The sequence below is a fragment of the Budorcas taxicolor genome, chromosome 3, assembly GCF_023091745.1.
Source record: "Budorcas taxicolor isolate Tak-1 chromosome 3, Takin1.1, whole genome shotgun sequence".
In the NCBI taxonomy this organism is placed as follows: domain Eukaryota; kingdom Metazoa; phylum Chordata; class Mammalia; order Artiodactyla; family Bovidae; genus Budorcas; species Budorcas taxicolor.
In genome coordinates, this window is record NC_068912.1 from 2,255,386 (window position 1) to 2,377,281 (window position 121,896).

The 121,896-nt window shown below is 39.7% G+C and overlaps 2 protein-coding genes across 2 annotated transcripts; one reads left to right on the forward strand and one right to left on the reverse strand.

Annotated features, from left to right (window-relative positions):
• Positions 1–35,624: 35,624 nt before the first annotated feature.
• Positions 35,625–36,844, forward strand: LOC128045165 (succinate--CoA ligase [ADP/GDP-forming] subunit alpha, mitochondrial-like). Its single transcript, XM_052637645.1, has one exon. The coding sequence runs from the start codon at positions 35,652–35,654 to the stop codon at positions 36,612–36,614; it is 963 nt and encodes a 320-aa protein (XP_052493605.1). The 5' UTR covers positions 35,625–35,651; the 3' UTR covers positions 36,615–36,844.
• A 30,031-nt stretch (positions 36,845–66,875) lies between these two features.
• On the reverse strand, positions 66,876–120,624 carry MAEL (maelstrom spermatogenic transposon silencer). Its single transcript, XM_052637856.1, has 12 exons — positions 120,493–120,624; positions 120,153–120,245; positions 118,799–118,898; positions 117,715–117,870; positions 115,644–115,685; positions 96,108–96,232; positions 95,310–95,364; positions 95,044–95,185; positions 71,449–71,511; positions 70,813–70,945; positions 67,593–67,668; positions 66,876–67,063 (listed from the first exon to the last, which is right to left on the reverse strand). Exons 1-12 carry the CDS (start codon positions 120,622–120,624, stop codon positions 66,876–66,878), a joined length of 1,305 nt encoding a protein of 434 aa, XP_052493816.1.
• Positions 120,625–121,896: the final 1,272 nt, after the last annotated feature.

The following is a 121,896-nucleotide window of genomic DNA, read 5'->3' on the forward strand; positions in this document are numbered from 1 at the left end:
TTCTTGGAGACACAAGTCCACCATCTTCTTGGTCTGCTGGCTTTCTGAATAAAGTCACTATTCCTTGCCACAACAACTCGTCTTGATTTATTGGCCCATCATATGGTGAGCAGTACAGCTTGGCCTTGGTAACAAATCCAGATCTTTGGATGATTCTGGCCTCAAGGTATAGGGAAATGAAAAATGATGGACTTGCAAAGTGACTCATAAAGCTTCTTCTTGAGGCACCATTCTTTCTGTTCCCATTTCATTATCCAGAGCCAGACACATGTCACATATCTTAGGGCAGGGGTTCATCCTCCTCCTTGGGGAGAGGCATTAAGACACTGAGCAATCCAGTCCACCTTCACTTGCCCTTCCTCTGTACACAGGTTCCTCATACAGCTAAAACATGAAGGAAAGTGAGTCAATTCTTAAAATCACTTAACTTGAAGTTACTTCTTAAAGGAAAGGAAGCCACTTGTGCAGACTATTTAGCTTCTTTATTAAGTCCATCATATATAGCTTTGGGCCTCCCTGGTAGCTCAGAGGTTAAAGCATCTGCCTCCAATGCGGGAGACCTGGGTTTGATCTCTGGGTTGGGAAGATCCTCTGGAGAAGGAAACGGCAACCCACTCCAGTATTCTTGCCTGGAGAATCCCATGGACAGAGGAGCCTGGTGGGCTACATTCCATGGGGTTGCAAAGAGTCGGACACAACTGAGCGGCTTCACTTCACTTCACTTCTTCACTATATAGCTTAGGAGTTGTCTTTCATTGTTGGAAATGAGTTCTTTATTGCTGGGAAAGCCTAAAAGGACCAGGGCAGAGAAGAGGGTGAAACCTTCCAGAACCCAGGAAAAGCTAGAAGCACAGAGGGGGATTTTCAGCAGTTGGAATCATGGAGAAATGCCACTGCTAGCACAGCAGCGCCAGTGCAGGGAGTGTGCAAAGGAGGAAACACCACAACCAATTTCTCCTCCCCCTCTCCCATCCTGCCCACCACTCATTGGCAGAACCCAACTAGAAGTTAGATGGCAAGGGATCAGGCTGTGCCCTCTAGGAGTACAAATTAAGGAAGCAAAGGAAAGAGAATGGAGTTGGGGGAAAAACAGGAAGGTGCAAGTGAAGAATAAGCAACACAGCTGCCTTCAGCTATAACCAACTGGGAGTATCCTGTTTTTCCCAAGAACTAGGTCTCTTCATCCTCCTCAGCCTCACTCCTGCACTTTCTTAAAGGGTCAAAAGAGACTTATCTTACCTTCAAAAGAGTTAAAGCTCACTTAGACCTAGTCTAAGTGAAAGTGAAAGTGCAAGTCACTCAGTTGTGTCCAACTCTTTGTGACCTCATGGACTTTACAGTCCATGGAATTCCCCAGGACAGAATACTGGAGTGGGTAGCATTTCCCTTCTCCGGGGGATTTTCCCAACCCAGGGATTGAACCCAGGTCTCCCACATTGCAGGCAGATTCTTTACCAGCTGAGCCACAAGGGAAGCCCAAGAATACTGGAGTGGGTAGCCTATCCCTTCTCCAGCGCGTCTTCCTGACCCAGGAATCAAATCAGGGTCTCCTGCATTACAGGTGGATTCTTTACCAACTGAGCTATTTAAGTTCCCCCCCAAAAAAGAAATCTTAGGAATATTCATACCTTATTCTGAAGGCCTAAAAAGAACAAGCACCTTTTAATATCTTTATAGTTCCAGAAGATGGGGAATTGATTCCGCATATGGCTGGTCCTGCAATCAGATCGGCACATATGTAGATGCCAAACATACACAGGAGGGAGGTACGATTCTGCACACCCCTCCACTAGAGTTTTCCCTGCTACAATATTTTCCTTGACATAATCTCAGAATTACAAAAAAATATACAAGTGAATATAAAAGACTTTTCCTGAATCATTTGAGGATAAGTTACCCACACAATATGCCATCACCCTATATATGTATGTTTAATGTGCATTTTCTTCCTGTAAGGATATTCTCCTGCCTAACTACAATATAGCAATCAAAATCAGGAAATCAGTATCAGTATCCTCAGACCACATTCAAGTTTCACCAGTTTCTCCAGGAATTTACATTTTAGCAGAAGACTCTAGTTCAGAATTACTCATTGCATTTAGTTATGTATATTTAGTCTCCCTCAATCTGGAACAATTCCTCAATCTTTCCTTGATTTTCATGACTTTGACACTTCTGATGAATACACACCAGTTATTCTGTAGAATGTCTCACAATTTGGGTTTGTCTGATGTTTCTTTATGATTACACTCATGCATCTTTAGCAACAATACTGCAGAAATGAAGCTGTGTTATTCTCATTGCATCCTATTAGGTGGCACAGGAATTCAATTTTCCTGTTACTGATGATGTTAACTTTGATCACTGCAGTTTCTCGACTCTAAAGTTACTTGTTTTCCCATTGCAATTAAAAGATGCTTTATTGAAAGGTTTTAAGACACAATGGAAATGTTCCATTTCTCATTAAACTTTTAGCTTATTCATCAACTTATTAAGTTTCTATGGGCTCTTGCAGTTTTATTTTACCCATGGGGCTAGGACCTATTCCTATCATTATTTACTTTGACATTTGAATTGTCCCAGATTTGGCAGTGGGAGCCCCTCTCAGAAGTGAAAAGATCTAGTGAATGAAATATATTTCTTCCACACACATTATCCTCTACTTTACCTCTATATTTATTTATACATCCGTCTCTCTGTACTGACGACCATTAGTTCACACCAGTGCCTTCAACACACTGCATGGTTCAAGTGAGTTTTCTTGCTTTCCGTATTGGTATATTCCTCTTCCAGAAATGAAGATTCAGACTCAATTTTCTTTCAATCATTTGCTTATTTGATAAGTTTCCCTGGATGACCAGTCTCCTTCTACTGCTTTACTTTGCCACTGCTCTTTCGTCCACGTGGACAACCTTCTAACCACATATCCTCACGTGTCCTTGTTTAGGGAGACTAACTTGTTTATGAATGTTTTCCATACAGTTCTTTCAGAAGCATTTTAGTTTCAGCTTACACATTTAGATAGTTGATTCATCACATATTGATATTTGAGTGTATTATGAGTTTAAGTTTGTTGAAATGTTTATCCAATCTCTGTGACACCATCTATTGAAAAGACTTTTTTTTCCTCCATTGCCTTGGTACTTTTGCAAAAAGTCAATTGACCAGATATATTTGAGTCTGTTTCTGAATTCTGCTCTTTCCCATTGATCTATTTGTCCATCTTTATGCCAGTACTATTCTGTCTTGATTACTATGGATTTATAGTAAGCCTTGAAATCAGAGTCCTCTAACTTAGTTCTTCTTCAAGATTGTTCTGGCTATTCTGGATCCTTTGCCTTTCTATATAAACTTGAGAATCAGCTTTTACATTTGTAAGATGATGGTGGTGGTTTAGTCACTAAGTTGTGTCCAACTCTTCTGACCCCATAGGCTGTTGCCCACCAGGCTCCTCTGCTCATGGGATTTCCCAGGCATGAATACTAGAGTGGATTCCCATTTCCTTGGTTATAATTCTGATTAGGATTGCCCTGAATCAATAAATTAAACTGGGGAGAACTGACATATTAACAATACTGAGGCTTCCAATTTATGAGCATAGTATGTATCTCTCTCAATATTTAGGAGGCAGCAGGTTGCTCTCCCTCAAGGAGGTCCTGAATCTCATGGAGTCTCTTTCCACCTCAGCCTCAGGCACTGCTCATCTTCAGGCGCCTTTTCTCCTGACTGCAGTCACTCAGCCTCAAGGGTGTGAAGAGAGAAATGTTCAGTTAGGGTCCCTCTTTGGTCATTTGCTCTGGCTAGGCATCTTGACGCAGCTGATTCCTCTGGTGTTGGGTCTCTTCTCTTCTCCTTATCAGTGGTGATTTGCCCAGGGAAATTTGGTGAGAAGAAAAAAAAAAAAGCACAAAAAATGAAAGTCTTTCCCTAATATAAGGGTCCTTCTAGACTCTACTTTTTCTTTTACCATCCTGTGCCCAGTCCTGAAGATTCTACTCTTAGCATTTCTCCAATGTGTCTTCACTGTTTCAGTTCTCCTTATTATTTTGTCATTGTTCTATGGTATAGAGACCTCAGGCCTTGCCTGCTGACATATCCCTGGTTCAAAGGGAACCTGGGGTTGTTTTCTGTACATTGCTAGCCCCTCAGGTCATATCCATGCAGAAACAAGTGGAGTGGCTTCCTTAAAAGTAGGAAGTCAAGAAACTCCTGGAGTAACAGGCAAATTTGGCCTTGGAATGCGGAATGAAGCAGGGCAAAGACTAATAGAGTTTTGCCAAGAAAATGCACTGGTCATAGCAAACACCCTCTTCCAACAACACAAGAGAAGACTCTACACATGGACATCACCAGACGGTCAACACCAAAATCAGACTGATTATATTCTTTGCAGCCAAAGATGGAGAAGCTCTATACAGTTAACAAAAACAAGACCAGGAGCTGACTGTGGCTCAGATCATGAATTCCTTATTGCCAAATTCAGACTGAAATTGAAGAAAGTAGGGAAAACCGCTAGACCATTCAGGTATGACCTAAATCAAATCCCTTATGATTATACAGTGGAAGTGAGAAATAGATTTAAGGGACTAGATCTGATAGATAGAGTGCCTGATGAACTATGGAATGAGATTCATGACACTGTACAGCAGACAGGGATCAAGACCATCTCCATGGAAAAGAAATCCAAAAAAGCAAAATGGCTGTCTGAGGAGGCCTTGCAAATAGCTGTGAAAAGAAGAGAGGTGAAAAGCAAAGGAGAAAAGGAAAGATATAAGCATCTGAATGCAGAGTTCCAAAGAATAGCAAGAAGAGATAAGAAAGCCTTCTTCAGTGATCAATGCAAAGAAATAAAAGAAAACAACAGAATGGGAAAGACTAGAGATCTCTTTAAGAAAATTAGAGATACCAAGGGAATATTTCATGCAAAAATGGGCTCAATAAAGGACAGAAATGGTATGGACCTAACAGAAGCAGAAGATATTAAGAAGAGGTGGCAAGAATACACGGAAGAACTGTACAAAAAAGATCTTCACAACCCAGATAATCATGATGGTGTGATCACTCATCTAGAGTCAGACATCCTGGAATGTGAAGTCAAGTGGGCCTTAGAAAGCATCACTACAAACAAAGCTAGTGGAGGTGATGGAATTTCAGTTGAGCTGTTTCAAATCCTGAAAGATGATGCTGTGAAAGTGCTGCACTCAATATGCCAGCAAATTTGGAAAACTCAGCAATGGCCACAGGACTGGAAAAGGTCAGTGTTCATTCCAATCCCAAAGAAAGGCAATGCCAAAGAATGCTCAAACTACCACACAATTGCATTCATCTCACATACTAGTAAAGTAATGCTCAAAATTCTCCAAGCCAGGCTTCAGCAATACGTGAACCGTGAACTTCCTGATGTTCAAGCTGGTTTTAGAAAAGGCAGAGGAACCAGAGATCAAATTGCCAACATCTGCTGGATCATGGAAAAAGCAAGAGAGTTAAAAAAAAAACACATCTATTTCTGCTTTCTGGACTATGCCAAAGCCTTTGACTGTGTGGATCACAATAAACTGTGGAAAATTCTGAGAGAGATGGGAATACCAGACCACCTGACCTGCCTCTTGAGAAATCTGTATGCAGGTCAGGATGCAACAGTTAGAACTGGACATGGAACAACAGACTGGTTCCAAATAGGAAAAGGAGTACGTCAAGGCTGTATATTGTCACCCTGCTTATTTAACTTCTATGCAGAGTACATCATGAGAAACACTGGACTAGAAGAAACACAAGCTGGAGTCAAGATTGCCAGGAGAAATATCAATAACCTCAGATGTGCAGATGACACCACCCTTATGGCAGAAAGTGAAGAGGAGCTAAAAAGCCTCTTGATGAAAGTGAAAGAGGAGAGCGAAAAAGTTGGCTTAAATGTCAACATTCAGAAAACGAAGATCATGGCATCTGGTCCCATCACTTCATGAGAAATAGATGGGGAAACAGTGGAAACAGTGTCAGACTTCATATTTTTGGGCTCCAAAATCACTGCAGATGGTGACTGCAGCCATGAAATTAAAAGACACTTACTCCTTGGAAGAAAAGTTATGACCAACCTGGATAGTATATTCAAAAGCAGAGACATTACTTTGCCGACTAAGGTCTGTCTAGCCAAGGCTATGGTTTTTCCTGTGATCATGTATGGATGTGAGAGTTGTACTGTGAAGAAGGCTGAGCGCTGAAGAATTGATGCTTTTGAACTGTGATGGTGGAGAAGACTCTTGAGAGTCCCTTGGACTGCAAGGAGATTCAACCAGTCCATTCTGAAGGAGATCAACCCTGGGATTTCTTTGGAAGGAATGATGCTAAAGCTGAAGCTCCAGTACTTCGGACACCTCATGCGAAGAGTTGACTCACTGGAAAAGACTCTGATGCTGGGAGGGATTGGGGGCAGGAGGAGAAGGGGACAACCGAGGATGAGATGGCTGGATGGCATCACGGACTCAATGGACGTGAGTCTGAGTGAACTCCGGGAGATGGTGATGGACAGGGCGGCCTGGTGTGCTGCGATTCATGGGGTTGCAAAGAGTCAGAAACGACTGAGCCACTGAACTGAACTGACCTACATTTCAACATTCAAAAAAGTTGTCAGTTTTACTCTCACCCTCATTGTTTAGCTTTTAAAGCAAATGTGTCCGCACTCAACTACCAAGAAAGAAATATTTTACACTTTAGAAAAATCACTGCCAACCAATAAATTTCAAATTTTCCTTTGAATAAAATAAAATTTGCAGAAAATTTTTGCATAGTATATAATATTCCTCATTCTTGACTCAAGTCAAATTATCAGATCTGCATTCTTGGTTTGTACCATCTTGATTTCTTCTGGAATTATTTTATATAACTATGTTATTCCACTGACTATTGTAGAAAATTGTTAGAAACAGTATTAGGTCTCTAATTTTTGTAATTACCTTTAGAATGTTATTGAGGATACTAATCATTACACTGCGAGTTTTTTATTGATTAAAATCCACTAGAGAATTTGCTCTCAGTTCTCCTTATTAGGAAGATTTTTGCTACTCGTTAACAACAAATTTGCTATAGACATATTGTTTTAATTTGACATGAACTAAAGAGCCTCTTGATGAAAGTGAAAGAGGAGAGTGAAAAAGTTGGCTTAAAACTCAACATTCAGAAAACTAAGATCATGGCATCTGGTCCCATCACTTCATGGAAAATAGATGGGGAAACAGTGGAAACAATGACAGACTTTATTTTGGGGGGCTCCGAAGTCACTGCAGATGGTGACTGCAGCCATGAAATTAAAAGATGCTTCCTCCTTGGAAGAAAAGTTATGACCAACCTAGAGAGCATATTGAAAAGCAGAGACATTACTTTGCCAACAAAGGTCCATATAGTCAAAGCTATGGTTTTTCCAGTAGTTATGTATGGATGTGAGAATTGGACTGTAAATAAAGCTCAGCACTGAAGAACTGATGCTTTTGAACTGTGGTGTTGGAGAAGACTCTTGAGAGTTCCTTGGACTCCAAGGAGATCCAACCAGTTCATCCTAAAGGAAATCAGTCCTGAATATTCATTGGAAGAAGTGATGCTGAAGCTGAAACTCCAATACTTTGGCCGCCTGACTCGAAGAACTGATTCATTTGAAAAGACCCTGATGCTGGGCATGATTGAAGGCAGGAGAAGGGGATGGCAGAGGATGAGATGGTTGGATGGCATCACTGACTCAGTGTACATGAGTTTAAGTATACTCCAGGAGTTGGTGATGAACAGCAAGGCCTGGCGTGCTGGGGCCCATGGGGTTGCAAAGAGTCAGACACAGCTGACCCACTGAACTGAACTGAACTGAACTGATGAAGTTGTGTTTCCCTTTTTGCAATGGCTAGTAGCAAGTTCAAAGACAAACTTATGATACAGATCAAGCAACTATGTACAACTTTTCTAAACAGACCTTGTGAAATAACTCTTCCATTATTTTTTAATCACCTTCATTTTTATCTTCACATGGATTTTGCCTTTATGTAGCTTTTTAAATGTATTTTTATAATCCACTTTGATATCATAAGTTCTTTTGAAAACAAAGTGGGTTTGATTAGCAATAAACAAGAATAATGAAAAGGGCTGTGGGGTGTGAGGTCTAAGTACCTGGAGCTCTGGAAACAGTTCTGGCTGATTATGCACTTCAAGGGTCACAGACATCCAGGAAGGAGTAAGGCCATGGACACCAGGGAGATGCCCTGGATGGCGTGTGGTGAGAAAGGAGCCAAGGACAAGTCCTGTAGGCATCTTTAATGGCACATGGTAAAAGGAAGCACACGAAGGAGATCAAAGTGAAAAGCCTGCAGCAAAGATGGAGGAAAGCCCTAGAGAGGATGGTCCATAGGTGGCGCTAGAGGTAAAGAACCCACCTGTCATACAGGAGACGTGAGAGACCTGGGTTCAGTCCCTGGGTTGGGAAGATCCCCTGGAGAAGGGCATGACAACCCTGTCCAGTATTCTTGCCTGGAGAATCCTGTGGACAGAGGAGCCTGGCAGGCTATGGTCCATAGGGCCGCAAAGAGTCAGACACGACTGAAGCAACTTCGCATGCACACACACAGCAAGAGACTATGGATTACATTTTTCTCTTCTTTTTTTCTATAGGAGAAGAGCATGGGCACCCACTCCAGTATTCTTGCCTGGGAAATCCCATGGACAGAGGAGCCTGGCAGGCTGCACTACATAGGATCACAAGAGTTGGACACAGCTGAGTGACTGAGCAGGCAGGCGTGTACTGCAAATTGCCTGCTTACATGACAGCGCAGTCATTTCGTTTCCAGTACATTTGCAGCAAGTATGTCCCCCAGAATGCACATCACCATGCAAGGCATGATGAATGCCGTGTATCACCAACTCCTCCTTAGCCCTAGACATCTCATTTTTAAAATTAATTAGTTTTGGCTGTGCTGGGTCTTTGTTGCTGTGCGCAAGCTTTCTCTAGTGGTGGCGAGTGGGGGCTACTCTTCATTGAGGTGTGCAGGCTTCTGGTTGCGATGGCTTCTTCAACTGCAGAGCACAAGCATTAGGTGCATGAGCTTCAGTAGTTGTCACACGTTGGCTTAGTTGCTCCTTGGCACATGGAATTTTCCCAGACCAGGGATCAAACCCATGTCCCCTGCATTGGTAGGTGGACTCCTAACCACTGGACCACTAGGGAATTCCAGATTCATTACTTATTTTAATTTTTTCCACTAAAGGTTGAAATGACCATTATCACTATATTTGTGTTTCCTTATACATTCAAGTTTTCTGTATGTCATTTGTGTGTTTAATTGCCATGGAATTAATGTTTGGTTGTCAGTTTCATTGTTCGATTATCAATTCAACTCAACCAATGTGTATTGTGTGTGTGTGCCAAGTTGCTTCAGTTGTGTCCAACTCTTTGCAACTCTACGGACTGAAGCCTACCAGGCTCCTCTGTCCGTAGGATTCTCCAGGCAAGAATACTAGGATGGGTTGCCATGTCCTCCTCCAGATGATCTTCCCAATCCAGGGATCAAACTTGTGTCTCCTGCTTTGGAAAACGGATTCTTTACCATTGTGCCACCTGGGAATATCCTATGTGATTGAGAACCTGTCAAATGCTAGGGACTGGGGTTAAAAATATAACCGATGCCTAGGAACTTGAGTGGGAAGACAGACAAATAATTCAAATACAGCCAAATGTACCTATTTTAATGGATTTTACGTGTTAGTAAGGAAATATTAATGCCATATCTTGATTTTGAATAGGTAGAGCCTATTTGTAGCAAATGATATGAAAATAATGTTCAGTTTACCTCAGCCCTCTGGGTTGTAAGATTTGCTTCTTGTGTCTTGATATTTCAGGGCTGATTATTTGCATAGGCCTCTTCCTGTTAATTAGTCCAAGATGTTTCTCTTCCTCTCCTTTCCCTCAATTCTTTTTCAGGTGTCTTCCTTATCAACAGCCTAATCTAGTAGTCAATTTAATCTCTCTTTTAATGTTTCATCAGCATAGTTTCTCAGTGTTCTTCCACATGGGTTAGGCAAGTTTTTGCCTCCTAGAGTTTAAATCATAAATTGTAGACTAAATAAACAAATTCTGAAATAAATACAAACATTTAAATATATAAATGGTCAGAACTACATAGAAATTCTGTAGGCAACTCCCAGCTACCTGTTACCTGTCAGCGTGAACATTTACACAACTGCCAGCTTGGATTTCACATGGTCATTGGATACTTTCAGATGCATGCCCTGGCATGGCCTCTTGAACCCATGCCCAGCTCTACCTTGGGGAAATACACCAGATATTTCTCCTTCACTAGCTGCGGTGAGCGCTAGGCTAGATGGAGCAGGGGCTCAGGCTTGAGGTCTCTGAGATGTGAAGCTTCTCTGACATGTGATACTTTAGCAGTGTTGGTAACAGGCAGGAGGAGATGACAGATGATTAAGAATTCCAAGAGAGAAGAAAAATTCATAGCACAAACCTAAAACCCTGAAAAATGCATTTTATGTGATTTTTTTTGGTCTACAAATTGGAAAAAGACAACTATATCTGACTCTTAACAGTGGTAAAACTCTACCTATCTCTAATTTTCAAATTAGTTTGAGGAAGGTTGTATGTAGATCTGCATGATCTCAAGATTTTGACTGTGATATTTCAATTCACAAGTCCCTGGATGCACTTCCATACAGTAGGAGAAGGAAACTAGTTCTTCAAAGCTTTAAGGAGCCTTAAAACCAGTGTACTCAATTTTCTTCACCTCGTGTAAATGCGTGACCAGCTACCCCTGAATAGACAATTTTGCTGTACATGGAAAGTCTATTGAGGCATTATTTCCCACAGTGTGGCTTTTAGTTTCTTTACTTTCCATTATACTTGTTCATCCTCTCTTATAACCTTTTCAGTACGCTCACTGCTTTTGCATTTCTGGACATGCTAGAATTAATCATAATCCCCAAACAACCCCAATGTGGCAGAACTCAAACACATAATCACCCACGACCACGAACACCCAACTTTTTGAAGTCAGGTAGTGTTAATTGGCTGTTGTTCTCTTCTGTGGAAGACTATCATTGGAAAGACTTCTGTTCCAGCTTTGGAGGCCATTGCAGTGGATCTGGGGAGCCCTTATATGCAGAAGGCTGGGAAAACTCAGTGAGTGCTTTAGGAAGACAACTCTGGCAGCAAGTGGAGGAAGGGAAAGAGGAGAAGGTGAAAGGAGACTAGCTAGGAAGTTATGGAACAGACAGAAAGAAGAGATGGTGACTAGAGCTAAGACAAGGGCCCTGGGGATTGACTTGAAAACACATTTAACAGCATGACACCTGAGGTGAAGGGAAGAGGTGTACGGTTAGATGTTGTTTACAGAAATAGATAACACCATGAGACTTGGCTTTTCCAGTGTTTTATAATGCTTCTCTCTTTTTTAAAAACATAATTCTTATATCTACTTTTTCGATTGCACTTTCTCTTCCACTGATTTATGGCTTTAGTGTGCCTGTATGCATGTGCACACCAGTACCACACTGTTTTACTAACTGTTGATCTGTAGCATGTTTTGAATTTGGTACACATCGTTTCTGTGAGCTCTTCTTTTCCACTTATTCTTTTCTGTTCCTGTCTAAAAATGAATTTTGACATCACTTTTTAGTTCTTAGAAAAATTCATTTAGGATTTTGATTGATATGGAGCTCACTCACTTATCCAAACAATATTTATTGGGTGTCTGCTATGGGCTAGGTCCCGAGGAGATAGTAATAAGTAAAACCCAGGAATTATGGTCTAAGAAATCTGTGAACTAGACCTGGGGAGAATTGATATCTTTACAGAATGAGTGTGGCACATCTCTTTATAGACCCAAAGCTTTCATGTGCTTCCTAAATATTTTGTTGCAGTTGTTCTTATTGAGAATAATGCCTAATTAGTGTAATTAGCATGAGTCATATTGATGTTTGTATATACTTTACAAGTTCTTTAGCTACAGTTGATAATTTTACTTCCTTGACTTTTCCGTGTATATAATATCATCTGTGTTATGTTTCTATTTCTTCTTTTGGTATTATTTTAATGATTTATTTTTCTTTCCTTATTTAATTGGTTAGACTCTCCTCATTTAATTGGTTAGACTTACAATGTTGTGTTGGTTTCTGCCATACATCAGCATGAATCAGCCATAGGTATTGGTCCAAAATAATGTTTAACCATATAATTGTTTATAGAAATATTGTATAAAGGGCATGTGATTGCATTCCTCTTGGGCATTCCAGAAACACGATAAGGAATGCTTAAATCCTGCTAAAATGCAGATGTCCTAATCTGAATGGTTCCCAGTGGAAATCAGCAAGCTTTCCCCCCACCTTCCTCTCTCTCTCTCTCTCTTTTGGCCACACCACTTGGCATGTGGGATCTTAGTTCCCCAACCAGGAATTGAACTCTTACCCCTTGCATTGGAAGTGTGGCCAGGGAAGTCCTTCCACTCTTTTCTTTTAGCCTCACACCTTTTAATATGTCTGATGAGCCTTTATTCTGTGTCTTAGTCCTAAGATTGGTAGGTGCTCTTATGGGCAGAATGCTGAACTTGTAGAAGTCCAGCTGTATGGAGAAAAGAAGAGAAAGTTGAGAAATAGCGAGAGGAGATTTTTTTTTTTAACTTATTTCTTTTAATTGGAAGATAATTGCTTTACAATGTTGTGTTGGTTTCTGCCATACATAAGCATGAATCAGCCATAGGTATATATATGTTTCCCTCCCTGTTGACCCTTCCTCCCATCCCCCATCCCATCCCACCCTTCTAGGTTGTCTCGGAGCACCAGGCTGAGCTCCCTGTGTTATACAGCAATATCCCACTAGGTATCTATTTTACATATGGTAATGCATATATTTCAATGATACTTTCTCAACTTGTCCCATCTTCTCCTGCCTCCACTGTGTCCATAAGTCTGTTCTCTATGTCTGTGTCTTTATTCCTGTTCTGCAATTTTTTTAGATTCCATATATATGCACCAATAAATTGATATTTTTCTCTTTCTTACTTATTTCACTCTGAATAACAGGCTATAGGCTCACCCACCTCACTAGAATTGATTCAAACTCTTTCTTTTCTTTGGCTGGATAATATTCCATTGCATATATGTACCACAACTTCTTTATCCATTCATCTGTTGACAGACATATAGGTAGCTTCCATGTTCTGGCTCTTGTAAATAGTGCTGCAGTGAAGATTGGGGTACATGTCTATTTTTCAATTATGGTTTTCTCAGTATATGCCCACTAGTGGGATGGCTGAGTCATATGGTAGTTTTTTATTCCTAGTTTTTAAAGAAGTCATCATTCTGTTCTCCATAGTGGCTGTATCAGTTTACATTCCCACCAACAGTGCAAAAGGATTCCATTTGGTGGGAGGAGTTTGAATGGAACATATGTGACATTATGTTCCTAGAACTTGTCAAGTGGTCAGTAGGTCACAGGTCCATGGACTTAACTGTAGTCTTTGAATCTTAGAATAGTCTTTAGGAACAGAAACCTTGCTAACCCATAGATTTTGATGAAGGTTTTAACAATCCTCTCCCCAGAAAAAAATCTCTCACAAATACACACTTCCATATAATTTCATGGATTTCATAGACATCTTCAAGCCTATGGAGAACTACTCCAGGATTAAAGGAAATCCATCTATACGGTCTACATACAGCTCAGGAAGCCTACTGGTTATCAGAGAGATGCTGGGCTGCTTTCCAGGCTGTGAACTCGTCTTAATGTACAGATGCATCCCTCACACATCTGTCTGTGTGTGTTGTTCTGGTGGTTTCCAAAATATACACTCGAGGGCTCTCTGAGAGCCCTCCCCCACCAAAAGCAGAAATCTGGTTCTCTAATTAATGAGATTTGATGAGCATATCAAACTACTTCCCCTTAATATAAATCAGCTTGTTGGGAAGTTTGTTAATTTAGTTATGTTTTGAAAACTTTTAGATGTGGACTTAAGAAAGCTGACATTACTTTAGGGCAGTCGGGGCATGGTAAGAGGTGAAGCTGAGATCTTGACTGTGCTGTTTACTAGCTTGCTCTCTCTGACCTTGGCCGAGTTGGCCTCCCTGCTGTGTTTCCGTGCTTGTCCACTGGAGAACAAGCCCTGGTATGTTTAGGAAGCTGGCAGGTGATAAGGAGACATTATAAGACAGAAAGGAATCAGTCTGAGACAGCAAGATAATATTCAGAAAAGTCAGAAGAGATTTCACCTCACCACTACATGTCAATATAAATTCCAAATAGATTTTGAGTTTCATGTAAAAAATAAAACCATAAAATAAATAGAAGGAAATATGGAAAGTACTTCATGTTCTGGCTTACAAATGCAGAGAATGAACAGTAAAAGATAACCTTTAGATTTAGCCACTTAACTAAAATTCTGTCTATCATAGATCATAATTAAATTTACGGTGAATGATTAATTGTATAAAATTGAGAGCAGCCACAACAGAGGGTTAATATCCTTAAAATTTAAAGCTTTCTTATCAGTCATTTTAGAGAACTCTACTAGGGCTTCCCTGGTGACTCAGGTGGTAAAGAATCCGCCTGCAATGCAGGAGACCCTGGTTCAATCCCTGGGTTAGGAAGATCACCTGGAGAAGGAAATGGCAACCCACTCCATGGTGTTCTTGCCTGGAGAATCCCATGGACAGAGGAGCCACAGCACATGGGGTCTCAAAGAGTGGGACATGACTGACGGACTAAGACTTTCACTTTCATAGTTGATTTATGATGTTTTATTAGTTTCAGATATACAGCAAAGTGATTCGGTTATACAGATATCTATTCTTTTTCAGAGTTTTTGCATAGGTTATTACAGAGTATTGCATTCCCTGTGCTCCACAGTAAGTCCCTGTTGATTATTTTATATATAGTAGTATGTATATATTAATCCCAGTCTCCTAATTTATCCCTCCTGCCCCACCTTTCCTGTTTGGTAAACATAAGCTTTGTTTTCTAAGTCTATGGGTCTATTTCTGTTCTGTAAATAAGTTCATATTTTTAGATTACACATATAAGTGACATTACACGATGTTTGTCTTTCTCTGTCTGATCTACTTCACTTAGTATAGTACTCTCTCAGTCCATCCAAGTTGCTGCTAATGGGATTATTTCGTTCTTTTTCATGGCTAGGTAATATTCCATTGTATGTATGTACCACATCTTCTTGGTAAATTCCTCTGTCAATGGACATTTATGTTGCTTCCATGTCTTGGCTTTTGGAAATAGCACTGCTGAACACTGGAGTGCATGGATCTTTTCTAAATAATGCTTTTCTCTGGATGTATACCCAAGAGCAGGCCTGTAGAATCATATGGTAATTCTATTTTCAGTTTTTAAGAAACCTCTATACTATTTTCCATAATGGCTGTACCAATTTACATTCCCACCAGCAGTGTAGAAGTGTTCCCTTTTTTCTACACTGTCTCCAGCATTTATTGTTTGTACATTTTTTGATGATGTATACTGACCTGTGTGATGTATTAATACTTTGATTTGAATTTCTCTAACAATTAGTGATGTTGTATGTCTTTTCATGTGCCTCAGGGGTGGTAGCCGGGAGGAGCAATGCCATGACAGAGGCCAGGGGTGGCAGCCAGGAGGAGCAACCCCACGTCCATGGAGCGGTGGCTGTGTGGGCGCAGGAGGGCCTAGAGAAGCCATCCCACGTTGAAGGTCAGGAAGGGCGGCGGTGTGGAGATATCCCTCATCCAAGATAAGGAGCAGCGGCTGCACTTTGCTAGATCAGCTGTGAAGAGATACCCAACGCCCAAGGTAAGAGAAACCCAAGTAAGATGGTAGGTGTTGCAAGAAGGCATCAGAGGGCAGACACACTGAAACCATACTCACAGAAAACTAGTCAATCTAATCACACTAGGACCACAGCCTTGTCTAACTCAATGAAACTAAGCCATGCCCGTGGGGCAACACAAGATGGGCAGGTCATGGTGGAGAGGTCTGACAGAATTGGAGGAGGGAACGGCAAACCACTTCAGTATTCTTGTCTTGAGAACCCCACGAACAGTATGAAAAGACAAAATGATAGGATACTGAAAGAGGAACTCCCCAGGTTGGTAAGTGCCCAATATGCTACTGGAGATCAGTGAAGAAATAACTCCAGAAAGAATGAAGGGATGGAGCTAAAGCAAAAACAATACCCAGCTGAGGATGGGACTGGTGATAGAAGCAAGGTCCGATGCTGTAAAGAGCAATACTGCAGAGGAACCTGGAATGTTAGGTCCATTAATCAAGGCAAATTGGAAGTGGTCAAACAAGAGATGGCAAGAGTGAACATCGACATGCTAGGAATCAGCAAACTAAAATGGACTGGAATGGGTGAATTTAACTCAGATGACCATGATATCTACTACTGTGGGCAGGAATCCCTCAGAAGAAATGGAGTAGCCATCATGGTCAACAAAAGAGTCCAAAATGCACTACATGGATGCAATCTCAAAAATGACAGAATGATCTCTGTTCGTCTCCAAGGCAAACCATTTAATATCACGGTAATCCAAGTCTATGCCCCAACCCGTAACGCTGAAGAAGCTGAAGTTTAATGGTTCTATGAAGACCTACAAGACCTTCTAGAACTAACACCCAAAAAGATGTCCTTTTCATTATAGGGGACTGGAATGCAAAAGTAGTAAGTCAAGAAACACCTAGAGTAACAGGCAAATTTGGCCTTGGAATGCAGAATGAAGCAGGGCAAAGACTAATAGAATTTTGCCAAGAAAATGCACTGGTCATAGCAAACACCCTCTTCCAACAACACAAAAGAAGACTCCACACATGGATATCACCAGATGGTCAACACTGAAATTAGATTGATTATATTCTTTGCAGCCAAAGATGGAGAAGCTCTATATAGTCAGCAAAAACAAGACAAGGAGCTGACTGTGGCTCAGATCATGAACTCCTTATTACCAAATTCAGACTTCAATTGAAGAAAATAGGGAAAACCACTAGACCATTCAGGTATGACCTAAATCAAATCCCTTATGATTATACAGTGGAAGTGAGAAATAGATTTAAGGGCGCAGATCTGATAGATAGAGTGCCTGATGAACTATAAAATGAGGTTTGTGACATTGTACAGGAGACAGGGATCAAGACCATCCCCATGGAAAAGAAATCAAAAAAGCAAAATGGCTGTCTGGGGAGGCCTTACAAATAGCTGTGAAAAGAAGAGAGGTGAAAAGCAAAGGAGAAAAGGAAAGATATAAGCATCTGAATGCAGAGTTCCAAAGAATAGTAACAAGAGATAAGAAAGCCTTCTTCAGTGATCAATGCAAAGAAATAGAGGAAAAGAACAGAATGGGAAAGACTAGAGATCTCTTCAAGAAAATTAGAGATACCAAGGGAACATTTCATGCAAAGATGGGCTCAATAAAGGACAGAAATGGTCTGGACCTAACAGAAGCAGAAGATATTAAGAAGAGGTGGCAAGAATACACGGAAGAACTGTACAAAGAAGATCTTCACGACCCAGATAATCATGATGGTGTGATCACTCATCTAGAGTCAGACATCCTGGAATGTGAAGTCAAGTGGGCCTTAGAAAGCATCACTATGAACAAAGCTAGTGGAGGTGATGGAATTTCAGTTGAGCTATTTCAAATCCTGAAAGATGATGCTGTGAAAGTGCTGCACTCAATATGCCAGCCAATTTGGAAAACTCAGCAATGGCCACAGGACTGGAAAAGTCAGTTTTCATTCCAATCCCAAAGAAAGGCAATGCCAAAGAATGCTCAAACTACCTCACAATTGCACTCATCTCACACACTAGTAAAGTAATGCTCAAAATTCTCCAAGCCAGGCTTCAGCAATATGTGAACAGTGAACTTCCAGATGTTCAAGCTGCTTTTAGAAAAGGCAGAAGAACAACAGATCAAATTGCCAACATCTGCTGGATCATGGAAAAAGCAAGAGAGTTGCAGAAAAACATCTATTTCTGCTTTCTGGACTATGCCAAAGCCTTTGACTGTGTGTATCACAATAAACTGTGGAAAATTCTGAGAGAGATGGGACTACCAGACCACCTGACCTGCCTCTTGAGAAATCTGTATGCAGGTCAGGAAGCAACAGTTAGAACTGGACATGGAACACCAGACTGGTTCCAAATAGGAAAAGGTGTACATCAAGGCTGTATATTGTCACCCTGCTTATTTAACTTCTATGCAGAGTACATCATGAGAAACGCTGGACTGGAAGAAACACAAGCTGGAATCAAGATTGCCAGGAGAAGTATCAATAACCTCAGATATGCAGATGACACCACCCTTATGGCAGAAAGTGAGGAGGAACTTAAAAGACTCTTGATGAAAGTGAAAGAGGAGAGTGAAAAAGTTGGCTTATGGCTCAACATTCAGAAAATGAAGATCATGGCATCTGGTCCCATCACCTCTTCGGAAATATATGGGGAAACAGTAGAAACAGTGCCAGACTTATTTTGGGGGGCTCCAAAATCACTGCAGATGGTGACTGCAGCCATGAAATTAAAAGACGCTTACTCCTTGGAAGGAAAGTTTTGACCAACCAAGATAGTGTATTCAAAAGGAGAGACATTACTTCACCGATTAAGGTCTGTCTAGTCAAGGCTATGGTTTTTCCTGTAGTCATGTATGGATGTGAGAATTGGACTGTGAAGAAGGCTGAATGCCAAAGAATTGATGCATTTGAACTGTGGTGTTGGAGAAGACTCTTGAGAGTCCCTTGGACTGCAAGGAGATCCAACCAGTCCATTCTGAAGGAGATCAACCCTGGGATTTCTTTGGAAGGAATGATGCTAAAGCTGAAGCTCCAGTACTTTGGCCACCTCATGCGAAGAGTTGACTCATTTGAAAAGACTCTGGTGCTGGGAGGGATTGGGGGCAGGAGGAGAAGGGGACCACTGAGGATGAGATGGCTGGATGGCATCACTGACTTGATGGACGTGAATCTGAGTGAACTTCCGGAGTTCGTAATGGACAGGGAGGTTGTGTGCTGCGATTCACGCGGTTGCAAAGAGTCGGGCATGACTGAGCGACTGAACTGAACTGATGTCTTCACTGGAGACATGTCTACTTAAATATCCTCCTCATTTTTTTCATTGGGTTGGTTGTTTTTTTGAGGCTGAGCTTTATCAGCTGTGTGTATATTTTGGAGATTAATCCCTTGTCAGTTGCTTTGTTTGTAAATATTTTCTTCCATTCTGTTGGTTGTCTTTTTGCTTATGGTTTCCTTTGCTGTACGAAAGCTTTTAAGTTTAATTAGCTCCTTTTTTTGTTTGTTTGTTTGTTTTTATTTTCATTACTCTAGGAGGTGGAGCCAGAAAGATATTGTTGCAAATTATGTCAGAGAGTTCTGTTGTGTTTTCCTGAGAATTTTATAGTATGTGGTCTTCCATAGAGGTCTTCAATCCGTTTTGAGTTTATTTATGCATATGGTGTTAGAGAGTGTTATAATTCTTTCTTTTGCCTGTAGCTGTCCAGTTTTCCCAGCACCACTTAGTGAAGAGACTGTCACTTCTCCATTGTATAGTCTTGCCTCCTTTGTCATAGACTGACCATTTGTGCATGGGTTTATTTCTGGGCATTCTATCCTATTCCAGTTATCTATATTTCTGTTTTTGTGTCAGTATGTCATAGTATTTTGGTTACTGAAACTTTATAGCATAGTCTGAAGTCAAGGAGCCTAATTTCTCCAGCTTCGGTTTTCTTTCTCAAGATTGCTTTGGCTATTTGGGGTAGTTTTCTGGTGGGATCTTTGGGATTTTCTATCTGTAGTATCATGTCATCTGAAAGCAGTGACAGTTTTACTTTTTTTTTTTTTCCAATTTGGATCTCTTTTATTTCTTTTCCTTCTCTGACCATCATAGTTAAGACTTCTAAAATTGTGTTGAATAAAAGTGGTGAGAGTGGACATCCTTGTCTTATTCTCAATCTTAGAGGAAATGCTTTTAATATTTCACCATTGAGAATAATGTTAGCTCTGGGTTTGTCATATATGACCTTTGTTATGTTGAAGTAAGTTCCCTCTATTCCCACTTTCTAGAGAGTTTTTGTCATAAAGAAGAGTCTGAATTTTGTCAAAAGAACTTTTTCTACATCTATTGAGGTGATCATGTGGGTTTTATTCTTCAGTTTGTTGATGTGGTATATCACACTGATTGATTTGCAGATACTACAAAATCCTTGCATCCCTGGGATAAATCCCACATGATTATTATATATGACCCTTTTAATGTATTGTTGAATTTGGATTGCTACTATTTGTTCAGGACAATTGCATCTATGTTCATCAGTGATATTGGCCTGTAATTTTCTCTTCTGTGGTATCTGCTGGATTTTAATATCAGGGTGATGCTGGCCTCCAACTATGGTGTTGGGGAAGACTCTTGAGAGTCCCTTGGACTGCAAGGAGATCAAACCAGTCAATCCTAAAGGAAATCAGTCCTGAATATTCATTGGAAGGACTGATGCTGAAACTCTAATATTTTGGCCACCTAATACAAAGAACTGACTCATTGGAAAAGACCCTGATGCTGGGAAAGATTGAAGGCAGGAGGAGATGGGGACAACAAAGGATGAGATCACTGAGCTGATGGACATGAATTTGAGCAAGCTCTGAGAGCTGGTGATGGACAGGGAAGCCTGGCATGCTGCAGTCTACAGGGTTGCAAAGAGTCGGACATGATTGAGTGACTGAACTGAACTGATGGTGGCCTCATAGAATGAGTTTGAGAGTGTTCCTTCCTCTGCCATTAAAAAAAGTAATAATAATTTCAGAAGGATAGGTGTTAACTCTTCTCACCTTGATAGAATTTGCCCTTGAAGCCACCTGGTCTTTGACTTTTGTTTATTGGAAGACTTTTTAAAAATTCTATTTATTTACTTATTTTCTTTTTGGCTGTACTGGGTCTTCATTGATTTGTGTGGGCTTTCTCTAGTTGTGGCAAGGGGGACTACCCTTCCTTGCAGTTTTCAGGCTCCTCACTGGGGTGGCTTCTCTCATTGAAGAGCACAGGCGCTAGGGTGCACAGGCTTCAGTGGATGCAGCACAGAGGCTGAGTAGTTGTGGCTCACAGGCTCTAGAGCGTAGGCTCAGTAGTTGTGGCAAACAGGTTTAGTTGCTTTGCAGCACGTGGAATCTTCCCAGGAGCAAACCCATGGCCCCTGAATTGGCAGGCAAATTCTATCCACTGTGCCACCAGGGAAGTCCCTGTTGGGTTTTTAAAGTGTAGTTTCAATTGCAGTATTTGTGGGTTTTTTTGTTTTGTTTTGTTTTTGTGTTTTTTTTTTAAATTTTAAAATCTTTAATTCTTACATGTGTTCCCAAACATGAACCCCCCTCCCACCTCCCTCCCCATAACATCTCTGTGGGTCATCCCCATGCACCAGCCCCAAGCATGCTGTATCCTGCATCAGACATAGACTAGCGATTCAATTCTTACATGATAGTATACATGATAGAATGCCATTCTCCCATATCATCCCACCCTCTCCCTCTCGCTCTGAGTCCAAAAGTCCGTTATACACAGCTACGTCTTTTTTCCTGTCTTGCATACAGGGTCGTCATTGCCATCTTTCTAAATTCCATATATATGTGTTAGTATACTGTATTGGTGTTTTTCTTTCTGGCTTACTTCACTCTGTATAATCGGCTCCAGTTTCATCCATCTCATCAGAACTGATTCAAATGAATTCTTTTTAACGGCTGAGTAATACTCCATTGTGTATATGTACCACAGCTTTCTTATCCATTTTCATCTGCTGATGGACATCTAGGTTGTTTCCATGTCCTGGCTATTATAAACAGTGCTGCGATGAACATTGGGGTACATGTGTCTCTTTCAATTCTGGTTTCCTCGGTGTGTATGCCCAGCAGTGGGATTGCTGGGTCATAAGGGAGTTCTATTTGCAATTTTTTAAGGAATCTCCACACTGTTCTCCATAGTGGCTGTACTAGTTTGCATTCCCACCAACAGTGTAGGAGGGTTCCCTTTTCTCCACACCCTCTCCAGCATTTATTGCTTGCAGATTTTTGGATCGCAGCCATTCTGACTGGTGTGAAGTGGTACCTCATTGTGGTTTTGATTTGCATTTCTCTGATAATGAGTGATGTTGAGCATCTTTTCATGTGTTTGTTAGCCATCCGTATGTCTTCTTTGGAGAAATGTCTATTTAGTTCTTTGGCCCATTTTTAGATTGGGTCGTTTATTTTTCTGGAATTGAGCTGCATAAGTTGCTTGTATATTTTTGAGATTAGTTGTTTGTCAGTTGCTTCATTTGCTATTATTTTCTCCCATTCAGAAGGCTGTCTTTTCACCTTGCTGATATTTTCCTTTGTTGTGCAGAAGCTTTTAATTTTAATTAGATCCCATTTGTTTATTTCTGCTTTTATTTCCAGAGTTCTGGGAGGTGGATCATAGAGGATCCTGCTGTGATTTATGTCAGAGAGTGTTTTGCCTATGTTCTCCTCTAGGAGTTTTATAGTTTCTGGTCTTACATTTAGATCTTTAATCCATTTTGAGTTTATTTTTGTGTGCAGTGTTAGAAAGTGATCTAGTTTCATTCTTTTACAAGTGGTTGACCAGTTTTCCCAGCACCACTTGTTAAAGAGATTGTCTTTACTCCATTGTATATTCTTGCCTCCTTTGTCAAAGATAAGGTGTCCATATGTGTGTGGATTTATCTCTGGGCTTTCTATTTTGTTCCATTGATCTATATGTCTGTCTTTGTGCCAGTACCATACTGTTTTGATGACTGTGGCTTTGTAGTAGAGCCTGAAGTCAGGCAAGTTGATTCCTCCAGTTCCATTCTTCTTTCTCACGATTGCTTTGGCAATTCGAGGTTTTTTGTATTTCCATACAAATCTTGAAATTATTTGTTCTAGTTCTGTGAAAAATATGGCTGGTAGCTTGATAGGGATTGCATTGAATTTGTAAATTGCTTTGGGTAGTATACTCATTTTCACTATATTGATTCTTCCGATCCATGAACATGGTATATTTCTCCATCTATTAGTGTCCTCTTTGATTTCTTTCATCAGTGTTTGTAGTTTTCTATGTATAGGTCTTTAGTTTCTTTAGGTAGATATATTCCTAAGTATTTTATTCTTTTCGTTGCAATGGTGAATGGAATTGTTTCCTTAATTTCTTTTTCTACTTTCTCATTATTGGTGTATAGGAATGCAAGGGATTTCTGTGTGTTGATTTTATATCCTGCAACTTTACTATATTCATTGATGAGCTCTAGTAATTTTCTGGTGGAGTCTTTAGGGTTTTCCATGTAGAGGATCATGTCATCTGCAAACAGTGAGAGTTTGACTTCTTCTTTTCCAATTTGGATTCCTTTTATTTCTTTTTCTGCTCTGATTGCTGTGGCCAAAACTTCCAGAACTATGTTGAATAGTAGCGGTGAAAGTGGACACCCTTGTCTTGTTCCTGACTTTAGGGGAAATGCTTTCAATTTTTCACCATTGAGGATAATGTTTGCTGTGGGTTTGTCATTATAGCTTTTATTATGTTGAGGTATGTTCCTTCTATTCCTGCTTTCTGGAGAGTTTTTATCATAAATGGATGTTGAATTTTGTCAAAGGCCTTCTCTGCATCTATTGAGATAATCATATGGTTTTTATTTTTCAATTTGTTAATGTGGTGAATTACATTGATTGATTTGCGGATATTGAAGAATCCTTGCATCCCTGGGATAAAGCCCACTTGGTCATGGTGTATGATCTTTTTAATGTGTTGTTGGATTCTGATTGCTAGAATTTTGTTGAGGATTTTTGCATCTATGTTCATCAGTGATATTGGTCTGTAGTTTTCTTTTTTTGTGACATCTTTGTCAGGTTTTGGTATTAGGGTGATGGCGGCCTCATAGAATGAGTTTGGAAGTTTACCTTCCTCTGCAATTTTCTGGAAGAGTTTGAGTAGGATAGGTGTTAGCTCTTCTCGAAATTTTTGGTAGAATTCAGCTGTGAAGCCGTCTGGACCTGGGCTTTTGTTTCCTGGAAGATTTCTGATTACAGTTTCAATTTCCGTGCTTGTGATGGGTCTGTTAAGATTTTCTATTTCTTCCTGGTTCAGTTTTGGAAAATTGTACTTTTCTAAGAATTTGTCCATTTCTTCCACGTTGTCCATTTTATTGGCATACAACTGCTGATAGTAGTCTCTTATGATCCTTTGTATTTCTGTGTTGTCTGTTGTGATCTCTCCATTTTCATTTCTAATTTTATTGATTTGATTTTTCTCTCTTTGCTTCTTGATGAGTCTGGCTAGTGGTTTGTCAATTTTATTTATCCTTTCAAAGAACCAGCTTTTGGCTTTGTTGATTTTTGCTATGGTCTCTTTTGTTTCTTTTGCATTTATTTCTGCCCTAATTTTTAAGATTTCTTTCCTTCTACTCACTCTGGGGTTCTCCAATTCTTCCTTTTCTAGTTGCTTTAGTTGTAGAGTTAGGTTATTTATTTGACTTTTTTCTTGTTTCTTGAGGTATGCCTGTATTGCTATGAACTTTCCTCTTAGCACTGCTTTTATAGTGTCCCACAGGTTTTGGGTTGTTGTGTTTTCATTTTCATTAGTTTCTATGCATATTTTGATTTCTTTTTTGATTTCTTCTGTGATTTGTTGGTTATTCAGAAGTGTGTTGTTCAACCTCCATATGTTGGAATTTTTAGTAGTTTTTCTCCTGTAATTGAGATCTAATCTTAATGCATTATGGTCAGAAAAGATGCTTGGAATGATTTCGATTTTTTGAATTTATTAAGTTTAGATTTATGGCCCAGGATGTGATCTATCCTGGAGAAGGTTCCATGAGCACTTGAAAAAAAGGTGAAATTCATTGTTTTGGGGTGAAATGTCCTATAGATATCAATTAGGTCTAACTGGTCTAATGTATCATTTAAAAGTTTGCGTTTCTTTGTTAATTTTCTGTTTAGTTGATCTGTCCATAGGTGTGAGTGGGGTATTAAAGTCTCCACTATTATTGTGTTATTGTTGATTTCCCCTTTCATACTTGTTAGCATTTGTCTTACATATTGCGGTGCTCCTATATTGGGTGCATATATATTTATAATTGTTATATCTTCTTCTTGGATTGATCCTTTGATCATTATGTAGTGGCCTTCTTTGTCTCTTTTCACAGCCGTTGTTTTAAAGTCTATTTTATCGGATATGAGTATTGCCACTCCTGCTTTCTTTTGGTCTCTATTTGCATGGTATATCTTTTTCCAGCCCTTCACTTTCAGTCTGTATGTGTCCCTTGTTTTGAGGTGGGTCTCTTGTAAGCAGCATATAGAGGGGTCTTGTTTTTGTATCCATTCGGCCAGTCTTTGCCTTTTGGTTGGGGCGTTCAACCCATTTACGTTTAAGGTAATTATTGATAAGTATGATCCTGTTATCATTTACTTTATTGTTTTGGGTTCGGGTTTATACACCCTTTTCATGTTTCCTGTCTAGAGAATATCCTTTAGAATTTGTTGGAGAGCTGGTTTGGTGGTGCTGAATTCTCTCAGCTTTTGCTTGTCTGTAAAGCTTTTGATTTCTCCTTCGTATTTGAATGAGATCCTTGCTGGGTACAGTAATCTGGGATGTAGGTTATTGTCTTTCATCACTTTAAGTATGTCTTGCCATTCCCTCCTGGCCTGAAGAGTTTCTATTGAAAGATCAGCTGTTATCCTTATGGGAATCCCCTTGTGTGTTATTTGTTGTTTTTCCCTTGCTGCTTTTAATATTTGTTCTTTGTGTTTGATCTTTGTTAATTTGATTAATATGTGTCTTGGGGTGTTTCGCCTTGGGTTTATCCTATTTGGACTCTCTGTGTTTCTTGGACTTGGGTGATTATTTCCTTCCCCATTTTAGGGAAGTTTTCAACTATTATCTCCTCAAGGATTTTCTCATGATCTTTCTTTCTGTCTTCTTCTTCTGGGACTCCTATAATTCGAATGTTGGAGCGTTTCATATTGTCCTGGAGGTCTCTGAGATTGTCCTCGTTTCTTTTAATTCGTTTTTCTTGTTTCCTCTCTGATTCATTTATTTCTACCATTCTATCTTCTATTTCACTAATCCTATCTTCTGCCTCCGTTATTCTACTATTTGTTGCCTCCAGAGTGTTTCTGATCTCATTTATTGCGTTATTCATTATATTTTGACTCTTTTTTATTTCTTCTAGGTCCTTGTTAAACCTTTCTTGCATCTTCTCAATCCTTGTCTCTAGACTATTTATCTGTGATTCTATTTTGATTTCAAGATTTTGGATCATTTTCACTATCAATATTCGGAATTCCTTCTCAGGTAGATTCCCTACTTCTTCCTCTTTTGTTTGGTTTGGTGGGCAACTCTCCTGTTCCTTTACCTGCTGAGTATTCCTCTGTCTCTTCATCTTGGTTATATTGCTGCGTTTGGGGTGGCCTTTTTATATTCTGGTAGTTTGTGGAGTTCTCTTTATTATGGAGCTTCCTCACTGTGGGCGGGGTTCTATCAGTGGCTTGTCAAGGTTTCCTGGTTAGGGAGGCTTGTGTTGGAGTTCTGGTGGGTGGAGCTGGGTTTCTTCTCTCTGGAGTGCAGTGGAGTGACCAGTAATGGGTTATGAGACATCAAGGGTTTTGGAATAATTTTGAGCTGCCTGTATATTGAAGCTCAGGGGAGTGTTCCTGTGTTGCTGGAGAATTTGAGTGGTATGTCTTGTTTTGGAACTTGTTGGCCCTTGGGTGGAGCTTGGGTTCGGTGTAGGTATGAAGGCGTTTGATGAGCTCCTATTGCTTAATGTTCCCTGAATTCAAGAGTTCTCTAATGTTTTCAGGCTTTGGATTTAAGCCTCCTGCTTCTGGTCTTCAGTTTTATTTTTACAGTAGCCTGTAGACTTCTCCATCTATACAGCACTGATGATAAAACATCTAGGTTAAAGATGAAAAGTTTCTCCACATTGAGGGACACTCAGAGAGGTTCACTGAGTTACAAGGAGAAGTGAAGATGGAGGGGGTAGTTAGAGGTAACTGGAATGAGATGCGGTGAGATCAAAAGAGGAGAGAGCAAGCTAGCCAGTAGTCACTTCCTTATGTGCACTCTATAGTCTGGACCACTCAGAGGTATTTACGGAGTTATATGGGGAAGAGGAGAGGGAGGAAGTAGACAGAGGTGACCAGGAGGATAAGAGGGAGGAATGAGAAGGAGAGAGACAAATCCTGCCAGTAACCAGTTCCTTAGGTGTTCTCCACCGTCTGGAACACACAGAGATTCACAGAGTTGGATAGAGAAGAGATGGGGGAGAAAAGAGACAGAGGCCACCTGGTGGAGAAAAAGGAGAGTCCAAAGGAGGAGAGAGTGGTCAAGCCAGTAATCTCGCTCTCAGGTAAACTTGGGTAGTGAAGTTTGGGTTTTTAAATGTACAAAATTGACAACAGAAACCTAAGAGCAAAGATTAAAAATCTAGAGTAGAGGTTGGATTTTAAAAAATACAATATTAAAGAAAAGAAGCAGAAGGAAAAAGGAAGAAATAAAAAAAAAACAAGAATTATTTAAAAAACAAACAAACAAACAAACAAAACAAAACAAAACAAAAACAAAAAACCACCAACAACCATCCAAAGGCTATATATGGTGTTTGCCTTAAAAAAAAAAAAAAAGTCTTTTTTTTTTTTTAAATAGTAATAGTAGGTTATAGAAATAAAATTTAGAGGAGAAATAGAAGACTTAACAATTAAAAAAAAAGTTAGAAAAAAAAAAGAAGAAAAAAAGAAAAAGAAAAAAAAAAAAGGAATGATTTTAAAATTATTAAAAATATATCTGGCCCTTCTCTGATGTTGTGGGCCGTGTGGGATCACTTCCAAGGTGGTTCCCTCTGTTTAACTTCTTCTGTTTGCTGGTTTTTTAGGCTCACTAGTTCAGTCGCGCTGTGGGGAGGGGGGATGCTGCAAACAAATAGCACTGTCGTGTGCACAGTGTCTCCGCCCCGCTTGACCTGTCCCTTCTCGCGGCGCACAAACCGCTCCGGCTCTACCATGCTCAGCCGGGAACCGTCTGGGGCCGGCCCTAGGCTGCGTGCACTTCCCCGGTCCAAGCCGCTCAGGTTCGGCGCTCAGGCCGCCCTCAGAGGCACAGATTCGGCTGGGACTGCGTTTTGTGCCCTTCCCAGGTCCGAGTAGCTCAGGAGTTTGGCGAGCGCGATCGCTGCGGCGTGTCACCTTTTCTGCCGCTGCTGCTCAGCTTTCTGGGTGGACCGCTGGCGCCCCTTGTGAGGCAGATTGTGAGTGTCCAGCACCCCCAGAAGTCTTAGCAAAGAGGCCTGCTTGCAGTTAGGTAAGTAAAGTCTCTCCGGGTCTGCAATTGCCCTTTCCAGTCCTTACGGCTCTGGCTGCCTGTCCCCGGCGGGGGATGGTCTGCAGCCGGCTTTTTCCGTTCCGTCCTTTGTTCTGCGCTCGGTCCTGGCGGTGTCTTATGTTCGAGCTTTTCGGGCGGTAGCTATCCCACAGTCTGGTTTGCTAGCGCAAGTTAGATCGTTCTGGTTGCGCGTGGGGCGTTCCTGCCCGATTCTTACAAAGCACTGCAGCCCGCGCCTCCCGCGCGTCCCTGCCCTGCCCCCACTAGCTTGTGGCGGACGCAGGCGTCTGCGCTGCTTTTCCGCTGGGGGAGTTACTGTTGGGCTTGTAATCTCTTGGTTTTAATTATTTCTTTATTTTTCCTTCCTGTTATGTTGCCCTCTGTGTTTCCAAGGCTCGCCACAGACTCGGCAGGGAGAGTGTTTCCTGGTGTTCGGAAACCTCTCTTCTTAAAATTTCCTTCCCGGGACGGGCTTCCCTTCCCGGGACGGAGCTCCCTCCCCACCTCCTTTGTCTCCTTTTTCGTCTTTTATATTTTTTCCTACCTGTTTTTGAAGACAATGGCTGCTTTTCTGGTTGCCTGATGACCTCTGCCAGCCTACAGAAGTTGTTTTGTGGAGTTTGCTCGGCGTTGAAATGTTCCTTGGAGGAATTTGTGAGGGAGAAAGTGGTCTTCCCGTCCTATTCCTCCGCCATCTTTATCCCGTCCTCCAATTGCAGTATTTGTGATTGTTCTGTTCATATTTTCTATTTCTTCCTGTTTCAGTCTTGGGAGATTGTGCCTTTTAAAGAATTTGTCCATTTCTTCTAGGGTGTCCATTTTAGTGGCATATAGCTGTTTTTAGTAGTGTCTTATGATTATTTGTATTTATGTGGTGTCCGTTGTAATTTCTCTGTTTTATCATTTCCAATTTTATTGATTTGAGCCCTCTTACTTTTTTTCTTAATGAGTCTGGGTAAAGGTTTATCAATTTTGCTTATTTTTTCAAAGAACCAGCTTTTACTTTCATTGATCTTTTCCACTGTTTTCTTTGTCTCTCTTTCATCTGTTTTTTCTCTTTTCTTTGATTTCTTTCTTTCTACTAACTGGGTTTTGTTTGTTTTCCTTTCTGTAGTTGCTTTAGAGTTAGGTTGTCTATTTGAGATTTCCCTTGTTTTCTAAGATAAGATTGTATTGCTATAAACTTCCCTCTTAGAACTGTGTTTGCTGCATCTCATAGGTTTGGGATCAACATGTTTTCATTTTCATTTATCTCTAGATATTTTTTTACTTCCTCTATGATTTCTTCAGTGATCCGCTGGTTGTTGTATAGTATATTTTTTTAGCACCCCTCTTTTTTTACAATTTTTTTTTTGTAGTTGATTTCTAACTCATAGTGTTACAGTTGGAAAAGATGCTTGATGTGATTTCAACTTTCTTATATCTACCCAGGCTTGCTTTGTGGCCCAGCATGTGCTCTCTCCTGAAGAATGTTTCAAGTGCACTTGAAAAGAATGTGTATTCTGCTGCCTTTGGATGGAATGCTTTATAAATATCAATTAAGCCCATCTGGTCTAACGTGTCATTTAATCTTGTGTTTCTTTACTGATTTTCTATCTGGATAATCTGTCATTTGTCTATGTGAGGTGTTCAAGTCCCCCACTGTTATTATGTTACTGTCTATTTCTCCTTTTATGGCTGTTAACATTTGCCTTATATATTGAGGTGCTCCCATGTTTGGTGCATGTATATTTACAGCTGTTATATCTTCTTTCTAGATTGATCCTTGATCATTATGTAGTTCTTCTTTGTCTCTTGTAACAGTCTTTATTTTAACATCTATTTTGTTTGATATGAATATTGCTACTCCTACTTTGATTTCTACCTGCATGTAATAGCTTTTCCATCCCCTCACTTTCAATCTCTGTGTATTCCTAGATATGAAGTGGTTCTCTTGTAGACAGCCTATATTCGGGTTTGTTTGTTTTTAATCTGGTCAGCCAGTCTCCGTCTTTTGGTTCAAGTATTTGATCCATTTATATTCAAGGTAATTATTGATATGTATGTTTTGCCATTTTGTTCTGGATTTCTTTTTGTAGTCTTTTTTCTTCCTCTTTTGTTCTTTTTTCTTGTGATTTGGTGGCTATCTTTAGTGTTTGGATTCTTTTTTCTTTTGCATGTGTATATATCTGGGGTGGATTTTTTTTTTTTTTGGTGTGGATTTTTAGTTTGCAGTTCCTATGAGGCTTGGATGCAGCAGTCTGTATATAGATATACAAGATTTTTTTATGTTGCTGTCTTTCAATTTCAAATGCATTTTCAATATCCTCCTTTTGTACTGTCCTCTTCTTACAATTGTTAGTTTTGATATAATATTTGTGTGTGGAACAACTTTCTACCTTTACTGTATGTTTATCTTTACCAGTGAGCTTTTCCATTCATAATTTTCTTGTCTCTAGTTGTGGGATTTTCTTTTCCACCTTTTAGCATTTGTTGTAAACCTGGTTTGGTGGTGGTGAATTCTCATACCTTTTGCTTGTCTGTAACTCTTTTGATTTCTCTGTGGAATCTAAATAAGAGTCTTGCTGGTTAGCGTATTCTTGAGTTGTAGGATTTTCCCTTTCATCACTTTAAATTTGTCATGCCAGTCCCTTCAGGCTTGCAGAGTTTCTGCTGAAAAACCCCAATAACCTTATGGGTGTTCCCTTCTATTTTTCTTTCTTTCTTTCTTTCTTTTGCTTTTCCCTTATTGCTTTTAATATTTGTCATTGTCTTTAATTTTTGTCAACTTGATTATACATATCTTGGCATTTTCCTACTTGGTTTTCTCCCGTGTGAGACTCTCTGTACTTCCTGAACTTGCATGAACTGTTTCTTTCCCATGTTAGAGAAGTTTTCAACTATTATCTCTTCAAAAACTTTCTCAGGCTCTTTCTCTCTTTCTTCTCTTTCTGGGACCCCTATAATGTGAATGTTAGTACAGAAGTCTTTTAAACTGCTCTCATTTCCTTTCGTTCTCTTTCCTGTGCCCTGTTCTACTTACAATGAAATCTACCATTTTGTCTTCCAGCTCACTTATCTGTTGTTCTGACTCATACAATCTGCAATTGATTCTTTATAGTATTTTTTCCATTTCAATTATTGTACTGTTTAACTCTATTAGTTCTTTATATCTTCTAACTCTTTGTTAAGCATCTCTTACATCTTCTCCATCTGTGCCTCTATACTTTTTCTGAGATCTTGAGTCATCTTTACTACCTTTACTCTGGATTCTTTTTCAGGTAGATTGCCCATCTCCACCTCACTTAGTTGCTCTTCTGGGGTTTTTATCTTGTTCCTTCATCTGGAATGTATTTCTCTGTCATCTCACTTTGTCCAGCTTTCTGTGTGTTTGTAGCCTCCATTCCCCTCTGGCTTCTGGTGTCTGCTTTGTGGTAGGTGAGGCTGATCTTAGAGGCTTTTTCAGGCTTCCTGGTTGGAGGAACTGGTGTTTGCTCACTTTGGAGTGAAGCTAGGTCTTGTCCCTCTGGTGGCAGGGTCATGTCAAGGGGAATGGTAGAGCTGTTTATGGGCTCAGGAAGACTTTAGCAGACTTTAGGCAGCTTATCTGCTGGTGGGTGGAGTGATGTTCCCACCCTGTTAGTTGTTTGGCTTGAGGCATCCCAGCAATGGAGCCTACATGGTTGTTGGGTTGGGGTCAGGTCATTGTGTCAAAATGGCAACCTTCAAGAGAGCTCACACCAACGAGTACTCCTCAGTACCTTCACCACCAGCATCCTTGACCTCACAGTGAGCTACAGCTGCCCACCACATTCCCAGGAGACATCCCCCCACCCCAGAAGGTAGGTCTGACTCAGGCTCCTATGAAGTCACTGCTTTTTCCCTCAGTCCCACTGTGCATAGACTTTGTCTGTGTCCTCCAAGAGTGGGATTTCTGTTTCCCTCCATCCTGTGGAGTTCTTACTATCAGGCCTCCCTTGCTGGCCTTCAATACCAAATGCTCGGGGGTGGGGGGTGGGGTCCTCCTGTTAATGCCAAATCCCCATACTGGGGTCCTGATGTAAAACTCAGAACTCTTAACTCCTGTGGGATAACTTCTGCAATATAATATTTTCTAGTTTGTGGATCATCCACCAGGAGGGTATGGGATTTGATTAGATCACTAATGTACCCCCTCCTACCATCTTGTGGGTTCCTCTTAGTCTTTGGATATAGAATGTCTTTTTGATAGGTTCTAGTCTTTTTGTTATGGTTGTTCAGCAGTTACTTGTGATTTTGGTGATTTTGGGAGAGGAGGTAAGCTTGAGTCCTTCTACTCTGGCATCTTGTCTTCAACCCCCTGTAGATTCTTCTTTCAAGTTTTTTAAACAAACTTATTATGTTTCTATATCACTTTTCCAGCATAAGATAGACACAAGGCACTCCATAGTTTAAAGTCTTAACTGAGCATTGCTTAATTAGCTTGACAATATTCTATAATTTTTTTCCCCTGAATCAAAACAAGGCTACCCATGAAAATACAAGCCATTCTATTTCACCTAAAATTCACTTCCCAGATCCCTAGGTGCATTGACATAAGCATAAGCATATCAGCCTGGTCTACTGCCAGTTTAAGTAACCTTTCAGACTTACAGGCTGGGAGCTCACCCTGACTTTACATTGTTCTCTCAGGGAGCCAGAGTGTTTGAGGCTGAGGAAGCATGCACAGCAAAACACAGCAAGCATCTCAGAAACGCAGAAGTGGATTTATGTGTAGAGACACCTGGACTCATGATTTAGGCTACTTTCCCTCCCTCCTCTACTTGGCAATCAAAACCAGAGATGTTTTTGAGCTTTCTTTTGTGCTGCCTAGAGTGGAGATGAGCTAACTGTGCCAGTGGGTGATTATTTCATATCACTCTGAGAAGAGTACATGTTCCTGCTGCCTTCAAGCAAGAGCTTTCTGAGGTGGATTAAATGTGTCTCATCCCACCCAGGACCCAAATGCAGGTTTCAAAGCTGTGCCAAAACATTAACTGAGCCACTTTCTAGAAAAATCAACCTCAGTGAATCACAACTACTCAATCTTCCTATCTAAATATTTTGCATTATATATACACGTGCTTGATGGCATGGGGAAAGGGAGCTGATTTTTCAGAAGTTCATGGATAGCCAGCTCAGGAATGGAAGAAGCACTGAACTTTGTAAAGCATATTCAATGACCCCTTTTCATCCTCACATTCACACTCTCAGTCAGACAACCACACTCTCTGTATACAGATTAAGAATCTGAGGTTCAGAAGATTGATGATTGATGTATCTTGAGCAGGATTCAGGCACCTGGTTAGTGACAGAGCTGGAGCCCAAACAGTTTGACCATTTAAGTCCCTGGCTTCATTCCAGAACTTTGTGCTTCAGAGAGAGATCCAGAACCCCTAAATAAATGTTGTTTGCTTAGTCCTAAGCAACTAAATGTTACAAGCCTTTGTCCTTTGTTTTGGGAAAGATCTATATGGTTTATTAACTCAGAGCAGGCTTCCCTCAGCATGTTACTTTTATCTTCCTTCTCCCACTTTCCTCTGGCTTTTATTGTCTTCGAAGGCAATGGCAACCCACTCCAGTACTCTTGCCTAGAAAATCCCATGGACGGAGGAGCCTGGTAGGCTGCAGTCCATGGGGTCACTAGGAGTCGGACGCGACTGAGCGACTTCACTTTCACTCTTCACTTTCATGCATTGGAGAAGGAAATGGCAACCCACTCCAGTGTTCTTGCCTGGAGAATCCCAGGGATGGGGGCGCCTGGTAGGCTGCCATCTCTGGGGTCGCACAGAGTTGGACGTGACTGAAGTGACTTAGCAGCAGCATGAAATTAAAAACATTCTGAAGTCCCTGTGAACCAGCTCCATGACTCAAGAGAGCTCTGTGGTTTGGCATATAAAGGTGAGACTTGATAGGGAACAGCCTGGCAGAAACAATGCCACCACCAAATATTGCCCAGGCCCCTATTAATAGGAGTTATTCTCTAGATGAGGACCAAATGGTGGGGTTGCATTTGTGTTGTTTTTGCTCTTTTAAGTTCTCTATATGGTTCATGCTGTGAAAAAAACCCAGTAAGACCTAAAAACCAGGGGTTCTGGCTCTGTATGACTTCAAGAAGTCTTAAGATCTCTGGATCATTCTTCCTTCTTCAATAGAAGAAACAAATGAGACAAGATGAGACTGAAATTGCTCTTCCAGCACTGAAAGTCATCTCTATAGAAACTGGGATCAAAAGCAGTGGTTGAAACCCACCAATGGGCTGATTCCCAATTTCTGCATACCACAAAGAGAAACATGGGGAAAATCAAGCAAAAGAGAATATATTCTCTAGGGGTGATCTTTAAGTCTGGATCAGGAGAATAATATCATTCCTTTTTCCGTTAGTTCCCTGAGGTGGGAGAATCAATTCATCATTGTATCACCAGTGGCTGGAAATGTTTTGACATAGCATGTGCTCAAGAAATATTAGTTGAACTAATGAGAAAATAGAACTTAACTACCCAAGAAGTATTGGATTTGTTATCTCATAACATAAAACCTAAACCAATAATTGAAAATATTCTTCAGTTCAGTTCAGTCGCTCAGTCATGTCTGACTCTTAGTGACCCCATGGACTGCAGCATGCCAGGCTTCCCTGTCAATTACCAACCCCCAGAATTTACCCAAACTCATGTCCATTAAGTCAGTGTTTCCATCCAACCATCTCATCCTCTGTCGTCCCCTTCTCCTCCTTCCTTCAATCTTTCCCAGCAACAGGGTCCTTTCAAATGAGTCAACTCTTCACATCAGATGGCCAAACATTGGAGTTTCAGCTTCAACATCAGTCCTTCCAATAAATACCCAGGACTGATATCCTTTAGGATGGACTGGTTGGATCTCCTTGCAGTCCAAGGGGCTCTCAAGAGTCTTCTCCAACACCATAGTTCAAAAGCATCAACTCATTGGTACTCAGCTTTCTTCATAGTCCAACCCTCAAATCCATACATGACTATAGGAAAAACCATAGCCTAGACTAGATGGACATTTGTTAGCAAAGTAATGTCTCTGCTTTTTAATATGCTGTCTGTGTTGGTCATAACTTTCCTTCCAAAGAGTAAGTGTCTTTTAATTTAATGGCTGAAGTCATCATCTGCAGTGATTTTGGAGACCCAAAATAGAATGTCTGCCACTGTTTTCACTATTTCCCCATCTATTTGCCATGAAGTGATGGGACTGGATGCCATGATCTTTGTTTTCTCAATGTTGAGTGTTAAGCTGACTTTTTCACTCTGCTCTTTCACTTTTGTCAAGAGACTCTTGGCCCGTGCCGCTGCGACCATGGCCTCTGGCAGCAGCGGCCTCACCACCACCCGCCTCCTGTCCCGTGCCTTCCTCTTGCAACAGAATGGAATTCGGCATTGCTCTTATGCAACTTCCCAGAAGCATCTCTATGTTGATAGAAATACAAAGATTATTTGCCAGGAGGCACTGGAGTATGGCGCCAAACTAGTTGGAACGACTCCAGGGAAAGGAGGCAAGACGCACCTGGGCTTACCAGTTTTTAACGCCGTGAAGGAGGCCAAAGAACAGACTGGGGCAACAGCATCTGTCATTTATGTCCCTCCTCCCTTTGCTGCTGCTACCATCAGTGAAGCTATCGAGGCGGAAGTGCCCCTGGTCGTGTGCATCACTGAAGGTATCCCACAGCAGGACATGGTGCGGGTCAAGCACAGACTGCTGCGCCAGGGAAAGACCAGGCTGGTTGGGCCGAACTGCTCTGGAGTCATCAATCCTGGAGAATGCAAAATTGGCATCATGCCTGGCCATATTCACAAGAAAGGAAGAGTTGGTATCGTGTCTAGATCTGGCACCCTGACTTACGAAGTGGTTCACCAGACAACACAAGTTGGATTGGGGCAGTCTTTGTGTGTTGGCATTGGAGGCGATCCTTTCAATGGGACAGACTTTACAGACTGCCTTGAAATCTTTCTGAATGATCCGGCCACAGAAGGCATCATACTGATTGGTGAAATTGGTGGTAATGCTGAAGAAAATACTGCAGAATTTTTGAAGCAACATAATTCAGGTCCCAAGGCCAAGCCTGTGGTGTCCTACATTGCTGGTTTAACTGCTCCTCCTGGCAGAAGAATGGGTCATGCAGGGGCAATCATTGCTGGAGGAAAAGGTGGAGCTAAAGAGAAGATTGCAGCCCTGCAGAGTGCTGGGGTTGTGGTCAGCATGTCCCCGGCACAGCTGGGAACCACCATCTACAAGGAGTTTGAAAAGAGGAAGATGCTCTGAAAGGAAAACAGACAGAAGATTCCTTAAGCCTATGGATGAATCACTGTAGCAATGGGAGCAGTGGCTGTTTGCTTCTGATGTCCACTGACCGTCCGCCCGCCCACCTGTTGCTGGTCTTTTTGAGCACAACAGGAAGCCAAAACAAGGTTTAGAGTGTCCTACACTGAGGTGTGTTCACCTCACTAAATAAGAGAAGCAGCCAATAAATCTACCACTTGATTTGAAAAAAAAAAAAAAGAGAGAGAGACTCTAGTTCTTCTTCACTTTCTGGCATATTGAGTACAGTACTTTCACAGTATCATCTTTCAGGATTTGAAATAGCTCACATGGGATTCCATCACCTCCACTAGCTTTGTTCATAGTGATGCTTTCTAAGGCTTGCTTGACATCACATTCCAGGATGTCTGGCTCTAGGTGAATGATCACACCATCGTGATTATGTTTGTCATGAAGATCTTTTTGGTACAGTACTTCTGTGTATTCTTGCCACCTCTGAAGCATCCAGGACTGGGTGCCTCAGGTCAAAAAACTAACAGGGAGGGAGCCCAGCCCATCAGCAGACAATTGGATCAAAGTTTTACTGAGCATGGCCCTGCCCACCCAGAGCAAGACCCAGTTTTCCCCACAGCCAGTCCCTCCCATCAGGAAGCTTTCAGTTCAGTTCAGTTCAGTTCAATCACTCAGTCGTGTCTGACTCTTTGTGACCCCATGAATTGCAGCACGCCAGGCCTCCTTGTCCATCACCATCTCCTGGAGTTCACTCAGACTCACGTCCATCGAGTCCATGATGCCATTCAGCCATCTCATCCTCGGTTGTCCCCTTCTCCTCCTGCCCCCAATCCCTCCCAGCATCAGAGTCTTTTCCAATGAGTGAACTCTTCGCATGAGGTGGCCAAAGTACTGGAGCTTCAGCTTTAGCATCATTCCTTCCAAAGAAATCCCAGGGTTGATCTCCTTCAGAATGGACTGGTTGGATCTCCTTGCAGTCCAAGGGACTCTCAAGAGTCTTCTCCAATACCACAGTTCAAAAGCATCAGCCTTCGGCGCTCAGCCTTCTTCACAGTCCAACTCTCACATCCATACATGACCACTGGAAAAACCATAGCCTTTACTAAATGGAACTTTGTTGGCAAAGTCATGTCTCTGCTTTTCAATATGCTACCTAGGTTGGTCATAACTTTTCTTCCAAGGAATAAACGTCTTTTAATTTCATGGCTGCAATCACCATCTGCAGTGATTTTGGAGCCCAAAAAAATAAAGTCTGACACTGTTTCTACTGTTTCCCATCTATTTCCCATGAAGTGATGGGACCAGATGCCATGATCTTCGTTTTCTGAATGTTGAGCTTAAGCCAACTTTTTCACTCTCCAGTTTCACTTTCATCAAGAGGCTTTTTAGTTCCTCTTCACTTTCTGCCATAAGGGTGGTGTCATCTGCATATCTGAGGTTATTGATATTTCTTCTGGCAATCTTGACTCCAGCTTGTGCTTCTTCCAGCTCAGCGTTTCTCATGATGTACTCTGCATATAAGTTAAATAAGCAGGGTGACAATATACAGCCTTGACGTACTCCTTTTCCTATTTGGAACCAGTCTGTTGTTCCATGTCCAGTTCTAACTGTTGCTTCCTGACCTGCATACAGATTTCTCAAGAGGCAGGTCAAGTGGTCTGGTATTCCCATCTCTTTGAGAATTTTCCACAGTTGATTGTGATCCACACAGTCAAAGGCTTTGGCATAGTCAATAAAGCAGAAATAGATGTTTTTCTGGAACTCTCTTGCTTTTTCCATGATCCAGCGGATGTTGGCAATTTGATCTCTGGTTCCTCTGCCTTTTCTAGAACCAGCTTGAACATCTGGAAGTCCACCGTTCACGTATTGCTGAAGCCTGGCTTGGAGAATTTTGAGCATTACTTTACTAGTGTGTGAGATGAGTGCAATTGTGTGGTAGTCTGAGCATTCTTTGGCATTGCCTTTCTTCGGGATTGGAATGAAAACTGACAATTTCCTGTCCTGTGGCCACTGCTGACTTTTCTAAATTTGCTGGCGTATTGAGTGCAGCACTTTCACAGCATCATCTTTCAGGATTTGAAATAGCTCAACTGAAATTCCATCACCTCCACTAGCTTTGTTCGTAGTGATGCTTTCTAAGGCCCACTTCACTTCACATTCCAGGATGTCTGGCTCTAAGTGAGTGATCACACCATCGTGATTATGTTTGTCATGAAGATCTCTTTTGTACAGTTCTGTGTATTCTTGCCACCTCTTCTTAATATCTTCTGCTTCTGTTAGGTCCATACCATTTCTGCCCTTTATCGAGCCCATCTTTGCATGAAATATTCTCTTGGTGTCTCTAATTTTCTTGAAGAGATCTCTAGTCTTTCCCATTCTGTTGTTTTCCTCTATTTCTTTGCAGTGTTCGCTGAGGAAGGCTTTCTTATCTCTTCTTGCTATTCTTTGGAACTCTGCATTCAGATGCTTGTATCTTTCCTTTTCTCCTCTGCTTTTCACTTCTCTTCTTTTCACAGCTATTTGTAAGGCCTCCTCAGACAGCCATTTTGCTGTTTGCATTTCTTGTCCATGGGGATGGTCTTGATCCCTGTCTCCTGTACAATGTCACAAACCTCCATCCATAGTTCATCAGGCCTTCTATCTATCAGATCTAGTCCCTTAAATCTATTTCTCACTTCCACTGTATAATAATAAGGGATTTGATTTAGGTCATACCTGAATTGTCTAGTGGTTTTCCCTACTTTCTTCAGTTTAAGTCTGAATTTGGCAATCAGGAGTTCATGATCTGAGCCACAGTCAGCTCCTGGTCTTGTTTTTGTTGACTGTATAGAGCTTCTCCATCTTTGACTGCAAAGAATATAATGAATCTGATTTCAGTGTTTACCATCTGGTGATGTCCATGTGTAGAGTCTTCTCTTGTATTGTTGGAAGAGGGTTTTTGCAAAAGGGCAGATACTGGGGTCCAGCCCTGGTGGAATCAGGGTAATTCAAAGCAGGGACGGAGTTGGCGTCTAGAGAAAAATTGTTTAATTAAAGATATGGAGACAGATTAGAAAAGAATAGTGTAGTAGGAAATATTTTGGAGAAAAGAGGCTGAATAACTTGGTTTACGTGGAAAACCAGTAAAACCACAGGACAAGGGATTTTCACTGCCTACGTAGGCCTCAGGCATCTTCTCAGTCTCTTGGAAGAGCAGAGACACAAAATGCGTCACCATTCAGATCTTAGAAGCCCAGGCAAAATTAGTAGGCTGGGTGAGCCTCCGCGCTCCACATGGGAATTCAGCCAGAAAAGAAGAGAACGATAAAAGATGACAAGAGGGAAACCAGTCTTTCCAGGAATTGGTCCATTTCTTTATTTTCCAGGGCCGCTTTTATACTTTAAGTCATACATAGAGATAAATGGAAAATATAAAGTCACGAAGGGTCAGCAGTCCTGACCCTTACTGAAAGCACACTTTCTTTCTGCATTCCTTCTGATATACAAAGTTCTCAGGTGATTTACATCATCTTCTGGCCAAGAGGCCTGCTAACATTTTATGACCCTTTCTGATGATGATTAGTCAATGAGAAAACTTATTTTCTCCAAAGGTGATTTTTCTTAAGTCAGGCACCACGTTCCAAAGGCACCAGATAAAGCTGCATTCCTACAGGGCAAAGTTGCAGTGGCTATAATCAAGAAAAGAATTTACTTAGCCTAAGGTCTAACATGATTAAATCAAGGTTAATACTTATTTCTCCTATATGCTAGTTATATCAATCAGTGTGTATAAGGGGCAAGGGATATGGAGGCTTAGCAGCAAATATTGGCTCAACAATGAAACCCTCCACTGGTATAATTTCTAACTAATCCACTAATACTATACTAATAATTTTCTAACTTTTCAAAAGAATCTGTTTTTCAAAAAGTTTAGAGCATCTCGTGCCTCTCACAGTTGGGAGGCTGTGAACAATCACATGTGGCCGGATAAACCTGTCAGGCAGGCTAGAGAGCCATCAGAGGAGTTTTTGGACAGAAACACTATTGTTACGCCCAGGAGATTTATTAACTGGAGCTCTAAGTTAGCTCCTTTTCAGAGAGAGGTGGTGGGGGACAGCCCCCAGTAATGTCAGGAGAGTAGGTGGAAAGCATAATGCAGTAAGGCAGGCAGACTCTGGTTTTGAGGGTAGATGCTCAAGAAAGTCCAGGGGGACCCCTGAGGCCTGATCCCGCCTTTGCGTATGTCAGGCCTCCTTCTTCATGATCTTTGCCACAGGTGGGATTCCTCATGCTGGCTCCCGGCAGGCAGACACACTGAAACCATAATCACAGAAAATTAGTCAATCTAATCACACTAGGACCACAGCCTTGTCTAACTCAATGAAACTAAGCCATGCCCTGTGGGGCCACCCAAGATGGGCGGGCATGGTGGAAAGGTCTGACACAATGTGGTCCACTGGAGAAGGTAATAGCAAACCACTCCAGTATTCTTGCCTTGAGAACCCCATGAACAGTATGAAAAGGCAAAATGATAAGATACTGAAAGAGGAACTCCCCAGGTCATTCCGTTCAGTTCAGTTCAGTCCAGTCGCTCAGACATGTCTGACTCTTTGTGACCTCATGAATCGCAGCACGCCAGGCCTCCCTGTCCATCACCATCTACCGGAGTTCACTCAGACTCATGTCCATCGAGTCAGTGATGCCATCCAGCCATCTCATCCTCGGTCGTCCCCTTCTCCTCCTGCCCCCAATCTCTCCCAGCATCAGAGTCTTTTCCAATGAGTGAACTCTTCGCATGAGGTGGCCAAAGTCCTGGAGCTTCAGCTTTAGCATCATTCCTTCCAAAGAAATCCCAGGGTTGATCTCCTTCAGAATGGACTGGTTGGATCTCCTTGCAGTCCGAGGGACTCTCAAGAGTCTTCTCCAACACCACAGTTCAAACGCATCAATTCTTCGGTGCTCAGCCTTCTTCACAGTCCAACTCTCACATCCATACATGACCCAGGTCATTAGGTGCCCAATATGCTACTGGAGATCAGTGGAGAAATAACTCCAGAAAGAATGAAGGGATGGAGCCAAAGCAAAAACAATACCCAGCTGTGGATGTGACTGGTGATACAAGCAAGGTCTGATGCTGTAAAGAGCAATATTGCATAGGAACCTGGAATGTCAGGTCCATGAATCAAGGCACATTGGAAGTGGTCAAACAGGAGATGGCAAGAGAGTGAACGTCGACATTCTAGGAATCAGCGAACTAAAATGGACTGGAATGGGTGGACTTAACTCAGATGACCATTATATCTACTACTACGAGCAAGAATCCCTTAGAAGAAATGGAGTAGCCATCATGGTCAACAAAAGAGTCCAAAATGCAGTACTTGGATGCAGTCTCAAAAATGACAGAATGATCTCTGTACGTTTCGAAGACAAACCATAGTAATCAAACTGACCAAAATTAAAGACAAAGGTAAAATATTAAAGGAAACAAGGGAAAAATGACAAATAACACACAGGGAAACTCCCAACAGGCTATCAGCTGATTTTTCAATAGAAACTCTACAAGCCAAAAGGGAATGGCATGACACATTTAAAGTGATGAAAGGGAAAAATCTACCAGCAAGAGTAGTCTACTGATGAGACTCACAACAAGATTTGATGGAAGATGTAATCAAAAGCCTTCCAAACAAAGCAAAAGTTAAGAGAATTTATAACCACTAAACCAGGTTTACAAGAAATGCTAAAGGAACTTCTTTAGGCAGGAACCACAAGAGAAGGAAAAGGTCTACAAAAAATTAACACAAAACAATTAACAAAATGGTAATAGGATCATCGTTCATTGCATTCAGTCGCTCAGTTGTGTCCAACTCTTTGCGACCCATGAATCGCAGGACGCCAGGCCTCCCTGTCCATCACCAACTCCTGGAGTTCACTCAGACTCACGTCCATCGAGTCAGCAATGGCATCCAGCCATCTCATCCTCTGTCGTCCCCTTCTCCTCCTGCCCCCAATCCCTCCCAGCATCAGAGTCTTTTCCAATGAGTCAGTTCTTCACATGAGGTGGCCAAAGTACTGGAGTTTCAGTTTTAGCATCATTTCTTCCAAAGAAATCCCAGGGCTGATCTCCTTAAGAATGGACTGGTTAGATCTCCATGCAGTCCAAGGGACTCTGAAGAGTTTTCTCCAACACCACAGTTCAAAAGCATCAATTTTTCGGCCCTCAGCCTTCTTCACAGGCCAACTCTCACATCCATACATGGCCACTGGAAAAACCATAGCCTTTTCTAAATGGAACTTTGTTGGCAAAGTCATGTCTCTGCTTTTCAATATGCTATCTAGGTTGGTCATAGCTTTTCTTCCAAGGAGTAAGCATCATTTAATTTCATGGCTGCAGTCACCATCTGCAGTGATTTTGGAGCCCCAAAAAATAAAGTCTGACACTGTTTCTCCTGTTTCTCCATCTATTTCCCATGAAGTGATGGGACCAGATGCCATGATCTTCATTTTCTGAATGTAGAGCTTAAGCCAACTTTTTCACTCTCTTCTTTCACTTTCATCAAGAGGCTTTTTAGTTCCTCTTCCCTTTCTGCCATAAGGGTGGTGTCATCTGCATATCTGCGGTTATTGATATTTCTCCTGGCAATCTTGATTCCAGCTTGTGCTTCTTCCAGCTCGCGTTTCTCATGATACATGTCAATAATTACCTTAAATGTAAATGGATTAAATGCACCAACCAAAAGATACACACTGGCTAGGTGTATACAAAAACGCATGCATATGTTGTCTACAAAAGGTCTACCTCAGACCTATAGACGTTTACAGATTGAAAGTAAGGGAATGGGTGAAGACATTTCACTTAGATGGAAATCATAAGAAAGCTTGAGAAGCAATACTCATATCAGAAAAAATAGACTTTAAAACAAAGACTGTTATAAGAGACAAAGAAGTACATTACATAATGATGAAGGGTTCAATCCAAGAAGAAAAGACAATTATAAATATGTATGTACCCAACATAGCACCTCAATATGTAAGGCAAATGCTAACATCAGAAAGGTAGAAGTCAACAGTAATACAATAATAGTGGGGGACTTTAATACCCCACTTTCACCAATGGAGAGATCATCTAGACAGAAAATCAATAAGGAAATACAGGCCTTAAATAACACTTTAGATGAATCAAACTTAATTCCAAAAGCATCAGATTACACAGTCTTTTCAAGTGCACATGGAACATCTCCAGGATTGACCACATGCTGAGCCACAAGATGAGCCTTGGTAAGTTTAAGAAAATTGAAATCATATCAAGCATCTTTTCTGATCACACAGCTATGAGATTTAGAAATAAACTACAAGCAAAAAAAAAAAAACTTGAAGAAATGCAAACACAGGGTGGCTAACCAATAAGCTACTAAACAACCATTGGATCACTGGAAAAATCAAAGAAGAAATTAAAAATTACCTAGAGACAAATGAAACCAAAAGCATAACAGTTCAAAACTTAATGGGTACAGCAAAAGCAATTCTAAGAGTGAAGTTTATGGCAATACAATCTTACCTCAAGAAACAAGAAAAACCTCAAATAGACAATCTATTCTTACACCTAAAACAACCAGAGAAAGAAGAACAAACAAAACCTAAAGGTAGTAGAAGGAAGGAAATCATAAAGATCAGAGCAGAAATAAAATAGAGACAAAATAATGACAAATATCAATGAAACTAAAAGCTGGTTTTTTGAAAAGATAAACAAAATTGATAGACCTTTAGCCAGACTCATCAAGAAAGACCAGACAGGACTCAAATCAGTAAAATTATCAGTGAAAAAGTAGACATTACAACTGAGTCCACAGAAATATCAATGCTCATAAGAGACTATTAACAACCATTTGCCAATAAAAATGGACAATGTGGAAGAAAAGTACAGTCTCCCTAGACTGAACTAGGAAGAAAAAATAAACAGACCAATCCCAAGCGCTGAAATTGAAGCCGTACTTAAAAACCTCCCAACAAATACAAGTCCAGGACCTGATGGCTTCACAGCCAAATTTTATATCAAACATTTAGAAAAAGGTAATATCTAACCTTCTGAAACTGTTCCCAAACGTTGTAGAGGAAGGAAAACTTCCAAACTCATTTTATGATGTCACTATCACCCTGATAACAAAACCAGACAAAAATACCACACATAAAAAAGAGAAAATTTCAGGCCAATATCACTGATGAACATACATGCAAAACTCCACAACAAAACGCTAGCAGTTCATACCCAACCATATATTAAAAAGATCATACACTATGATCAAGTGGGATTCATCCCAGGGATGCAAGGACTTTTCAACATCTGCAAATCAATCAATGTGATATACCACCATCAACAAACTAAAGAATAAAAGCCATATGATCACCTCAATAGATGCAGAATAAGCTTTTGACAAAATTCAGCACCAATTTATGATAAAATGCTTCAGAAAGTGGGCATAAAGGGTACATACCTCAACATAGTAAAGGCCATCTATGACAAACCTGCTTCCCTGGTGGCTCAGCGCATAAAGAATCTGCCTGCAATTCAGGAGACTCAGTTCAACCCCTAGGTTGGGAAGATCGCCTGGAAGAGGAAATGGCAACCCTCTCCAGTATTCTTGCCTGGAGATCCCATGGACAGAGGAGCTTGGTGAGCTACAGTCCACAGGTTGGCAAAGAGTTGGACACAACTGAGCAACTAACTCACATACACACACGTGACAAACCTACAGCTGGCATCATACTCAACAGTGAAAAGCTGAAAGCATCCCCTTTAAGATCAGGACCAAGACAAGGATGTAGTTTTGGGAGTCCTAGCTACAGCAATCAGAGAAGAAAAAGAAGTAAAGGGAATCCAAATTGGAAAAGAAGTTAAAGTGTCACTGTTTGCAGATAACATGATAAAAGATAGAAGATCCTTTAAACATACTACCAGAAAGCTACTAGAACTCAACAATGAATTTGGTAAAGTTGTAGGTTACAAAATTAATACACAAAAATCTGTTGCATTTCTATACACTAACAACAAAAGATCAGAAAGAGAAATTCAAGAAGTAATTCTATTTACCATTGCATCTAAAAGAATAAATGACTTAGGAATAAACCTACTTAGAAGACAAAAGACCTGTACTCCAAAAACTATAAGATGCTGATGAAAGAAACTGAAGAAGACACAAACAGATGGAAAGATATACCATGTTCATGGACTGAAACAATCAATATTGTCAAAATGACTATACTACCCAAGGCAATCTACAGATTCAATGCAATCCCTATCAAATTGCCAATGGCATTTTTCACAGAACTAGAACAAAAAAAAATCTCAAAATTTCTATGGAGACACACAAAATACATGAATAGACAAAACAATCTTGGGGAAAAAAAAAAAAAAACTGGAGCTGGAGGAAGCTCCCTGACTTCAGACTATACTAAAAGCTACAGTCATCAAAACAGTATGGTACTGGCACAAAAATAGAAATATAGATCAATGGAACAGGATAGAACACCCAGAAATAAGTCCATGCACCTATGGTCAACTAGTCTATGACAAAGAAGGCAAGACTACACAATATTGTAAAGACAGTTTCTTCAACAAATGGTGCTGGAAAAACTGGACGTCCACATGCAAAAGAATGAAATTAGATTATTCCTTGACCCCCATACACAAAAATAAGCTTAAAGTTGATTAAAGACCTAAATGTGAGACCAGATACTCCTCTGGTCTAAAGCTCCTAGAGGAAAACATAGGTAGAACACTTTCTGACATAAACCAACATCATTTTCAATCCATCTCCCAGAAAAATGGAAATAAAAGTAAAAATAAACAGTTGGGACCTACTTAAAAGCTTTTGCATAGCAAAGGATACAATAAACAAAACAAAAAGACAACCCACAGATTGGGAGAAAATATTTGCAAACAATATGACCAGTAAAGGATTAGTCTCCAAAATTTACAAACAGCTTATGATGCTTTAATGGCATCAAAAGAAACAACCCACTCAAAAAATGGGGAGAAGACTTGAATCGACATTTCTCCAAAGAGGACACACAGATGGCTAGTAGGCACATGAAAAGATGTTCAACATTACAAATTAGTAGAAAAATGCAACTCAAAGTTACGATGAGATATCACTTCATACTGGTCAGAACAGCTATCACCAAAAAATCTGCGGAGAGAGGAAGGGAACCCTTCTACACTGTTCGTGGGAATGTAAATTGACACAGCCACTATGGAGAATAGTATGGAGGTTCCTTAAGCAACAAAAAACAGAGCTATCATATGACCCTACAATCACACTCCTGGGCATTTATCCACAGAAAAACATGATCCAAAAGGATTCTTGCACCCCAGTGTTCATTACAGCACTGTTTACAATAGCTGAGACATAGAAGCAACCTAAATGTCCATTGACAGAGGAATAGGTAAAGAAGATGTGGTACATATATAGAAAATGCAGTATTAGTCAGCCATTAAATAAAATGAAATAATGCCATTTGCAGCAACATGGATGGACCTCGAGAGAGTCATACTGAGTGAAGTAAGTCAGACAGAGAAGGAGAAATATCATATGACATCTCTTATATGTGGAATCTAAAAAGAAACGACACAAATGAACTTACAAAACAGAAAGAGGTTCGCCAACTTAGAAAACGAACTTATGGTTGCTAAGGGGAAGGGATAGTTAGGGACTTTGGGAAGGTCGTGTATATACTGCTATATTTAAAATGGATAACCAACAAAGAACTATTGGACAGCACTGAGAACTCTTCTTAATGTTATGTGCAGACCTGGATGGGAGCGGGATTTGAGGGAGAATCAGTACAGGTGTATGTATGGCTGAGCCCCTTCACTGCTCACCTGAAACTACCACAACATTGTTACTCAGCTACTCACTCATTCTTTGGGCTTCCCCTGTAGCTCAATCGGTAAAGAACCTGCCTGCAGTGCAGGAGACCCGGGTTTGATCCCTGGGTTGGGAAGATCCACTGGAGAAGGAAATGGCAACCCACTCCAGTATCCTTTCCTGGAAAATCTCATGGACAGAGGAACCTGGTGGATTACAGCCCATGGCCTCGCAAAGAGTCAGGCACGACTGAGCGACTAACACACACACACACACACTCATTTTTTATTTTATTTTATTTTTTTCTAGTTGATTTTGTTTTTCTCCCAAATACAAAATTTTTATTTTGTAATCAGCTATACCCCAATACAAAATAAAAATTTAATATTTGAGAAAAAACCAAAATCAACTAGAAAAAAAAATGAGTGAGTGAAACAAGGTATGAAAGATCCATTATTATTATTATTATTATTATTATTATTATTATTATTTACCTCATTGTCCAGCTTGTACATCAAGGATCAAATCTCTTGGCAGTGAAAGTGCTGACGAGTCCTAACCACTAGGCCACTAGGGAATTCCCAAAGTATCCCAGATACTTCTAAATGCAATAGTGAATAGTAAATCTGGCTAGGGTGCTAGGGAATGTAGGGGAACAGTTGTTTTGAAGAAAAGATGTCTGGGAAGATGACATCTGGGCAAACAAAGGAAGCAAGAAGAGAGCTATACAGATATCTATGGAAAAGTATTGCAGGTAAATGGGTCAGCCATCATGCAGACCCCATGCAGGAGTGTGCCTGAAATGCTTATAGAATAGCTAGGAGAACAGTGAGGCTGGAGCAAAGGTGCGGGTGGAAAGTAAGCTCAAAGAAGTAGTGCAGGTTTGGGTAATTAGAAATGAATTTTGACTTGTTCATGATTTGAGATGGAAAGCCATTAAAGGTTTGTTTGCTTGTTTTTAAGTAGTTTTATTGAACTATGTATTCATTTCCTATGATTGCCATACAAAATACCACAAACTGGGTGGCTTAAAACAACAGAAATTATTCTCACAGTTCTGGAGTCCAGAAGTTTGAAATCAGGGTGTTAGTTGGGTTGATCCTTTCTGGAGGTTGAGCCCTCAGGAACTGTTAAATGTTGAAGAAGGAGGGTAATGCAGCTAAGACTGAGCAATCAACTAAGATAGGAGAGAACCAAGAGAATGTGGTGTTCTGGAAGCTAAGTGAAGAGCCTGTTACAATTGTGCTTCAACATTTCTTTAGAGAAAGGTTGCTGGTTATAAGAGGAGGGGGACTGAGACTTTGACCACTCAGTTTAGCAATATGAAAGTCACTGGTGACCTTGATAGGAACAGTCATAGTTGACTGAGAGGGACAAATGCCGGACGGGGTTCAAGAAACAAGGGGAGGAGAGGAACTGAGGCAAGGAAGAGAAGCTTTGCTCTAAACGGGAGCCCCGAGTGGAACAATAGAGGAGTATGAGGACTGTTTTTGATTTTTAACGGGAGAAATAATACCAAGTTTGTACAGCAACGGGAATGATCAAATAGGGTGGGAAGCATTAAGGGTATCGGAGGAGAAAGCCAGATTGCAGGTGCAATGCCCTGAGTGAGAGGGATGAGATGTAGCCTGCAGGAGTGGCGCTGGCCTCACAGAGGAGCAGGAGCAAGTCATCTGTTCAGCGGGCTGGGGTGGGGAGGATGCAGGTGTGGGACAGATGCCGGTCACTGGGTAGATGTGGCAGAGGGAGCTATTGAAATTCTAATAGTACAAAACTAGGAGTGTGGATGGGGAGGTGGGTATTGGAATTTTAAGGAAAGAAAGAAAGCTATAATCGTCTAGACCAGTGGGAGAGTCAGGGACTAGGGAAATACGGAAGCGTTAAGCGCCCCCTGCAGGTTGGGGTCAAGAATTCATAGTAAGACTGGGCAACATGGCTGGGTGTCTTTCTCCTGTCGTATTTAGATCTGTGGCTATTGACTCAGAGTAGGCACAGGACTGGGATTCTGGCAAGATTTGGACTGTGCCAAACAACAAGAGAAGAAGATGAGCAAAGGAGGTGAGAATGTGTATGCAAGGGAGTGATCACAACGCTTGATTGGGGCCTTTTAGTTTGGTAAAAAGCGAAGTGAAGACAAAGAATGGTAAGAGATGGGGAAAATGGTGACTGAATCAACAGGTTGTAGGTCTCATGTGCAACAGAAGAATTGCTGAACTTGGGGTGCCAGAAGGTATGAATTAAAAATGTGAGGTGATGAATCAAGCACAGAACACTTGAAATTCAATGTATGGTGGGGTCGTGTTATTAGTAGTGATAAGGACTCAGATATGACTAGGATTCCCTGGTGGGTCAGATGGTAAAGAGGCTGCCTTCAATGTGGGAGACCCAGGTTCGATCCCTGGGTCAGGAAGATCTCCTGGAGAAGGAGATAGCAACCCACTCCAGTATTCTTGCCTGGAAAATCCCATGGACAGAGAAGTCTGGCGGACTAGAGTCCACAGGGTCTCAAAGAGCTGGACACGACTGAGAGACTTCATTTTCACTTTCACTTTCATGACTAGGAGAGTGGGTAGTTGAAGAGGGATTGAGGACAAGTTCACTGGGTAGAGGGAGTAAGAGGTCAGGATTTGAAAAGATCATCTCCATGGAGATTGGAATCACCTAGAACCATGGTAGAAGTAGCTTTGGAGAGTGTGACAGTGAGCCTGGGGCTGAGATTGGCAAGGAATGAGTAGGAGTGCTCTGGTAGGGTAGCAACAGGAGGGGTAGAGGGTGACAGTCTATCAATGGACACTGAAGTCTGGAGGTCCTTAGGGTTTAGGCTTTAGGGGAGAGAAGGGAGATGGTAGGAAAAGGGTGTTTAAAGAGCATTGAAGAGGCAGGGGGCACCCTTCTCAACTCTAGGTCTGGGGGTATAAGAAGGTGGGAGAGAAGCAGCCAGCAATGTAGGTGACTACAGAGAATGAAGTGGAAGGAGTGTTCTTACAAGAGGTGGTGTATACAGGAGGGTGTGCCCACAACTGCCCCTGAGTTCTGGAGGCCCCAGTGGAAGGGTTTCATAAGATGGGGCAGGCTTTGAGGTGGGGCTGGAAAGAAACATACAGGGCTATAGCGGCTGCCGATGTGGGGGAAGAGGGATGACTTAAGAGCCTGGTGTTTGGAGCCAGGGTTGTTCGGGGGAAGCACGGTGTCATTGGTCCAACAGTCTCAAGGCACGTGGTGGGGAAGCCACCATGAGCGTGAGGGTTGCTGGGGTCTTGGGTCATGTGACATTCCTGCCAACCAGAGAGGAGGAGGCCAGGGAGAGGACATCTTATCAGAGTATTTAGAGATCCCTGAAGGTCTACGGGGGTCAGGGCAAGATTGTCTCACCTAGAAAATACATAGTGCAAGAATTTTCTAACTACATCAAATCTCTTAATTCTCCTAACAACCCCATTAGGTAAGTGCTATTAGTACCACTTTTAGATGAGAAGAACAATTTGCCCAAGGCTATACAGCCAATAAATGGTGGAGTCCAGATATGAATGGAAACTGTTTATCTGCCCAAGGCCCATACTCTTAACCACTAACATACAAATACTTGACATGCATTGAACACTGACTGGGTACCATCTATTACCTACTTCTCTGTGAACTAAGAATAGGGACTGCTGTTAATCCTTTCCTCTCCTACATGTGGCATAACACCAGGAATATGGAGGGCATTTACTAAATGCTTGACTAGTAAATAAATGTATTAAAAAGTAGAAAAATGAAGGGTAGAGGTTAAATTAAAAATGAACAAAACAGCTCCTTTGCCATACCAGATATTAAAAACTTGTTGTAAAGTTATAATAAGTAAAAAAGGATGTAGGAACACATGAATAGAGTAGAATGTAAAGTCAGGAATTAGACCTAAATATACATTGGAATTTATGATATGAAACATATGAACTTTGAAATTAGTGTGGAAATGTGGATAAATGATGTTGGGGAAACTAGTTGATCATCTGGAAAAAATGCGATCAGAATACAGTGCAAAAATACAGTCTTACACTGTCACAAGATACAGTTCAGATGGATCAAGAAGTTGTAAAACAATGAAACTCTAGAAGTCTGAGAAATAAACATGGTATTCAGTTCAGTTCAGTTCAGTTCAGTCGCTCAATCGTGTCTGACTCTTTGCGACCCCATGAATCGCAGCACGCCAGCCCTCCCTGTCCATCACCAACTCCGGAGCTCACTCAGACTCATGTCCATCGAATCAGTGATGCCATCCAGCCATCTCATCCTCGGTCGTCCCCTTCTCCTCCTGCCCCCAATCCCTCCCAGCATCAGAGTCTTTTCCAATGAGTCAACTCTTCGCATGAGGTGGCCAAAGTACTGGAGCTTCAGCTTTAGCATCATTCCTTCCAAAGAAATCCCAGGGTTGATCTTCAGAATGGACTGGGTGAATCTCCTTGCAGTCCAAGGGACTCCCAAGAGTCTTCTCTAACACCACAGTTCAAAAGCATCAATTCTTCAGTGCTCAGCCTTCTTCACAGTCCAACTCTCACATCCATACATGACCACAGGAAAAACCATAGCCTTGACTAGACAGACCTTAGTCAGCAAAGTAATGTCTCTGCTTTTGAATATACTGTCTAGGTTGGTCATAACTTTTCTTCCAAGGAATAAGCGTCTTTCAATTTCATGGCTGCAATCGCCATCTGCAGTGATTTTGGAGCCCAAAAAAATAAAGTCTGACACTGTTTCCACTGTTTCCCCATCTATTTCCCATGAAGTGATGGGACCAGATGCCATGATCTTCGTTTTCTGAATGTTGAGCTTTAAGCCAACTTTTTCATTCTCCTCTTTCACTTTCATCAAGAGGCTTTTTAGTTCCTCTTCACTTTCTGCCATAAGGGTGGTGTCATCTGCATATCTGAGGTGATTGATATTTCTCCCAGCAATCTTGACTCCAGCTTGTGTTTCTTCCAGTCCAGCGTTTCTCATGATGTACTTTGCATAGAAGTTAAATAAGCAGGTTGACAATATACAGCCTTGATGTACTCCTTTTCCTATTTGGAACCAGTCTGTTGTTCCATGTCCAGTTCTAACCATTGCTTCCTGACCTGCATACAGATTTCTCAAGAGGCAGGTTAGATGGTCTGGTATTCCCATCTCTTTCAGAATTTTCCACAGTTTACTGTGATCCACACAGTCAAAGGCTTTGGCATAGTCAATAAAGCAGAAATAGATGTTTTTCTGGAACTCTCTTGCTTTTTCCATGATCCAGTGGATGTTGGCAATTTGATCTCTGATTCCTCTGCCTTTTCTAAAACCAGCTTGAACATCAGGGAGTTCACGGTTCACATATTGCTGAAGCCTGGCTTGGAGAATTTTGAGCATTACTTTTCTAGCGTGTGAGATGAGTGCAATTGTGTGGCAGTTTGAGCATTCTTTTGCATGGTATATATATATATATTTATTTATTTATTTTTAATCTCAATGTGGGGAAGTCATTTCTAAATGTAATATTAAGCCCCATATATAAAAGATCAATAAATCTGGGCAATGTAAAAACAGAAATTTCAGCATGACAAAAACAATTGGTAAAGATAAAAAAGTACAATAAGCTGTGATAAAATGTTTGCAACTCATGTCATAGATATAAAGGGATTCTAAAAGTCAAAGTAAAAATTACTCAAGAGCATAGTGGATAAAGGACAGGAATACCTAGTTAACAGAAAAAATATATATATATATATATATGCTCTTAAGTATATAAAACACGTTCAGCCTCATTCACATTAAGAGAAATGGAATTTAAATTATGCTGTAATACCATAGTCAAACATAGTTAAACACTATCACTCTAGAGAAAATCCAGGTTTGGGAAACAGGGATACTTACATACTTATACACGTGCAACATTACATATGTACATACATTGCAGCTTTTGTAACAGCAGCAGATAAGAAGTAACTTAACTGTACACGAACGTGGATAGGTCACACCATACAGCAGGATGTTGCTTCACGCACACAAGTAAACACAAGAACCTGTTAAAAGGCATGAGGAAACTGTAGAATGATACGGAAAAAGTTCCCATTTACAACAAGTGGGAAAACACAAGATGCTGGATAGTATGCTATCATTTCTATTTTTTGAAAGAGAGGATAAAAACTATATGAATGTTTGGTGTGTTTCTATCCAAGAAACTGGAAATATTGGGTGCCCAGAATTGAGTACACTGGATACAAGTGCTATCTTGCAAGTCATGCATAAGGAATATCACAAATCCTTTGTATCTTCTGAATTTGTACTCAAATATAGTAACCTAAAGAATCCGCCTGCAATGAAGGAGACCTCTGTTCAATCCCTGGGATGGGGGGAAGATCTGGAGAAGGGAAAGGCCACCCACTCCAGTATTCTGGCCTGAAGAATTCCATGGACTCTATAGTCCATGGGGTTGCAAAGAGTTGGACACAACTGAACGACTTTCACTTACTCATGGTAACCTCTTTCAAATAACAGTAGTGATCATAACTAAAGTGAACATCTTTTTGTCCTCAGGTTGGGGAGACAAGAAATACATTTATTGCTTTACTACAAGATGGAATGTGTTTGGCATCCTAAGAGAGCCAGGGATGAAATTATGTTCTGACTGGGCTGAAAAGACAGCACTCATGGAAATTTAGGCAGGAGGATGCTTGTATTTTATATAAATATTATAGCATATGGAGCTCTAACCTCCAAGTTCAAGTCATATTCAGCAGCACTTTGGCCTCCAACAGACTTTCTTCTGGTTAAAAGCAGGTGCCTTAAAACTCAAAAGAGTTCTAAAAGAGCCCAGATAGCATCTGGCGAAAGTCAGGGGTCTAATGTTACTAGTTAGAGCCTTTTTAAGCACACATCGCCCTCCATCATGACCTGTTCCAGTGTTAAAGTAGCTGTGCTTAACACTGTTGTGTGCCAGCAGGAGACAGAAAATATATGTTATTTTTAGCAAATTCTAGTACCAGTGGGGCATGCTCTTTGGACTCGCTGGCAGACTTGCCTCTCAGCTCCTGGGAGGCCAAATTTAGTTAAATTGCCATCCTTGTCTGTCATTTCAAGTGGAGAAATGGACTTTTTAGATTCCTCAAGCAAGAATGTAATAGGTGAATAAATTCCCAAGGCGGCATCCAACTGTGGCTGGACTGACAGTTTGGGGATTTTATTTCCCCTAAAACTAAGGGCGGATGCAGAGTTTCAGCTCAGCGGCTGATAAAGACATCTGATTTACTGAGACAGCAAACAGAACTCGCCTGCCTTTATTTTTCAAAGTAGAAGAAAGGTCTCAGATAACTCATTAACTCTAGCCCTTTCCATAACAATTAGTATAAACTGTCTTAGAGAAAGATTAAGATACCATAACATGAGAGAAAGAAACTTGTTATTTCACTATTTATTGCTTTAGTCACCAAAAAGCCTCTATTAAAATTGACTCTTTATTGTCCTTCTATGTGTAAGATTTGACACATACATGCCTCTGCTTTCTCACTCCCATTTCCCAGAGGCAACTGCTATCTTGATTCTATGCTTATAGTTTCCAGTTTGTGTCTTGTCTTTTCATATTCTCTGTAGCTTTTTTTTTAATGACCATAATTTCTTAATGTAGCCACAACTATCAGTAGTCTCTAAATTTTATAGTCAATTCTTTCTGTACTACGTGTTCAAAAAAATCTTTATGACCTCAATGATATTTTTATACATTTTTCTTTTAAAGTATAAAAGGTTTCCTTTTCATATTTAAAATCTTAGACCAAGTGGAATTGCTTTTTATAAATAAAGTGGGAAAGAGGTCTTAATTCAACTTTTTCCCTTTATGCATTTATCAAAGAATTGTTCCTGGACAATTTTCTAAATAGTCCCATTGGTCTGAAATATTACCTTGGTTGTGTATCAGTTTCATAAATGAACGGGAAAAATAATAATGAGTGGGTCTTCTGAGTTTGTGCATTTGTTAATTTGCCTATACTTACTTTACTATCTCATAATCTTAATTATCATTATAATAAGTTTTATAATCAATTAAATATCTGACAGGGCAAGTCGATCCCTCTTAAGACGTTATTCTTCTAGGTGTGTCCAGGCTTTCTTCATCTCTATCTTCCTAGAATTAGCTTGTGAAGTCCCACAAAAACAGAGTTGGGACTTTAATTGAAACTGTACTGATCTACAGACCAGTCCAGGGAGAATGAAAATCTGTACAATTTTGAGTCTTTCTATAGAGATCAGTACTGGGTGTTCTTTGGAAGGAATGATGCTAAAGCTGAAACTCCAGAACTTTGGCCACCTCATGCGAAGGGTTGACTCATTGGAAAAGACCCTGATGCTGGGAGGGATTGGGGGCAGGAGGAGAAGGGGACGACCGAGGATGAGATGGCTGGATGGCATCACTGACTCGATGGACATGGGTTTGGGTGAACTCTGGGAGTTGGTGATGGACAGGGAGGCCTGGTGTGCTGCAATTCATGGGGTGGCAAAGAGTCGGACACGACTGAGCCACTGAACTGAACTGATTCTTAGGTACCTCACAGTTTGGGGGTTCTGTTTTGTTGTTGTTTTGCTGTTGTAAATGTTCTCTTTCCCCCCTTCTTTTTAAAAATGTTTTTCAAACTACTTGTTGCTGGTGTATAGAAATGTATTTGATATTTTTACTGACCTTTTAGCCAGCTAAACTCTATTTTTTTCTACTTTTTTTTTTTTTTTTTTGCTTGTTAGTTTTGTTTTTTTTGGCTCTGCCGCATGTTTTATGGGATTTTAGTTCCCTGACCAAGGCCCATGGCAGTGAAAACACAGTGGAAGTGCAGAGTCCTAACCACTGGACTGCCAGGGAATTCCTTATTTTTTCTACTTTTTGTCTGTAGATTTTTTTAAGCTATATAGACAGCCATATCTGTGAATAATGACAGTTTTATTTCTTCTTTTACAAAACTTGTGCTTTTCTTTCTTATATTGTGTTTGCTAGAAACTCCAGTACAATGGATGTAATATCAGACATTTTTTTTTCCTCTTGCTCCTGATTTTAAAGGAAAAGCTTTTAAATTTCCATTGAGGATAATACTTGCTATAAAATTTTTGTAGATGCTTTTCATCAGGCTAAGGAAGTTCTAATTCTATTTCGCTTACAGTTTTTTTTTAAATCATAAGTGGATGTTGAATTTTGTCAAATATTTCTCTCTCCACCCATTCTAATAACATGCTTTTTCTCCCTTGAACCTATTAATGTGATGAATGACATTTATAGATTTTTCTAATGCTAAATCATTCTGGCTCTCCTGAATAAACCCAACTTGAACACAGATGATATATTTTTGTATATATTTGGAATGATATATTTCTTGAAAATTTAGTAGAATTTGCCGGTTAAACTATGTGACCCTGGCATTTTATTAAGAATCTTTTAGCATTTCAATTTCTTCATTACAGGAAGTATAGGCTTTCTACGTCTTCTAAATGCATTTCTAGTGAATTACATTTTTCTAGGAATTTGTTTCCAGTTCACTTAGGTTTTCAAATTTATCAGTATGAAATATTCCAGTATTTTTTCATGTCTTTAGCCTCTGCTGGTCTGGATTTATGCCTCCTTTTATATTCCTAATTATTGTATATACCTTCTTTTTTGCTTGGTTCATCTCAGAGTTTTCATCTGTTTTAATAATCTTTTCAAAGAGTCAGCTTGGGCTTTGTTGAAGTTCATTATCTTTGTTTTCTATTTCTCTTTATATTCTCCTTTCTTTTACTTTTCATGGGTAACTTGTTATTTTTCTAAGTTGATTATTTAGTTGCTTAATTTTCAGTCCTTCTTTTCTTACAGTATAAGTATTTAAAACTATATGTTTTCCTCTCTTTTCATGTAGTATGTAGTATTTAATAAAACTGTTATGCAGATTTTTACTATCAATTTAGCCATGTTTTTGGATTTCATCATGATTTCCAAATGTATGAGATTAAAAAAATTTTTTTATATATACAGATAATTGAGGAAAATATGGCTTGTCAATTACTTGAAATTTATTGAGACTTTTCTTCTTACAGTTTGGTCCATTACTACTGAAAAAAATTCCATGTGTATTTGAAATGAATGTAGTTAACAAATTGTCTATTTAAGGTTAACTAAAATTTTCAAATATTCTATATGTTTACTGATTTTTAGTATGCTTATCAGAGACATGTTTAAATCTTATAGCCTGATGGTAGACTTGTCAGTTTCTCTTATTCTTTTACCTTTAATTTTACATTTTAGGAAACTATTGAAAAAGGAAAAATTACTGAATTAATCAGGAAATATTTTAAAATCTAACAATGATTTTTGCTAAACACTCTTTTGTTTGATATTAACACCACAGATTTTTGAAGGGTTGGTATTTCCCTAATACATATGTATTTTTAAAAATTCTTTTCATTTTTCCTGCCAAGTTGCTTCTAGTGCATATCTTGTACATAGCATATACATATAACTGAATTTTTAAAAAAATCAATTTGGTAAACTTTTGACCAGTGAGTTTACATTTATTGTACTTATTGATATATTGTACTTGATTCTACCATTTTATTTTTACTATTTTTCTTTCCCTCAACTTTATGTATTTTCTTTCTTCTCTCCTGCTTCCCCAGGGGGGTGAGTTTATTTTTTTTATTACATATTTCTGTATTCTGATTGTTTTCTCTTTATAAATTTATAAATTATTCACTCTATTTCTGTTCTCTCAGTGGTTACCCTGGACATTTTACCAAACTTATTTGATAAGATCTAGTGTAAAATAGGGCTTCCCTGGTGGCTCAGATGGTAAAGAATCCACCTGCAATGTGGGAGACCTGGGTTCCATCCCTGGGTTGGGAAGAACCCCTGGAGGAGGGCATGGTAATCCACTCTAGTACTCTTGCCTGGAGAATCCCCATGGAGAGAGGAGCCTGGCAGGTTATAGTCCATGCGGTCTCAGAGTCGGACACGACCGAGCAACTAAGAACAGCACAGCACAGTATCAAATAATACATTAAACTTCTATTTTTTTAATATAAATTTATTTTAATTGGAGGTTAATTTCTTTACAATATTGTATTGGTTTTGCCATGCATCAACATGAATCCGCCACAGGTATACACGTGTTCCCCATCCCGAACCCCTCTCCCTTCTCCCTCCCCGTACCATCCCTCTGGGTCATCTCAGTGCTTAGAACACTGATTTCAGCAAACACCGTGTCTGCTTATGTTATTACAGATCCAGCATTTTAGTGCTGTCCTTTTATAACCCCCTCGAATTAAACACTGTAATACTCAGTTTTTTACATGAACAATATTTGCTTAGGTTTGGTGGCTCAGTCAGTAAATAATCCACCTGCAGTGCAGGAGACCGGGATTGACATCTGGTTTGGGAAGATCCTCTGGAGAAGGAAATGGCAACCTACTCCAGTATTCTTGCCTGAGAAATTTAACCTAAGGATTCATGTTTTTCACCATTTCTGAAAAATTTCAGCCACCTCTCCTTTAGCTTTTCCTGCACAGAAATTCCAATTAGACAAATATTAGACTCTCGCACTTTTTCCTCCAAATCTATCATCTTTTTCTAATTTTTCATTCTATTGTATCTGTATGCTACATTCTGTTTATTTCTTCAGTACTATCTTCCAGCTTGCTGATTTTCTTTTCAGCTGTGGTTAATCTTCCAGTATTTTTTTACTTCAACAATTACATTTTTTTCATTTCTAGAACTTCTCATTTTTTGTCCTTCAAATATGCCTCCTCATTCAAATAATTATTGCTTACTTTTTTGTGAGTCTTAAAACATTTCATGCATAGATATTCTGTATTCCATATTTAACAGTTCCAGTATCTGCAGTACCTGAATGAATAATTCCATTATTTGCTGTTTCTACTGTCAAAATGTTCTACATTTTACTAGGCTTCATGTGCTTAATGAGCTACTTTGTGATCTTAATCTGAGGGAATTTTGGAGGACTAAATTGGACAAACATTTCTTACAAGGATCACCATCTGTTTCTGACAATGTCCAGGGGGTTTCAGCAACATGGTACTCTTTCAGACCTCTAAGAGGTAAAAGGCCAGGCTCAGATTCCCCATCTTGCTCCTGGTCCTAGCAAGTCAAATGATAGCAGTCATGCCACCTGCATTATGCTCTACGTCCATCTTCTACCCCCAGGCCTTCCACAGCTTCAAATTCCTGCTGTGCATCAACAAGATGAGGTAGACGTGTTTAGAGTGATTGCCCTTCCCTCAACAGAGGCCTGGCATGTGTCAGTGTCTGGGTCCAGAAGTGGACCTCCTATAGGTGTATGCTCATCCATCATGAGTGAAAAGTCACAGAAATTCACTCATCCTGACCTGCTAACAACGATAGTCTTAGCATCAGTATCTGCTTTGAATCTACCAGGACCAGCTTTCTCATGCCGGTTATGTCAGTTATCACAAGAACCGCCAGATGCCTAGGTCAGCTCCCAGACTGAGATCGAAGGGTCTATACATCCCTAATCCTGCCCCTTTTAGCACTCTTCTCCAATTCCTGAACCTATCATGCCCTCTAAAATTCATGGTTCATCAAAACTGCCTTTCAACCTTTTTTTTTCCTGGATGCCCTCATCAACTTCTTGCAACAACTGAAATGTGGATTGCCCCAGAAAGCAGTTTTGCCTGCAGTCTTCTCAAATGCTGTCTTTCTTCTCATACCCCTTGTTGCCACTGGGCCTAAAGGTTTGGGTAGCATCTCCTTCTTCTTCAGTGCTTCTTTCAGATCTATCTCCCTTCTCCCCCAAACCTATAGCTTTGATACTCATGTCATCAGAATAAGACCATTTATTTGGATGTCAATAAGATATGAAAAGGAAATTAAAGGTACAGATATCAGAAAGGGAAGAAACGAAATTATTTTTGTTCACAGATGACATAATAACCTATGCGGAAAACTCAAAAGAATTGACCAAAAAACTGTGAGTTTAACTATAAACTCACGATTATGACAAGGTTGCAGGAGACAAGGTTAACATACAAAAAATCGTTTTCCTATATACCAGTAATGAACAAGTGGAATTTGAAGTTAAGGACACATTACCAGCAGAGCACAGAGAACTTTTAGGGTAGTGAAAATACTCTGTATCATAATGATGAGTATATATGTGTCATTTTATATTTGTCCAAACTCAGGTTATACACTGCTAAGAGTGAATCCTCAGGTAAACTATGGACCTTGGATGACTATATGTCTGTGTACTTTAGATTCATTAATTGTAACCAGGGCATGTTGCTAATGCGGGGAAAGTTATACATGTATGGGGATACAAGGTATATGGGAAATCTCTGTAGCTTCCTCTAGATTTTGCTGTGAATCTAAAGCTCCAATAAAGATATAGAAAACAAACTTACGGTTACCAGGGGGAAAGTGGAATGGTGAATTGGGATTGACATTTGCACGTAACTAATAAGGACCTACTGTATAGTACAGGGAACTCTACTCAGCACTCCGTAATGACCTATATGGGGAAATAATCTAAGTAAAGAGTAGATATACTTAGTAGTGTAACTGATTCACTGTTGTACAGCAGAAACTAATACATTGTAAATCAACTATGCTTCAATAAAAATTTAAAATAACAAAATTCCTGTAAAAACTCTCTAAATATTAAAAAATTTATTTCATTAGTACCCCCAAAATGAAATAGCTTAGATATATGTCTAGAAAAATGTGTACGATATGAAGAAAAATATAACATTCTGATGGAACTAAATTAATGTAGAGAGATTCCATGTTCACAGATAGGAACACTCAATATTGTCAGAAGGGCAGTTCTTACCAACATTGATGTACAGATTCTGTTCGATTCCTCTCAAAATCCCAGTAAGTTATTTTGTGAATATCAACAAACTGATTTTTAACTATATATGGAGAAGCAAAAGACCCAGCCAACTCAATAGAAAATATAGATTCAATACAACTCCAAAGTTGGAAGACACACTATCCTACTTCAAGGTTTACTATAAAGCTACAGTAATAAAACACTTGTGCTACTGAAATAATACACAATTAGATCAGTGGAACAGAACTACATAAATAGACCCTGATGAATACAGTCCATTGGTCTTCAACAAAGATATTTTTTTTTCAGCAACCCAATTACTGTCATTATATAGTGGAAGTGACAAATAGATTCAAGGGGTTCAGTTCAGTTCAGTCGCTCAGCCGTGTCTGACTATTTGCGACCCCACAACCCGCAGCACATCAGGCATCGCTGTCCATCACCAACTCCCGGAGTTTACCTAAACCCGTGTCCATTGAGTCAGTGATGCCATCCAACCAACTCATACTATTTCGTCCCCTTCTCCTCCTAGCTTCAATCTTTCCCAGCATCAGGGTCTTTTCCAATGAGTCAGCTCTTTGCATCAGGTGGCCAAAGTATTGGAGTTTCAGCTTCAACATCAGTCCTTCCAATGAACACCCAGGACTGATCTCCTTCAGGATGGACTGGTTGGGTCTCCTTGCAGTCCAAGGGACTCTCAAGAGTCTTCTCCAACACCACAGTTCAAAAGCATCAGTTCTTCGGCGCTCAGCCTTCTTCACAGTCCAACTCTCACATCCATTCATGACCACAGGAAAAACCATAGCCTTGACTAGACGGACCTTTGTTGGCAAAGTAATGTCTCTGCTTTTGAATATGCTATCTAGGTTGGTCATAACTTTTCTTCAAAGAAGTGTCATTTAATTTCATGGCTGCAGTCACCATCTGCAGTGATTTTGGAGCCCCCCAAAATAAAGTCTGACCCTGTTTCTACTGTTTCCCCATCTATTTGCCATGAAGTGTTGGGACCAGATGCCATGATCTTCGTTTTCTGAATGTTGAGCTTTAAGCCAAGTTTTTCATTCTCCTCTTTCACTTTCATCAAGAGGCATTTCAGTTCCTCTTCCCTTTCTGCCATAAGGGTGGTGTCATCTGCATATCTGAGGTGATTGATATTTCTCCCGGCAATCTTGATCCCAGCTTGTGTTTCTTCCAGCCCAGCGTTTCCCATTATGTACTCTGCATAAAGTTAAATAAATAGGGTGACAATATACAGCCTTGACGTACTCCTTTTCCTATTTGGAACCAGTCTGTTGTTCCATGTCCAGTTCTAACTGTGGCTTCCTGACCTGCATACAGGTTTCTCAAGAAGCAGGTCAGGTGGTCTGGGATTCCCATCACTTTCAGAATTTTCCAGTTTATTGTGATCCACATAGTCTAAGGCTTTGGCATAGTTAATAAAGCAGAAATAGATGTTTTTCTGGAACTCTCTTGCTTTTTTGATGATCCAGGGGATGTTGGCAATATGATCTCTGGTTCCTTTGCCTTTTCTAAAACCAGCTTGAACATCTAGAATTTCACGGTTCACACACTGGTGAAGACTGGCTTGGAGAATTTTGAACATTACTTTACTAGCGTGTGCTGTTGCTGCTGCTGCTGCTAAGTCACTTCAGTTGTGTCCAACTCTGCAACCCCATAGATGGCAGCCTACAAGGTTCCCCTGTCCCTAGGATTCTCCCAGCAAGAACACCGAAGTGGTTTGCCATTTCCTTCTCCAATGCATGAAAGTGAAAGGTGAAAGTGAAGATGCTCAGTCGTGTCGTGTCTGACTCTTAGCGACCCCATGGACTGCAGCCTGCAAGGCTCCTCCGTCCATGGGATTTTCCAGGCAAGGGTACTGGAGTGGGTTGCCATTGCCTTCTCCGACTAGCATGTGAGATGAGTGCAATTACGTGGTAGTTTGAGCATTCTCTGGCATTGCCTTTCTTTGGGATTGGAATGAAAACTGACTCTTTCTAGTCCTGTGACCACTGCTGAGTTTTCCAAATTTGCTGGCATATTGAGTGCAGCACTTTCACAAAGCATCATTTTCCAGGATTTGAAATAGCTCAACTGGAATTCCATCACCTCCACTAGCTCTGTTCTTAGTGATGCTTCTTAAGGCTCACTTGACTTCCCATTCCAGGATGTCTGGCTCTAGGTGAGTGATCACACCATCGTGATTATTCAAGGAGTTAGATATGATAGATTGAGTGCCTGAAAAACTATGGATAGAGGTTCGTATATTTACAGGAAGCAGTGGTCAGAACCATTCACAAGAAAAAGAAGTGCAAGAAGCAAAATGCTTGTCTGAGGAGGCCTTACAAATAGCTGAGAAAAGAAGTGAAAGACAAAGGAGAAAAGCAAAGATAAACCCATCTGAATGCAGAATTCCAAAGAATAGCAAAGAGTGATAAAAAATTCTTCCTAAAGTGAACAATGCAAAGAAATAGAGGAAAACAACAGAATGGGAAAGACTAGAGATCTCTTTAAGAAAATTAGAGATACCAAGGGAACATGTCATACAAATATGGGCTCAATAAAGGACAGAAATGATATGGACCTAACAGAAGAGATTAAGAAGAGGTTGTAAGAAAACAGAAGACTATACAAAAAAGACCTTAATGACACAGACAAACACAATGGTGTGATCATTTACCTCAAGCCAGACATCCTGGAAAGTGTGAAGTCAAGTGGGCCTTAGCATCACTATGAACAAAAGCTAGTGGAAGTGATGGAATTCCAGCTGAGCTATTTCAAATCCTAAAAGATGATGCTGTTAAAGTGCTGCACTTAGTATCCAAGCAAATTTGGAAAATTCAGCAGTGGCCACAGGACTGTAAAAGGTCAGTTTTCATTTCAATCCCAAAGGGCAATGCCAAAGTATGTTCAAACTACTGCAAAATTGCACTCACTTCACATGCTGGCAAAGTAATGCTCAAAATCCTCCAAGCTAGGCTTCAACAGTACATGAACCCAGAACCTCTAGATATACAAGATGGATTTAGAAAAGGCAGAGGAATCAGAGATCAAATTGCCAATATCCTTTGGATTACAGAAAAAGCAAGATAATTCCAGAAAAACATCTACTTCTGCTTCATTGACTACAATAAAGACTTTCACTGTGTGGATCACAACAAACTGTGGAAAATTCTTAAAGAGATAGGAATACCAGACCACCTTACCTGCCTCTTAAGAAACCTGTATGCACATCAAGAATCCAGTAGTTAGAACTGGACATGGAACAATGGACCAGTTACAAATTGCAAAATGAGTATGTCAAAGCTATATACTGTCACCCTGCTTATTTAACTTATATGCAGAGTACATCATGAGAAATGCCAGGCTGGATAAAGCACAAGCTGGAATCAAGATTGAGAAATATCAATAACCTCAGATATGCACGACACCACCCTTATGGCAGAAAGTGAAGGAACTAAAGAGCCTCTTGATGAAGGTGAAAGAAGAGAGTGAAAAAGCTGATTTAAATCTGAACATTTAAAGAACGAAGATCATGGCATCTGGTCCCATCACTTCATGACAAATGGATAGTGAAACAATGCAAACAGTGACAGCTTTTATTTTCTTGGGCTCCAAAATCATTGTGGATTGTGACTGCAGCCATGAAATTAAAAGACGTTTGCCCCTTGGAAGCAAAGCTATGACCAACTTAGACAACGTATTAAAAAATAGTGACATTACTTTGCCAACAGAGGTCCACCTAGTCAAAGCTATGGTTTTTCCAGTAGTCATGTATGGATCTGAGAGTTGGACCATAAAAAAGTCTGAGCAGCGAAGAACTGACACTTTCAAATTATGGGTTTGGAGAGGACTCTTGAAAGTCCCTTGAACTGCAAGGAGAGTAAAGCAGTCAATTCTAAAGAAGCCAACCCTGAATATTCACTGGAAGCTGATGCTGAAGCTCCAATACATTGACAACTTGATGTGAAGAGCCTACTCCTTGGAAAAGACCCTGATGCTGGGAAAGACTGAAGGCAGGAGGAGAAGAGGGGAGAGGACAAGGAGGTCGGATGGCCCCGATTCAGTGGACCTGAGTGTGAGCGAGCTCTGGCAGATGGTGACAGGCAGGGAGGCCAGGCGCCCTGCAGTCCATGGGGTCACAGAGAGTCAGCCACGACTGAGCGACTGAACTCAGTTACTGTCATACTGATTTGGAAGAGAGATAAAATGGTCTCATAGCTTACAAAGATTTAAAAACCAATCTGCTAGTAGGAAATGCAATATATAAAAATTCAATACTGTTCCTTGTTTAAAGATCTGATATCAGAGATAGAAGAAAAGGAGGTAGACAGTGAGGATATGAGTAACACGGTCTTTGGAGGCAGACATGGTTAACATTTTTTCCACAGAGTAGCTACATGACCTGAATCTCTGAGTTGGCATGTGTGTGCTCTCACGCAGTCGTGTCTGACTCTTTGAGGCTCCATGGACTATAGCCCACCAGGCTCCTCGGTCCATAGAGTTTTCCAGGCAAGTATACTAGAGTGGGTTGTCATTTCCTTCTCCAGGGGATCTTCCCAATCCCAGGATCAAACCTGCATCTCTCTTGTTTCTTGCACCGGCAGGCAGATTCTTTACCACTGTGCCACCTGTGTGTGTAAGATGGAATGGAAGTACCACCTTCTTCAGAGCGGTTATTAAGAACTTTACAAGATGTGTGTGTGTATTTCTGTAAATGTGTGTGTGTGTATCTCCACAATGTAGGTATTCAGTAGTAAACGAGAATATGGCTATTAAGAAAAACCCGAGTCCAAGTAATTCTCCTGGGTTTTGAGTCAAACAGACCTAAATTAGATTGCTGTTTCTGCCACTGCCATCTATGGTCTTACTATGGTTCCAAGAAAAGGGGGTTACTGTATCTCTTCTACTCCAGGGCTATATAATAGCCCAAGTAGAGAACATGAGCCACACAGGCCAAATTCTTGACTCGAAATATATCTGCTTGGAATGTGCAGAAGGCTTTGCGGTCAAGTAAATCTGCCATCTGGTCACTATCCAGCCATATGATTTGCGGAAAATCACATAATCTCCTTTCGGTTTCTCATTCTTCAAACGACTTTTGCCAAAGTCAGCATGTTTCAAAGACTTTAAGCAGAGAAAGTATTTTTGTTAAAGACTAATTTTTTTAGATATCTGCAATGAAAAGAGCTGGTCTCAAGGGTACCATTCCACATTTCATAACGGAAAGAAATACAACTATTTAAAAATCTTTCATAACAGATATTCAATACCTTTATTGTGGAGGAAAAGATACAAAAATATAACATTCCCCAAAGCACAACTGTTAAAATGCTGGTTTTATTACAGGACTCAAAACTTTAATGGTATTCCCATAATATAGTCAGAAAGTAGAACAAGCCCTAAAGAAAAAAGCAAAAATGCCAAGATCTTCTCCAACCACAATTATTTTTAATCCGTGAAACAGAATTTCCTTACAAATTAAGTAGTTTTTATAGTAATGACATTTATCATGATGTCATCTGTTTAGTATATGACTATAGGCAGAAGAAAAGTTGCCCTGTTATTTTTCCAGAAATTGAAATGTACCATCATTAAGATAAGGAAGAGAAAGATTTGCATCCGTGTTTTGGGGATGTGTAAGGTGAGACTGAAGTCTCACAGTTGGAGAACTTATGGATATTGCTGGAGGAACTGGAGATGCTCTCTAGTAAGCGGGTAATCCCTCTTCCCCGAACACTGCTGTTTTGGCCAGGGATTTTCACCCCAGATGGGTAGTCACCTAGGATATTAAAAATACAAGAAAAGAAATGTAGCAATTTTACAGTTTTATTATAAACAGCTTCCTCAATTGATTCATCCTTCTGCACGCCTTTCACTAAACCATGATTAAACAGATCATCAAAAGGGGAGATAATTCTTAGAGTAAATGCCAAAAGGCTGAACATTCTTTTTAAGTCCTGGAAACCTTAACTGAAGGTTTTCAGGGACCATTTGAAAATTCATGTCACTAGCTTTTTTAAACTTTCCCATTTCCCCAAAGACACCCTCACATCAAAACTATAAAACAACAGCTGCTACCAGAGTAACAGGCTTTATTTTAAATGCCCTGAACGAAATTCTGAAAAGTTAAATTTTATCAAGTGATAAAAAGCCACACATATGCAAATGAAATGCTTTTGACAAGTAAAATTCCCAATTCAAGATTCTTATGTCCTAAAGCCAGTCTGGAGCATCTGTTTAAGTACCACACCCTGGGATCTTAGAAAGACCCTAACTTCGAGGTGCCTTATTAAACATAAGATGCTTACCAGTGGGTGTGTTTGATCTTTGTTCTTCATTAGAAGAGCTGAAATGAGAGAATCCTGGACTCTCAACCCTTAGCTTCTATAAGTAAAAACCAGGAACAAACAAAAAAAAAAACAGTGGGAAACATTTATTTCTTATTATTGGATCATCTACTTCAAATTACTCCTTAAATACAAACTAACACCCACTTTCTAATGTCTGATCAACTTTTGAGGAGTACTGTTATAAAAAGGAAAGCAGAAGGAAATCTTCAAGGGGGAAATTACAGCATAAAAAAGGGTTTTTATTTTTAAATATGAAATCATACAATGTTTCCTAATAAGAATGACTCAGAACAGAAAGAAACCTTAGTGATGAAGGAAACAGTATAAAATCTTTAGAGCCATGTCCTTAGGTAGGTAAGAGAATGAGATATATAGAAATAAAAGGATTGGCCTTAGAAACATAGACAATTCATGCATTAAAGCAGAGTATATGGTGAACGTAATGGTAGGAATACATGGAAAACCTCTTGATTGCTTCTATTTTCTCAGAGAAGGAGGGGATAGGAGCAATAGCTAGAACAAGGATGAAGGAAGAGGTGATGGAAGTTAGAAGTAAGAAAAGATGCAAAATAACTGTCTAGGAGAGAGGAGGATTAATCAAACCAGAGAAATGGACAACTGCCACGCACTGCTCATTTGAAGTTGGTGCTGATAGATATTAAATAATACCAGTCAGTATGGTAGTTTCTTTTCAAATGTATAAGAACAGAGTAGGTAAAAAGCTGATTTAATCTGGGTTGGTGTTTATTAACCAACTATGATGAAGAATGAAAGGCCAATGGAGTTGACAGTGCAAGTGAGTGGAAATAACAGCAAGGAATCTCAAGAGGGAAGGAAGGAGGTGAAGGCAAGGTGAGGAGAGAGAAAGGTACAAGGTGCAACACTGTCCACGTGTGAATGGCACCCCCAGAGTTGTGCAATGCAGTGACTCTGCGAAGGAGGGCTTCCGAAGAGTTGGGACATAGAAGGTCTCAGTCAAGGTGAGAGGGCTGCTGGCACTGAGGTACCAGAGAAAGAAGTGGTAGTCGGAGAGCAGGATGCTTGAAATTGAGATTGTGGGAAGATGCCACTGGGACCTAGACTATCATCATGGGAGTGGATATATTTGATGGATGGCAGGAGATGGCACCACTGGAGAAGGGGAAGTCAAGGAACTGAAATACCAGGCTGTTAGAAAGATCTATGGGGAAACTGAAATCAAGAATTCTGACAGCAATACTGTTTTATCTTCTGACTCAATGTTGCTCTAAGAATGGAGATGTCCAACTCAGGGGCCTATGGACTCCAAAAAGGGGCTATCAGCCTGAATGGCATGAAATTCAAAGCCTAGGGGTTTTAGGGAGAAGTTAGGTTAGGAAGTCTGGAGGCCACAAAGTTAAATAAGGACAACAACCTCAAATCTAGGCCCACAATAAACGAGGGGGAAAAAATGTCGCCATTTTAAAGAGCTAACAGGGAAGCAGTGTCTTTAGAGGACAGTCACATTTTAGCTAGAATCAAGGAGGAAAACAGGCCTTCCCCAGAGGAGGCTGACGATACAAAATTTTGTTGATAACTGAGGTTGAGAAGACATCAGCCTAGTAAGATGAGTCTGGGAAATGAGTGAGGCTCTAGGTGTCCTGAGTTCGCATAGTGACTGATGCTAACAATGGAAGGGGGGACAATGAGACTAAACCTGGTAGTCTCAGCACAGACGGCGGTGACGGGGCTAAGGCAGGGCTTCTCATCCTGGATACTACTGACATTTTTAGGCTAAGTAATATTTTGTTTACAAGGCTGTCCTGTCTCTTGTGGCTCAGCTGGCAAAGAATCTGCCTGCAATGCAGGAGATCTGGGTTTGATGCCTGGGTTGGGAAGATTCCCTAGAGAAGGGAAAGGCTACCCACTCCAGTATTTCGGCCTGGAGAATTTCATGGACTATAGTCCATGGGGTCGCAAAGAGTCAGACACGACTGAGTGACTTCCTCTTTCTTTCACTGTACATGATCAGGCGTTTAGCAGGCTTATTGGTATCTACTCACTAGATGCCAGCAGCACCCCGTTCCCAGCTGTAACAACCAGAAATGTCTCTAAGTGTGGCCAAATGTCTCCTCAACGGCACAAAAATGGGCCCTAGTGAAGAATCACTGCGCTAAGGGTTAACAATACAGAGAGAGAGCAGTCTTGTCCAGATTTTAAAATTATCACACGACTAAGACAGACTTTTAGGGGGGTTTACATTTCTGAGTTTTAACAAAGAGATTTGTGAAACCACCACTGCAATTAGGAGACAGAGCCATCCTATCACCTCAAAAGCCTTCCTCACACTATCCCTTTACAGACACACCCTCCCTCACCCCCTGGGAGCCACTGACATGTCCATCATTATCATTTGTATTTTCAAGAATGTCACATAAATGGAATCATACAGTATATAACCTTTTGAGACTGCTGCTTTTGCTAAGCATAAGTAGTGCCTTTGAGATTGATACTAATAGTTGTTTGTATCAATCATTCATTCCATTTTGGGGTTCCCCTTTCACTATTTTATTAATTATTTTAAAATAATAATACTTGTTTATTATCTACTATACTCTAAGGCAGAATTCTTAGTACTTTCGTATACTGCTACATTCAACCCTACAACTACTAGCCCTTATTATTATTATTGTTCTACAGATAAGAAATCAGCACAGAAAATTCAAATAACTCAGTCACACAGCCTATATGTAGCAGAAAAATCATGCCTGAAGTGAAATTCAGGAATTCTAACGAGAGAGCCCATACTCTTAACTGCTATGCTCTCAGTAGTATAGCAAGGCCTATGAGTAAGTAAATAGCAAGGAGGGAAGAGAGGTGGTAGGGAAATTATATTAGCCTCTAATCAAATCCTGAATCAGGTCTTGTATTTAAAATATCTACTTCAAAAATGTATATCATGTAATTTTTTTGAATAAATGTTTGAATGTGTTTTGTATAAAGACTAATGCCAAATGTCCCACAGAAAGAAAAAATATACCAGGAAAGAAAAGGATCTTATGCAAAATCCAACTGGATTAAAAACTGACATTCCATGAAGGATTAAAAAAACGTTTAAGAGAAGAGAGAACCAAAAAAGGAAAGCTCGTTATCTGTTATGGACCAGGACCACACTGAGCGGGACATAAGAAACTAACAGCAACCAGAGTCAGCTCCTTACCTGGTAACGCCCTGCATCCAACACAACCATTTTAGGTGTCACACTATTGCTGGCCTCATAATCTTGAAGTGGAACATGAGCCTCTGTGAGCTGGATTCCAAAGAGAGTGGCTAGAGAATTACTGATGCAGTACCTTTAAAAAGGAATTCAAAAGGTTCATTTTCAGAATCTTATCTAATTTATTTAAAAAAGTCACATTTTAAAAATTTCTAACAAAGTATGTGAGAGATATTGTAAATCTGAGAAAAAAGAAATTTAGAGATTTGAATAAATGGGAATTGGTAGCAGCACATATAAAACTGGACATCAGTGGAAAGCAATACTTTGATTAGCAAATATAATATCAGCCCCGTTTTAAGAGAACAGGAATAAGGGTAAAGATTACCAGAACAGGAGTCCTAGAAGGAAAAATTCAGCTTAAGTGCCTCTGAAGGCTCAGTCAAATTGCTCAGGTGGTAACTACAACCAACAAGTAGTGACAGTGATAATAAAAGTAACATGATTTTAAAAAGCGTTTTAAAAAGGAACTGTAGAAACAGAGGTGAAGAGTGATGCATACTATGTGTCAAAGCAACAACAAGGAAAGTTGCAAAGAATTCAATGCGGATTAGAGTATTATCAAGACTCCTAACTTACGCAATTTTCTTGCAAACAGCTAAAGCACAGAAGAGAATATCATTTTCTTCATGCCACTTGCACCTGTACAAAAAAAGACTTTAATATCCTGATCTAATGAGTTTTCATGTGCCAAATTTCAAACTTACTTGCTGTCAGTTTTTCTTAAATGATTTCAATTATTACTCAAATACTAAAATTTCTAATTTAACATACAAAAATAGATTTTTTTAAAAACAAGTTTACATCACTTCCTCAGATGCAAATTCATGATATATTGCAAACAACACACAACTATAAGAGACAAATTTTACCTTGAAATAAAATGAGAGTTCAGGAGACATTTAATGACTATGGTTAGCATGCATTCATAAAACAAGCATTTACTGAATATATACTACTTACCAGGCTTGTTCTAGGCATTAGGGATACAGCATTGAATGAAACACACTTAGGCACACAAAACTTACTTTCTAATGGGGAAGTCAGATTAAAGATATGTAGGCATAACATATACTAAGTTAGATGGTAAGTTCTAAGAAGGAAAAAAAACCAAAAAGGTGATATAAAATGCTACAGAAGGCTGACATTTTAGGTTAAGTTAGGCAGGGAAGGTATGACTGAAAGGTGGATGTTTGAGTGAAGACTTCAGGCAGTGATGTTAAAATGAACAACAACATACACACAAGAACCACTATAAACCTGCACATGTCTTTCCCCTGAGTGCCAAAGTCTATTGAGACTCAGAACAGCACTACCTGCATAATACTGGGTTGGCCAAAAAGTTTGTTTGGGGCTTTCTTAAAGATGAACAAACTGTTTGGCCAATCCAATAGGAGGCTTGCCTGAACTTAGCATGAATCTCCATTTAAAAATTATAAACATGGTAAACAGTAAGTACTGCATGTCCATCTACTAACCACTAAAGATAAGGAGAAGGAAACAATCCCATTTATCATTACATCAAAAAGAATAAAGAATACCTAAAAATAAACCTACCTAAGTAGGGAAAAGGACTGAAGTTCAAAAACTAAAAGATACTGATTAAAAAATCTAAAGATAACATCAACAAACAGAAAGATAAACCATGTTACTGGACTGGAAGAATCAATATTGTCAAAATACCACCTCAGTCTACTGATTCAACACAATCCCTGCCAAATCACCAATGGAAGATCAAGAACAAAAGACTTACGATTTTATGGAAATACAAAAGACCCCAAATAGCCAAAGCAATCCTGAGAGGGAAACAGAGCTGGAGATAGAAGGTTCCTTGACTTCAGACTACACTATAAAGCTACAGTCATCATGAATGGTATGAAAAGGCAAAAGATATGACCCTGAGAGATGAACTCCCCAGCTTGGTAGGTGCCCTATATGCTACTGGAGAAGAGTGGAGCAATAGCTCCAGAAGGAATGAAGAGGCGGAGCCAAAGCAGAAACAGTGCCGAGTGGTGGATGCGTCTGGTGGCACAAGTGAAGTCTGATGCTATAAAGAACAATAATGCATAGGAACCTGAAATGTTAGGTCCATGAGTCAAGATGAAATGAATGTGGTCAAACAGAAGATGGCAAAACTGAACACTGACGTTTTAGAGAACAGTAAACTAAAATGGAAGGGAACACGTGAATTTAATTCAGATGATCATTATATCTAAAACTGTGGGCAAGAATCCCTTAAAGGAATGGAGTAGCCCTCATAGTTAACAAAGGAGTCCAAAATGCAGTACTTGGGTGTCATCTCAAAAATGTTAGAATGATCTCAGCTCACTTCCAAGGCAAACCATTCAATATCACAGTTCAGTTCAGTCCAGTTGCTCAGTCGTGTCCAACTCTTTGCAACCCCATGAATCGCAGCACGCCAGGCCTCCCTGTCCATCACCAACTCCCAAAGTTTACTCAAACTCACGTCCATCGAGTCGGTGATGCCATCCAACCATCTCATCCTCTGTCGTCCCCTTCTCCTCCTGCCTTCAATCTTTCCCAGAATCAGGGTCTTTTGCAATGAGTCAACTCTTCGCATTAGGTGGCCAAAGTACTGGAGTTTCAGTTTCAGCATCAGTCCTTCAAAAGAACACCCAGGACTGATCTCCTTTAGGATGGATTGGTTGGATCTCCTTGCAGTTCAAAGGACTCTCAAGAGTCTTCTCCAACACCAAGTTCAAAAGCAACAATTCTTCAGCGCTCAGCTTTCTTTATAGTCCAACTCTCACATCCATACATGACCACTGGAAAAACCATAGCCTGGACTAGATCGACCTTTGTTGGCAAAGTAATAGCTCTGCTTTTCAATATGCTATCTAGGTTGGTCATAACTTTTCTTCCAAGGAGTGAGCGTTTTTTAATTTCATGGCTGCAATCACCATCTGCAATGATTCTGGAGCCCCCCAAAATAAAGTCAGCCACTGTTTCCATTGTTTCCCCATCAATTCCCCATGAAGTGATGGGACCAGATGCCATGATCTTCGTTTTCTGAATGTTGAGCTTGAACTCAACTTTTTCACTCTCCTCTTGAGCTTTTTAGCTCCTCTTCAGTTTCTGCCATAAGGGTGGTGTCATCTGCATATCTGAGGTTATTGATATTTCTCCCAGCAATCTTGATTCCAGCTTGTGCTTCTTCTAGCCCAGTGTTTCTCATGATGTACTCTGCATATAAGTTAAATAAGCAGGGTGACAATATACAGCCTGGACGTACTCCTTTTCCTATTTGGAACCAGTCTGTTGTCCAAGTCAATGACCCAATCACTGATGCTGAAGAAGCTGAAGCTGACAGTTCTATGATGGCCTACAGAACCTACTGGAACACCAAAAAAGGTGTCCTTTCATCATAGAGGACTGGAGTGTGAAAGAAGGAAGCCATGAGATACCTGGAATTACAGACAAGTTTGACCTTGGAGTACAAAATGAAGCAGGGCAAAGGATAACAGGGTTTTGCCAAGAGAACACACTGGTCATAGAAAACACTCTTTTCCAGCAACACAAGAGGCAATTCCACACACGGACATCACCAGATGGTCAATACTGACATCAGACTGATTGTATTCTTTGTAACCAAAGATGGAGAAGTTCTATACAGTCAGCAAAAACAAGGCCTGGAGCTGGCTATGGTTCAGATCATAAGCTCCTTATAGCAAAATTCAGGCTCAAGCTGAATAAAGTAGGGGGAACCAGTAAGATATTCAGGTATGACCTAAATCAAATCCCTATGTTTATACAGTGGAGGTGATTAATAGACTCAAGGGACCAGATCTGGTAGAAGAGGGCCTGAAGAACTATGGATGGAGGTTCATGACATTGTACAGGAGGTGGTGACCAAAACCATTCCCAAGAAAAAGAAATGCAAAAAGGCAAAATGGTTGTCTGAGGAGGCCTTACCAAATAGCTGAGAAAAGAAGTGAAAGGCAAAGGAGAAAGGGAAAAATATACCCAACTGAATGCAGAGTTCCAGAGAATAGTAAGGAGATATAAGAAAGCCTTCTTAAGTGAGCAATGCAAAGAAATAGAGAAAAATAACAGAATGGGAAAGACTAGAGATCTCTTTAAGCAAAATGGAGACATTTCATGCAAAGGGGAACATTTCATGAAAACATGGGTACAATAAAGGACAAAAATGGCAAGGACCTAACAGAAGCAGCAGAGATTAAGAAGAGGTGGTAGGACTACATGGAAGATCTGTACAAAAAAGCTCTCAATGACCCAGATAACTGTGATGGTGTGGTCACTCACCTAGAGCTAGACATCCTGGAGTGTGAAGTCAAGTGGGCCTTAGAAAGCATTATAATGAACAAAGCTAGTGGAGGTGATGCATTTCCAGCTAAGCTCTTTCAAATCCTTAAAGATGATGTTCTGAAAGTGCTGCACTCATTATACCAGCAAATTTAGAAAACTCCGCAGTGGCCCGGGACTGGAAAATGTCAATTTTCATTCCAATCCCAAAGAAGGCAATGCCAAAGAATGTACAATTACTGTACAATTGTACTCATTTTACATGCCAGCTAGATTATGCTCAAAATCCTTCAAGCTAGACTTCAAGAGTATGTGAACTGAGAACTTCCAGATGTACAAGCTGATCTAGAAAAGGTAGAGGAATCAGATTTCAAATTGCCAACATACTCTGGATCACAGAAAAAGCAAGGGAATTAAAAAAAAAAACACCTACTTCTGCTTCTCTGACTATGCTAAAGCCTTTGACTGTATGTATCACAACAAACTGGAATATTCTTAATGAGATGGGAATCTCAGTCCACATTACATGCCTGAGAAACCTGTACACACAACAAGAAGCAACAGGTAGAACTGAACATGGAACAATGGACTGATTCCAAATTAGGAAAGGGCTATGCCAAGGCTGCATATTGTCACCCTGCTGATTTAACTTACAAAGCAAAGTACATCCTGCAAAATGCTCAGGTGGATGAATCACAACCTGGAATCAAGATTGCTGGGAGAAATATCAACAACCTCAGGTGTGCAGATGATACTACTTTAACAGCAGAAAGTGAAGAGGAACTGAAGAGCTTCTTGATGAAGGTGAAAGAGCAGAGTGAAAAAGCTGGCTTAAAACTCAACATGCAAAAACAACAATCATGGCACCTGGTCCCAACACCTCATGCCAAATAGATGGGAAAACAGTGGAAACAATGACAGATTTTATTTTCTTGGGCTCCAAATCACTGCAGATGGTGACTGCAGCCACAAAATTAAAAGATCCTTGCTCTCAGGAAGAATGGCTACAACAAACCTAGACAGTGTATTAAAAAGCAGAGAAACCACTTTGCTGACAAAGGTCCATCTAGTCAAAGCTATGGTTTTTCCAGTAGTCATGTATGGATGTGAGAGTTGGACCATAAGGAAGGCTGACTGCTGAAGAATCGATGCTTTTGAACTGTGGTACTGGAAAAGACCCTTGGAGAGTCCCTTGGACATCAAGGAGATCAAACCAGTCAATCCTAAAGGAAATCAACCTTGAATATGCTAAAGCTCCAATACTTTGGGCACCTGATGCGAAGAGTCAACTCACTGGAAAGACCCTGATTCTGGGGAAGATTGAGGGCAAGAGGAGAAACAGAAACAGGATAAGATGGTTGGATGGCATCACTGACTCAATGGACATGAGTTTGAGCAAACTCTGGGAGACAGTGAAGGACAGGGACACCTGGCGTGCTGCAGTCAATGGGAGTGCATAGAGTTGGACATGACTTAGTGACCGAACAATAACAAGAACAATAAATGGCACAAGTAGAGAGGTACAGATCACTGAACAGGATAGAAAGCCCAGAAATAAACCCACACACCTAGGATTGATTAATTTACAGCAGGAGGCAAAAAAGAACCCCAAGAACAGTATACCTTGAGAACCCCATGAACAGTATACCTTGAGAACCCCATGAACAGTATGAAAAGGCAAAAAGACAGGACACAGAAAGATGAACTGCCCAGCTCAGCAGGTACCCAAAATGCTACTGAAGATCAATGGAGAAGTAACTCCAGATAGAATGAAGAGATGGAGCCAAAGCAAAAACAACACCCAGTTCTGGATGTGACTGGTGATAGAAGCAAGGTCCGATGCTGTAAAGAGCAATATTGCATAGGAACCTGGAACGTCAGGTCCATGAATCAAGGCAAATTGGAACTGGTCCAACAGGAGATGGCAAGAGTGAACATCTACATTTTAGTAATCAATGAACTAAAATGGACTGGAATGGGTGAATTTAACTCAGATAACTACTGTATCTACTACTGTGGGCAAGAAACCCTTAGAAGAAATGGAGTAGCCATCATGGTCAACAAGAGTCTGAAATGCAGTAGTTGGATGCAATCTCAAAAATGACAGAATGATCTCTGTTCGTTTCCAAGGCAAACCATTCAATATCACAGTAATCCAAGTCTATGCCCCAACCCGTAACGCTAAAGAAGCTGAAGTTGAACAGCTCTATGAAGACCTACAAGACTTTCTAGAACTAACACCCCAAAAAGATGTCCTTTTCATTATAGGGAACTGGAATGAAAACGTAGGAAGTTAAGAAACACCTGGAGTAACAGGCAAATTTTGCCTTGGAGTACAGAATGAAGTAGAGCAAAGGCTAATGGAATTCTGCCAAGAAAGCGCACTGGTCATAGCAAACATCCTCTTCCAACAACACAGAAGACTCCACACATGGACATCAACAGATGGTCAACACTGAAATCAGACTGATTATATTCTTTGCAGCCAAAGATGGAGAATCTCTATACAGTCAGCAAAAACAAGACTGGGAGCTGACTGTGGCTCAGATCATGAACTCCTTATCATCAAATTCAGACTTAAATTGAACAAGGTAGGGAAACCCACTAAACCATTCAGGTATGACCCAAATCTAATCCCTTACAATTATACAGTGGAAGTGACAAAGATTCAAGGGATTAGATATGATAGAGTGCCTGATGAACTATGGATGGAGGTGCGTAACACTGTACGGGAAGCAGTGATCAAAATCATCCCCAAGAAAAAGAAATGCATAAAGCAAAATGGTTGTCTGAGGAGCCCTTACAAATAGCTATGAAAAGAAGAGAAGTGAAAGGCAAAGGAGAATATGAAAGATACACCCATCTAAATGGAGAGTTTCAAAGAATAGCAAGGAGAGATAAGAAAGCCTTCCTCAGTGATCAGTGCAAAGAAATAGATGAAAACAATAGAATGGGAAAGACCAGATATCTCTTCAAGAAAATTAGAAATACCAAGGGAGCATTTCATGCAAAGATGGGCTTGATAAAGGACAGAAATGGTATGGACCTAACAGTAGCAGAAGATATTAAGAAGAGGTGGAAAGAATACACAGAAGAACTGTACAAAAAAGATCTTCACGACCCAGATAATCACAATGGTGTGATCACTCACCTAGAGCCAGACATCCTGGAATGTGAAGTCAAGTGGACCTTAGGAAGTATCACTACGAACAAAGCTAGTGGAGGTGATGCAATTCCAGCTGAGCTGTTTCATATCCTAAAAGATGTTGCTGTGAAAGTACTGCACTCAATATACCTGCAAATCTGGAAAACTCAGCAGTGGCCACAGGACTGGAAAAGGTCAGTTTTCATTTTAATCCCAAAGAAAGGAAATACCAAAGAATGTTCAAACTACCACACAACTGCACTCATCTCACACAGTAGTAAAGTCATGCTCAAAGTTCTCCAAGCCAGGCTTCAACAGTACGTGAACTATGAACTTCCAGATGTTCAGGCTGGATCTAGAGAAGGCAGAGGAACCAGGGATCAAACTGCCAACATTTGCTGGATCATCGAAAAAGCAAGAGACTTCTAGAAAAACATCTATTTCTGCTTTATTGACTATGCCAAAGCCTTTGACTGTGTGGAACACAATAAACTGTGGAAAGTTCTTACAGAGATGGGAGTACCAGTCCACCTAACCTGCCTCCTAAGAAATCTGAGTGCAGGTCAAGAAACAACAGTTAGAACTGGACGTGGAACAGATTGGTTCCAAATCGGAAAGGAATACATCAAGGCTGTATACTGTCACTCTGTGTGTTTAACTTATATGCAGAGTACATCATGAGAAACGCTGGACTGGATGAAGCACAAGCTGGAATCAAGATTGCAGGGAGAAGAATCAGTAACCTCATATATGCAGATGACACCACCCTTATGGCAGAGCAAAGAGGAGGAACTGAAGAGTCTCTTGATGAAAGTGAAAGAGGAGAGTGAAAAAGTTTGCTTAAAACTCAACATTCAGAAAACTAGTATCATGGCATCTGGTCCCATCACTTCATGGCAAACAAATGGGAAAACAGTAGAAACAGTGACAAGACTTTATTTTGGAGGGCTCTAAAATCACTATAGATGGTGACTGCAGCCATGAAATTAAAAGACGCTTGCTCTTTGGAAGAAAAATTAGGACCAACCTAGATAGCATATTAAAAAGCAGAGACATTATTTTGCCAGCAAAGATCCGTCTAGCCAATGCTATGGTTTTTCCAGTAGTCATGTATGGTTGTGAGAGTTGGACTATAGAGAAAGCTGAGCACCGAAGAATTGATGCCTTTGAACTGTGGTGTTGGAGAAGACTGTTGAGAGTCCCTTGGACTGCAAGGAGATCCAACCAGTCCATCCTAAAGGAGATCAGTCCTGAATATTCATTGGAAGGATTGATGCTGAAACTGAAACTCCAATACTTTGGCCACCTGAGGGTGAAGAACTGACTCATTTGTAAAAGACCCTGATGCTGGGAAAGACTGAAGGAAGGAGAAGGGGACGACAGAGGATGAGACGGTTGGATGGCATCACTGACTCAGTGTACAAGAGTTTGAGTAAACTCTGGGAGTTGGTGATAGACAGGGAGGCCTGGCGTGCTGCAGTCCATGGGGTCACAAAGGGTCAGACACAACTGAGCAACTGAACTCAAGGAGACAAAAATATATAATGGAAAAAACATAGTCTCTTCATTGAGAGGTGCTGGGAAAACTGGAATGTAAAGGAAATGAAATTATAACATTCTCTAACATCATATATAAAAATAAACTAAAATGGATTAAAGACCTCAATGTAAGACCAACTATCATAAAACTCAGAGGAAAACACAGGTAGAACAACTCTGACATAAAAATCACAGCAATCTCTCTTCTGACCCACCTCATAAAGAAAATAAAAACAAAAATGAACTGGGACCTAATGAAACCTAAAAGCTTTTGCACAGCAAAGAAAGTCATAAACAAGACAAAAAGACAACACCCAGAATGTGAGAAAATATTTGCAAACAAAGCAACCAACAAGGGATTAATCTTTAAAATATCAAACAGCTCTTGCAAGTTCAGTATCAAAACCAAACAACCTAATTTAAAAAAATGGGCAGAAGACCTAAACAGAAAGTTCTCCAAAGAAGACATAAAGATGGCTAACAAACACATTAAAAGATGCTCAATATCACTAACTACTGGAGAAATGCAAAGCAAAACTATGAAGGGGTTTCACCTCACACTAGTCAGAATGGCCATCATCAAAACTTCTACAAACAATGAATGCTGGAGAGGGGTGGAGAAAAGGGAACGCTCATACTGTTGGTGGGGAATGTAAGTTGGCATAACCACGCTGGAGAAGAGGGTGGAGGTTCCTTAGAAACGCTAGAGACAGACCTACTATACGACCCTACAGTCCCACTCCTGGGCATGTTTCTAGAGAAAACGATATTTCAGAAAGATGCATGCACCCCAGTGTTCACTGCAGCACTATTTCCAACAGCGAAGACACAGAAGCAACCTGAATGTCCATTAACAGAGGAATGGACAAAGAAGATGTGATATGCACACAATGAAATATTACTCAGCCATAAAGAATGACATGATGCCATTTGCAGTAACATGGATGGCCTAGACATTATCCTATCAAGTGAAGCAGGCCAGAGAAAGACAAATATTATATGACATTTGCCCATATAAGCATATGTGCAATCTAAAAAAAATTTTAAAATGTACTTATTTATAAAACAAAAACAGACACACGGAGCTAGAAAATAAACTTACAATTACCTAAGGGGAAAGGTGAGGGTGGAGGGATAAATTAGAAAGCTAGGATTAGAGGAAAACATAGGTAGAACAACTCTGACATAAAAATCACAGCAATCTCTCTTCTGACCCACCTCATAAAGAAAATAAAAACAAAAATGAACTGGGACCTAATGAAACCTAAAAGCTTCTGCACAGCAAAGGAAGTCATTAACAAGGCAAAAAGACAACACCCAAAATGTGAGAATACATTCACACTATTCACACATACACACTATTATGTATCAGAGAGAGAACCAAGGAGGACCTACTGTATAGCACAGGAAATTCTACTCAATACTCTGTAATAATTTATATGGGAAACAGAATCTGAAGGATATACGTATCTATAACTGTATCACCATGCTGTACACACAAAACTCAACATTGTAAGTAACTATACTCCAGTAAGAAACAAACAAAACTAAACTAAATCTAGTTCTCACACGTTCATGCAGAATCAAGAAATTTTAAGTTTCCAGTTAGTTTTGCCCCTTGTTCAGATTTTAATTCCCAAGAGCACCTACTTAATATACACATTTTCCATTGGAGATCATATTTTAAGTGAAAGCAATTAAAAATATTATAATGTATCCCAATATTAAAACAAACTACAACAAACAGAAACCCCAGAAAAATCTGACTCCAGGGAAAAATGTCTCCAAATCTCATCATACTGTTAAAAAGGACATTATTTTGATCTGGTTTATTTATACTTACTGATTTTCCTCCAAATTATCCCAAAAGATGAATGCATTTTCTAGTAAAGGACGATTCATTCTAAAAACTCAATAATCCAAAGTTGTATACTGTTATGCTAATATGAATTATGCAACCTCAAATCTAGCTTCAACTTTAACACATTTCCAATGTGCTTCCTTCATGAAGTTCCTCTCTAAAGTAATAACATAAGATCATAAGTGAGTATGTCTGTTAAGCCTGCACCTCACTCCCAAAGTTTCAAAACTATCTTATCCATTAAAATTATGCGCAGCATAGAGGACTTTTAGACTCTTCCCTTGATATCTCAAGGTCTCAATGATCTCTGTTCCTCTTATTTCAGGGCTAAGTTTCCTCCTTCTCAAGGATAGGCCTGCCTTTCCCTTTTCCAGGAACCACCGTCATCTGACAGTTACTGATGCCCTCCACTCTAGTCAAACCTGTCACTGTTTTTTCTCAATCAGACTCTCTATGTTTTCAACCCTGAATCACTGCTCAGTCATGTTATTCTTTTGGAAAGGTCCTCCCTTTAACCCAAATTTCTGCTCACAGAAATTCTATCCATCTTTCCAGAAGAAGCAAATAAAACATTTATTCTATAAAATACTTCATATATTAAATACATGAAGCAATTCCTCCCTCATGCGGTTTATCATAATCTTTTGAAAGTCTTTAAGGATTTTCAAAAATTATCATATATAACTCATGCATAATGTGCTTTACTGCTCTTATCAGGCAGGAGACTCTGAGGGCAAGAGCAACCCTGTTACTCTTTCCCTTGTTTCCTAAAGAACCTAGTCTCATGCCTTACATACAAAAGTTGTATTAGTTAAATATCAAAACCTCAAGTTGGACTAAAAAATAGCTTCTAAAGTGGTGTCAAAATAGAAAACTGCACCTCTTAAAACTATGAATGCTTCTGGTTCAAGATGCCTAAATTTATTTCCTCTTGCCCTTAAGACCCTATCGAAATGAAAGTCGAACAGTCATAGTAGTGGATGCCCACAATAAAGGAGAAAACAGGAAGAGGCCTCCAAGGAAGAGAGTCTAACAGATCTGTGGGGATCAGAAAGCAAATGAAGGAGTGATGCCTGATGGACCTAGACCAACGAAGTCCCAGCCTTCAGTACTCACGGAATAGGCAGCACAGATGCTAACCGACCTATGGACCGACCTCTGGAGAAGCTCTGAACTCATGGACATGTCCCTGGCCAGAGAGCAGAGGCAAGCTGAGACTGGACTTCTCCTGCACAGAGAACAGTTAACTTCCCGACTCCATGCACGGAAGTGACCTGTTCTTAGAGAACCAGGCAGCAGGCGTGGGTGCTGAAACCAGGGCAAAACCCTCAGGATTCTGGAAGCTATGATTCCACCTCCAGCTTTACAACCAGCTCCTGTGTCTGCTTTCCCTTAGCAAAGCTTGGTCAGTTGACAGTCCCCAGTGGACAACACAGAGCACATATTCATCTTTGCAGCCACATTCTAAAATGTGAACAGAGCCAAGGACAATCAGACACTGAAGGAAAGCCTAGAAAGGTCCACACAGGAAGATCACAGGGAGACAGAAGGAGAGGGAAGCCCGGAGTGCTGCAATTCGTGGGTTCGCAGGGTTAGACACGACTGAGTGCCTCAACAGCAACAGGAGGATCACAACTCCCAACCCAAAAGGATGAGATAACCCAGGGAACCAAAGCAAGCTAGCATCTCTGCCCCACCAACAAGCACCCCAATGAGATCTGTGAGATCACTGCATCTATAATCCTAGGTCTTCTCTTCATCTCTTCAACCCTCATCAACACTGATGATCGGCTATGATGATGTACACAGATAGCAACTGTGGGCTGAAAGGTTCTACAAGATCAAAAAGTCAATCTCTCCCCAGTTTGAAAATGTCTGAGTTTGTGAGGGCTCTGTGCTGGGCCCTCTTCTCTCTGCATCCTCTGCTTAGATGATCTCATCTACACCCTGTAAGATCCATTTAGGCAAAGGATTTGGCTCTCTTCATTGCATTTTCAGTATCCAGAACAGTGCCTGAAATATAGTGAAACGAATGCTGACATTATCCAAACTTTTCCACTGAGTTCTAGGCCAGAACGACCAGCTGCTTACATACTATTTCTAGAACTTGCCTCACCAGGGCCTCAACATATTCTAAACTTGCTCCTCTTTCACTTCCTCCTCTGCTCTGAGGTCTACACTAGAAACCTGTGCACCGTCTTCAGGTCTTCCTCTTTTCATCCTCTCTTCCTGTACCCAGCCCATCAGCAAGGCCCACTGATTTTGACCAATCTGATAGCTACTTACTCAGCTCTAACTTTACTGTCATCATCCTTGTTCAAGCCATTTCTTACATGGACCAGAGAAATGACTAATAATTACAGACTCAATACCTTCTTTCTTGACCTCTCCTAATACATCCATTAAATACTCACAAATTTTTAGAAATCTTAGCTAATCCTGTTGATTCCCCAATTTGATAAAATTCCTTCCCTTAGCTAACAAGGCCCTATCTTTATGATCCTTGCTTATTGCTTCAATCTCATCTTATGAATTCTCCCCTTTGCTCACTAACTCTCCAATGGCACACACAGATTGTCTAACAGCTTTCAGTAAACACCAAGTTTTCACCTCAAGGTCTTTGCAACCCTCTGCTCAGGATGCTGTTCCTTCTATTTTTAGCAAGGCTGCTTCTCTCCTCTTGCTTAAGATCTCAGCTTTAATGTTAAATTATCAAAAAAGTCTCCTTAACATTCTAGAAAGCAGGCTACCTTTCTGCACAGTATTTCCTACTATAGTACCCTGCTGATTTCCTTATCACTGATTACAGTTAAAACCACTGTTGTTTTCTTTTTTTATTTACAGGATGTTTCTCTTTCCCTCTTAAGTGTGAGCTGCATGAAAGCAGAGAGCACATTAATCTCACTCACCACTGTATGTTTGGTAAGTGCCTAGGACACTTACTGGGACATGCTTAATAAATATTTGTTGATTAAATAAAAGCTGCCTTGTTTCGGTCAGCGGGTCACAGTGAATTATTCAAAGGACAATTATGACAGGAAGCAACAAGGAGAATGGGGGGCATTTATAAAAGTTATAAATACTCTAGCCTTCAAAATAACATGATAGTCATTAACAGCCTGTTTAAGGCTCTTGCTAATGTTTTTATGTAACTATATTCAATTTCACCAATATAAAACCCACCCATTTCTCCTGGAGGTAGAGACAATATTTATCAAAAATTTATTACAAATTTTAATAAACTTTAAGAAGTTTAAGAGCAGTGTTTGAAATGAGTCGTATCTAGCTTATATGAACTGAGTTTTATCAGCTTATATTAACTAACAGATTCTAACAACAGTTTCTATTGTCCACTAAAACCAGAACTTCTTTGTAAGATACTATTTGGAATCCTCTGAATATATGTATTCAGAATCATACGATATTATGAAGCTCAGGAAAAGGCAGATCCATCCTTTCCAAAGAAATGTATCATTACAGTGGTTAAAGTTCTATGTAATGGTTCTGTCTTTAATAGGATTCCATGGCACAGAGCCCCCAGAACGCCTTACACCCAAGTTACACTATTCCTGTTGCAGCCCGTATGTAATCTGAGACTCAACTCTGTTTCTTCAATTCTAAAATGATTTTTTCACAGTTTAACTGAAGGTGAAATGCAACATACAAAGTAAAGTATTCTACAATTGTTATTGGTCAGTCTAGAAATAGTTGAAATTGCCTAAACAAGTACAAATTTATTTTTCAAAGCAGTCATATGTAGTATTTTAATTTTTATTGCGGTATAGTTGATTTACAATATTGTGTGAGTTTTAGGTATACAGCATAGTGATTTGGTATTTTCACAGATTATATTCCATTACAGGTTATTACTAGATAATGGTATAGTAATCCCCTGTGCTATACAGTATATCCTTGTTATGTATCTATTATGTATATATTAGTTTGAATCTGACCATCCCATACTCCTAAATTTCTTCCTCCTCCACTCTCTTTCCCTTTGGTAACCACTCTGGTTCGCCTTCTGTATCTGTGACTCTGTTTCTGGTTTGCCTATATATCTGCTTATTATTCTTGATAATCTAACAACTGTAATCTTTCAAAATTTTAGTCAATAAACCATTGAGAAAATATTGATTTGTCTCTGAAATCTTCCATTGATACCATCTCACAAGATCAAGAAAGAACCAGCATCAAAATCTGCATAAAAGGTGTCTATCACTGGCTTGGTAGAAAATCCTGAGATAATAATGCAGTTATCTTTTAAGAAATGCTGCACTACCACTCTGGATGGCACAGAGACAATAAAGTATAACAACACAGACAATGATTCTGGATACGAAATTTTAGGCATACTTTAGCGAGTGGCTGATGCAGTGGTACATAAATCTAAATATCCTAATACATCATCCATAAACTTAAAGCCTAACAAGAATAAATGAAGCCAAGTACAGGCCTGCAGCATAACTAAGAGAACATTATAAGACCACAAGCATCAATTACCTATATATAGAGGGGAAAAAAAACCACCTCTTAATTTCCAATGGAGTCATTTCTCAAGTTCACACCCAAGCCCTTACATAACGTCATATAGAGAGTGGAGCCCAGAAAACATGAGGGAAGAGAGAAGGGAAATGAAGAGCCCAAGATTAAATCATAATCATTCCCACAATGAGGAGGTCCATAAATATTCAGAATCCTGGAGAGATCAGAGCACTGACTACAGGAAAGGGACTTAAAAGTGCCTGAAGACTCTGGAAGGCAGCCTGGAAGGCAATGTTTCTGGGCAGCAGAAGGCAAGAGGAAAAACTCCTTCAGAGATTGTGTGAGGGGTAAAAAAGCAAAGGGGGGAAATTTAATATTTTTCAGAACAAGGAAAGCAGAAGAAAAAAAAAAAGTAAAGACATAACCACACCCCCACCGCCCTGAAAGCATTCAAAGAAACCATACTTTGTTACACTGACAGAAGAGGGACCATTTAAACTATACATTTCAAACCACTGGAAATAACCACCTCTGTCCAAGAAATGCAAGAACAACACAAAGCCATTGCAGGAGCAAACAGAAAACGAGAATCAGTCATTGATAACTCTCCCTACCCTCACTCTTGCCCAACTCCCCTCTGCCCACCCCCCCAAAAAAAAAAACATAAAGGAGAAGAAAACTGTAACATGACACCGTAAGACAACAAGGACTTCGCAGGTGGCTCAGTAGTACAAAACAACAAAAAAATCCACCCCCAATGCAGGAGATGCACATGCGATCCCTGGGTCAGAAAGATCCCCTGTACAAAGAAATGGCAACCCACTCCAGTATCTTTGCTTGGGAAATCCCATGGACAGAGGAGCCTGGAGGGTTACAGTCCACGGGGTTGCAAAGAGTTGGACACTACTTAGCAACCACACACACATTCTACACTGTTATTAATATACGAATTAAATATCCTCAAACAAAAATCCTGATGATATGAAAACATGGCTTAAATAAGAAACTTCAAAAATAAGACATAAGGGTTGACAAAACTCAGAAAAGAAAAATCGTATAGGAAAATAATTGAATTTCAAACTACCTAAGGAAGAACAGATTCAAATGAGAAGTTAAGTGAAAAACTAAAGGAAATGGAAAACTAACATGAGAATAAGAGATTAATGAAAGATGAAACAGGGGTGAGAAAGAGTGACCATAATGAAAGATAGGTAAAATAGACCAAACATATACATATCGGACATCCTTAAGAAAAATGAAATAGGAAAAATTATTACACTACAATCTAAGAAAAATATCCAGAAATAAGACCTGATTCTGCAAGAGCTTGGAAAACTGACCTGCAATAATGAACTCAGAGAAATATCCCAGTGAAACTTAGACCTTAGGACTTCCCTGCTGGAACACTGATGGAGAATCCACCTGCCAAAGCAGGAGACATAGGTTCAGTCTCTGTCCAGGAAGAGTCCATATGTGGTGGGGCAACTAAGCTCATGGGCCTCAACTACCGAGGCCCACTCACCCTAGAGCCCATGCTCCGCAACAAGAGAAGCCAGCACAGTGAGAAGCCTGTGCACCACAACTAGGGAAAACCCACGCACAGCAATAAAGACCCAGCACAAGAAAAAATAAATGAATGAATAAATAAATTTCTTAAAAAACTATTAGAGTTTAAAGATGAAAAAAATCATTCTTAAGGTCTCCAGGCAAAAAAGATTTAAAAAAAAATCAAGAGAATTTAATGACCAAACTTCTAAAAAACAACATAAAGCAATACAGTACAGCTGTATCTTTTAAAAACTCAAGGAAATAAAATGCAAACCAATGGAAAAAGTTTTAAGCACGCAAGAACACAGTTACTGTCATTCCCAAGAGCCCTTGATCAATCTACTATATCAAGAGTCAGCAAACGTTTTCTGTAAAGGCGTCAAATAACACAGCAACCATTTATAACTATAGGAGATGTCCTAAGACACAGACATAAACAAGAGTAACGAGACCACCCCATTTTCAATATAAAACAGATCAAGCAGACAAAAAACATAAAGAGGTAATGCAGCTTAAATGACATAATAATGTAGAGCTTATGGATATTTGTCAAAAGTTGCACCCTGACAAATACATATTGTTCTATCCACAAAACAGTCCAAAAATTGATTATTTAATTTGCAAAACACTGGTAGCTTTCATAAGGTAGAAATGTTATAAACAATACTCTGAACAAAATGCAAAGACACTAAAATTTACTAACAAAAAATCAGAAAGGCTTTCTTTCCATCTGGACATTTAAAAGCCTCATAGTAACTTTTTGGTTAAAGAGAGCTGGAACTACAGAATTTAAAAAAAAAAAGACAAAATGCTATGTCAACAACTTATGGGATGCACTGAAAGCAATGTCTGAGAAAATTCACTCCACTAAACACTTCTCAATTAAAAAATCAAAAAGGTTAACACTGAGCTCACAAATCTAAACAAAGAATCACAAAGTACCAAGAATACAAAAACAGAAATGAATGAGGAAGAGAACAAAACATTAGTAGGTCTAATAAACTGAAATCCTGCCGCTTAAAAAAAAAAAAAGACAATGCACGAGGTGTAATTTAGAAGGGGAAAGCAGAAGCACAAATACATAAGAAATCAATGAAACAAGGAATTTTAAATTATAAGAGACTTAGTTTGCAGACTTAAATAAGTCTGGAAACCTATATAAAATGAATCATTTCCTAGGGAAGTACAGATTACCAAAACTGAAGCAATTAAAGTTAGAAAGTCTAATCAAGTCAATTTGCATAGAATACACAAAGTTATCACCCCACAAAAACTCACCAGACTCAGATAGGCACAATCTATGTGAGAAAAATTTTAAAACAAACTTGAAAGACCCAAACATAGATCTGAACAATGGAAAGACATCTCCTGTCCTTGGACAGAATTCATATATAAAGATTTCAGTTCTCCAGTTAGTTTATGAATTTAATGCAATCCAAGGAACTTTACAGAACTTCCCTGGTGGCTCAGAATGTAAAGAATCTGCCTGCAATGCAGGAGACCCAGGTTTGATCCCTGGGTCAGGAAGATCCCCTGGAGAAGGGAATGGCTACCAACTCTAGTATTCTTGCCTGAAGAATCCCAAAGACAGAGGAGCCTGGTGGGCTGCAGTCCCCAGGGTCACAAAGAGTCAGACATGACCGAGTGACTAACATTTTAAAGAAATTTTACAGAACTAGACTGAACTGTTTTGTTTGAACTGTCCTAATGTACTACACATTCAAAATGTAATAAAACCAACAAATATGGGCAAAACCAAACTGGAATAAAGCAAGCAAATAAACTATTTCAAATGAATAATTTAACCACAGTGAAGGAGAAAAAAAAGAACAAATTCCAATAATTTTTTTTCCATATCCTGCAGCATGAGGGATCTTAGCTTCCTGACCAGAAATCAAACCCGTGCCCCTTGTGGTGGCGCATGAGGTCTTAACCACGGGACCACCAGTCCCTCACCAATAACTTTTTGACTAATCTCTGACTAACAAAACTGAAAAAAAGATTCTAAACTGTTAATAAGTCTTTTTTTAAATGGTGGTATCACTTAATTTTACAACAACCTAATACATTCTGTTGAGCACCAGGTTTTTCCATGCAGAAAAGCAGTACAAAAATGGAAAACTAGAGAACTCTATGGTTTTAAATGGCAACTGCAGGTTTATGTATGAACTCAGGATGAGATGAAGACAGAGAGGGAAGAAGAAAGGGAGGACGGAGTCGGCAGGTGAGTCTAGCCACGTAAAAATGTGTAGCAAGGGTAGTACACATACATATATTTCCTAGCTCTCTCCACTAAGGAGAGCTAGAACCGAAGATGCTCTAGTAGGAATGAAACCTAGCACCCAGATTCTATCTCCTAAATACTCTCCTCCATTAAACAGAATCAGGGTTCCTTGGATAAAGGGCTAATTTAAAGCTAAAGAAGGGAAAGTAAAAGATGAACCTGGAATAACTGGAGCTGGAAAAGCAAAGAAACACTCAAAGAAGGAGGCAGCATTGTTTGACAATAACAAAATTCAAACTCCGAACAACAAAGAAACCACTGGCTATAAAGAAACCAATCTGAGCAAAAAATAAGTTAATAAGACATTACAGCTCACTGAATAAGATACTAGGAATATGTAAGTCCATAGTCATAAATAAAAAAAAAAGTCACCAAAAAGGAAAAGCTCCTTTAATAATAAATGTAGAAACAACAACCAAATTAGAGCACCACCATTTCACAAATATAGTCATAAGTGACTAGCAGATGATAAGCTAGCAGATTAAATATTAAAGAATACACAATCTACCAAATTTCAAAGACTCTCCCAACAGAATATTAATTGTACAGTGAAAATGAATAACTTTTCAATGGAAAAATCTGGCAGACATTACCTTAAGCAAGTGATCAAAGTTATAAGTAATGAGGTTAAAATCAGATGCCCCCATATCTGACACATCTGAGAAGAGACATCACTTTTGAGGTACTCTTGCTAGAAATACACAGCCTCATACCGATGAAATTACCTGCAGGGAAGCAACGAAGACACAGACACAGAGAACAGACTTATGCAATGGAGGAAGGGGGGGAAGGGGAGAGTGGATACATGGAGAGAGTGACATGGAAATGTACATCACAGTATATAAAACAGATAGCCAACGGGGATTTGCTGTACGACTCAGGGAACTCAAACGGAGGCTCTGTACCAACCTAGACCGGTAGGACGGGGAGAGAGAAGCGAGGCAGGCTCAAGAGGGGGCGCATATATACATATCTGGTTGATCCACGCTGACGTTTGGCAGAAACCAACACAATACTGTAAATCAATTATCCTGCAATTAGAAATAATTACACACACACCACTGCAATCTAACCACGAGGAAATATAAGCAAACTCAACCTGAGAAAAATTTTACAGAGTGACTGGCCTGCACTCTTCAGAAAGGTCAAGACCACCAAAGTCAAAGATTGATGAATAATTCCAGGCTAAAAGGATCCTAAAGAGACATCATAGCTAAAGGTAACATGTCATCCTGGGTTGGACCCCAGGTGTTTATTTTTTGCTATAGAAGACATTATTAGAACTAGCAAAATATGAATATAGCCTTCAGATTAGACAACAGTATTGATCACACGGCCCACAGCCTTGTCTAACTCAATGAAACCAAGCCATGCCGTGTGGGGCCACCCAAAAGGGGCAGGTCATGGAGGAGAGGTCTGAGAATGTCGTCCACTGGAAAAGGGAATGGCAAACAACTTCAGTATTCTTGCCTTGAGAACCCCATGAAGAGTATGAAAAGGCAAAATGATAGGATACTGAAACACGAATTCCCCAGGTTGGTAAGTGCCCAATATGATACTGGAGATCAGTTGAGATATAACTCCAGAAAGAATGAAGGGATGGAGCCAAAGCAAAAACAATACCCAGCTGTGGATGGGACTGGTGATAGAAGCAAGGTCCGATGCTGTAAAGAGCAATACTGCATAGGAACCTGGAACGTCAGGTCCATGAATCAAGGCAAATTGGAAGTGGTCAAATAGGACATGGAAAGAGTGAACATCGGCATTCTAGAAATCAGCGGACGAAGATGGACTGGAATGGGTGGATTTAACTCATGATCATTATATCTACTATTGTGGGCATGAATCCCTCAGAAGAAATGGAGTAGCCATCATGGTCAACAAAAGAGTCCGAAATGCAGTACTTGGATGCAATCTCAAAAACGACAGAATGATCTCTGTTCGTTTCCAAGGCAAAGCCTATGCCCCAACCAGTAATGCTGAGGACGCTGAAGTTGAACGGTTCTATGAAGACCTACAAAGCCTTTTAGAACTAACACCCAAAAGAGACGTCCTTTTCATTATAGGGGACTGGAATGCAAAAGTAGGAAGTCAAGAAACACTGGGGTAACAGGCAAATTTGGCCTTGGAGTATGGAATGAAGCAGGGCAAAGGCTAATAGAGTTTTGCCAAGAGAATGCACTGGTCATAGCAAATACCCTCTTCCAACAACACAAGAGAAGACTCTACACATGGTCATCACCAGATGGTCAACACTGAAATCAGGTTGATTATATTCTTTGCAGCCAAAGATGGAGAAGCTCTATACAGTCAACAAAAACAAGACCAGGAGCTGACTGTGGCTCAGATCATGAACTCCTTATTGCCAAATTCAGACTCAAATTGAAGAAAGTAGGGAAAACCACTAGGCCATTCAGGTATGACCTAAATCAAATTCCTTATGATTATACAGTGGAAGTGAGAAATAGATTTAAGGGAATGGATCTGATAGAGTGCCTGATGAACTATGGACAGAGGTTTGTGACACTGTACAGGAGACAGGGATCAAGACCATCCCCATGGAAAAGAAATGCAAAAAAGCAAAATGGCTGTCTGGGGAGGCCTTACAAATAGCTCTGAAAAGAACAGAAGTGAAAAGCAGAGGAGAAAAGGAAAGATACAAGCATCTGAATGCAGAGTTCCAAAGAACAGCAAGGAGAGATAAGTAAGCCTTCCTCAGTGATCAATGCAAAGAAATAGAGGAAAACAACAGAATGGGAAAGACTAGAGATCTCTTCAAGAAAATCAGAGATACCAAGGGAACATTTCATGCAAAGATGGGCTCGATAAAGGACAGAAATGGTATGGACCTAACAGAAGCAGAAGATATTAAGGAGAGGTGGCAAGAATACACAGAAGAATTGTACAGAAAAGATCTTCATGACCCAGATAATCACGACAGTGTGATCACTCACCTAGAGCCAAACATTCTGGAATGTGAAGTCAAGTGGGCCTTGGAAAGCATCACTATGAACAAAGCTAGTGGAGGTGATGGAATTCCAGCTGAGCTGTTTCAAACCCTGAAAGATGATGCTGTTCAAGTGCTGCATTCAATATGCCAGCAAATTTGGAAAACTCAGCAGTGGCCACAGGACTGGAAAAGGTCAGTTTTCATTCCAATCCCAAAGAAAGGCAATGCCAAAGAATGCTCAAACTACCACACAATTGCACTCATCTCACATGCTAGGAAAGTAATGCTCAAAATTCTCTGAACCAGGCTTCAGCAATACATGAACTGTGAACTTCCAGATGAACTTCCAGATGTTCAAGCTGGTTTTAGAAAAGGCAAAGGAACCAGAGATCAAATTGCCAACATCCACTGGATCATGAAAAAAACAAGAGAGTTCCAGAAAAACATCTATTTCTGCTTTATTGACTATGCCAAAGCCTTTGACTGTGTGGATCACAATAAACTGTGGAAGATTCTGAAAGAGATGGGAATCCCAGACCACCTGACCTGCCTCTTGAGAAACCTATATGCAGGTCAGGAAGCAACAGTTAGAACTGGACATGGAACACCAGACTGGTTCCAAATAGGAAAAGGAGTACGTCAAGGCTGTATATTGTCACCCTGCTTATTTAACTTATATGCAGAGTACCTCATGAGAAACGCTGGGCTGGAAGAAGCACAAGCCAGAATCAAGATTGCCAGGAGAAATATCAATAACCTCAGATATGCAGATGACACCACCCTTATGGCAGAAAGTGAAGAGGGACTAAAGAGCCTCTAGATGAAAGTAAAAGAGGAGAGAGAAAAACTTGGCTTAAAGCTCAACATTCAGAAAACGAAGATCATGGCATCTGGTCCCATCACTTAGATGGGGAAACAGTGGAAACCGTGTCAGACTTTATTTTAGGGGGCTCCAAAATCACTGCAGATGGTGATTGCAGCCATGAAACTAAAAGACACTTACTCCTTGAAAGGAAAGTTATGACCAACCTAGACAGCATGTTAAAAAGCAAAGAGATTACTTTGCCAACAAAGTTCCATCTAGTCAAGGCTATGGTTTTTCCAGTGGTCATGTATGGATGTGAGAGTTGGACTGTAAAGAAAGCTGAGTGCCGAAGAATTGATGCTTTTGAACTGTGGTGTTGGAGAAGACTCTTGAGAGTCCCTTGGACTGCAAGGAGATCCAATCAGTCCATCCTAAATATCAGTCCTGAGTGTCCACTGGAAGGACTAATGCTGAAACTGAAACTCCAGTACTTTGGCCACCTCCTGCAAAGAGCTGACTCACTGGAAAAGACCCTGATGCTGGGAGGGATTGGGGGCAGGAGAAGGGGATGACAGAGGATGAGATGGCTGGATGGCATCACCAACTCGACGGACATGAGTTTGGGTAAATTCTGGGAGTTGGTGATGGACAGGGAGGCCTGGCGTGCTGCTGTTCATGGGGTCGCAGAGAGTTGGACACAACTGAGGGACTGAACTGAAATGACTGTAGCAATGGTAATATACTGTTTTGATAACTGTATTGTGGCAACACACATGTACCTGTTCTTACCGACATTTCTGATATTCAGGGTGAAAAGGCAACTCACTCTTAAGTGGTTGAGGAAAAGAAAGTGTTTATTTTTATAAACATATTAAAATATTAACAATTAGAATCTGAGAATGGTATATACAATTTCCTTGTACTAGAGTCCTCCAAATGTTCTGTAAGCCTAAAATATCAAAATAAAAAACTTTTTATTTTCATATTTCTTAGAAGAAGACTATGTACCAGTATTTATTTAAATAGATACTATATACTTTCATCAATACGGACACTCTAAATGAATAAACACTGTCATTTTATTTGGTATTTTGTTTTTTGCATTTAGTGATAAAGTAACAATGTATCTTATAATCAGTGAACCCTTATATTCAAGGAAATACAATGATTCCAAAGTTTCACAGGCAAATCATGTTTTAAAAGGCACAAACTAATCCTACTGTATTTCTCAGTTCAGAAAAAAGTCAGTATTATCATCACAAAATCACGTAAGTACCTTGTGTTGCTAGAATAATCCCACATGGCCACCTCTAGGAGGCTCCGAACCCAGGTCTTAGAAGGCTCTTTCAGAAATTTTTGCTGGTAGATCCCTACTACAAGATCCTCTACTGTGAGAAGTTCTAGATCTTGTCTGATTTCTTCCATTGGTAAATAAAAACAAACATAAAATTAGTGAACTCAGGAACACAGAACATGTCCATCAAAATGGAAACACAGATACTAAAATAAAATACATTTGAGCAGTGACCCAGTTTAACTTACCTGATGACTTTGCCATATGCTTCAAACACCAGTTGACTCTGGCTCTATCATCAGACTAGAGAAGGGAAAAAATTTTACTTGTATTTTCTTCTATCCTCTGTTACTTGCAATTAATAAGGCCCTTTCAAACTGTGGGAGGGAGGATGGGTAAGGGGAAGGGAAAGGCTGGAGAGTCCATGAAAACTAAATGAGAACGGTTGAAAAAAAAAAGGGTAACATATACTAGAAAATACTGCTAATAATAACCAGTTATGTTCATAAAGCATTGTTAACATACTTTATGAACAGCAAGTGAGATTTGTGTTCATGGTTAGAAATGTTTGATTTTTACTGTTTTATTAATAAAACAGTAAGGTTAAAAGCCAATTCTACTACACTGAACCTGAAAGAATTTACACAAAACAAAGAATAAAATTACATAAAGAAGATCAAGGAATTACTACAAAAATAGTTCTGAATAAATGGTACTCTTGCCTGGAAGTGACAGGTGTACCAACTAGAAATCCGTCCTTCAGGGTAAAAAGATATTAAAGGTATTTCAGAAGGAGGAACTATAAACATGAAATCTACCAAAGGTGAAATATATTCAGTTACTGCAGTCTTCAAAATCCCTCCAATATTAGAGAAATGTAGAAGAAAAGGCATTATACATACCTAATTACATTCAAAGCAACTAAAAATGAACATATTTTAATACACAGTTAAGACACAGGCAAAAGTTCTTTCTCTGGGTATCTTTCATGGCTCTTCTGTTTTCTAAGTAGATGACTTTAAAAGAAATTCTTATGTTGAAATTACCTTGCAGTAGATAGGTGGCCAGTTCCCTGGGTTTGGATGAATGAATCTATAAAGATTTTGTAACACAGTTGCTTGGTCATGCCCAGATTCAAAGTGTGAAATAGGAATCTTGTGACTAGAATCACCTGAAGGAAATAAAAAGGTAGGTAGGAGTTAAAATTTGACCAAGACAAACTATGGATTAGGTATAGAAGGATGGGTATAGGAAGGAGTAGTGGGTAACTTGTATTTAAGTACTTGTATCAAGTCTGGTTGTGCTCAGGTACTTTACACATTTTATCCCATAATGTTATAAAATAGGTAATATACATATTAGAGAAGAGAGAACTGAGAATCACAGAAGTTAACAATAAATTAACAGCTGGTGAACAGTGGAGTCAGGACTCAAGCCCAGGCTTGTTAAGTGAAAGCAGCAGTGTTTTCACCATTTCTATGCCACCGTTCATCAATATTTTATTAGAAAGGCTGGAGACTCGATAGTAATGATTGGTTTTTAGAAGGTTGTAAAATGGTATTTCCACTTTCAGTAAAATACAGACCAAGTAATACAACTTCCCACAAAAATTTAAGATATCGAAAACAGCTACAGTAGCAAGGGATTATTAGGTCAAAAGCAAAATAAGCCACAGAGGTGATCAAATGCAAAGAGAGGTGATCAAAATGCAAAGAAGTCAGAGAGGTCAGCCTAATTCTGGAGGCAGTTTTTACCCTGGAGTCATTTGCTAATTCCTTAAGAGGAAGTTTACTGGCTAAGAAGTGTGTTTCAGACAGCTTTGGGGGCCTGGTTTGTGAGACCCCTGGTGTCTAGAAAAAGCAATCATAAATCCTTTCTAGAAGAGAAATATCAACCTCAAACTACCTTAAACCATTTTTTTTTCCAGATAATCTATATGAATAAACCAGGTACACACACATCAAAGAGTGAAAACCAAGACAAAGTTGAAAGACAAGATCAAGTCCAGAAGCTGAAGTTTCTGGACACAGATTTTAAATAATCATGCTTATTATTTGATGAGATCAAATTACGAATTTCAACATAAAATTGGAAACTATTAAGAAAAAGAATGCTAGGAACTCTCTGGTGGTCTAGTGATGAGGACTCAGCATTTCACTGCTGGGTCCCTGGCTTTAATCCTTCAAGCAGCGCTGTGTAGCCGATTAAAAAGATAATACAGGGAGAGTTTAAGTTCTGATAATGAAAGACTAAGGAAAAGATGGCACACATCAAACACCTGCTTGAAGGCACTGCAGAGACATAAATGAAGAGAGGAATTGTAAGTCCAAAATCTTAAAATGAAGAAATCCTAGAGAGCTGAATCTGGCATTTGGGTTTGTTGGTTATTTGGGCATTTACCAAACCTAGAAGAGATAGAGAGACTGAGAAACTGAGATTTCAACAGACCTAGAGCTGGTAAGAATTTAAAATATTACTCCAGAATTACTTGTGTATATATAAAAATTTATAAATTAAAAAACCACTCAATTGTCTTCTGGCCTCCACTGTTTATGCTGTGAAGCCCATTAGAAACTTTACTGATGATTTCTTTGCATGTGTGCCAAGTTACAGCTACTGTTCAGCACTCAAAAATGACCAGACATATTAAGAGAGCTGAATACGTGACTGAGCATCAAGATAAACAGACTACAAAAATATATCCAAAAAAAGAAGATCCCCATAACAGAGTTAACAAACATAAAGCTTTAAAAAACAAGGCTTATGTTCAAGGAAATAAAATTACTGATAACTTAAACAGAACCATAAAAAAGAACACATGTAGACTCAAAAACTCAAAATACATTCCCCAAACCATTTTAGAATGGCAAAACAGCCTTGATGACAAAATAAAGATTAACCTCAGGTTTAACATGAATGCAAAAATCCTAAAACAAACTACTGGGTTGTCCAAAAAGTTTGGTTTTTCTGTAAAATGGCTCTGGTAGTGCTTAGGTGTCTTTAACTTCATTCAAAACAGTTTTGTTGCATTGTATCGTAACAGTTGTCATATCAGTGTGCATTTTAAAAAGTTTACCAAAGCTGCTGAATTTTTGTGAAGCCATTTTAATATTGAAGATGGAAGGAAAAAAAGCCACATTTTCAGAATAATATGCTTTATTATTTCAAGGTAAAAATGCAACTAAAGTGCAAAGAAAGATTTGTGAAGTATATAGAAAAGGTATTGTGACTGATCAAATGTGTCAAAAGTGGTTTGCCTAGTTTCATGGTAGAGATTTCTTGCTGGACGATGCTCCATGGTTGGGCAGACCAGGTGAAGGTGACGGCAATCAAACTGAGGCATTGAGAACAATGAACTTTATTCCACATGGGAGATAAGTGACATACTCAAAATATCCAACTCAACCACTGAAAATCAAAGCACTATGGTAACTGCTTTTATTAAATATGTTTGGGCTGCACACAAAGGGGAAAAAAAAAACTTTCTTGATCATATTTCTGAATGCAATTCTCTACTTAAAACATAACAAAAACATTTCGTTTTCAGAATAAATTATGATGGGTGATAAAAAGCAGATACAGTACAATAATGTAAGCAGAAGATATCATGGGGCAAGCAAAATGAACCACCACCAACCACATTAAAGGCCAATCTTCATCCAAAGAAGGTGATGGTGTGTACATGGTGGGACTGGAAGGGATGAGCTGCTTCTAGAAAACGAAATGATTCATTCCAATAATTACTACTCCCAATTAGACCAACTGAAAGCAGCACTTAATGAAAAGCATCCGGAATTAGCCAAAAGAAAACATAATCTTCCATCAGGATAACACAAGTTTGCATGTTTCTTTGATGACCAGGCAAAAGCTGTTAAAGCTTGGCTGGGAAGTTCTGATTCATCCACCATACTCAGTAGACATTGCACCTTCAAATTCCCATTTATTTTGATCTTTACAAACTTCTTTTAAAGAAAAAAATTTCAATTCCCTGGTGTAAAAGGCACCTGGAACAATTCTTTGTTCTAAAAGGTAAAAAGTTTTGGGAAAATGGAATTATGAAGTTGCTGAAAAATGGTAGAAATTAGTGGGAAAAAAACGGTGAATCACTGCTTAATAAAGCTCTTAGTGAAAATGAAAAACATGTCCCTTATTTTTACTTTTTAAAAACCAAAGGAACTTTTTAATCAACCCATATTAGCAAATCGAATCCAGCAATTTATTTAAGTTATATAGTGAAAATGCTGGGTTTGTTTGTGGAATGTAAGGTTAGTTTTTAAGATTAGTAAATCACCATATAAACAAAAGACACAAATCATCTGATATCCAGAAAGAGTATTCATTAAAATATGCAACTGATACCTCTAGTGAAACTGGGAACAAAGGGAACTTCTTTATCCTGATAAAGAGTATACCAAAACTAAAAGACAGAGAAAAACTACAGCAAACAGAATACTCACTGGTGAAAGATTAGAATCTTCACAGCCAGCACACTAGGACAAACAGGTTTTAAATGTTTTAAATAAAAGATACAGATTAGAAGAAGTCATTTCACAAATAAAAGGAACTTTCTAAAAACCTCAGAGTTTGGCAAAGGTGGGATAAAACCAAAACAAAAAATAAACAAGTAGAAAATATAATTTTGATTCAATTTAAAAAATACTAAAGATAATAATTTTTAAATTTTATTGCTAAGAAAAAATTGAGATCTATTACATATAATTAGCAAGAAAAATGATAAGCTAATAGCTAATAAGATAAAGATTATAGAGAAAATTAAGACTTTATTATAAAGAACTACACATTTAAAAAATAAGAGTAGCTCTATATTAAAACATTTCTAACTGGGGAATTTTTGCAGAAACTAACACCAGTGGCATTAATATGTCTCTGGTCAAAATGTGTAAACATAAAGAATATCATGAAGCTGTCAGTTCTTTTCAAAATGATTCAAAGATTTAAATATACTCAAAATAGAACTGCCTTATGACCCAGCAATCCCACTGCTGGGCATACACACCGAGGAAACCAGAATTGAGACTCGTGTACCCCAATGTTCATCGCAGCACTGTTTATAATAGCCAGGACATGGAAACAACCTAGATGTCCATTAGCAGATGAACAGATAAGAAAGCTGTGGTACATATACACAATGGAGTGTTACTCAGCCATTAAAAAGAATACATTTGAATCAGTTCTAATGAGATGGATGAAATCGGAGCAGATTATACAGAGTGAAGTAAGCCAGAAAGAAAAACACCAATACAGTATACTAACACATATATATGGAATTTAGAAAGATGATAATGATGACCCTGTAAGCAAGACAGCAAAAGAGACACAGATGTGTAGAGGGGACTTTTGGGCTCTGAGGGAGAGGGAGAGGGTGGGATGATTTGGGAGAATGGCATTGAAACATGTATACTATCATGTAAGAAACGCATCGCCAGTCTATGTTCGATGCAGGATGCTTGAAAAAAAAAAGAGAAAGAAAAAACTATATTTCCCATAGCTTATAAGAATTTATAATATTACACGATGATTTTTAATATTCATGTTACAATGGGAATGTAATTGAATACCAAGATTCATGTATCAAATTAATAACTAAAATAGGTTATAATTAATACTGGGCTATTTTACTTTAGAATGTTATTCTAAACAGTTATGGAGATTGTGAGTAGTTAATTAATAATTTGGTTGATGTCTCCTGTAGGCCAGAAATAGATAGTTCTTATCATCTGCTTCATACAGTTGTTTTCCACTCATGAGGTATGCCAAACACTTGTGAGAATACTGTATTTTCCTTGCAAAAAAAAAAAAGTAATAAATATACTCAAAATACTGAGATTAGTTTCTCTGCACAGAGGACAAGAAGGCAAAGTAAAAGGACCTGAGTTCACCTCCTCTTGCTAAGAGTGGGACACGACTGAGCGACTTCACTTTCATGCTTTGGAGAAGGAAATGGCAACCCATTCCAGTGTTCTTGCCTGGAGAATCCCAGGGACGGGGGAGCCTGGCGGGCTGCCGTCTATGGGGTCGCACAGAGTTGGACACGACTGAAGTGACTTAGCAGCAGCAGGAGACACTAAAAATCACAACTAACTGCTGAAAAACTAGCAACAAAGAGGACTGGAACCTCTCCAAAAAAAAATTCTACCTCCAAAAACAAAACAAAACAAAACCCACCAAAACAAGATGGGGGGGCACATGTGCAAAATAATCAAATCTCATACCTGCCAGCTGGGTGAAGCACAAACTGGAAAATAATTATATCTCAGAAGTTCTCCCACAGGCGTGATAGTTCTGAGCCTCGTGTCAGGCTCCTTAGTCCGGGGGCCTGATATTGGGAGGAGAGCCACCAGAGCCATTTGGCTTTGAAGGCTAGCCAGGCTTGCTGCAAGAGCTCCAGAGGGCTGGAAGGAAGCAGAAACCTCATGGAGCGCACACACAGGATCTCCTGTGTCCCAGGACCCAGGTGGAAAAGCAGCAACTTCATAGGAGTCTGAGCCAGACTTACCTGCTAGTTCTAGAGGGTCTTCTTGCAGAGCAGGGGCTGCTGTGGCTCACTGTGGGGACAAGCGCACTGGTGGCAAAGCTTCTGGGGCATGTTCACCGCTGTAAGCTGTCCTGAAGGATACCATTGTAATGCCAAGTCCTAGCCCCACCCAACAGCCCGAAGGTTCCAGTGCTGATGCCTCAAGCCAAAAAATAAACAGGGTGGGAACATATCCCTACTCAGCAGACAAGCTGCTTAAAAGTTTTCCTGAGTTCAGTGTCTTTGCGACCCCATGGACTGCAGCCTACCAGGCTCTCCCCTCCATGGGATTCTCCAGGCAAGAGTACTAGAGTGGGTTGCCATTTCCTTCTCCAGGGGATCTTCCTGAGCTCAGAGCTGCCTCTAAACACAATCTTTGCCACTGCCCTGCCCACCAGAGGAACAGGACCCAGCTCCAACCACCAGGGGGCAGACACCAGAAGAAAAATGAATTACAATCCTGTAGCCAATGCGACTACAGAGACAGAAAGTGAGACAAAGTGAGATGACAGAGGAATAGGTTCCAGACGAAGGAACAAAAACAACACAAACTAAGTGGAGACAGTCTACCTGAAAATGAGTGTAGTGACAGTAAAGAGGATCCAAAATCTTGGAAAAAGAATGGAGGCACAGACCAAGAAGATACAAGAAATGTACTGAAAGACACCAAGAAATGTTCAATGAAGGGCCAGATGATATAAAGAACAGAGTAGAAAACACAGTAATTGAAAAATACATTAGAAGGAATCACTAGCAAAAATCAATGAGGCAGAAGAATGGATAAGCGAGCTGGAAGACAGAATGGTGCAACAGAATAAAGAAACAAAAAAGAATAAAAAGGAATGAGGACAGTTGAAGAGAACTCTGAGACAATATTAAATGCACTAGCGTTCATGTTATAGGTGTCCTGAAAGAAGATGTAGAGAAAGGGCCTGACAAAATATTTGAAGATATAATATCTGAAAACTTCCCTATTATGGAAAAGTCACCCAAGTTGAGGAAGCAGAGTCATGTACAGCAGAAACCCAAGGAGGAATGTGCCAAGACACATGTTAACCAAATTGATAAAAATAAAAGACAAAAAGAAAATATTAAAAGTAACAAGGGAAAAGCAACAAATAACATTAAGAGAATCCCTGTAAGGTTATCAGCTGATTCTTCAGGAGAAACTCTAAAGGCCAAAAGGAAATGGTTTGACATATTTAAAATGATGAAGGGAAAAATGATAACCAAAAATACTCTACTCAGCAAGGCTCTCATTCATATTTGATGCAGAAATGAAAAGCTTTATAGACAAGCAAAAGTTGTGAGAATTCAGCACTACCAAGCCAGTTTCATAACAAATGCTACAGGAACTTCTCTAAATGGAAATGAAAAGGCTGCAACTAGAAACAAAATTACCAACAGGAAAGCTCACCAGTATGAGGAGAGTACAAATGCAGGATAATGGAAACGCATTTGAAATTAAGAGACCAGCAACTTAATCTTGGGTATATAGACGTCTATATCAAAACCTCATGGTAACCACAAACCAAAAATCTATAATGGACTCAACACACAAAAACAAAAAGGTATCCAATGCTCACACAAAGAAGAAAAAGGAATCAACCATAACATGAAGACAGTCATCAAATCACAAGGGAACAAAAAAGGAAGAAAAAAGACCTATAAAACAAGAACAAAATGAACAAATGGCAATACATACATACATATCAGTAATTAACCTAAATGTAAACAGATCAAGTGCTCCAACCAAAAGACATACAGTGGTTGAATGCACAAAAATAAGACCACATATATGGTGTTTACAAGAGAACCACTTCAGATCTAGGGATACATACAGACTGAAAGTGAAGAGATGGAAAACAACATTCCATGCAAAAGGAAATCAACAATGGAATAACACTCGTATAAGAAAAAATGAACAAAATAAAGACATACAAGATACAAAGAAGGATACTACCGAATGATCAAGTTCAGTTCAGTTGCTCAGTCGTGTCAGATTCTTTGCGACCACCATGGACTGCAGCACAGCAGACCTCCCTGTCCATCACCAACTCCCAGAGTTTACTCAAACCTATGCCCATCGAGTCAGTAACGTCATCCAATCATCTGATCCTCTGCCATCCCCTTCTCCTCCTGTCTTCAATCTTTCCCATAATCAGTCTTTTCCAAAGAGTCAGTTCTTCACATCAGGTGGCCAAAGTATTGGAGTTTCAGCTTTAGCATCAGTCCTTCCAACGAATATTCAGGACTGATCTCCTTTAGGATGGACTGGATCTCCTTGCAGTCCAAAGGACTCTCAAGAGTCTTCTCCAACACCACAGTTCAAAAGCATCAATTCTTTGGTGCTCAGCTTTCTTTATAGTCCAACTCTCACATCCATACATGATTACTGGAAAAACCGTAGCTTTGATTAGATGGATCATTGTTGGCAAAGTAATGTCTCTGCTTTTGAATATGCTATCTAGGTTGGTCATAACTTCTCTTCCAAGGAGGAAGCATCTTTAAATTTCATGACTGCAGTCACCATCTGCAGTGATTTTGGAGCCCCCAAAAATAAAGTCTGACACCGTTTCCACTGTTTCCCCATCTATTTCCCATGAAGTGATGGGACCAGATGCCATGATCTTCGTTTTCTGAATGTTGAGCTTTAAGCCAAGTTTTTCTCTCTCCTCTTTCACTTTCATCAAGGGGCTCTTTAGTTCCTCTTCACTTTCTGCCATAAGGGTGGTGTCATCTGCGTATCTGAGGTTATTGATATTTCTCCCAGCAATCTTGATTCCAGCTTGTACTTCATCCAGCCCAGCGTTTCTCATGTACTCTGCATATAAGTTAAATAAACAGGGTGACAATATACAGCCCTGACGTACTCCTTTCCCAATTTGGATCTTTGCTTTTTTCCTTTGCCTTTCACTTTTCTTGTATTCACAGCTATTTGTAAGGCTTTCTCAGACAACCATTTTGCTCTTTTGCATTTCTTTTCCTTGGGAATGGTCTTGATCCCTGCCTCTTGTACCATGTCACGAACCTCTGTGCATAGTTCTTCAGGCACTCTATCAGATCTAATCCCTTGAATCTATTTGTTACTTCCACTGTATAATGATCAAGAGATCAATCCAAAAACAGGAATTAACAATTTTACATGCAATCAACATAGGAGCAATAATAATATAATACAAATACTAACAGTCATAGAGATTCAGGTTTGATCTCTGCGTTGGGAAGAGGAAGAAATGGGCCTCTGGGCCTGGAGGAGGAAATGGAAACCAATTCCAGGATTCTTGCTGAAAAAAATCCCATGACAGAGGAGCCTGGCAGGCTACAACCCATAGGGTCACGAGAGTCAGACACAACTGAGCAACTGAACAAGACACACGCACCAGCCATGAAAGAAGTCAAGAGTGGGGACTTCAACATTACACTTCTATCAATGGACAGGTCATCCAGACTGAAAATCGGTACAAAACACAGGTCTTAAATACACGTTAGACAGACAGACTTACCTGACACTTATAGAACATTCCATCTCAAAGTAGCAGAATACAAATTCTTCTCAAATGCACATGAAACATTCTCCAGGAGTGATCACAGGCTAGGCCACAAAGCAAGCTTGGGTAAAACTGCAGTTACATCAATCACCTTTTCCAACCACAACAATAGAAGAATTTTTAAAAATCAAGAAAAAAAAAACTAAAAAAAAAAAAAAAAACCCACTCAGAGGATAAACAATATGCGGCTAAATAACTAATGGATCATGGGGGAAAAAACAAAGGAAATTTTAAAAAAACTTAAGAGATAAATGCAAACAAAAGCACGATGATGCAAATTTATGGGATGCATCAAAAGCAGTTCTAAGAGGGAAGTTTATAAGCAACACAGTCTTATCTCAGGAAACAAGAAAAATTTGTCAAATAAAAAAATCTAACATTACACCTAGAGAAACCAGAGGAGAAAACAAAAATTTAAAATTACCAGAAGGAAAGAAAGAGCAGAAATAAATGAAATGGAGATATAGCAATAAATTAAATAGAGACAAAATAAACAATAGACAAGGTCAATGAAACCAAAAGCTGGTTCTTTGAGAAGATAAACAAAATTGATAAACCTGTAGCTAGACTCATCAAGGAAAAAAGGGAGAGGGCTGAACTCAAAACTAGAAGTGAAATAAGTAGAAATTATAACGGATACCACAGAAATACAAAGGATCATAGGAAGCTACTATGAGCAACTATACATCAATAAAATGGACAATCTAGAAGAAACGGACAAATTATTAGAAAGGTGTGTGCATATCTGTACTCAGTTGCTCAAATGTGTCGATTCTTGGAGACTTTATGGACTGTAGCCCACCAGGCTCATCTGTCCATGGGATTTTCCAGGCAAGGAATACTGAAGTGGGTTGCCATTTCCTCCTCCAAAGGGTCTTCCCAACCTAGGAATGGAACCCATGTCTCCTGCACTGAGCCACCTGGGAAGCTTATTAGAAAAGTACAACCTTCCAAACCAGGAAGAAACAGAAAATACAAACAGAACAATCACAAGTACTGAGATTGAAACTAATTAAAACACTCCCAACAAAGTTAAGTCCAGGACCAGACGGCATCACAGGCGAGTTCTATTAAACACTTAGAGCAAAGTTAACATCTATCCTTCTGAAACTATTCTGAAAAATGGCACAGGAAGGAACACTTCCAAACTCATTCTATGAGGCTAAAATCAGGCAAAGAAGACACGCAAAAATATTAGAGGCCAATATTAATTAACAAAGATGCAAAAACCTCAACAAATACTAGCAAACTAAATCCAACAGTATATTAAAAGGTTCATACATCATGATCAATTGGACTTATCCCAAAGATACAAGTATTTTTAAGTATCTTCAAGTCAGTGTGATGCACCACATTTACAAATTAAAGAAAATCCATAGAAAAGTGGGCACAAATGGAATATACCTTAACATAATAAAGGCCATATATGACAAATTCAACACCATATTCAATGGTGAAAAGCTAAAAACATTCCCTCTAACAAGAAGAGGATGTCTACGCTCACCACTTTTATTGAACATAGTTTGGGAGTTCTAGCCAGGGCAATCAGAGAAGAAAACAAAAGGAATCGAAATTGGAAAAGTAGTAGCATAACCATCACTGTTTGAAAATGACATGATACTATACATAGAAAATCCTAAAGATGTTACCAGAAAACTTACTACAGTTCATTAATTCAGTAAAATTTTAGGAGACTAAATTAATACACAGAAATCTGTTGCATATTTATACACTAAGAACAAAATAACAGAAAGCAAAAATAAGGAAACCATCTCATTTGCCATCACATCAAAAAGAATAAAATACCTCAGAATAAACTTAACCTAAGGAGGCAAACAATTAGAACTGGACATGGAACAACAGACGGGTTCCAAATAGGAAAAGGAGTACATCGAGGCTGTATATTGTCACTCTGCTTATTTAACTTATATGCAGAGTACATCATGAGAAACTCTGGGCTGGAAGAAGCACAAGCTGGAATCAAGATTGCAGGGAGAAATACCAATCACCTCAGATATGCAGATGACACCACCCTTATGGCAGAAAGTGAAGAGGAACTAAAAAGCCTCTTGATGAAAGTGAAAGAAGAGAGTTAAAAAGCTGGATAAAGCTCAACATTCAGAAAACGAAGATCATGGCATCTGGTCCCATCATTTCATGGGAAACAGATGGTGAAACAGTGGAAAGAGTGTCAGACTTTATTTTTTTGGGCTCCAAGATCACTACAGATGGTGACTGCAGCCATGAAATTAAAAGATGCTTACTCCTTGGAAGGAAAGTTATGACCAACCTAGATAGCATATTCAAAAGCAGAGACATTACTTTGCCAACAAAGGTCTGTCTAGTCAAGGCTATGGTTTTTCCTGTGGTCATGTATGGATGTGAGAGTTGGACTGTGAAGAAAGCTGAGCACTGAAAAATTGATGCTTTTGAACTGTGGTGTTGGAGAAGACTCTTGAGAGTCCCTTGGACTGCAAGGAGATCCAACCAGTTCATTCTAAAAGTGACCAGTCCTGGGTGTTCTTTGGAAGGACTGATGCTAAAGCTGAAACTCCAATACTTTGGCTACCTGATGTGAAGAGCTGACTCATTGGAAAAGACTCTGATGCTGGGAGGGACTGGGGGCAGGAGGAGAAGGGGACGACAGGATGAAATGGCTGGATGGCATCACTGACTTGATGTATGGTGAGTTTGAGTGAACTCTGGGAGTTGGTGATGGACAGGGAGGCCTGGCGTGCTGCGATTCATGGGGTTGCAAAGAGTTGGACACGACTGAGTGATTGAACTGAACTGAAGGAGGCAAAAGACCTGTACTCTGAAAACTAGAAGACGCAGAGGAAAGAAACTAAAGATGACACAGACAGATATACCATGTTCTCGGATCTGAAGAATCAATATTGTCAAAAAAAATGATTATACTACCCAAGGTAGTGTACTGACTCAATGCAATCCCTATCAAATTACCAATGACACTGTTTTAGAGGACTAGAACAAAAAAATCTTAAAATTTGTATGCAGACACAAAAGACTCCAACCAAAGCAATCTTAAGATGAACAGAGCTGGAGGAATTAGGCTCCCTGACTTTAGATTATACTATAAAGCTGCAGTCATCAAAACAGTATGGTACTCATACAAAAACACAGAACAACGGAATAGAATAGAAAGCCCAGAAATAAACCCATTCACCTATGGTCAATAATCTATAGCAAAGAAGGCAAGAATATACAATGGAGAAAGGACAGTCTCTTCAGTAAGTGGTGCTGGAAAAAATGGACAGACACATGTAACAGAATGATATAATATTAAAACATTCTTTAAGAATGTAAACAAAAATAAGCTCCAAATGATTAAAAACCTAAATGTAAGACCAGATATTATAAAACTCTTAAGAGGAAAACAGAACACTCTCTGACATAAATCACAGCAGTATCTTTTTGGATCCATGTTCTAATAACAATAAAAACAATAATAAACAAATAGGATCTAACTAAAAGCTTTTACACAGGACGTCCCTAGTGGTCTAGTTGCTAAGGCTCTAAGTTCTCAATGCAGGAAGCCCTGGTTCGACCCCTTCATCAGGGAGCTAGATCCCAAATGCTGCAACAAAGTTTGAAGATCCCCTGGGCTACAACTAAGACCTGGCTCAACAAAATAAATACATAAATAAAAATTAATATTTAAAAAGCTTTCACACAGCAAAGCAAACCATAAACAAAGCCACAAGACAACCCACAGAATTAGAAAAAATATTTTCAAATGATGCAACCCACAAGGCATTATTCCCTAAATCTACAAACAGCTCATGCTGCTGAATATTAAAAGAAAAAAATCAAAAAAATGGGTGGAAGATCTTAATAAACATTTTTCCAAAGATGTACAGATGATCAAAAAGCACATAAAAAGATGCTCAACTTTGATAATTATCAAAATGCAAATCAAAATTATAATGCAAATAAAAATTATCACCTCGATAATTTTTTTCCAAAATTTGCATAATTATATACTTAAAAATGTTTTTATAAATTTTATAAACATAAAAATTGCATTATAAAGTTTCCATTATAATTTATTCCAAATTATAATTATATTATAAATTGTTATAATATATAATATAAATTACTATAAAGTTTGCATTACAATTATAAAATGAATTTGCACTATAATTTTGATTATAATGCAAATAAAAATTATAATGCAAATCAAAATCATCACCTCAGAATGGCCATCATCATAATGTCTACAAACAGTAAATGCTGGAGAGGGTATGCAGAAAAAGGAACCTCCTACACTGTTGGTAAGAATGTAAATTGGTACAACCACTATGAAAGTAGTCTGGAGGTTCCTTAAAAAAACTAAAAAAGAGAGTTGCCATATGATCCGAGAATCCTACTCTTAGGCATATATCCAGAGAAAACCATACTTTGAAAATATACATGCACTTCAATGTTCACTGCAGTACTATTTCCAATAGCCAAGAAATGGAAGCAACCTAAATGTCCATTGACAGATGAATGGATAAAGATGTGGTACATATGTACAATGGGAAAAAAAAGAGTAAGATAATGCCATTCGCAGGGATTTACCCAGCATCCATTGGCTAAGACTCTGTACTTCCACTGCAGAGGCACAGGTTTAATCCCGGGTTGGGGAACTGAAATACCACATTGTGTGTGGTGGGGGGAGGGGCCTCCCCCAAAAAATGCCATTTGCAGCCAATATGGATAGATCCATAGACAATCTCTATAACCTAGAGAGATTATCACACCAAGTGAAGTAAGCCAGACAAAGATATATATGGTATTGCTATATGTGGAATCTAAAAAAAGAAAAATGATACAAATGAACTTATTTACAAAACAGAAGCATATTCACAGATTTAGAAAACAAACTTATGGCTACCAAAGGGGAAAGATAAGGAGGGGAGGGATAAATTAGGAGTTTGGGATTAACATATACACAAGACACTACTTTGTCAACAAAGGTCCATCTAGTCCAGGCTATGGTTTTTCCAGTGGTCATGTATGGATGTGAGAGTTGGACCATAAAGAAAGCTGAGTGCCAAAGAATTGATGCTTTTGAACTGTGGTGTTGGAGAAGACTCTTGAGAGTCCCTTGGACTACAAGGAGATCCAACCAGTCCATCCTAAAGGAGATCAGTCCTGGGTGTTCTGGGAAGGGCTGGAAGTCCTGGGAAGGACTGATGCTAAAGCTGAAACTCCAATACTTTGGCCACCTCATGCAAAGAGTTGGAAAAGACCCTGACGCTGGGAGGGACTGGCGGCAGGAGGAGAAGGGGACAGCAGAGGATGATATGGTTGGATGGCTTCCCCGACTCGATGGACATGAGTTTGAGTGAACTCCGGGAGTTGGTGATGGACACGGAGGCCTGGCATGCTGCGGTTCATGGGGTTGCAGAGTCGGACACGACTGAGCGACTGAACTGAACTACTATATATAAAATTGATAATCAACAAGGACAGGGAACCCTACTCAATACTCTATAATAACCTGCATGGGAAAAGAATCTGGACAATAGATATACATGTGTACAGCAGTTTGTGTTCACCTGAAACTATCACAGTGTTGTAAATCATGCGTGTGCTGTGCATGCTAAGTTGCTTCAGTCCTGTCCAACTCTTGGCAACCCCATGCACTGTAGTCCATCAGGCTCCTCTGTCCATGGGATGCATCAGGTAGGAATACTGGAGAGGGCTGCTGTGCCCTCCTCTAGGAGATCTTCTCAACCCAGGGATCAAACCCACGTCTCTTACCTCTCCTGCACTGGCACGGGGGTTTTTTATACCACTCATGCCACCTGGGAAGCCCAAATCAACTATATTCAAATATAAAATAAAAATTTAAAAAGAAGCTGTGATATATACATGCATAGGACCACTACCCAGTCATTAAGAAAGAATAAAACACTCCTATCTGCTGTAATGGATGGACTTGGAGGACACTATGCCAAGTGAAATAAATCAGACCAAGATCAGTACTGTATGTGGATCTAAAAACTACAACAAATTAGTCAATGTAGAAGAAGAGTCTATAAATATAGAGAACAAACCAGTGGCTTCCAGTGGGCAGAGATGCAAGATAGGGGTGGGGGAATGGGAGGTACTAAGGATGAGGTGTAATAGAGACTCAAGCATGTATTGTACAACATGGAGAATATAACCAACAGTTTGTAATAACTATAAGTGAAAAGTAATCTTTAAAAAATGTATAAAAGTTAAAATAAAAATGCACAAACACTCCCCCCAAAATCCCCCAAATCCTAAGATTAGAATCCTGTGATTCTAAATCGGGAGATTCTTAATCTCAATAGCTTTTTTGTGACGCATGATAAATTGTATGCGGAAGATCAAAAAGACAAGAACAGCCATAATATTCCAAAAGAACAAAGTAAAAATACTATGAAAATATTGTGTTTTAACAATAAATCGGCACTAAAAAACAAGCAGATTAATAGGGCAGACGATATCAAAAAGACTCATGCATAAGCAGAAGTGTGTCATGGCACAGGTGGCACTGTACATGGGACACACTGATCATTCAATAGATGGCACAGCAGATCACCCACAAGGGAGAAAAGAAGCTGAACCTCCACCTCACATCATACCCATTACCTACAGGGGAAAAAAGAAGCTGAACCTCCACCTCACATCACACCCATTACCTACAGGGGAAAAAAGAAGCTGAACCTCCACCTCACATCACACCCAAGTCAGTTCCAAGTGGAATAAGATCTTGGAACTATAAAATAAAGATATCTTCATGGCCTTCAAGGAGAAGGGAATTCTTTACCTGGGGTTAAGGATAAAATAAGTGTAACTCATTTGACCTTTTGGAAAAATAAATTTTTTAGTTTTACAGGCAGATTTAATAGATGATTTGTGAAGCAGGAGTCCATTACACTGTTTATCTACTTGGATTTTGGAAGTGTAGTATTAATACCATGACTGAATAAGATGTTGCCCATTATAGATGAACATCCTCTTAAGAGTATGGGCGACTCCATGGACTGTAGTGATCAACAGACTGCATTCCTAATGCTGATTTTGCCTGAGATTTGCATTGTCTTGCAATGTGAAACTAATTACATAATTGTCTTTGGAACTTAACCTCACAACCCTTATTGTAACTACAAAGTGGCTTACAAGATATTTAATGAGGTGTTATATTTGTGAAAAAATACCATGTAATTCAAAAACACTATAAAATGGCAGATTACTCTGTGTAGTAGTTAAGTCATTCAGGATAATTTTAATTGTGGTCATTTTCTGATTCTCATTGCTGGAAGTTATTAAATCTTAGCAAGCATCACCAATATTAAATGTTGAAAGTCCATTTAAACTTTAAATTCGGAGCAATTGTCTGTGTTTGAACAGATGAAATAAAGACAGCTTTGTATGTCCAGAAAGTGAAACTGTACCAATTGCTAGCCAGTCTTGTTTTAAGAGCCACATATTTCTTTCCCTGAGCTAATATTCAAGATAATTAGCATGTGGCCATTTTGTTACCCTTAAGAGACTGCAGTTCTGAATTTTTGGTTAAAGGTTTTGGCTGCTATAGAAATTTTATTTTAAATATATTTTGAATTATAAAAACAAAAAAAAATTTGTATTTTTTTTCCAGTTAATTGGAATGATTTCCAAATTTCTGCAAGTAAGGTAATTGTAAGTTTAAAGCATTAAGCATTTATTGGTAAATAATGTATATATTCTCATTCTGAGAAATATAAGTAGGTCAAGTGAAAATAAATTCTTTAAAGTTTACTACAAAAAAAGTAAAAGGGAATTCTTAAATAAGACCCCAAGCACCCACAAGCTATCAGGGAAAAAATTGATACCTTTACTACATTAAAAATAAAAACTTCTATAAATTAAAATACCCATGAGAGAAAAATGAAAACAGGTATCTGCACACAATTAAAATAATCAATAAAAACAGATATACTATAAACTTCCATACACCAATAAAGATGACAAACAATCCAACAGAGAAATAGGGGGAAAGACGTCATTTAAAAAATACACAGAAATATACAGAATATGTGGGGTTTCCCTGATGGCTCAGAGTAAAGAATCTTCCTGCAATGAAGGAGACCTGGGTTCAATCCCTGGGTTGGGAAGATGCCCTGGAGAAGGGAATGGCTACCCATCCCAGTATTCTTTTCTTTTTTTTAAAAAACAAAACATGTATCTATTTGGCTGCTCCAGACCTTAGTTTCGGCATGTGGGATCTAGTTCCCTGACCAGGGACTGACCCAGGCCCTGAGCATTGCGAGCACAGAGTCTTATTCACTGCACCACAAGGGAAGGCCCCACTCCAGTACTCTTGCCTGAAGAATTCCATGAACAGAGGAGCTTGGTTGGGCAGCACACGAAGTTGCAAAGAGTCAGACACGACTGAGAAGTTCAAATAAACAAAATAAAATACATTATTTAAACATGTACTTATCATAAAACTATTCATAAAACAAAGGAAATCACACAAAATTCAGAACCGTGGTTCTCTTAAGGGGGGGATGAAATCAGAGAGAAATATAGGGGCCTTCAGTGATAACAGCAAAGTGCTATTTCTTCAGCTGACTGGCAGGTGCACTGCTGTTAATTTTCTTTAAATTTTAAGTGAATGTTATAATCTTTTTATATGTGTATGAAGCATCGTTCTAAAAGCTGATAGACCTTCCATATAGGAAGCTGAGAGCAGTTTCTAAGGCTGGGCTCATGTTAAAGCAGAACTTCTCTCTCAAAATGATTAACTATGAACAGGAAAGCAGCCAAGCGCCTCTGGTGAAGTACTGGAGAATGAGAGGGCCCAAATCTCCTACCCAACCCCACACCCCCAACTCACACACACAAAACCTGAACTCCCATTCAGAGGACCGTTGTAGGGGTGGGCGGGACATGGGAGACTACCAAAATCTCTTCCAAGCTTAAAATTCTTCAATATAATGTGCTAAACCATAATGCCCACGAAGCCTTCACTCAGTCTCACATGTGCTTCTTAAACACCAGACAGCACAGGAGCGCCAGGCAGATCTGAATGTCCTGTCCTTAGCGATTAATCATGTGTCTCTCTCTCAGGGTGTCACTGTGTGAGACATCAGCTGGATTACACTACCCTTGGTATCTTTACTCTGTTGACATAGCTGTCATTCTAATACAGTCATTTATCTTATTTAATTGATACATTCCCTAGGGCTATCAAATTGGCAATTTAAGACAGGCTTAAATTGGTAAGCTCCAAGTATCTTAGGTTTCCTGAATGAAAAACATCGTGCTTGGTTTCAGTGTGAAAAATAACTCAAGAAAACATTCCTGGAGACCTTAACAGGACTGCTTTCAAGAACCACACTTTCTGTTAACCACTTAATTTTGAGACCATTGCAAAAATAAGTTTTTTAAATGATTTTAAAAAAATTAATCAGAAACAAAATAAACAGTAAAGGGCATTCTTACAAATGAGTGTCGGGCATATAGGGATTCCAATGCAGTCATGAGATGAACAAACCATAAACAGAGCTTAAGTAAAAATGTGAAATTAATTCACCAGCTAAGGTTTTACTGTTACTTTTTTACTACTACCTATTTCGCCAAACAGCTTCAGACAATTTAACACTTGAGATGAGCTGGGTTCACATCTTAAAGTTACAACAGCATTTTTATTCTATACATTTTGTTTACCTCAAGCTACATAACAGAACTTACTAAAAGACTGTCTTAAACTCCTTATTCCAAAGCCCACAGCTCTGACTCAAAAAAACAAACAAAAAAGGGACTAACATATTTTTTCCTAAGACTGGGAAAAACTCAAAGAACACAATCAAAAATAAATAAGTATTACAAAACAGCTGCTTGTTATAGCAGATTTGAAAAACATTTCTAATTTCAAACACTTCTATAGACTAGTTGTCTACATTTTTAAGAAAAAACTTTTAAACCCTGACATTGGTTAAAATCTAGTTTCTAGAAACGAGTACAAGAGTAAGATTTATACAGTCACATCCTTTGGTTGCAAGACACTTTACATAGAAACCTGTTTTCCTCATCTGAAAAATCAATTCATAGCTGTTTCATCTGTTTAATACTATTGTTCTGTTACTTTTGAAGCATAAACTTTTCCCCCCTTACTTTTGAATGGACATTTCTGTGAATAGCCCTAAATCTAGATAACCTTATACCTGTTAGAAGACCTACCTAAGCACCTGGCCAGTAAAAACCACTGATCTTCAAGCCAAAGGATATAAGCAGAAAAAAAACAGAAATAAAAACACAATCTCCATAACAGGAAAAGGACATTATTCTATCATTGCTTGTAATTTAAAAAAATTTAAGGCTTACACACACTATCTACCACTTTTAAGAAGATTTACCAACAATAATTTAAGATTATCTTCTCCTAATGTTTTATGTGTCTGTTTAAAGAGCATCTTAACCAGGTCACTTATAGTCAATGCCTATATTCTATCCCACTCCTTTATACTTACTTGCAGCCTGACAATGAAAACGAAATCCTCGTGGAATTTCACCTGTAATTCAAAATATTTTATTGAGAGATACAGAAATCCAGAAGCTCTTGGCTGTACTACAGTAATATTCCATAGTAGTATACCATATCATAACATAGGTAACTGCTATTGTTATGTGAAATTACAGAAGATTTAAACCTCAAAGGAGTTTTTTCCTAACCAATGGTATGATGACTATCAAAGAATCTTGGTATATTATTCACACTACTTTAAAAAGTTAGTCCTCACTGAGAAAGAAATACTAGGTAAAGAAAATCTGTGCTAAAGGAGTCTTGGCCAGGAGTCCATAAAATGGCCAGAGTTGATGAGGCCCTTGATATACGAAGATAACTGACATATTTCTCAGAGGAAAGTCTCCAAGTTCCACCTTTTTAACATTTTATACCTGTTCAAAAATTGTCCTAAGCAGCAACTCTCATTAAGTAGGAAAATTTGTTTTCCTGTATTTCAAAACAAGGAAAAGTGTTGGACTGTCCTAATCAATTTTAAAGCAACTGACAAAACCAAAGATGAAATTATTCCTTCCCCAAATAGTTTTCCCTATATATTCCTCTCACTAATCTCTAAAAGGTACAGTACTCCCCTAACTACTATCTACCAACTTGAGAACTGAATCAAATCCTATGTGTTCATTACTAACTGCTTTTGATGGAGTGGAATAGTAGTAGGAATAATATCTGAAAGTCTTTTAAATACTAGTCTATTTCCATACCGTATCATGTATTCTTTATAAAAGTAAAAATGAAAGTCGTTCAGCCATGTCTTACTCTTTGCAATCCCATGGAATTCTCCAGGCCAGAATACTGGAGTGGGTGGTCATTCCCTTTTCCAGTGGATCTTCCCAATCAAGTGATCGAACCCAGGTCTCCCACATTAGAACAGCCCTCCAACAGGAATTATCCCTACTTTATAGATTAATTAATAGGTTCAGAAAGGATAAATATTTTGCTCAAGGTTACAAGTCAACACCAAGTTAAAAACTAAGAACTGCTGAGGTGAAGGATGAGGTAAAGAAACAAAAGAGCAAAACTTTCAGGAAATTCTAAGACTACAGATAAGCAAATAGCAGGCTACAGATTTTTTCAGGCATTCTATCTGCTCAACTTTAATGATTCAGTTCAGTTCAGTTCAGTCACTCAGCCGTGTCCAACTCTTCGCGACCACATGAATCGCAGCACACCAGGCCTCCCTGTCCACCACCAACTCCCAGAGTTTACTCAAACTCATATCCATCGAGTCAGTAATGCCATCCAGCCATCTCATCCTCTGTCATTCCCTTTTCCTCCTGCCCCCAATCCCTCCCAGCATCAGCGTGTTTTCCAATGAGTCAACTCTTTGCATGAGGTGGCCAAAATATTGGAGTTTCAGCTTTAGCATCATTCCTTCCAAAGAAATCCCAGAGTTGATTTCCTTTAGGATGGACTGGTTGGATCTCCTTGCAGTCCATGGGACTCTCAAGAGTCTTCTCCAACACCACAGTTCAAAAGCATCAATTCTTCGGCACTCAGCCTTCTTCACAGTCCAACTCTCACATGCATACATGACCACTGGGAAAACCACAGCCTTGACTAGATGGACCTTTGCTGGCAAAGTAAGGTCTCTGCTTTTGAATATGCTGTCTAGGTTGGTCATAACTTTCCTTCCAAGGAGTAAGCGTCTTTTAATTTCATGGCTGCAGTCACCATCTGCAGTGATTTTGGAGCTCAAAAAAATAAAGTCTGACACTGTTTCCACTGTTTCTCCACCTATTTCCCATGAAGTGATGGGACCAGATGCCATGATCTTCGTTTTCTGAATGTTGAGCTTTAAGCCAAGTTTTTCCCTCTCCTCCTACTTTAACGCTTACTTGAGGTTAAAAGCCTAAACCAAAAACTCTGTCAAACACTTCATTCTCAATAGTTTTTCACCCAGTCTACATTTGAAGAACTCACCCATACAACAGCTTTTAAGAAAAATACTATTATCAAATAAGATCAATATAAAAAAGTAACTTTTTAACATCTAGCATCTACTCTGATTGGCTACTTACCAGGATTTATAAAACTGTGGAAATCTGCCATAATACCTTCTTGGAGAGAATATTTAACACAGCCTATTTCACAAGGGAGGAAGCGCTGTACACAGTGAGGAGGTAGCTCGCCATGGCTAAAAATATTTAAAAAATAAAAAATGCCTCCAAGGAGAGCTTTAAAAACAAAAAGACAACACAAACAGATAAGCATCTCAAGATATACTCCTTTGACAAAAACAAAAGTTTTAGAACCTTTCTCCTTCTGTTCCTATATTCCTAAATGAATTAGAAAAGAGAAAATAAATCAGGTGTATCAGATAAATAAATTTTTATAACATTTACCAAGGATTAAAGCAGTAACCACTCTTTGCATAAAATAACAAAATTATTCAAACTTACAGCTAGCTCTACAAAACTTAGCTATATATAAGCCTAAAATGTGAGTAATGACTTAAGAAAAGCTGTGACCCATATTCAAGAAATATACGGGTATGGAAAATAAAGCCAAGTAGAATCAGTATTGGAAAATTCTAGTACAAACTATGGACAATTTAGTTCACTCTTTACCTTTTACCAATACACACAAGACCACTTATAAATTCTCTAAAGGAAGAAATGTGAGAATGTAAGAAGGGTATTATTTACCAGGATTGGCCACACTTAAGGACTGCTAAAGATTAGTAAGTTTTTAACAAAGTCAGAACACATTTAATTAAAAAAAAAACCAGCCAAAAGGAATAGTAAGGACTCTGATTAACTATATTCTTTGCTGCCCTAGGCTCAATTTATCTTTACTTTTAAAACAAACATATTTAAGGGTCTAGCTATAAACACTTGAATTCAAAAAGTATGTCTAATAACATATGAAATGGTAGAAACCAAGAGACCAGATTTTTGTTTTTTTAAAAAAACCCCAGTGTTACTTCAACAAATGCATATTACCGGATCTTTTACAGCGTTAGTGCCATCATGTTTGAACACCATAGTCAACTACTTTGAAATGCAGAATCAAAATGAAGAGAAGACAAGTTTACTGATCAACATAAGCTAGAATTTTAAGTGCCCAAATTTATATAAGCAAAACACTGCAGGATTACTCTACCTTGGTCACTTTTTAGAGACAAGCCTGACAGATCCGGGGGTGAAACATTCTGCTTTGGTACAAGCATGCCTGGCTTCCTCAATGGAGTGCAAACAGGTTTCTAAAGAGAAAGATAATCATTGACCATATCTTTAAACTCTTGCCCACTTTATATCATATACTTAAATTTAGCAAAATAATTTTGAAACAACCCATAGATTACTTTAGTAACCACTCCAAGCCAGTAAACACAATGAGTACATAAATAATGTTTATAACACCAACACCCAAAGGCAGAGAATGGCAAAATCTAAAAATATTTTGAATCAAGGGGCTAGGTGGTAAATAACCAATCCAATTACTGTGAAAGCCATTTCCCCACTACTGATAATCTAATCGTATGGAGTCACATAATACATGCTTGTCCAGTGGCCAAAAGAATATCATTTGCCAGAGTACTCTAATACTGTTTGTTCCTCACTCGAAGTAAAAACCAGATTGTGTTGACTCCAAGTCTCAATGATGTATATGTAGAACATGACTTTTATTTTGAAGGGAAATAAGAAACTGTAGTGAAAAGAAGACAAAAAAAAAATCGGGGCTCACAAATATAAGTATTAATATGAATTCGACTGAGTAGAGCTTCTACTCAAAACATAAATCCATAACATAAAAATCTCTCAAACCTAAAACAAGCAAAACTATTGAATTTCAATCCAGTGTTAGCAGTTTATAATAAGAATAGAATTTTTGCTATGTCATTATGGGAAGAATACAGAGGAAGGGGGTAAAATTCTACATCTACCTTGCCTTTTCTACATATGAATCAGCAACAGATTTTATTCAGTGCTTTAACATTCTGCTACACAGACATAAATTCAAATAAACTTTATTCAACTCTTATCTTGTAAGGCACACAAAACATTAGTCAACATCCACAGATACTGTTATTTCAATATTTTAAACACAGACTGGTGTCATTCAAAAAGAAAGAAGGAACCAAACTACGGTTAAACATCTAAAAAAGATTCTTCAATCATAAAAGAATTCAAAAGGACCCTTAGAGGCGATCTAGTACAAATCCTCAATATCAACACTCCCTTTTGCTAATCATGGCTTATTGGTTGCAGGTTTCCCAGTGGGAGTTTCCCTGGCCTTCACCATCAAACGAAACCAACGTGTGCCCTAGTTCAGGAGCCTGCTTGTTTTTCAGCAAGCATTCTGACACAAAGAAAAAAAAAATGAAAAACTCTTTTTTGCACTCACCCAAATCACCCAGTCGTCTACTCTTGACATTACTCCATTCACGCATCCAACATTTACTGAGCATGCCTACCTGTGAAGCAGGTGGCTGCTCTTCTCCGGTTAACTTTACCTGCTTCTCCGAAGGCCCGGAGTCCTTCCCCTGGGCAGCTCTCCACTCTCGAGCCATTTCTGCGTATTTCTCCTTTTCCTCCTCCTTCAGGAGCTGGAGGAGATGGAAAGGGAAAACAAGCAGCAGCAGTGAGGCCTAGTGCCCGGGGCCCGGAAAACTGATGTCTGGACATTACTGGGAGGCGGTTCCGGCGCCGGTTTGCCCTGGACCAGGGACGGGGAGCTTCCTTCCCCTCCAGCAGGGCCCAGGGGTCACTGGCCTTCTCAAGGCCCCTTTGCCTCCCGCCTTACCCTCCCACTTGCCAACTGCCTGGCCCCGGGCCACGGGCCTCCAGCCTTACCGCCCAGTCAGCGGAGCAGTAGGGAATGGCATCCGCGACGCGAGCCACAGGCAGGCCTCTCCGTCGTAGTTCGGGGATCTTTTCCTGCACGAAGAAATAGTAGGCATTGCGGCTGGCCCTGCGGTTCGGCATGGCGAGCGTAGCCAGGCCTTGAAGCGAGCCTGAGACAGCACCAGCGGCCGGCGCCCTCGCCGGGCTCCCGCCCTTAGTAACCGAGGCTGCGGCCTGCACGCGCAGTCCTCAACTCTCAGCCAATCAGGGCGCGGTGCGCAGGCGCATCGGCCTCTCCAGGAGAAAAACAGCCTGAGACCGGAAGACTCCGCCTCGTGCGTCCTTGGAGGCGGGGTTGAAGGGGAGCTAGGACAAGGGTGCCAAGCATTCTGATTGGTGGAGATGAGTCGGGGCGGGGGGAGGTGTTGTCACGAGGATGGCTTGGAGAAATTTCTGTACATTATTGCGTAATATCCTTCAAAGTAGGTAAAGAGGACCCGCCGATGCTTCAGGTTCTTCTATGCTTTACAGTTCGGTTCAGTTCAGTCGTTCAGTCCTGTCTGACTGTTTTCGACCTCATGGACCACAGCACGCCAGGCTTCCCTGTCCATCACCAACTCCCAGGAGCTTACTCAAACTCATGTCCATTGAGTTGGTCATGCCATCCAACCGTCTCATCCTCTGTCGTCCCCTTCTCCTCCCGCCTTCAGTCTTTCCTGGCATCAGGGTATTTCCCAGTGAGTCAGTTCTTCGCATCAGGTGGCCAAAGTATTGGAGTTTCAGCTTGAACATCAGGCCTTCCAGTGAATATTCAGGACTGATTTCATTAAGGATGGACTGGTTGGATCTCCTTGCAATTCAAGGGACTCTTAAGAGTCTCCTCCAACACCACAGTTCCAAAGCATTAATTCTTCCGTGCTCAGCTTTCTCTATAGTTCAACTCTCACATCCTTGTATGACTACTGGAAAAACCAGAGCCTTTACTAGGCAGACCTTTGTTGGCAAAGTAATGTCTTGGCTGTTTAATATGCTATCTAGGTTGGTCATAACTTTTCTTCCAAGGAGGAAGCGTCTTTAAATTTCATGGCTGCCGTCACCATCTGCAATGATTTTGGAGCCCAAGAAAATAAAGTCTGTCACTGCTTCCACTGTTTTCTCATCTATTTGCCATGAATTGATGGGACCAGATGCCATGATCTTAGTTTTCTGAATGTTGAGCTTTAAGCCAACTTTTTCACTCTCCTCTTTCACTTTCATCAAGAGGCTCTTTAGTTCTTCTTCACTTTCTGCAATAAAGGTGGTGTCATCTGCACATCTGAGATTATTGATATTTCTCCCAGCAATCTTGATTCCAGCTTGTACTTCCTCCAGCCCAGGGTTTCTCATGATGTACTCTGCATGTAAGTGAAATAA

Excerpts from the sequence above, each read along its gene's own strand:
- LOC128045165 (XM_052637645.1), top strand. The coding sequence starts at position 35,652 with ATGGCCTCTGGCAGCAGCGGCCTCACCACCACCCGCCTCCTGTCCCGT.
- MAEL (XM_052637856.1), bottom strand. The coding sequence starts at position 120,624 with ATGCCGAACCGCAGGGCCAGCCGCAATGCCTACTATTTCTTCGTGCAG. Across the intron at positions 118,899-120,152 it reads CCGGGCCTTCGGAGAAGCAG|AAACCTGTTTGCACTCCATT; the intron begins GTAAAGTTAACC and ends CTTTCTCTTTAG. Across the intron at positions 67,669-70,812 it reads TGGATGCAGGGCGTTACCAG|AAGCTAAGGGTTGAGAGTCC; the intron begins GTAAGGAGCTGA and ends TTTTACTTATAG.